Genomic DNA, 110,268 nt, shown 5'->3' with positions numbered 1-110,268 from the left:
AAGATGAAAAATACTTCTTAGGCTAAAAAAATCTCAAATTATATAACAATACATCCATTACTAAAAATGTCAATAGTGTTACTAAATAGTGTCATTGGTGTTACCAGCATACATTAGTTTGTGAAAACTTTGTATATTTAATACATGATATTGTTAAAAGATTGTTAAATAAGTATTGTTTTTCATAAATAATATGATGTTTCGCTTGTTAAATATGAAAGAAACACAAAACAATACTGAATGTCATGATATATTCAGTGGTGTTACTAAACTGGTCAATGGTGTTATTTTATCAAAATGGTCTCACCATTAACAGTAAAACCAAGTGCTCCATTACCCTATTCTATATGTTGTTACTGGGGCATGTTACATGTTTCAATAAACAATATATTTCATAATTCAAAGTTAAGGAAATGTTTTCTAATAATGATTTTTACAAGGGTACACCATGGGACACTATTTTCATTTATGATATAGCTTTTACTTACTTTTAAGATTTTTTCACTAAATTTTCAACATAATTGTTTGTTTTCTTTTGCATTACATGCTTACAGGTAATATTGCTGAGAGAGAAACTATTGTAAATGCCCAAATCTTGCGAAAGATAACTCTTATCCTACTAATTTGTCCTTTGGTTACACCATTGACTTAAAAAATGTAACATTTCCTTTTGGTGAAAATATTTATTATAAAACCAACATACACCTCCTAAATCATTAAAAAATGTTTGTATGTATCAAAATGCAATAAAAAGTGATAAATCATAATAAGAAATGATATGAATAATAGTCTTATTTCAATTATGGAAGGATTTATAGTAAAAAAATAACAGTTAATTCTGGCTATCTCCAAGGGTTTAAGAAAAATTAAGGATGTTTTTATAACATTTCATACTGTAAACTGTATATTGTGTATCACAAAACATTCATATCTAAAATATGCAAGTGTTATTTTGATATATTTCCATGTCTGTGACTTAAAATTCCCAATAACATAGTTTTGCATGTTTTTTTGATAATGACCCAGATATGTATATATATGTTTATTAGTAGGGCAAATTTTTCCCCCTACCTTTGCTTTTCTTTGTCATTTATTCAATTGATATGATTTAAGTTGATGTAATTTCGTATCGATCATTTATCATAATTTCATAATAAATATGAACTTAATTGTCAAATGTTTTGTGGGTTTGTGTTTTATGATTTTGAATTAATGACCTTTTTTCGTCAATTGAGTTTTTTTTTACACCAAATAGCATAGCCTGTGTATAAATCAGTATGTTTAAGGTAACTAACTGTCTGTCGTTGGTATACTTCAAGACCATCATGTATTATTCCGAATCTTGTTCAAAATATTTAACAAAATTGTCTTGATATCTTTTCAATGAAATGTTTCAGAAAAAGGACGATACGCTCTATTACATAACCCTGGTTCGTCAACTTTCTGCTCAGACACTGGTGACGTTAAACAACACTACACAAGACAGTGCTGTAGTTTTTCCCATTATAAACTTAGGCAGGACTACTCGGATTTAGAATGAAATTCAAAACAGTGTGGCTGTGGCCATTGATTGACACATTAAATTCATCCATTGACTGGGACAATTTAGGTGAACGTTTGTATGTAACGACCACTGCTCACTATGTACTTTTTCAAGACACTTAAACTATGGGGTCACCAAAGGTTCTCAACACCTTAATAAAGTAATTTGAAAAATTAATCAGAAATAACACGATGTTTTGATTTATATCAATTATATAAATCAAAACATAAAGGTTATTCCTGATTAATTTTTCGAATTATTTTATAATTAAAGGCGTTAAGAAACCTTTGGTGACCCCACAGTTTAAATGTCTATCGTAGGTACGTCGTGAACAGTGGTCGTTACAGACAAACGTTCACGTAAATTGTCCTAGTCAATGGATGAATTTAATGTGTCAATCAATGGCCACAGCCACATTGTCTTAAATTTCATTCTATAATTTTTTCTTTAGCTAGATGCACTTTGAATTTTTACTCATAGCTCTGAAATTGCCTATCAATGAAATAACAAAAAAATAATCCCAACAAAAGTGTTATTGAGCCAGCCATAGAACGGATAATCCATCAGAAATTTTGTTGACCAAGTGGCAGACCGGATAATCCATCAGAATTGCTTTTGTTCAAGTGATAGAACGGATAGTCCATTAAATGGTTATTGAAAAAGTGGTGGACCGGATAGTGAACGAGAATTATTATTAATTAAGTGGTAGAACGGATAGTCCATCTAAAGTGTTGTTGATCCAGCAATAGAACGAGAAGTTCATTATAGTCGGAATTGTTTCAGTGATAGAACAGATAGTCCATCTGAAGTGTTATTGATCCAGCCGTAGAACGAGTAGTTCATTATAATCAGTATTGTTTCAGTGATAGAACAGATCGTCCATCACAAGTGTTGTTGATCCATCGGTAGAACGAATAGTTCAATATAATCGGTATTGTTTTAGTGATAGAACTGATAGTCCATCACAAGTGTTGTTGATCCATCGGTAGAACAAATAGTTCATTATAATTGGTTTTAATTCAGTGATAGAACGGATAGTCCATCACAAGTGTTGTTGATCCATCGGTAGAACGAATAGTTCATTATAATCGGTATTGTTTAAGTGATAGAACGGATAGTCCATCACAAGTGTTGTTGATCCATCGGTGGAACGAATAGTTCATTATAATCGGTATTGTTTCAGTGATAGAACGGTTAGTCCATCTCAAGTGTTGTTGATCCATCGATAGAACGAATAGTTCATTATAATCGGTATTGTTTCAGTGATAGAACGGATAGTCCATCACAAGTGTTGTTGATCCATCGGTAGAACGAATAGTTCATTATAATCGGTATTGTTTCAGTGATAGAACGGATAGTCCATCACAAGTGTTAGTGACCTAGTGGTAAAACAGATAGTCTATCAAAAAAGGTCTGTAAGAAGAAAAGCACAGCTGTTTACAATGGGAATGCCGATTGTTTGTTGACAAACACGTCATCAAAATGTAACAAATATGTTCACAACTAAGAAATCAAGCATCATCACAATGTTAGTTTCATAGAATTTGCTGTTTAAATCAAGGTGGTTTGTTTACAAATTACGATTTTTCTCTCCCTAAGACAAGATAATGGTAGTTTTAAAAAAAAACACTTTCGCGATTAGTTCTATGTTACTTTTGAATTTCAACCAAAGATGAAGAACTGAATCTTCCACCACTGTATTGATTAATTAAACTACACAAGTGCCCTAACAAACAACGGTATATTGCTGGGTCTTCCAAGTGCTCCACGAAATATCTTTCTAAATAATTCACATCAATTGTATCAGCAATCAAAGCCGGTTTTTAAATTTATCTACAAACTGCCTATTCCAGAGGTGGCGTGAATCAGATGTGGACACTTAAAAAAATCCAAAGATCTTTTAGAGTACATACAATCTAAGACACGTTCATCATACTAAGACATTTGACTTATCACACTTTACGAAAGTATACCTTTTTCCAAACTAAAAGACAAATTGAAAGAGTTGGTATTGATTTGTGTTATAAAAAAGAATGGTCAAGTATTTTGTCTTAGGGAGGGATAAATCCTACTATGTGAAAAAAATCACTCTGATTCAAACAAAAATTCTCTGAAACTGACATTATCAAGATGCTTGATTTCTTGATTGCCAACATATTTGTTACGTTTGGTGGACGTGTTTTTTAACAAACTATCGGCATTCCCATGGGAACCAACTGTGTCCCTCTTCTTGCCGACTTGTTCCTGTATTCTAATAAGGCTGACGTCATACAGGAACTTCTAAAGACGAAACAAAAGAAGTAAGCAATATTCTTTAAGTTCACTTTTTACTAAATAGGTGATGGTCTCACACAATTAATACAAAACTTGGCGACTATGTTGAACGCATATATCTCATCGAACTAGAGAAACAGGATACAACAGATACAGTCAAGTCTTCCACATATCTTGAATAACATTTAGAAATTGACAATGAGTGTAGGTTGAGTGTCGATTGAAAAGCAAAACAAGATTGTACGACAAAAGAGATGATTTCAGTCTCCCAATTGTGAACTTTCCATTTCTATGTAGCAACATTCCAGCAGCGCCTTTATACGGAGTATATATCTCCCAATTGATACGATATTCCCGGGCTTGTATTTCCTTTTAAGATTTCTTTGATATTGAGTTGCTGCTCAAAAGGACATTATTGAACCAAGAGTTCCAAATGGTGAAGTTGAAATCATGCCTTCGTAAATTTTACGAACGCCATCACAATTGGTTGGCCGTTTTGAAATATCCCGTTCACAGATGATATCGGATTTGTTCCTTATGTTATAACTACAATCCCGTTCTCTTTTCACGGATGTGACCTCCCGAATAAGATTATAAACCGGGTGGGTAATAACATAAGCAACACGACGGGTGCCACATGTGGAGTAGGATCTCCTTACCCTTCCGGAGTTCATTAGATCACTCTTAGTTTTTATTGGGGTTAGTGTTGCTTAGTTTATATTTTTTCATGTTGTGCTTTGCATACTGTTTTTGTCTTTTTTTGTCTTTTTTAGTCATGGCGATGTCAGTTTAGTTTTGATCTATGAGTTTAGATGTCCCTCTGGTATTTTTTGTCCCTCTTTAATAAGCATCAAATTACAGACCCGATAATGTCAAAATATTGAAAATGTTCGAATAAGATGTCAATCTTTTACAGAAATGGATTATGCAAAAGCAGGCCGACACTCAGTTCAAAATATTGTTATTCAATGTTCTATAGACTAATTCATGTAATTATTCTGCCTAAAAGAAAAGATGCATTTAATTTCCTCGGTTTGAAAAATATGTTGTTAATTAAAAAATTTCTAGTAATTTCTTAAATAAATGTCAATTTTACTCCATATGATTATGTGACTACTGATAAAGGTTAAGTTAAAACAATACTCTTCATAAAAAAAATAGCCGAGTTCATTAAATATAATAACTGAGACGTTTTTTCCCAAATATGTCACTCGCCTATATTTAAATCAATGAAAAAAATAGTGTTACAGTCTGTAGTACTTAAATCAATGAAATGTTTGAATATTCTAAATAGCACATTGCTCAACAATAATGAAACAGGATGTTTGATACACTTATTGATAAACATGATAAATAAGGAAGATAAATGAATCAAATTAGACAGAAATAACAATTTTCGGTAAAAGCAATAAACAAAACTAACATAATGTCAATCGCAAGTGATGTTCTTGAATTATATTTGAATGACGTATACGACAGAGAATGTGTATTACAAACAGATAAAGATGAAGTCGAGTTCGTTCAGAATGGAATAGAAATGATTGTACAACGTATTGGTAATAAAATACTTCAATATAGTCCTTCCGATGATGATGACGATGTCGAAAAGACATTTCAAAACACCCTTGATGAGGATATCCAAATGTTTGCTTCAAGTGGAGGAAAAGTAACAAAATACACAGAGTGTTACCTGATCAAGGTCGGTAGTTTTTACGAAGGAACAAGGAATAAGTTTCCTGATGAGTTTGACTTTACCTTTCCTGTATATTACTTTGAAGAAACTAAATGCATTTGGAAGATTAATTTCTTCTATTCTTGCAAAAACATATGCCATTATTAATAGTCAAACGACAGACCCCGTTTTGAAAATTCGTGACAAGGAACTGTCTTATTGCGGTCCTGAAGACCAAACAAGAAAGATTTATTTAGACAAGAATGTTGGCAAAACAGGACCTGCAAGACACTTTAAATGTGTTGATCGAAACAAAAATGGTGTTGAAAGAAATATACATGTAGACTTAGTTCCATCTGCAGTCATTAGAGATAGCGAATTCGAATTGATTGTAAATGAATATTGCAAGTTGGAACCATTTCGACATGAGGTTTTGAATACTGGTACAATTCAAATAGTTCAACAAAGACTTTCATTTACAGAGACAGAAGTATTATTCATGAAGGATATTTTGTCACACGATCATAGAAAAGTGTCTCTTGAAATATTTTATCAATGGTCACAACGATGTTATTGATGATTGTGGTGATTTAACACGTTAACAAAGAAAAGGATACTCATCATAAATATTAAAAACATTCATCATGTATCATCATTTCAAATGTCGACTAACTTCAACAATAGGACAATGTGTCATCGAAGTGCTGAATGAAATGTGCAAATGCAAGGATACTGATAGTTTACCTACGTTAGTAAAGAAAACTAACTACTGTTATGATCGAAACCGTAAACTATTTCTATTAAAACATCTTCAATCTCTCACATCTGATTTGAAATCAATGAAAACATCAAATGAAAAATACAAATACGAGAGATGCAAAATACCAAGATCAGTGGCAGGGCGGTATTTAAATGAAACTAAAAGAGTTCAATTGACAGATGACGAAGAGACGGACGAGGAGTTGGGAGAAAAACTTGCTGAAATGAGCAATTTTGTAAACTCATTAACAGAATAACCAGAGGTTAACAATGGTTAATGAAGCAGACTACATGCAGGACTTTCTGTACAAGAAAAACAGCTTTATTTTATATTTATGTACAGCTCTTTATAAGAACCAGGCAGAGTGCCATATACATGTGATACATTGGGGGTTTCAGATTTTATCTATAATTGGCCTAGTAGAAGCAATAAATGAATCCTGCTCAAAAAATAATTTTGAGTAGGAAAATATGAGTGGTTGCCATGGTAACGGACACACAATTTTTTGGTTGTTAAGCGTAGTAAAATCTTTCAAAAATCAGCTAAATCACCACATTTCAGAGCCTGATTATGAATAGAACCATGCATGTTTCATTAATTTTCATATCTAACATTGATAGAACATGGTTTAAGCTTCATTTTAGTGAAGATTGCATGTCAACCAAATTTGTAAATTTTTGGAAAAATTTTGCGAAAAAATGCATATTTTCAACTTTTCTGAAATTGGGATTTTTGCGAAATTATCAAATATTCTCTGGTGTTTTTCAGAAAAATGTGTACAGAATAGTTCGCACTGTAGTTATGAAGTTTGGATACTACTTTACCAAATTTAATAGAAAAATGCGTGGGATTTTTTTTAGTTTTGTCACCATAGCAACCGATTTTTTCCTTGGAAACGGAGTTTTCATTTGCAGAATATTGCAGTTTAAGAGCTTAAATGTCCTGAATTGTTTTATAACCGATAAGAAAATACAGAAAGCTAACGCAAACTTTAAATTACTATCGTCAAGTGTTGCTGACTTCAATTGTTACCACGGAAAGACATATTATCCATAGCAACATCCATTAAAAAACTGCATAAATAGAAATTTATGTAAAAAAATACATAAATAAAGGGTGTTAATTTTCAAATTGGAATATGACTTCCTTCTTTGCTTCACTCACAGTCATGTCTAAATTTTACTTCAGATGGTTCAATAAATTTAATATGTAACGAAACATTTGGGTTGGGGGGCTTGGAAAAAAGGGGGAGGGGTATCTTGATTTTTTAAAATGTTGCATACAAGTAGATACTTGAGAAAAAGAGAATTGCGTTACGTCGTCCGAAGACACATTGGTTTTTGCACTTTAACTTTAGTTTAAGTTAATAGAAATCTATTAAATTTAAACACAAGTTAATTACCACAAAAGGAAGGTTGGGATTGATTTTGAGAGTTTTGGTCCCAACAGGTTAGGAATTAGGGGCCAAAAAGGGCTCATTTAGGCATTTGTCGTGGTTTTCACACAATAATTTTAGTACATGTAAATAGAAATCTATGAAATTCAAACACAAGGTTTATGAACACAAAAGAAAGTTGGGATTGATTTTGGTAGTTTTGGTCCCAACAGTTTAGGAATTAGGGGCCAAAAAGGGGCCCAATTCAGCATTTTTCTTGGTTTTCGCACCATAAATTTAGTATAAGTAAATATAAATCTATGAAATTTAAATACAAGGTTTATTACCATAAAAGGAAGGTTGGGATTGATTTTGGGAGTTTTGGTCCCAACAGTTTAGTAATTAGGGACCCAAAGGGTTAAAATTAAACTTTGTTTGATTTCATCAAAAATTGAATAATTGGGGTTCTTTGATATGCCGAATCTTACTGTAAATTTAAATTTTTGGTCCAGTTTTTAAATTGTTTTACATTAAGGTCCAAAGGGTCCAAAATTAAACTTGTTAGTTTGATTTTAACCAAAAATGAATTCTTGTGGTTCTTTAATTGATATGCTGAATTTAACCATGTATTTAGATTTTGGATATTGGACCATAATAGGTAAATCTCCAATGTTTAAGTTTTTTAGTTGAAGTTCTTAGACTACATTCATTCTGTGTCAGAAAACTATGTTGTGTCAACTATTTAATCGCAATCCAAATTCAGAGCTGTATCAAGCTTGAATGTGTCCATACTTGCCCCAACTGTTCAGGGTTCGAAATCTGTGGTCGTATAAAGCTGCGCCCTGTGGAGCATCTGGTTTAAGGTTAACAGATGATGAACTTCATGGGATTGCAAAAGCCGTGCCAACCTGGCTTATGGAAAGGCAAGATAGATATGGCACTAACAATTGTAAGACAATTCTTAATTTCTTCAATGATGGCACACATCCGTCTGAGATGTTATTCCACCAGCATAAATCACAAAATTCACCCGTAACATAATATTAACAAAACAATAATTTGGTCAAAGCATTTCTAAACTGAAACTGAAGTGTGATGGACGGGCAGATAGACGGACAGGCAAATTGAACACATTTTAAGTTGGTGGTGATTTAAAAAATAATAATAGTCAATGGGTGATAGCTAATATCAGAAGTCCAGTATAATGGAATCCTCTTAATATATACATGTAGCTATTAACATATCATTAATAACTGCTTTGTTGTACTACTATCCCGCAATTGGAATTCAGGATCTCCGAGATAGACAAATATAATACATCTGCTAAGTTAGAATTGTGCTAATCCCAGTAAAATAATTATGCTATTACCAGCAAAACTATGAAATCAAAATTATCAAGCAATATAATTGTATCAATAATGAATCATTTCTTACTATGCGTCGTTCTACATATATCTCACATTTTTTAAGTTCATGATTCCAATATCATAATATCTTGTTTTGTGTGTGTGGGTGTGTGTGTTGGGGAGGGGGATTCAGCTGAAGCACACTTCTAATCCTTCTGAAATCCCCCTCCTCTCCTTTAAGAGACCTGTAAATTGAGGTATCATATTTTAGGATAAATCTTCGAAAAAATTGTTTTGCTATTCTCAACGTTTTTTTTAACCTTTACATGAATTACGCCCTTATTTTCTGTATCTGTCTCTGTAGCCTTTACAAAAGACTGCATTAATCCCGAGATTTGGAATGAAACCACTAAGCTGAGAATGTCTGCATAAATACAAGATTAAAAACAGTAATAATTTCAAGACAAATTCCACACATTCAATAAACTGCAACACTAGACACAGCGCAGTACATACCAATCTTATTTTTCTTTGTAATTATCAATGCTTTTTAATCCCAACAAGTTGTAAACATTCATGAATACAAGACTTGAGTGTCCCCTGTGAAATAAAAGAATAAATTTCCAATGTCCCACTCTTTGTGCACACATTTGATCGATTCAAGGTTTTGGAGGGGGAAAAAAAAGGGGGGTTGTAGTAGCTTTAACCCATGTTTGTCAGTACATTAGTTGTCACAAATTTGGTTTCCATTTTATAATTTTAGTTTGCCTCAATCAAATCTTATGAAACATGTATACACAGAGAGATCAAGTTTGAATTTTGTTGGTGTCCTGTAAGTGTTAATTTTATAATTTGCCTAATATGGCCTGGTTAACTAAATAAAGGAGTAGGTCCGGTAAGGACCGATTTTGGCCTCAAATTTCAGGTTCATCTGACGAAAGATTTTGACCACTTTTTAAACACTTAAGTGTCTATTTCATTTGAATCAATTAGTGTATGTGAAAGATTTTAACTGATTTAGTCATTAAACTCGATCTGATTCAAGCTCAAATATCAGAAATCTACCAAATATGCCGAAAAATGTCACTTTTCTGATGTTTTTTGTCAAAAATGAAAGTGGCCGCATCCGTGTTCATCCTTAACCTTTATATATGTTATGTCTTATCATAAAATACAACTTACATTTCAATATTAAGGATGAACACGAATGCGGCCACTTTCGTTTAACCCGAAAACCGTCTAAATTTTAACTAAAATGATGGAATTGTGAAGATTTCAGTAATTTAGCACGACTTAATGGTTCTAGTACCCGATATATGTGCATTGTATTGTCAAAAACAGCCCATATTTATGTAGCAGAAGTATTCTACTGTCCAATAAATAACTAAAAGTTTACATTTTAACAATTTTGTAAAACTGCTATATTTTGGGGCCAAAAAGAGGTCTTACCGGACCTACTCCTTTCTAAAAGTGACCATTTGATCTTAGGACTGAGAACCTTTTTGGAGCCCTCTTTTTGTCATACATACAATATTATATTTTTTCGACTTTCATGTAGATTTGTTTTTATCTTTTCTGTTAATTTAAAAAAGAAGATGTGGTATAATTGTTAATGAGATGGTTACACACCATTATTCCGACAGCCCATTACATGTAGTCTGACAACCTATTAGTCCGACAACCCATTAGTCCGACAACCCATTGGTCCGACAGCCCATTGGTCCGACAGCCCATTGGTCCAACTGCCCATTACATGTAGTCTGACAACCTATTAGTCCGACAACCCATTGGTCCGACAGCCCATTGGTCCGACAGCCCATTGGTCCAACTGCCCATTACATGTAGTCTGACAACCCATTAGTCCGACAACCCATTGGTCCGACAGCCCATTGGTCCGACAGCCCATTGGTCCAACTGCCCATTACATGTAGTCTGACAACCTATTAGTCCGACAACCCATTGGTCCGACAGCCCATTGGTTCGACAGCCCATTGGTCCAACTGCCCATTGGTCCGACAACCCATTAGTCCAACAACCCAATAGTCCGACAATCAATTGCTCCTACAGCCCAATACTCCAACAACCCATTAGTCCAACACTTATCAAGTCAAGCATAAGGGTAACAGGATAAAAGAAAATTGTCCGTCTGTATTATTACGTTTAGATATACGATAAAGTAACATGTTTTTAAAGAAATAACTCTGTATATATAACATAAGGCTTAGGTAGTTCGAATACTTTCTATATACTCAATTCGAAATCTGTATATAGAATAAAACAGAACAGAATATTTCATTTTTTCCAAATTAAAGGGTCTATAAAGAGCATATATTGACAACCAGTGGTGGTGCGAACTACTGATGATACAATGTACCCCTCCCAAATATTTCGTTGTTAAGTTGTGAATCTGAAAAATCATCACGCAGTATAGCTGACTTATATAAACCCTGAAACCAAATTTCAAAAATCATTGTATTGTAGTCCCTCAGAAAAATATTTTTTTAACTTGGCAGTCATGTGAAAAGTTTTCGGTAAACAGGAAGTGGTTGAGTAATGAATCTGAAAACTTATCACAAGATATAGCCGACTTCAATAAACCTTTTAGAAATCCTTATAATAAAGTTCATGAAAAAAATGCAACGAAAATATTCATGGGCCGGAGGGATGAACTGACGGATGAACGGTTGGAAGGACAGACAAACAGAGGTAAACCAGTATACCCCACTTTTTAAAGCGGCGGTATAATGATTGGATCAACATAAAGACTTTACAACAATAATAATATGATATAATATAAACCTTCATAGCACCATAGGCCTCAGTCACAATCGGAGCCAAAACAAAATAGAAAAAAACAACTATATATATCAAATAACAGTCAGTATCAAGACATGCACTACATTATTCAAAAGAACTATTGTTTAACAATACAATCGTCAGTATCCCCCATAATAGTAAAGTTTTTTTGTGTTAACATCGAGATGTGCTAGAAATGTGCTGAAAGAGTTCCTCCCTCAAATCATTATGAAGTAAGCATTTGATTGAAAAATGACGCTCATCCTCAACTCTATCATCTGTACATTACGAGTGTCTGGCATTTTTCAATTCTTAATGTAATGGGTGAGCACCGATTCTTAAGTAATATATGCAATACCTTTCTTAAAATCTACGGAAGCGTATTAGCGCCAAACATTTTTTAATTTTTTTCTTCCAATGTTTGCGTTACAACGCAAACCTTTGCGAAATAACGCAAACCTTTGTTTTAGCTTATTTCTTATTTAAGATTCAAAGGAAACAGTAGTTATTAATAGATTGCAAAGTAAAATCCTTGAATAATTAGATCATATATCATTGACTTCAATAATGAGCAGAATTATATAAGAAAATGTGGTATGAATGCCAATAAGAAAACTCTCTATCTAAGTGACTATTCCTAAAAGTAAACCATCATAGGCCAAAGTACGGTCTTCAACACGGAGCATTAGCTTACACTGAACAAGAAACTATAAAGGCCCCAGAAACGATATCCTTGTTACTACTAGTATATATACTATAAAGAAAATTGAGTAAATTGAGGTTAACGGAAGAACAAAAATCAACCCTGCTAATATAACTATAACCGAATATAAATATACTTCCAAAGTAAGCTCTCGTTTGAGAACTGTGTAAAGTAGTTTTGCAATAAATATATAGAATGAAGATGTTTTTATCAATGAAATCATGTTCTATCTATTCAAATTGTTACCCAAGCATCTTAAAAAGAATACTTTATTATATTGAAATGAAAATGCAATGACTTTCTATCAAAGAATCTTGATCATATTCTGAGATTGAAAAAAATTGTTTCCTTATTAAAAATTAATTTTAAAGCAGAGAGATAATTTTACTTGGAGTTTCACAATTGTATGACATTATTTTGGATCTTTCAATTTAAATATAAGTAAATATTGATAGCGGATTAATAAAGGAATCAAAAGAGTAAAAAAATATACAGATCAATGTGCTTGTTTTCGAGATATTAGCCATTGAAATGTTGGCGGGAAAACATTCTCTCTTGACTTTTCATAGCTTTATCATTGATAAGTTTACATTTGTCAAGGAATAATTTAAATTTTATAAGACTTTTACAGATGGCTTATCATTATACATGTAAAAGATTTATAAAAAGATAAATGGGGGTCAATGCCATTTATTTTTAAGGCATTCAAATGAATAAAACCTGAGGTTTCTGAAAAATCTGACAAAAATCCCCCAAAATGACAAGCGAACTACAAAGTACCTTAACTAAGATTTGAAAAAAAAACCAAGTAATAGATTATCAATCTTATATATGAAATTTCTGAAAAAAAAAATGATTCTTTTTATAATCAGGCTCTCCGACCAAACATAATCTTTTCAAGAATCTACATGTATGATACTTTTTTCTAACCTTCCAACCCCAATATTACATTATATATTACATTTGTTGAGCCTTATGAAAAGAACAGGAAGGACTGTAAGTGAAGCAAAGCATGCAGTCATATTCCAATTTGAAAATAAACACCCTCTATTTATGTATTTTTTACATAAATTTCTATTTATCCAATTTCAGAGTGGATGTTGCTATGGATAATATGTGTTTCCGTGGTAACAATTGAAGTCAACAACACTTGACGATTGTAATTTAAAGTTTGCGTTAGCTTTTATGTATTTTTCTTATCGGTTATAAAACAGTTCAGGACATTTAAGCTCTTAAACTACAATATTCTGCAAATAAAAACTCCGTTTCCAAGGAAAAAATCGGTTGCTATGGTGACAAAACAAAAAAAAATCCCACGCATTTCACTATTTAATTTGATAAAGAAGTATCCAAACTTCATAACTACAGTGCCAACTATTCTGTACACATTTGCACTTTTCTGAAAAACACCAGAGAAAATTTGATAATTCAGCAAAAATCCCAATTTCAGAAAAGTTGAAAATATGCATTTTTTCACAAAATTTTTCAAAAAATTTACAAATTTGGTTGACATGCAATCTTCAATAAAATGAAGCTTAAACGATGTTCTATCAATGTTGCATATGAAAATTAATGAAAAATGCATGATTCTATTCATAATCAGGCTCTGAATTGTGGTGATTTAGCTGTTTTTTGACAGATTTTACCACGCTTAACAACCAAAAAATAGAGTGGCCGTTAACATGACAACCACTCATATTTTCCCACTCAAAATTATTTTTTGAGCAGGATTCATTTATTGCTACTACTAGGCCAATTATAGAAAAAATCTGAAACCATCATGTATCGCACTCTGCCTGGTTCTTACAAAGAGCTGTACTTATAACACAAGAATCAATTCATAGCCAGGATATGCATGATTTCTTCGCATTCAGTGTGAATACTATGTGTGCATTTAATATTTTACGATTCTTTAAAATATTTCCTTTTCCTTCTGGTTTTGATTTTTAGTTTTTTGCACGAAAATCTATCCCTAACATTATCTGCTTTGTTTCATCATTATCATTTATGTTTGGAAAGGCGTTTGAATGGATGAAAAGTAACCCAGGCACAACGAAGTTGTAAAAAGGGGATTGTCGCCTTCAAACTGGTTAACCACATCAACATTTTGTATGTGCCTGTCCCAATAAAGGCAACAGTAGTATACCGCTGTTCGAAACTCATAAATCGATAGATAAAAAAACAAATCCGGGTTACAAACTATAACTGAGGAAAACGCATCAAATATAAGAGGAGAACAACGACACAACAGAAACACAACATTAAAATGTAACAGTAACACACACAAACACGAACTATAATATAACAATGACAATTTTCCTAAGAAAAAAAAATGGTGGATTGAACCTGGTTTTGTGACATACCAAACCTCCCGCTTTTATGGCAATGTTAAATATAACATTAAAATGACAACATTACATGACAAGACTACAATACAAATAAATGGGAGAACATATAGGACAGAGAATCACACGAACAATAGCTAACAAAAGGTGCCAGGTATAAAATTTAATACGCCAGACGTGCGTTTCGTCCACACGTCTAGCTTCAAGCCAGGAGCCTGTAATTCAGTTGCAGTCGTTTTGTTATGCGTTACATATTAGTTTGTTCGTTTATTATTTTGTAAAACGTTAGTTTTCTAGTTTGAATTTTTTAGATTTGTCATTTCGGGACCTGTGATAGCTGACTATAAGTATGTGCTCTGCTAATTGTTGAAGGCTGTTAGGTGACTTTTAGTTGCTAATTTCTTTGTCAGCTGGTCTCTTGTTGAGAGTTGTCTCATTCTTAATCATACCACATCTTCTTTTAATAGCCCCTCCTCGAGAACAGAGTTCCGTTGGTTGTAATGTTTTTGACTCGTTCGTTCATCAGTTTGTCAATACGTCCGCAAGTCTCTCCGTCAGTGCTGTTCTTGTCATGGAAAATTCTCTGAAATCTCACAACAGAATGTTGATAATAATGAGATACTATGTAGATGTCATATTAACAGGAATTAATGATTTTTGTTTTTTTAGGAGTTATGCTTCTTTGAACTTAGAAATTTAAGATATACTACTACAACTGCAACTCCTCGAAACTCCTGTTGAACCACACAACAGAACTTCCTGCAACTTTTTAGATACTAAGGATATTTTATGAATGAAATTTATCCAAATCACAAAGAATACGATGCACTTTTATCTAATTTTGAAAACCACTATCGGATGGAAGTGAAATTCTCAGGTAAACATGAAATCATTTAAAATATTGTAATGTAACATCAATTTACTTTTATTAGATATTCTCCCTGGATACCTAATAACTAATATATCAGGGATACTAAGTGCAATGCTGTACACTAAGTAAACTGTTAACAGCAATAGAGTGCAATAAAATGTATTAGTCAAGTTAAGAAAAAAAAAGGATATTTTATGTAGATGTGAATACCGAGAGGAAAATAGAAATTTTGGACTAAATATACAACTGCAACAGTCTGTCATCGCAATTTCTCATGAACCACACAACAGACTTTCATTCAACTTTGTAAACAATAAGCAAATGCTTATGTAGATGTGCAAATCAACAGGAAATTATGATTCATTTTTTGTGTGTGGGATAGATGCCCCTTTGAACTTAGCATGTTTTATTATGTTCTATTGCAACAGTTTGTCAATCTAACAAACTTCTCTAAAACCGCACAACAGAATTTGCTGAAACTTTGTTGATAATAAGGACATACTATGCGTATTATCAGTTGACTTTTCTATGTATTTTGTCCATTAGAACGTAAAATTATGGCATAGATATGTTACGAAACAGTTTGCCAGTACAACTCCTCTGAAACCACAGAACAAAATGTCCTGAATCTGTATAGATTATTATCAGATGAACTTTTATGAGTCTTTGAACTCAGGAATCTGGTGAGATTTTGTTTGCCCACTGCCACTGTTGGGGTTTGGGGTATGGGTACGTGATCACAAAGTTTATACTCTTTAAATTTTGTATACTTCAGCTGAAAGATATATATAACAAGGTCGTGTTTCTCTCTGACTGTTGCATAATGGCAAAATATACCAAAGGGACATTCAAACTCGTACGTAGAAAATAAACTGACAACACCATGGCTAAAAGAGAAAAGAAAAAGATCATCAGACAAAATTAGTACACAAAATACAACATAGAAAACTAAAGACTGAACAACACGAATCATGCAAAAAACTGGGGTAATCGCAGGTGCTCTAGAAGGGTAAGAAGAACCTGGCAACCGTCGTGTTGTTCATGCAAGTACAAAAATCGTTACAAGTCTAAATCGGTAGGTCATTTCGGGAAAAGGGGACGAGATTGTAGTAACAACATTAAGCCTCGGACACACCTTACCGGATAGCACGAACGGACGCCTAAAGCCTCGGTCACACCTTACCGGATAAGACGAACGGACGCATAACGGATGAAAATAAAAGTTGTCCGTTGACAAAATTGTTATCCGTTGGGCGTCCGTTGATGTACTGACCAACTAAAACGGACGCCTAACGAATGCATAACGGACATGCAACGGATATGCAACGGACGAGAAACGGAGACGTAACGGACAGAACGGATGTCGAACGTACATCTAACGGACGAGTACCGCATAAAACGGACACCTAACGGAAGCGTACCGGATAAAACGGATAAACAAGATATACGAAAGAATTAAAGGCGACAATAATAATACATGTAAATCGCATTAATATTGAAAATGTTCTAGTTAAGTAATTAAGAAAGTAGATTTTATTTAGAGTCGGCATATATATACATAATAACAGACAAAACATGAGCTCTGATGAGCTTTTTAACCGACTATCACATAAAAAATCATGCAAATACTACCAAACAAAACTGAAAAAACATGCAATATAATGAAAGCAAATCTATTTGATTTGTGAGCCTCCAGAGTCAAAGTTCTGTGTAACTGGTTTTTGTTTGTTCTTCAAAATGCCGCTAAAGGGCAGTGTCTGACCTGAATAAGTTTAACAGCTGCTTGATTGTGAATATGTGCCCTTACTCTAAGATCGATTATGAATAATAAGAATTCATGAACCTTAAGAAATCTTTTTGGCATTTCTGACGAGAAATTTTCAATTGGCATTAATTTTATCCGTTTCAGATCCGTTCATCGTCCGTTTTGTCCGTTATACGTCCGGTAGAAGTCCGTTTCTCATCCGTTTTATCCGTTAGACGTCCGTTAGAAGTCCGTTGGTGAATTTATCTGCCAGACCTCCAACGGATGTATAACGGACACGTAACGGATACAAAACGGAAACGAAACGGACGAGTACCGTATAAAACGGACGCCTAACGGACGTCTAACGGACGTTCAACGGACATTTTATCCGTTAGACGTCCGTTCAAAGTTTTGAACATGCTCAAAATTTTCCACCGGACAGAACGGACGTCGACGGATAAAACGGACGCTTAACGGACATGCAACGGATAAAACGGACGCTTAACGGACATGCAACGGATATGGACGGACGTCTAACGGACTTGAACGGATTGAAAAAAAAGTTATCCGTTAGGCGTCCGTTCGAGCTATCCGGTAAGGTGTGACCGAGGCTTAACGGATGAAAATAAAAGTTGTCCGTTGACAAAATTGTTATCCGTTGGGAGTCCGTTAATGTACTGACCGAATAAAACGGACGTGTAACGGATGCATAACGGACACACACCGGATATGCAACGTACGAGAAACGGACAGAACGGATGTCGAACGTACAACCAACGGACGAGTACCGTATAAAACGGACACATAACGGAAGCGTACCGGATAAAACGGATGAACAAGATATACGGAAAAATCAATGGCGACAATAATAATACATGTAAATCGCATAAATATTCAAAATGTTTCTGTGTAACTGGTTTTGGTTTGTTCTTCAAAATTCAGCCAAAGGGCAGTGTCTGGCCTGAATAAGAACTGCTTGATTTTTTTGACGTGCCTATACTCTAAGATCGATTATGAATAATAAGAATTCATGAACCTTAAGAAATCTGACATACCAATAATTGGCATTTCTGACGCGAAATTTTCAATTGGCATTTATCCGTTTCAGATCCGTTCGTCATCCGTTTGATCCGTTATACGTCCGGTAGAAGTCCGTTTCTCATCCGTTCAACATCTATTTTATCCGTTAAACGTTCGGTAGAAGTCCGTTGGTGAATTTATATAGCCTCGGTCACACCTTACCGGATAGCTCGAACGGACGCCTAACGGATAACTTTTTTTCAATCCGTTCATGTCCGTTAGACGTCCGTTCTTATCCGTTAGACGTCCGTCCATATCCGTTGCATGTCCGTTAAGCGTACGTTTTATCCGTCGACGTCCGTTCTGTCCGGTCGAAAATTTTGAGCATGTTCAAAACTTTGAACGGACGTCCAACGGATAAAATGTCCGTTGAACGTCCGTTAGGCGTCCGTTTTGTACGGTACTCGTCCGTTTCGTTTCCGTTTTTTATCCGTTACGTGTCCGTTATACATCCGTTGGAGGTCTGGAAGATAAATTCACCAACAGACTTCTACCGGACGTTTAACGGATAAAACGGATGAGAAAATGGACTTCTACCGGACGTATAACGGATAAAACGGATGATGAACGGATCTGAAACGGATAAATTTCAATTGCAAATTTCGCGTCAGAAATGCCAATTATTGGTATGTCAGATTTCTTAAGGTTCATGAATTCTTATTATTCATAATCGATCTTAGAGTAAGACAATCAAGCAGTTCTTATTCAGACCAGACACTGCCTTTGGCGAAATTTTGAAGAACAAACCAAAACCAGTTACACAGAAACAATTTGAATATTTATGCGATTTACATGTATTATTTATTGTCGCCTTTGATTTTTCCGTATATCTTGTTCATCCGTTTTATCCGGTACGCTTCCGTTATGTGTCCGTTTTATGCGGTACTCGTCCGTTGGATGTACGTTCGACATCCGTTCTGTCCGGTACGTGTCCGTTTCTCTTACGTTACATATCCGGTGTGTGTCCGTTATGCATCCGTTACACGTCCGTTATATTCAGTCAGTGCATCAACGGACTCCCAACGGATAACAATTTTGTCAACGGACAACTTTTATTTTCATCCGTTAGGCGTCCGTTCGTGCTATCCGGTAAGGTGTGACCGAGGCTTATTCCAGACCTCCAACGGATGTATAACGGACACGTAACGGATACAAAACGGAAACGAAACGGACGAGTACCGTACAAAACGGACGCCTAACGGACGTTCAACGGACATTTTATCCGTTGGACGTCCGTTCAAAGTTTTGAACATGCTCAAAATTTTCCACCGGACAGAACGGACGTCGACGGATAAAACGTACGCTTAACGGACATGCAACGGATATGGACGGACGTCTAACGGATAAGAACGGACGTCTAACGGACATGAACGGATTGAAAAAAAAAGTTATCCGTTAGGCGTCCGTTCGAGCTACCGGTAAAGCCTCGGTCACACCTTACCGGATAGCTCGAACGGACGCCTAACGGATAACTTTTTTTTCAATCCGTTCAAGTCCGTTAGACGTCCGTCCATATCCGTTGCATGTCCGTTAAGCGTCCGTTTTATCCGTTGCATATCCGTTAAGCGTCCGTTTTATCCGTCGACGTCCGTTCTGTCCGGTGGAAAATTTTGAGCATGTTCAAAACTTTGAACGGACGTCTAACGGATAAAATGTCCGTTGAACGTCCGTTAGGCGTCCGTTTTATACGGTACTCGTCCGTTTCGTTTCCGTTTTGTATCCGTTACGTGTCCGTTATACATCCGTTGGAGGTCTGGCAGATAAATTCACCAACGGACTTCTAACGGACGTCTAACGGATAAAACGGATGAGAAACGGACTTCTACCGGACGTATAACGGACAAAACGGACGATGAACGGATCTGAAACGGATAAAATTAATGCCAATTGAAAATTTCTCGTCAGAAATGCCAAAAAGATTTCTTAAGGTTCATGAATTCTTATTATTCATAATCGATCTTAGAGTAAGGGCACATATTCACAATCAAGCAGCTGTTAAACTTATTCAGGTCAGACACTGCCCTTTAGCGGCATTTTGAAGAACAAACAAAAACCAGTTACACAGAACTTTGACTCTGGAGGCTCACAAATCAAATAGATTTGCTTTCATTATATTGCATGTTTTTTCAGTTTTGTTTGGTAGTATTTGCATGATTTTTTATGTGATAGTCGGTTAAAAAGCTCATCAGAGCTCATGTTTTGTCTGTTATTATGTATATATATGCCGACTCTAAATAAAATCTACTTTCTTAATTACTTAACTAGAACATTTTCAATATTAATGCGATTTACATGTATTATTATTGTCGCCTTTAATTCTTTCGTATATCTTGTTTATCCGTTTTATCCGGTACGCTTCCGTTAGGTGTCCGTTTTATGCGGTACTCGTCCGTTAGATGTACGTTCGACATCCGTTCTGTCCGTTACGTCTCCGTTTCTCGTCCGTTGCATATCCGTTGCATGTCCGTTATGCATTCGTTAGGCGTCCGTTTTAGTTGGTCAGTACATCAACGGACGCCCAACGGATAACAATTTTGTCAACGGACAACTTTTATTTTCATCCGTTATGCGTCCGTTCGTCTTATCCGGTAAGGTGTGACCGAGGCTTAAGGTGTGACCGCGGCTTTAGGAACGCATCCGCTATCATCTGTGAAATAGATATTACATATCTGTTAACCAACTCGTTATTGCGTCAGTAAAATTTCCGAAGGGATGATTCCAACTCAACCACTATCAACCCTCTATCAAGAAAATCATGAAAGGAAATACAAGTCCTAGAGTATCGTATTAACTCGTATATATATACTCCGTATGCATATGCCGCTTGAATGTTGCTACATATAAATGGAAAGTTCGCAATTGGTAAGCTGAAATCATCTCGTTTGTCGTAAAGTTTTGTTTTTATCCGACCCTGATTGTCAATTTTATACGTGATAGTCAAGATATAAGGAAGACATAACTATATCTATTGTATCCTTTATCTCAGGTTCGATTGGATAGACGTGTTCAACATGGACATCAAAGTTTTAATAATTTAGTGAGATAACTTCATTTATATAGCGGAAAGTAAAGTTCGTTCTTCCTAAGAAGTTCCCGTATTAAATCAGCCTCATAAGAATAAAGAAACAAGTCGACAAGAAGAGGGGCACAGTTTGTTCCAATGAGAATGTCGATTGTTAGTTAAAAAAACGTCCTTCAAACGTTACAAGTATGTTGTCAATAAAATAATCAAGCATCTTAATAATATCAGTTTCAAAGAATGATTTGTTAGAACTATTAAGAGTGCCTTTTTACAACGTAGGAGTTATCCTTCCCTAAAACAAGATATTATGGCAACTCTATGAATTTTCTTTAAAGTAGGGAAAACAACGTTTTTCCAATTCTATTCTCTTCCATGAACAGGGTCCAATGAATAATAATTGTTTTTTTTTTTTTTTGCATTTGTTCATTACACCTTTGTCTTTTACATATATAAAATAATTGTTTGTGATCTCCTTTGGGTTTATTGGAGAAGAAAAAAGTTTGTTTGTCTTATTTTATTTCTGATATATTGTTTTTTTATGGTAATTTAAACTATTTCATGATTTATTTAGCACAATTCATTTGATTATGTCTTTTAAGCTTTGTTTATATTAAAACATCATAACAAAGTAATGAAAATTGTTACTTTTTTTCTAAATAAAGGTTCATCAAGTTATTGTGCTATTAAAAAAAAACCATTTTTGTATTTTTTTCTTGCATTGTTGCTGGTGTGCTTTGTCTATTGCCTTTTTATGCTTCGTTATGCTATTGTGTGCTTCTTTGTAACATATTTGTTTGTTTTTATTGTGATTAAGATTATAACACAGTGTTAACTGCGCATGCTGTACCCCTATTTTTTGACATAATAGAAGTTGATGCGACTGTCATATGTGTGAGAAGTTCAGCTGGCTTTAAAACCAAGTTTAATCCACCATTTTATACATAAGAAAATGCCTGTACCAAGTCATGAATATGACAGTTGTTATCCTTTCGTTTGATGTTTGAGCCTGTGATTTTGCTGTTTGATTTAGGGACTTTCTATTTGGAATTTTCCTCGAAGTTCAGTATTATTGTGATTTTACTTCTTAATTAACTTTATTCTCAAATAAAACTACAAGTTTCTATTTTGTGTTAGTAATTTGTAATTTGTTGTACAGTTGTTATAGTGATTCAGTGGTTGTCATTGTTTGTTGTAAATCTTATTTGCATTTTGTTTATGGTTTGTAAATAAATCAGTCTGTTCGTTTTCTCGTCTGAATTGTTTTACATTGGTCATTTCGGGGCCATTGATAGCCGACTATGCGGTTGTAGTTTTGTTCATTGTTGAAAGCTGTGTGCCGTAATGTAAATTGCTATGTCATATGGTCTCTGGGGGAGAATTGTTTCATGTCTATCATACCATATCTTCTCATCTTTATATTATCTATAACATAATAAGTTTAGCTGTGTAGTTTGAAGATGTGTTACGAAATGTACGTTGTAATCAACAATATGTTTTTTCGTAAGCTTCTTTACAATAGCACACATCTGTCAAAATTCCCATGCAAACATTGGTCATATAAAACCGGTAAATAATGCATGCTTTGAACGGACTTTGAATATAAACTCAAAAATTATTTACAATAACAGTTTATTATAATCTTTGTAATATTAAATTATCACAGACAAGTTGAAAAGGACGGAACAAGAAACACAACATATATCAGCATAAAAATATATCTTCTTTACCAGGTTCTCGTTGGGTTTATGTTATGATAAAGTTTGATATTCACATTATATAGATAGTACCCTAGCTATTTATTGTGAAACCTAGTGAACCATTAGTTTTTTTTTAAATTTCACATGATTTCATTGATTTGAGGTTATATATCTTTTGATTTCATCGTTAAAAATCAATTACAGTGTTTTGCTTTAAACTATTTTCCTAAAATGATAAAGGTAATCTCTGACTTAATGTAGCAAATTGTATTTTGTTTTGTTTCTATGAAATTGCCTGATAACTTTCATCACTGCACCGCTGGTCTGATATTAATCAATATAAAGGTCATATGATAATAGTTTTCTGTAAGATCACTTTTAAGATGCTATAAGCAAACCTTATTTTCAAATCATCAACGCTTTTTTACTTTTAGCTCAAATTCATTTAAAAACAAATTTCAAAATTTAGATTACTTTTCAATTTATATTTCTTCAAGTATCTATATATAAACGCACAATGGTAAATACATTACATGTATGTTTTAATACATACATTAAGGATGTACTTAGGTGAGGTAAGGTGAAAAATAATAAATTAAGAATTTAAAATTGATACTATAAACTGGTAGAGCATCAATTAAGGATAAAGATAAGCTAAAAATATTGATAGGTCATGGACCTCCTTTTTGAGATATTTGAGATTTAAAATATGGCGGGAAAAGGCTGACTCAGACTTTTACCTTATATTTGCATTGGTATTATTTGGGTCTCAAAACAAAAGAAAGAAAATCAAGAATCTTCTAAAATTTTGGTAAATGACCTTTCATGAGCTATTAAGCCTTATATGAAAAAAAATAAATGGGTGTTATGGGACAAAATATTTTACATTGTATTGTATGGAAAAACACCAATGAGTCCGAACATTTAACACAAATTCCAAAACCTCACCTAAGTACATCCTTAAGCATTTTGAAGTATCTTTACTTTGTACTAGCAATTCTTTTCTTTGACCTTGTATTCTGTTTTAACTTCAACATTTATAGAAAAGGCGATTACATGTGAGTATATAAGTTTTTAACCGAATAGCTTTTATTTGGAAGAAATATATAAAAACTGAGAACCGAATATTTACAAGTTACATAACTATGTAACAGAATGAAATCTAGACAAATGTTTCATTGATGTAAAATACACCTCTAAAATCACAAGGGATCAACAAAATAGGATGTACGATTGCTATGGGGATAAGAGATAGTTTCCAATATGATTTGAAAAAATCTATTTGTTAACATTTCTAAACTACAAATTATTTCTAAGAGTATTTGAAAGCACGGTGTTGAGTCGTTATGAAAATTAGCCTGTATTTGACATAGAGGAAAGAATTTCGCGCTAACCAGCTGAGTAATTCTGTCCCTCCCAGTAAGCGATCTCTCCTACTTGCGAAATGTTACAATCGTACAGCATCGAAAAATAACGACTGAATATTTGGGTTACTTTTATGATAACAGTCTCAAGAATCTTCAACGTTCAATTAATTTTAATCCAAATAATGATTAATAGTGAAATTACGCATTAGTTTTTTTTACTGTGCTGAAATAAAGGATCACAAATATTGTGACTCGTGCTTATAAAACACAATACAAAAATATAGAAATAAAAATCTCAGACAGTAAATAATACTTAAAAACAATTAAAATATAAATATGTGTATGAACAATACTGAAAATAATATAAAAATTAGTCAGCAGTTGATTTGGTTTACAATTGAAGGCTTGTTTTTGTTACAAATTGATAACATAAAATAATTCAACAAGTAAAAATTGGACGGTTTTCTTTGTAAAATAGTCATATTTACAGCATTTTTTATTTCGCAAGTCCTGGGTAATATTCACGTATATCTATCAGCAACCCAAATCCACAATGTTACCAAATACGTTATATTGCTATGTAGAATAGTCTAAACTGTATGACTAATTCTGAGCATGTTGATACCTAATAAGAATCACACAATTAATATAGAGCTTATCACATAGTGTATTCCGTTATATTGTATATTGGAGAATATCCTATCTTTTTACATGTATCTTAACTTTACCATTAAACAAATTTCCTTGTACATTTCTGTTCACGAGTATGATTCAAAGACTTGAGATTTTGGGTCAAGTAGGATATGCGTATACTTTTTTATATATATACATGGATATGCATACATAAAACTGAAGTTGTTAATCATACGTTTACATGTAAATTATATAGTTCATTCCATTGATTTATTGTTGGTTGCTTAATGTCACATGGTAAATATTTCATGCGATTTCATGTCATTGAGACAAAATCCGTGTAAAACAAAGTTATTATCTGTAGACCCATAAACATTATAAAGTACATCTCGCCAAATTATCAAACATGTCGACCCTGTCAGTGAGTCTACCGTCTCATCAACCTATTTGATCTTAAGTTAACTAGAAAGCGATATGGTCACCATCTCAAAATAGAAAATGTTACTAGTGTATGAATTTCAAATACTTTTACCGGAACTATTTGTCCGTAATAATACATCAGAGAGTTAATGGTATACAACAACTGGGTACATGTGGAAAAATATTACTTCATAATTGGACGGAGACAGCCTCTACAAATACAAATAAAAACATCTTAATTCTCGCTAAATCAAATAACTCAAGCGAGAAAACGTCGATAGACACATTACAAATTTAACAAGAATATTATAAAAATATGTTTATATATATATTTGCCTAGTCTTGAAATAAATCTTCACCGGAAAATTTACAATTTATAACATTTTGCAATTGTCATGATATTTCAATTACAAAAATAACTTATATCAATTTAGGTCTAAAGCATTTCTACATTAAAAATGACAAGTCTCCCCTTTGTGTAAATTTAGACGGTGACATTTTTTATACCCAATTAAGGTACTTTTTACAGCGGTGAAGAAAAATTTCAGAACATTCACAACGCCTCACTCAAACAAGAAAAAACAACTACTTAAAATGACTTAAAGTAGTACGTATACATCAATAAAATGAGTTCCTCATAATGATAAAAAAAAAAATCGTCCTTCTAAAGGAAGTCACAAAATGATTTAACTCTCAGATGATTTGGTTGTGTTTAGATAAATAGTGAGCAATTGCCTTTAACAATCAGACGATTACAAAAAAACACATAAATTGTTACAAATTAATGCACCTAAAATAACGAATGCAAACAAAATGATATTAGCTGTCCACCCTCACTGGCCTGAAAACCTGTATGTTACGTTAATTATTTCTAAATTTCTGAATACATTTATATGGAACATCCAACCATAGAAACATGAGTATTTAAGTATAAAAAATTAGAAAGGATAATAAAACTCAAGAAAAGGAATATATATATATATATATTTCTCCAAGGAAAAAGTAATCAACGTTTTCTGCTTTAATTTAAAAATGGTAGATGTACCAGTATTACACGACAGCAGTCCAAACCGCTCAAGATTAACGAATCAGAAATACGTAATATTAATATAACAAGTTTAAGTTAAAAATATGAATTATACACTATGCATATAAATGCATGATAGGTACACACACACACACACAAAAAGTGACACTAACACATAAAATATCAACTGGATCACATCAATTTATAAAATGATTTTTGTAAATCCCGGTTTATGAAATGGAAAATATAATTTCATGATTTGCACAGTCGTGTGATTAAACTGATTTATTACATTGGTTGTAATGAATTACATATGCGGTTTTATTGACTTTTGAAAAAATGATATTCACTGAGGCCGACGGCCGAAGTGAATATCAGTTTTTCAAAAGTCAATTAAACCCCATATTTATCGAAACAAAAGACAGTAATTGTTTTATTCCTTATTCCGAGAGAAGAAAATGCATTTAATGACAAACATATACCAAAACAAATTTTACATGAAACATTTTACCATAACGTTGCATGTAAAAGCGCGTGACGTTTAGCACGGTGAATAACACTTTCTCAGGTGAATATGCTTTTTTATTCAAAATCCAATTTATATAGAGAAACCTACTAAAATAATACCAATATGGAATAAACGTGGTTATTTCACTCTCTGACGTCATACAACAATAGGCGTTGTCAAGACGTCGATAACGTCGGATCAAAACAAATTGTCAATGCGTAGGAAAAAGATATAGTTCCTTACATTTTCTACATTAATTTCATAAAAAAAAAAAGCCATTTGCCAATGTAATAAAACGAATAACTAATCGCCGGATTTGAATATCAAAAATAAGACAACTTGTGACCGAACGCCGCTATGGATTAAACTCGTGCTGCGCACTCGTTTAATCCATGCGTCGTTCGGTCACGCGTTGTCTTATTTTTGATATTCAAATACGGCGATTAGTTATACTATAATTCATTCTCGTCGAACACAGTACATACTTTTATAGGTATATACCATCGCATCTATATGATGTAAAAGTTGTTTACTATTTAACAAACCTTGCTACATAAAAATTTCACTTACAAATATAGTTCGATGCAATCATTTTGTCAGTAATGCAATTTCAAAATCATTGTTATCACATCTAAAAATGAAAATTCATAATCGTTTCGCACAAAAGTTTCTGTTCAATTAAATGTAAATATAAATCTTTGTTTGTATAAAGAAGGATATGCTATTCTTTTAGAATCTAATTCTACTCGCAGAAATGTCATCGCGTGATTTTTCCCTACGTTCAAATCATGTACTCAATGAGCGAAAATTGTGTTGCTCGAATAAATGAGTGAGCTATCAGTCGTCTTTGTCGAGTATACCAAGTTTCTGTCCAACCCACTTGCACTTGGCTATAATTTCATCTTGCATGAGTGAGAAACACATGGACAAAATAGCCATTCCAAATAAGACGTATATTGCACCAAGAATCATTTGCGCCGTTGCTGTTGGGTTATCGAAATCTGTTCCAGGAACTACGTCTCCAAACCCTATGGTACTGAGAGTAATGAAACAGAAATATGCCGATTGTAGGTTATCCCAATTTTCCCATAATCCAAACAGCAATGCTCCTCCAAAAATGTATCCGGCAATAACAATCATTGTGACGGTCAACGGTACTGTTATCTTCTTGTCATCAAACTCGTCGTCGTCGTCATCATCATCGCTATCATCGTCGCATACTATTGGTTCACTTCTTACCTGTTGAGATCTATTCGCAAGCTCTTGTTGTGTCTTGAATGATTTTATATCCAGTGGGACAATCTTCACTGGTTTAGGTTGATCTCCACCAAGTCCTCCAGTTTTTACGCCTTCTGCAGTCTTGGAAGGCAGACGCGAAAACTCTGTTTTATTATAGTCAGTCTGCATTGGCGCTGTAGCTGATATTATCTTAGATTTATCACTGTTCCACGCTCCTTCTGGTTCCTTTGCAACAGGTTTGATTGTAACTACCTTTGTTGTTTCCTTCTGTCTACACCAGCCACAACAACAGATCTTTGCGTAAATAAATCGGAAAATGTCAGCTAGAACATCGCCAATATTAGCCAGGCATAGCAACATCAGAGGGATCCCCAAAACAGCATAAGCAATACATACCAATCGTCCCCAGAATGTTTTAGGTGCTATATGACCATACCCTATAGAAAGAAATACAAATAATGTTTAATGTATGATAGAATATAAAAATGTAGTTTAGATGTCTGTTTGTCTAAAGACAAATATTTATTTCTCAGACTTGTCATCACGGCTTTACTTCGAAAACAATAAGTTTTGATGTTATGCTAAATCATGCTAGACAGCTGTCACTATACAGTCTCAAAAGATATAATGAACTTTCAAAAGAACTTTCAAAAATGATCTTTTGTATTGGATTAAAGATGGAGATAGATTGTACAAGATATTGCACATGATTTTTACGAACTTGTATTGTTAAAAAAATAATATTTTTTATTCTTATACTATATAATGCATGGAAATGTTTTATATATAAAAATGATTAATAATTTTTAGTTTTTTGGTTAAGAAACTTGTCGTAAGCTGAAGTCCGAAGTCTTTGAAAAACGAGCCCTCGCTGATTACCGTTTAATTACACATTCATGACTGCCCTATTCAATTTACATGTAGGTGATTATTTGGCCTTTCGTATAAAGATTTTAGCTAGAACAAACTATTTTCTATTGAATGTTGTGCTATTCCGCATGAAATTGAAAGATAGTAAATTAACATGTCAAAAATCCTGTATTGAAGAATCTGTTTTGCATTTATTGTTAGAATTAGAATGCCAGACATATATGATATTCGAGAATAAGATCCCTATGCATAATCCACAAACAATTTTGATCAGCAATATTCTACAACAGTTTGTTCGTAACAATTGTTTAACAGATGGTAAAGTTTGTCATACTTTTGAACTGATTTAAAACTTAATTTATGAATTGACCGACAGCCTTTTATAAAATCCCTAGATACATAACATACTTTTGTCTCTAAGCAGGTGATAATGTCAAAAGCCTATAATTAGACTGATAAAGTATATGTACGAAAATGTACCGGATATCAACTTGATCTTCAAAATGCGGTTAAGGATATATTTATATACATTTCTAATCAATTTCAATACACTAATAGATCCTAGATGTGTAATTGATAGATGCAGGAGAAACAGTCTTTATATCAAAATTTCATGATGTGTTTATTTGGAATTGCATGTGATTTGATTTCCGTCCGTTCGCTTAAAACGCGATTTTTAATTAGCCTTTATTAAGTATAAGTTCTAGACCCCAGAAAAAACAAACATATTTAACATTGGAGAGAACAAAATTAAAAGGACAAAAAAAATAAATTCTGTAGGCAAAATCGACCAGGGTTGTAATTTGAACTTAATTACACAATTGTATTCACAGGACATTTATAGACAAAATGATCCATTAAAGCAATGTCTATAAGGATGAAGTAGCTATTGGGCATCTGGTACCCTCGGGAATTAACTCCACCTGCAACAATACCAACCCATCAGTGACAGACAACGTTATGTATTACCATGTCACAACACATACTTCCCGAATAACCTTCACCAGTTACACACGAAACCAAATAAGCATTGGCTTACGTGCAATGAATGATAATAAAGTAATTTGGTATAATGATTATGATATTACTGAAATAAATGATTTGTTTAGAATTAATAAAATTTGGGTCACATTCGGTTAACAGTTGCTTACGTCATTGTATTTTTGTCTTTTAAATTATTGAAATTCAATACTTGTCTCATTACCAGTCCTACCATATCGCCTTGATAATCATATTTTAGTGAGAACAGCGATCCCAAAGTAGTTTTTACATATACATTAAACGTAGAGTACTTCAGGGTTAAAGTTCATTAACAACGAGATATAAACAAAATTTAAATATTGATTTTGTTTTTGTTTAAATAAATCACTAACGAAAGTGAAATATTGAAATAATAATCCGCTTTTGGCAGCTAGAATAGTTCATTTTTTCAAAATAGGCTAGGAAATAGCGCTGATTAATTTTTCACTTGCAAGTGAATATGCCGACTTCATTGAATACGTTTTTATGCGACCTTTGATTGAACCTCTTAGCTAGAGAATGGTTACGCGTGTATTAGTCGTGTACATCCACTTAAAGAAAAAGAAAGTCAACATTGAAGTGACACAAATGTAAACCATTTCGTTGACAGTTTCGATCCACCAAAAATCATTCTTATACGGGTAAAGCATGATTCACTTATTTTTTAACCTAAAGCATGAAATTAAACAGACCTAGAAAAGTGTAATTGCACGAGGTCGCTATCTATTTATATTCATTTTATGTTGATATCAAGTTATGTGATCAAGGTCATCTTGATGGTTAATTAGAAGGCGTTCAGACTAAAATAGATGTTATCAAGTCTATGGATTGTTGGATATTTATTTTATTTCACACTTATTGTAATTTGGATATACGTTTTAGTATAATGTTATATATCAAATATGAGAATTTGAGTCAAATCGGTGAACATGAATTTGACAACTTATGTCCCTTTAATACAATCGCTAAAAGAAAGTTACTTATTACATTGGTTGCAATGAATTACATTGATTTCCCAGTTAGATAAAAACCGATAATTTCACATGTGAAATAAACGTGGTTATTTCACTCTCTGACGTCATACAACAATAGGCGTTGTCAAGACGTCGATAACGTCGGATCAAAACAAATTGTCAATGCGTAGGAAAAAGATATAGTTCCTTACATTTTCTACATTAATTTTATAAAAAAAAAGCCATTTGCCAATGTAATTAAAAGAATAACTAATCGCCGTATTTGAATATCAAAAATAAGACAAAATGTGACCGAACGCCGCTATGGATTAAACTCGTGCTGCGCACTCGTTTAATCAATGCGTCGTTCGGTCACGCGTTGTCTTATTTTTGATATTCAAGTACGATTAGTTATACTATAAATAATCCCATTATCAAAATGGAGAACCAATGAAGGTCATACTACTTAACCTTTTATACAATATCGACGATGATTCTATTATAAATTAATTACAATTATCATAATCTAATTCACTGTTCTGTAAATTTGGGGATGACTCCTGTATGGCGATAAAATATTTAAAAATTACATTCAGTTTAACTAATATATGTGCCATTGTTCTGGTTACAAAACAATATTTGTTTCTAACAATTAAGCACTGAAGCACAATACTAATATCACAACTGGATCATATATTATATTTAATAGGAATAATCGATATTTTTAAAATTTCAAACAAAATAATTCATGAATTCAATCAACTGAAAACTTTTTTAATTGTTATAAAATGTTGTGATGACGTCATGGAAATAATAATACTCGCATCATCAAATATTTAAAATGTCTTAAACCCTACTTTTAAAATCAATATTTGTTTATCAAAGTATATTCCATTAGTTTCATAAAATTCAATAGAAGTTTTAGAACATATCGCGTATTGATTGGAAAACAAGTAATTAAAATGACAACCAGTTGGAAATGAATGGTGAAAAACAAATAAAATTCATCGACCACAAATTCGTTTATGCTATCAATGATTTTTTTTAATTCTAGCAAGAAATATTCAATAACAAATCCCTAATCATTCTAGCCGTATATGTCACAAAGATCGATGACGTTTCATCATTACGAAACATTCAAAATAATTGATGTACATGCATGATAATTATGAAATAATGTTTCAGTTTTATAGTTTTGCTAGCGTCATGTCGGACAGGACAGATAACACGAGATTAAGAGTGGTTCCATATAAAACAAGACCGAGTTAGGTTCCATATAACGAGACTCAGAGTGGTTCCATAATACAAAGGCTGAGTTTTATTCCATATAACAAGGCTCAGTTTAAAGTTGACTTTATTTTATAACTTTATTTAAGTCTTATTCTCACTCTTGTGATTGGCTATTTGTATTCTATTTCCCGCATTAAGACATATTCTCCTATAACACTGAACGTAGATATATACACTGAACGGATATTGATGTGAATAAGAAATACGACATTTAATTGGTCTGATGATTTTCCGTTGAAGGGTCACAACGGACTAATAAAAATACTAGTAAATGATTCTAGTTAATATTAAGCGTTTTCCAGCTCGTAATGAAACCCTCAACTAACTTGTTTTTACTAAATTGTTTTAAATATGAACGACAGTCTACACATAAGGGGTGTTAATGTTGATCCCTCCCAATTTTTCATCGTTCAACTCGCAGTCTTTAACGATGAAGTTAAGTCCTCCATGCTCTTCAACTTTGTACGTTATTTGGCATTTTTAAGACCTTTTTTGTTCAAGCGTTTTTGGCGATTCTTTTGCAATCAAAATGCGCGTCTGACGTACAAACTTGTAATCCTTGTATGTCTGATGAGTTTTCTGCTTTTTGTTTCTACTTTTTTTTTTTAAATATAATATTTTTTTTTTTCACACTCATGAGTAATATGGTTTTACGGCAATGAAAAACACTCGAACAACGCAATTAAATAGAGGAGACATTTTTGCATGAATTACAAAATATTACAATATAATTTTAATCTACGACTCCAACTAAAAGCTAATTGTATTTCACAAGCAATTGTTTCATATCAACAGATAAAATTTAAACAAGGCCGGTCCTAAATTTCTTTTTATTTTAAATCTCAACAATGCGTTCACAGTAACCTTTTGTCAAGTTTTATTTTTCAGCTTTTATCAAGAAGATTCAAACCTGCTTATGTACATTTCATATAAATTGAACCTGTTTTAAAAGACTCTACCTGTCTTGAGAGACCATTTTTGCTCTCCCTTAAGTGTATCTTAAAACATTTCGCCTTTTTATAAAATAACGAGATAACGTGTAGTGGGTAACTGACAACTGTGTCCATCAGAACATTATCGGACACGAATCAAAGTAAGTTTTATTGTTCACTTCTCTACAGACACTGATAGCTTACACCCCCTTGCAAAATCCAGTGTGGGGTCTCATGTCAATCACAAATACTATATATAAACGTCAAAGTTTGATTTTGAAAATCCTATAGAGAAGCATAGTTTTCATCGATTTTTTAAAAAAAATTTGTTGACATCGACTTCTGCTGGACTTCAGAAGGTCCTTTGTCGCATATTTACTGTTCCTCCTTTATTGCATGTTAATTGTTCCAAAATTAAATTAATAAGCCAAATGGGGCCGAACATAAAGCATTTAATAATATCTGCTGACATGTTTTAAATTTACTTTTGGCGCTTTTAATCTCCCATTTTGTTGGTTCTATCGCCAAATTTTGACCTTCTTAAAAATTTCGATTTTTCAAAGCTTGAACCTATTGGTAATTTTTATTATAAGTTTTGCCTTGTTATTCCAAAAAAAATTTTCATATACAATTCTAACCTTTCCTTTGAGTTTATTGAGTTTGAAATATAAATTTTCTATTAAAGCTAAATGCCATATCAAAACTTAATTTTTAGATATGACTTAAGTAATTCTAAGGAATAATCTCGTTACTTTCTATGTAAGTCACAAGTGTTTGTCAATTTATTTGACTGAAAACGAAATGCTAAACTGTGTTATTCACTTTTTAATGCACTTTCTACACAAAAATAAAATAATCATTATAATGCAGATACTGTAGAACAAATCGAAGTTGACCTTTTAAGTTCATTTTATACATACAAAAGTCGTTAATCATCTCCCATCTTTTCTTTTTCGATACAAAACATTCCGGAAATATTAAACTGTTAAATACTGATTCATTATGCAGCGTTGCACCTGGAAAGGTTGTCTGAATTGATGTTTGGTCGAACGTTTATTTACATTTCTCGTGGCTTCATTGTGTGTACACCGCAATAACAAATTAACATATTATATTTTCAATCGTCATGTCAAAATGACAGATTTTGATTGGTTCTATTGCGTTGAGATAATTTACTCTTTCCCATATCAAATAACGAAGACACTTCATCAAGTGTGTGCTATATCAAATACGGAGTTTTTATGTAAAACACTTCATGACGTCATAGTTTTTGAATTTGAAATTCAGAAGACATTAATAACAGAACATTTCATATAATAAGTTAAATATCACATAGCTGAGAGGATGATACAGCAGATTGGTACCCCTCGAAAAGTTGTGAAGTGCTAATGTTGGAATTTTTGTGAAATTGAAATATTGTTTATGAAAGATAGACGAAAAATACAAAAAGAGATATTCAAACTCACAAGTCGAAACAACCTAAGAGAACATGTTGTGTTCATTAGTTGTAAATGACTTTGAACAGGCTTTCCTGAACTGCGAGTACTATTTTATCGGTAATATTGCGTTATGTCAGATGCGTTTGTGCCTCGTGACGATCTTGTGAGTTTAGGCAATTATAACTGATTTTTAAGTTTGCTGTGCTGTTACATTGTCCCAGGTTGGTGCGATGGTTGAGCGCTAGCAAACATGTTTAACCGTAACACATTCTGTATCTGTCAGTCCCAAGTCAGGAGACTGTAGTAAAGAAGTTGGCGGTGGTTGGTGTCTGTGATATTTTTTATTATTTTTGTAAATTGTGTTGTTAGAGAATTAAAGGTCATTAGTTTTCTCGTTTGAATTGTTTGACTTTTTCATATGTCGAAGCCTTTTATAACCAACAATACGGTATAAGTTTTTCTCGTTGTTGAAGGCTACAGATGGCCTATAATTGATTAAATCTACTTAAGCTGGACTTTCGTAAACAGTTGTCTCATTGGCAATCAAACCACATATCCTTATTTTTATATTGGCAATGACATAGCAAAAAACGAAAAACATCAGTAAACAGTTTACAAAACATAACACAGAAAACTTATGACTAAGCAAGACGAACTCAACCAAAAATCGGCAGATCCTGTACCATATGGGACATGAGCCAATCGGGTGTGATTACAAGTGTGCAGATCCTGTACAACATGGGTCATGAGCCAATCGGTTGTGATTACAAGTGTGCAGATCCTGTACCACATGGGACATGAGCCAATCGGGTGTGATAACAAGTGTGCAGATCCTGTACCACATGGGTCATGAGCCAATCGGGTGTGATTACAAGTTTGCAGATCCTGTACCACATGGGACATGAGCCAATCGGGTGTGATTACAAGTGTGCAGATCATGTACCACATGGGTCATGAGCCAATCGAGTGTGATTACAAGTCTGCAGATCCTGTACCACATGGGACATGAGGCAATCGAGTGTGATTACAAGTGTGCAGATCCTGTACTACATGGGTCATGAGCCAATCGGGTGTGATTACAAGTGTGCAGATCCTGTACCACATGAGACATGAGCCAATCGGGTGTGATTACAAGTCTGCAGATCCTGTACCACATGGGACATGAGCCAATCGAGTGTGATTACAAGTCTGCAGATCCTGTACCACATGGGACATGAGGCAATCGAGTGTGATTACAAGTGTGCAGATCCTGTACTACATGGGTCATGAGCCAATCGGGTGTGATTACAAGTGTGCAGATCCTGTACCACATGAGACATGAGCCAATCGGGTGTGATTACAAGTCTGCAGATCCTGTACCACATGGGTCACGAGCCAATGAATAAAGGAACATGAATAAAGCAAAGCAAACAAACCTTTATGCAGACAGGGGATCATAACACATTAGTTTCTTGCTACGATACATCAAGAAAATCGAGCTTTAGGATTCCAATGTTGAAATGAGCATAGGACATGACATAGTTTGATTAAAAGTTCGAGGCAGACACTTCCGTCATTTTGATTTTATTGGACAAAAGAGTCCAAAAACCCTATCGTTTCAAGATTAAAAAGGGTACAAGATACGAGACACTAAAAATATTTAAACTATGATATTTTTTTTCATTCATTCATTCATTAATGAAAGTGAAATAGTGAAATAACATAAAATTGAGAATGGAAATGGGGAATGTGCCAAAGAGACAACAACCCGACCATAGAGCAGACAACAGCAGAAGGTCACCAACAGGTCTTCCATGCAACGAGAAATTCTCGCACCAGGAGGCGTCCTTCAGCTGGCCCCTAAACAAATATATACTGGTTCAGTGATAATGAACACCATACTAAACTCCAAATTGTTCACAAGACACTAAAAGTTAAAATAATACAAGACTAACAAAGGCCAGAGATTCCTGACTTGGGACAGGCGCAAAAATGCGGCGGGGTTAAACATGTTTGTGAGATCTCAACCCTCCCCCTATACCTCTAGCCAATGCAGAAAAGTAAACGCATAACTTCGAGTCTGATGTCAGAAGATGTAACCAAAGAAAATAAACAAAATGACAATAATACATAAATAACATCAGACTTCTAGCAGTTAACTTACATGCCAGCTCCGGACTTCAATTAAACTGATTGAAAAATTATGTCTTCATCATATGAATATCAGGCACAATCCTCCCCGTGAGGGGTTTAGTATCATACCATCATAACATATATGAGAAGAACATAACCCGTGTCATGTCAACAACTGGTTTATTAATAAAAAATGTGTTTAGTTCCGATGCAAAGATTAATAGATGACTTATAGCAGTCAGTATGGTTTATTTTTTTTTTAAATAAGTTAAGAAACATCGATGATGAATTATTCACTTGCAAGTGAATAACTCGTCCTCATTGAATCCGTATTCATTTGAACTTCAATTCAACCCCATAGCTAGAGATTGATTATACATAATTTATTCGTGTTCGGTTATTAAAAGAAAAGAATTAAAAGTGAAACAAAGGTAAATCGTTTGATTGACTGATTCGATCCACTAAACGAATTCAAACAGACATGGAAATATCCAAGTTCACGAGGTCCATATCTATTTATATTTATGTTTGTGTTTATATCGTGTTTTGTGGCCGTCGGTCGCTTTCGGGGTCATCTCGATAGTTAATTAGATGGACTAAAATACACACGAAATTCTTATATATTTTATTTTGTATATGCTTTGTTAACTCTTTTTTTTACAGAAAATTTGAGTAACATCGGTGAATATGATTTTGACAAGTAGTGCCCCTTTTAAAGTCTACCAATACACGCAGTCTATAACTTTTAGAATGTTTGTTTTAAAAATTTAAATTTCTAGTGAGCAACAGCACACGTCCATTTTGAGCGTCGTTGCCGCACTTTTTATTTTTTGAATAAGAAAATATGACTTTGCTAACAGCGTCATATTTAAATCTAAATATATATATTAGGTTTTACAAAAACTCATCAAAGATACATGGCTCATTTGTATACATAGGCGCTCGAATTTATAAAAATGGTACGCTTAATTAATTATAAACTTAAAGTTACCTTCATTTTATCTTGTTTCGATTTGACGTCTCACTTCAGTTTCCTTTAGGGGTTTTTGATTGCATTGCTAAATATATACTGATATGTTTCATTTGTTTTTATGATAATAAAAAATAATTATTTATCATGTTATGTCTTTATTAAAGGGCAAACGTCAAACACACACCTTTGTTATGATGATAGCTTCTACATTATTTGCATTAATTTGTATTTAGTTGTAACCTCTGTTTAAACAATAATTTCCAGTTTTTGAATTAGGATCACAGTATTCTTAGAACTACAACATGCAAGGACAAACATATAATACTCTTTTCTTGTCACACAATATTTTTCTTTATTTTCATATATATCTTGTTTTACAAAAAAAAGTTTGTTATATTAATAAGATATTCAGTATTTTCATATTTTTTCCCTTATTCCGAACTTAAAGTACTATGTAACAATTATCTTCAAATCTTTTGAACCACTTACCGATTGTTGATATCACAGTAACTGAGAAGAATAATGCACCTGACCAGCTCCACTTATATTTAGGCCCATCTTCTTCGCCGTAAGCGGTACAATTGGTTCCGTCATACCCAATAGCGATGCTGTTGTCACGGAATGTGGCCAGTATGCTCTGAAGCTGTATTACCAACACGTCTGTCTGACCGCTACCTTCTTGTTCTTTAATTACTTTAATTGTATTATTTAATGTCCTCTCCTCCATGTCCAGGTATTCATCACGCGAGTCATAGCAAATTTGTTCTTCGTTGTTTTTCTCTAAATGTTCAAAGATAAAGCCACCGGCAACACAATATAAAACTACCATAAAACAGAGTCCTACATGGGAGAATAAAAATTTCATAAATTTTCGGCAGCAGCCATCTTTTTGTTTCAATCCCATTTTGATCAACTTGAATTGTTTAACTATTCACTCTATCTTTTAGCTATTGAACACTTTGTTTGATACCAAATATAACTTTCCGTTTAAGGCTTACATAGTGTTTTATTAATTCTTTTTTTTAAAGTTGAAATATGTCCGACTGTGCGACCTAAAACGAAATAAATTATAGGAAAATTGATCAATGAACGTTTGCTATCATCTTTTACTTACAAACATTAATTATTCAGGACTATATTGATTCTAACATTAAAATCCATTGTCGCAGCAAGACGAACAATAATAATATAAATAAAATTCTGCCAATGTCGCCTGAAATTCTATTCACCTGTGCAATCGATAGACTTTGGTGCCATGGTAATGAAGCTTTTCTAAAGTAAAACATCTATAGCTTCATCGACTCAAACTAATTGCGTTTCTCAACTTTAATATTTAAATGACACTTTTGATCAAATTCCATTTTAAAACCATATCTATCCAGTTTTAGTTTAAACAATCGCTATATTGATTCTAAAACGCTCCTAATCACTTGCTGAATATTACTCTGATGGTCTTATCCCCTTTTGTTGAGTGCATATAATGGCCAGTCACGAGAAAAAAATATTTAAAAAACAACTAAAACAACGTGCGTGGACTACACAGCTTTTAGCTATAGGTATATCTAGAATCTACACACTATTTTGCTTTGACAACAAATCTATCTAATATCTGTTACCGAACCGGACATGCTTTCTATGATAAGGAAATCGATATACAGGAAAGGGTCATCTGTTATATAGTACCTTCTGGAAAAGTATCATTATATAACTAGCAAAGCTGATCTAGACACGATAACAATTATCAACAGAAATAAAAGGACGATACTAAAAAAACGTAAAACTAATTTTATGTTTAAAAAGTAGGAGTGCGCGTTTAATCTTTTTTCACGACGCTCCAAAAACAAAAACAGCTCAGATAATGTACTTCTTACTGCTTTACGGTGTCGAGTCAACAAAAATAATATCTATATACCTGGTACAGATCGAATAAAGTTGGGGTTGATATAAATAAGACAATACCAAACAAAACCATTATTGAACAAAAATGGTTTTTGAAGATAACTTATATTGCACAGATTAAAAAAAAATGTAGTTTATAGTTCTTTGCAAGATCATATATCGTATGTCAAATGAAACATTATTGTTTTATAGTGTACCAGTATTATCAAATTATTATAACAAAGATCAAGATCTTGAATATCCTATTGACCTTTAACTTTAAGATGTCCTTTCAAGGATAAAGGTTATGGATATCAAATGAAAGACCTCAGGTCTAAAACATGTAGTTAGGAAGTTAGCCTACAAAACACCTTAATTAAGGGGAGAAAACACCTACAAAAAGTAAACAGATCTTTAGGTTCTCCATGAGTTATACCAATATACCATTGATATCAAATACAAACAGGGAAATAACTCTTCTTAAATGTAAACCGAACTTTTCGGAACAAATTTAACAGATCATGAGGATGAAACGAACAGTGGAGAAACATTTAAACTAAAACTTTTAAAACATGAATTAATAAAGGACTATAAACAATTACTGACATGCCTGCTCCGGATTTCAAATAAAGAGATTGGAAGAGTATTTCTTCATTATACGAATAGTTATCAAAGGTACCAGGTTTATAATTTGATACGCTAGACGCGCGTTTCGTCTAAATTAGACTCATTTAGTGACGCTCAGATCAAAATAATTAGAAAGCAAACAAGTTTAAAGTTGAAGAGCATTGAGGATCAAAATTCCAAAAAGTTGTACCAAATACGGATAAGGAACTATATGCCTGGGAGAAGAACAATCCTTAGTATTTCGAGTACTAGTAATTTATTATTTTGCTATCAGTATATGAATAAAAATAACCAAATAATTGATATTCATATCAACACCAAATTGCTGACTACTAGGCTGGTGATACCCTCAGAGACGAAACGTCTACCAGCAGTGGCATCAACCCAGTGGTGTAAATAGTTATCAAAGGTACCAAGCTTATAATTTGATACGCCAGACGCGCGATTCGTCTACATAAAATCCATCAGTGACGCTCAGATCAAAAATTAGAAAGCCAAACAAGTATAATAAAGTTGAAGAGCATAGAGGACCAAAATTCTAATAGCTGTGCCAAATACGGCTAAGGTAATCTATGCCTGGTATAAGAAAACACTTAGAATTTTGAATAATTAATACTTTTGCAAACATTAAATTTATAAAAATGACCACATATCATGTCAACGACGAAGTGCTGACTATTCGGCTGGTGATACCCCCGGGGACGAAACGCCCAACATTAGTGGCATCGACACAGTTGTGTAAATAGTTATCAAAGGTAACCGGCATATAATTTGATACGCCAGACGCGCCTTTCGTCTACATAAGACTTTTCAGTGACGATCAAATCAAGATAGTTAGAAAGCCAAACAAGTACAAAGTTAATTTGAAAAGCATTGGTGACTAGAATTCAACATTCACAACGACTCCTTTTAGGGGTATAGTACCATACCATCATAAATTAAACGAAAACATACATAACCCGTATCATGCTATAAAGATTGGTTTCGTTAAAATCAAATATGTTGTTACATACACAGGCGCATCGAACAAGCTGAGATATGTCAAGACAGCCAAAGGAGCGACACCATATAAACATATAAAACGGGTAATTGACTCACCGTATAAACGGTAATTGAATCCCCCCCTTCTCTCTCTCTCTCTCTCTCTCTCTCTCTCTCTCTCTCTCTCTCTCAATTTCTTTTAAAATCAAATGATTTTTTTTATATGACAGAAAAAACAGATTCGGAGAATAAGAATACTGATTTCGTTTTTGACATATTGGAACCGCAAATAGAAGTAAACAAATCCCAGTAAATCGCACAAAATGTTGCTACTTTAAACGATTCCATGTATAGAGCAGTATAGGTCATCATTGCTCCTAAACGTTTTACTTTTTTGGCTTAATAACTATTTGCATTGTCGAAATGCGATCTGGTGCTGGAAAATTGGTACCGTTAATGTTATTACTACCACTGGGTCAATGCCTCTGCTGGTGGACTGTTAATCCCTGATGGTATCACCAGCCCAGTAGCCAGTACTTCGGTACTGGCATGAAAATACGGATTTTTTTGTGTTATTAAAATTTGCTGTTACAAAATGTTAGAAATTATTATAAATCAACGAATGTATCTCCCTCATTCAAAGCTCTGATTCCTTTCACGGATTTGGATATACTTGTTGGACCTTTTGGATTATAGCTCTTCATCTGTTATATAAGCTTTGAATTTCAAGTATTTTGGCCACTAGCATCACTGAAGAGACATGTATGGTCGAAATGCGCATCTGGTGCAGGAAAATTGGTCTTTAATTATAAGCCTCTGCTACTTTTGAAAACTATTACCATTGTAATTCTTATAATTGATTTGTAGGCTATAAATCAAGTAAATACTAAATTCAATCCTGGTATCTATGATGAGTTTATTCATTTTGTAATAAGAAAAAAAAATGCCAATCATGTTCATGATGATGTTTACATTAGTTTTTTTTTCGCATTTATACTCATTTCAATTAAATTTAGCAAAGTCGGTTTTATTGTAACCCAGGGTCCCCATTATATGTCATTATATGATAATACATAGACTTTTTACAAGTATCACTCTGGATGTCGGCTTGACAACCACCCTTTTTAAATCCTAGATCCGCACTTGTTAAGTATGTGTCTACGTGGACAACAAGAAACATAAACCTTTAACTTATTAGCTATAGAACTTATGGTTTGTTTCAAAACAGTGAATGAACTAGGATTAGATCTGTACATTACGTTTTACAAAGACTTTGACGTTTTGACATAACTGAATGATGTAAAACGTTGATAATTTTCTCCGCATCATAAAAATCCATGGTTTTAAATTGCATACAATTAAAGGTTTCCTCTACATGACAGGTAGGATGGAAATAAAATTGAATTAAGACTAGTTGTTTAGTTGAAGCATTCAAGTTAATTATTCAATATGAAAATGTTGAAATCAATACAACTCTATGGAAAGTTAATCTATTTTAGATTGATTGCTTTTTGGTGTAGCAAGCAACATTCCAGGTGAAAAATGTTTTTATTATATTGCAGTAAAGCATGTTTTACGATTTTTAGCTTTTCTAGCGTAAACAAAGTAAGTTCAGTGAATTGGCACTTGACAAATCTTGGATATTGAGTTTATCCCCTTTAATAATGTTTGAAATACATTTAAAATGTGTGAGACTTTTGCAGTATGAAAGTTTGAGGAAACAAGAATTGTAATACAGTTTCCAAAGAGGATTCTTCCATAAAAAAGTAAGAAAATCTTGGAAGCTATCATATAAACTTCATGATTGACAAAAATCGTGATCAAACAAGTAAATCCCCAGTCACACTGTCACGTTTCAAGAGCTACGTTTTGTTACGTTTTGAAAGCGTAACGAATCGTATCGAAACGTAGTAGAAACGTAGAAAAACGTAGTGATACGTAGTTCAAAACGGGACCTGTCCTGTATGTACTGAAAAACCCAAAACAACCGTAGCGAGTTTGGAACGTAGTAGAAACCGAGTAAATACGTATGAAAGCGTAGAGGAAAGTAACAAAACGTGCTTACTACGTGGTGAAAACGTGGGTCTACAGGTAGAAAAACGTGGTAAGAACGTAGCACAAACCTAGTAAAACCTAGCTTTCAAAATAATGGGACATTTTGATTCAAAACGTAGTTTAAACGTATCATTTTAAAACGAAGCAAAAGGTGACAGTGTGACTGGGACTTAAAGAAAAGACAAGACCTTGCGTTATCATGACGATAGGTATTCCAGTTATACACATTTCGTGCGAAATAACATTCATATATTTATAATCATTCATACGAAATCCTCGTAGATGTTCATTATAGACAATAACAATCAAAATAGGCGAGTGACATTTTGAGAAAAGACGCTTAGTTAGTGACTTTAATGCACCCACCTAACACACAGCTGAATTTTTTATATGTTATAGTATAATATCTGAACTTCCTTTTTTAGTCGGTCGTAAAAAAATCGTACGGTGCAATTTTTGTAAAACTTGAATTAAAATCGAGAAATAATTCCAAATTGAAAATTGACCAACAGTGTTGAAGCGTGAAAAATTAACATGTAGCTTTATTTTCTGTTGTCACAATGCAAACATTATGTACGTTTAACATGTCAATGTATAAAAAAATACTTTTCAAAAATAAAAGAAGTAATTTTTGCGAGAAAAAAAAAGATTTTTGTAACATTTTTGGAATTTTTTATAAAAATGGTACCAATTTTCATATTTTTCTTCATTTCTTGGATATTTTCGGCTTGAAACCCAAATTAATGATGTTCGTATTATTCAAAAGTTCATTACTTGTTTAATAAATATTGTTATCACTGTATTATTCTGGATTTTATACACTTTTCCACACTCCCCCTTTTCAATCAAATTTCCGAAATCGCTTTCTCTGTTAGTTTTCGTCAAGTTAACGGACCTAAACGCTTCGAAAAAGAGTATGAATAACCATGAAGGCAATTGTTTTGGTTCAAATATTGCGCAAAGTAAAAAAATCAAAGAACCATACAAGCTGAGATGTCAACGTTTTTTTATTAGTCTTGGTAGAAAACCAATATCTTATTATTCTTAGTCAATTTGCACTTACAAAAGGCAGAGATTATGAATAACTATTGAAAAATACTTCTTTCTCAATTGTTAACGCACATTTTAGTTTTGCAACTAAAAGTACGCAAAAATGTGTCAAATCTGACATTTTCCCCATGTACTTGAACGTGAGATATGTCCATCTTTTAAATTTCCTACCGTTTTAACCATCGCATATGGTAGACTTATTGATGATGCAAATTTGGTCAGTATTATAGAGGAAGCATAGTGTATGTGCTAGGGCCACGCCAAGAGCCTGTACGTTGACATGCTATAAATACTTTAATATATGGGGATATCTATTCATTCAGTTGACAAATTTTTAACTCTTCGTAGATATTTGAAATACAATAAATGTTCTACCTCAGGCGTATATATTACCTAAGCCGTATTTTAAATAGGATTACGTGTTTTTAAATATTCTTCGAAGTTTTACTTGGCTCGAGCGTCACCGACGAGTCTTATGTAGACGAAAAGCGTGTCTAACGTAAACAATCGATCATATGCCGGATATCTTTCAAATTGATTTGTTTTTCATTATGGTTGTCGTTAGTTGCTTTTTTTGAATTTTGCCTTTGTTTGTAGTTTTGAGCATGAATCAAGCTTTTGGGTATCTAATTAAAATTGTTTTAGAACCTTTATAGCTTATTATACAGTGTTGGCTATTGCTTCTTGTTTTAGGTCATACGATAAGCTATAGTTGTTTACCTCAAACCATTTAGTCTCTGGTATACAAATATCATAGTGTCCTTTTAATCATACTTATCAAAGGTACCGGGTTTATAATGTGATATCTTCAGGCTTCTTATTCTAAATACGGATTAACAATTTAAGAGGACTAATGCCAGAAAGGTCAACGATGACCTGACTCTTCGTTGTATTCTAGACATGGAACAACTGTGTGCTTGTTGCGAGTTCTATAATCAGTGGGAATTATGGTTGGCGATGCACTATGTTAATTATTGTGCATGTATAGTTTTTTTTTATTAAATATATGTTCCTTTACCAGCAGTTTATGCTCTTGCAGGTTCTAACAGCTCATCATATATCTTTATTCCTAAGTAAACTCTCTTTTAACGCTTTCGAAATCATCAATTGATAGCGGGTCTATCACAAATTAACCAAAATTCATATTGACACGTCTACAGATCGGTGCTGCAAGAAAACTCTAAAGTGTCCTAAACCAAAAATAAGTATGTATAAGACTAATCAAGACGATTTGAGAAAGCTACATATCAGACTTCCAACCAAAAGGATTGCCATCGTATCACTCCTACCATTTTAAAAGTGCATCATTATTCAAACTACATGTTCTAAAAGCTAGCAAACAAAGACATGGCGTCATATAACAAACAAATACGGCAGTAGGTTTACCCATGTATGAGTACGGATGACAAAAGTGGTCTTAAAACGTCATACTTTCTGCAGGATTTGATAAATTTGTTCTTGTGAAGGAAACATTATGCATTAGGGAGATTGTGCATGTACTGAAATCATTTAAAGCCTATATGTTACACAAAATTATTTCAGTAACAGCGAAGTATCAGGAATTATTCCAGTAAAGCAAAAGCTTTACAGGCTCAGTTTTAAAATATGAATTTCGACTGTCTTATATTGTTAAAAATCACAAAATTGAAAGTTGCATTATTTGTAATAAATTAGATAAATTTCTTTTCTTTTAAAGAAATAGATTATTCACAGAAACTCCTCCAGAATGACAAATATATATATATATATATATATATATATATATATAGATTTAGCCGAATTAAATCCCGAAAATTCCACCTTCATATTAGTTGATAAATATCTATATCTATACTATTAAACGAGAAGACCTCATTTTTGGTGTCGCTTCTCTTCTTTCCAGAATAAATTAATCAACTCGCCTCTGTGTCCTATAGGTACAGTGCATAGTCGCATTTGTCATCCATTCATATGATTATTCAGATTGAGTTATTTTAGGAGAAAAACGAGAAAAAAGGCATCCGGATATTGTCCCGTCATTGTACGAAATTTTAAGTCAGATTAGACTTCCGGTTTGCGTTTTTCTGTATACTTTGAACATACATATACTACGAAAAAGTGTATTTTCAGAATTTTATCTGCTATCATTTTCAATTTTACTATCCACGGCGGTCACAGAGTTTATTAAATAGAGAGGGTCTGTATACTATATCAATGATCACCATGGATCGATTAGTAAACTTAGAATTGAAAGTAAATACGCTTTATTTATATAGTAATGAATGTTCATAATATACAGATAAGCGCTAAAATTATTCATGTGAACTTTTGATACTTTTTCTGAAATTCTCCAGTCATTAAATCTTTTACAAAATTCATTGATTACATAAAAAAAAAGAAGATGTGGTATGATTGCCATGTTAAGACAACTCTCCACAAGAGACCAAAATGACACAGATATTAACAACTATAGGTCACCGTACGGCCTTCAACAAAGAGCAAAGCCCTACCGCATACTCAGCTTCAAAAGGCCCGAAATGACAATGTAAAACAATGCAAACGAGAAAACCAACGGCCTTATTTATGTACAAAAAATGAACGAAAAACAAATATGTAACACATAAACAAACGACAACCACTGAATTACAGGCTCCTTACTTAAATAAATGTTCATAACATACTAAATGTATGTTCATATTGAAATTGATAGAAAACCAAAAATTGGGAACTTTGGAAATAGAGGTGGAGGGTAAAAAAACATTTTCCTGTCCCCAATAACCTATGACTTATGATACTTTTGCTGAAATTCTCCAGTCATTCTGTATTTTACAAAATTCTTCCAACAACACTTTACATACTTTAAACTACGCTCTGAATGCCCGCGATTTCGCGGGTGTGTTCTAGTATATCTAAGTTTTGAATACTGGTAGGAAATCAATGCTTGCATTTTTAACTGCAAACCTTTTGACTGCACAAATGTGAAGAAAATAAATGCAGTCGTAATAAAAAAAAAATACGTTATTGGTTAAGAAATTAAAGTGTTTGTAAATTATCCTAAATGTCAAAATAAAAGTCACCGTTGGACCTAACTGTAGTTTGTAAATCACCGCATTCTAATTTTGCATCTGGGGTCAGTTTCACAACGAATCTTACGACTAAAACTGGTCGTAAGTCATTAATAGTTCAGTTTACTTACGATTAATCTTGTCTTAAGTTTTCTTGTGAAACCGACTTCTGTATCTGAAGTTTGGTAAACCTTAGTTTTGCAGCTATATATGTCGCGGGCAGGATTCCATTATGATTGGATCATATCACAGTGACCTGATTTTAGTTTATGACCATCCCCTATTATATGATGTATATTCATATACTTAGTTTGGAAAACCCAGGTTCAACGGTTCAAAAGATATGGACCGGGCACAAACCAGACAAGAAGGAATCAGACAATGTTTGAAAACTTGATGGCTCAAATGTCAATGCCAATGTCAAAATGAACTGATTTAATTTATGAAGAACAACGCCATCCCATAATACATCTCTGAACTAAGTGTGTTTAACATCAGTTCTATAGTTCAAAGCAATGCATTTTATATTTGGTTTTTGGATGAACTGTATATCTGTATACATGTACATGTATAAGTTATCTGATTTGATTCGACACGGACCACAAACAAGTGGGGACTGACGGACGGACAGACTTAAAATGTGAATCATGTATCCTCTTTAACTTTGCTTGTGGTTGTATTAAACATGTACAATAGTGATTTCCGATCTTGACACGGTTTGTAGGCTGTTAACAAACAGGAGACTATTGTCACTGTTGATGTGACAAAGACGTCTACTTTTTACTCTCTTTATTGCGTTGTTTTTTTTCTCTTTACTCGTCTAACTTACAAATATTTCATCATATTTTTTTTTATTTTGAATGTCACACCATCAATTATAGTAAATATTAACACATTTAAGGTCAAATATTTGTTATTATACGTCGTTTTTGTAGAAAGTACCGTTTTACATATAGCAGAGTGAAAACGTCAAAATGACGTAAATTATCGCCAAACCATGAACGATATGCAACTAAGAATCAGAGAGACGTTATAATAGTATCGTGTAAAGTAAAATTTGAATTAACTATATTACCAGCTGCTTCAAATAAGACAATAATACGACAAAAGTGTTATTCTTTCAATTTTTTATGAATGACCTTTGACCCCAATTTAAAAAAAAATGCACCATATTTCACTTTTACGACCGCCAAAAATGGAATCTACACATGTTTTCCTTTCGAATAATATATATTGTAGCTGTGTGTTAGATAGGTGCATTAAAAATATTTTTAAGGTCTGAATGTCACTCGCCTAAAACCAAGAAGTAAACAAAGACTCACAAAACCAAAGGACATTTACATCAACAGTTATAAATAATAATTAAGAAACAACACGAACTTCACTAAAAACCGGGAGTGAAATCAGGTGCTCCGGAAGGGTAAGCATTTCTTGCTCCGTATACGGCACCCGTCGTGTATAATTGACAGTAGTGTTGATAAAGTAATATTGTTTCTTATATCTCCTACAATATATACTGAACATGATCAAATGAAATGATATTTACAAACTATTAAATGCAATAACAAAATATCATTGAAAGCTGTTTTCCAACTTTTTTTTATTGAACAACAATATATCACATGCTGTAAACAGGTTTCTTCACTGATACCGCTATTTCAGTGGCGATCCCTGTATGTTAGTACCAGCCATAGGCGGATTTAGAGGGGGGGCCCAGGGGGCCCGGGCCCCCCCTTTTTGGGAAAAAATTTGGTTGCTTATATAGGGAATCATTGAAGCGTGACTGGAGCGGGCACCCTCTTAGGTCAGTCAGTGGGCCCCCACTTATGAAAATTTCTGGATCCGCCACTGCCAGCTATTTCAGTAGCGATCCCTGAATGTTAGTACCTTAAGACCAGGACGCTATTTCAGTGGCGATCCCTGTATGTTAAGACCAGGATGTCTTCAGGTATATATATTTATAATTATGTTAGTTTATAGAATGAAATTCAAAACAGTGTGGCTGTGGCCATTGATTGACACATTAAATTCATCCATTGACTGGGACAATTTACGTGAACGTTTGTCTGTAACGACCACTGTTCACGACGTACCTACGATAGACATTTAAACTGTGGGGTCACCAAAGGTTTCATAACGCCTTTAATTATAAAATAATTCGAAAAATTAATCAGGAATAACCTCTATGTTTTGATTTATATAATTGATATAAATCAAAACATCGTGTTATTTCTGATTAATTTTTCGAATTACTTTATTAAGGTATTGAGAACCTTTGGTGACCCCATAGTTTAAGTGTCTTTTAAAAGTACATAGTGAGCAGTGGTCGTTACATACAAACGTTCACCTAAATTGTCCCAGTCAATGGATGAATTTAATGTGTCAATCAATGGCCACAGCCACACTGTTTTGAATTTCATTCTATATTATATGTCATTAATACATTGTTTATCATTAGTACAATATTTATCTTTAATACATTATTTCTCTATAATTTTACTATTATCAGTGGCGGATCCAGAGGGGGCGTAGAGGGCGTACGGCCCCCTTTGCTCGGGCTTATTTTCTTTTTTTTTGGTAAAATGATTAGTCAGACTAGACTTCGTGAACTTTGCCATTTCCCGTGTACTGTAGTATTTAATTTTTATGCGACAATTCTTTACTTATAAAGATATTTTTCGCTGGAATTTACTGATTGTCAAAGTCATGAAATTCTCAATGGTGGAGTTGAACAGTGCGTCGAAAAAAACGTCGCTTAGTCATTTTGAAATTCAAATTACAGTAACACATTGCTTAGGCTGAGGATGGCAATCATGACACCTTCAAAGCGACACAGGATTGAGCAAGAACGTATTAACTTCTATTTCACTATTCCACCAACTAATCTATAGACTTTTACACTCACATGAATAAAAGTTCCACGGCAATATTATTTACCTAGGAAAACATGTTTAACACCAAATGCCCCAGCCAATTTTAAAATAACATAGCTGAATAATGATCCCCAGTCAGTATAAGCTCTAGATATATTTAAAGTCTAAGGTACGAACCATTTGATTTGAGGAGACAGTCTGAGATAATTGTGAGAAAAAAAAATAACTCTGATTTTTGCCTTAAACAAAAATTCTGGCTGTATCTGGATTGACCACAATAATCATGTCCACTGTTTTTGCTATTAGAAACAAAAAATTCAAACAGAATTATTTAGCATTAAATAAACACAATAAAGAAAAAAAACGGGCATTTTTTTTATGGCTGGGGTTTGCATGTCTGAACAGAATGTCTGTTTCGCCGAACTGATATATTAAATACTTTTTTCAAGACCAGACGGCAACCTACGGAAGCGTATTAGGGACATAGAAAAAATAAAATTGGCATTGAACTTTTTTTTCAAAGTCAAAATTTTGACTTTTCAAATCTCGAAATTTTGACTTTAACTTGAAATTTTGACTTTTAAAATCCCGAAATTTTGACTTTCTAAAGTCTTAAAATTTCTACTTTTTGAAAAGTCGAAATTTTGACTTTTTTGAAACTCGAAATTTTGACTTATTTAAAACTCGAAATTTTGACTTATTCAAAACTCAAAATTTCGATTAATTTAAAACTCGAAATTTCAACTTATTTTAGACTCAAAATTTCGACTTTTTTAAAACTCGAAATTTCGACTTATTTTAAACCCGAAATTTCAACTTATTTTAAACTCAAAATTTCGACTTTTTGTAAACTCAAAATTTCGAATGTTGAAATCTCGAAATTTTGAATTTGTTTTAATTAATTTTAAAACTTTGATGTTAGTATTCAAACACAGTTATTACAATTTTAGAAGGAGTAGACATAGACGCAAATTATTAAAGCGTCTTCCACATATTTTGTCAATTTATATTCAGAAATTGGTTTTGTTCTTAAATTAAGATATGGATCAGCATTTAATATTGAAGAAATCATTCGTAAAAAGAACATGCATGTTGACAGAATCCCCCCCCCCCCCATATTTCATTTTTTAGTTTCCACGACACTGTCATAGGATCGTCAGATCTGAGGACATTTAGCATCACAGTTTCAAAGGCTTGTTTGGTATCCCAATAGCAAGTCACTGACTTTGCCTTGTTTAAACAAAATGCCATTCATATTCAGGACGACCAATGAGTTGCTCAGTTTTCTAGTTTTGGAAGTTTGCATTCTTATAACACAACTATTAACCCTTGTCTTTATATATTAGACTGTTGAATAAAAGTATGTCGTAATATAGGTGTGTCGGAATAGCGGGGGTGTCTTGATACACATATCTGAAGTTCAGACTTGAAGTCTGTATTCGAACGTGAAACATATTTTATTTATTCTTCGCCAAGAACAAGGTTTTCTATCTAAAATAACCTCTCTAACATGATTTAGTTTATTAAAATATGCGTATGAAGTTTGTGATGTATATGGCTCTCCGCCTTGCTGATATAAATGACTGTGAATGTGGTAATCGCAAACGTATAAATACTGAGGAAAAGTCGAAATTTTAAGTTTAAAGAAAGTTGAAATTTTGAGTTTAAAAGAAGTCGAAATTTCGAGTTTAAAAGAAGTCGAAATTTCGAGTTTAGAAGAAGTCGAAATTTCGAGTTTAAAAAAAGTCGAAATTTCGAGTTTTAAAAAAGTCGAAATTTCGAGTTTAAAAGTCGAAATTTTGAGTTTAAAAGAAGTCGAAATTTTGAGTTTAAAAGAAGTTGAAATTTCGAGTTAAGAAAAAGTCGAAATTTCGAGTTTAGAGAAGGGGAAATTTCGAGTTTAGAAAAAGTCGAAATTTCGAGTTTTAAAAGAGTTGAAATTTCAAGATTTTAGAAAGTCAAAATTTCGAGTTAAAGTCGAAATTTTGAGATTTGAAATGCCAAAATTTTGACTTTGAAAAAAAATGTCACTACCAATTTTATTTTTTTCTATGTCCCTAATACGCTTCCGTAGCAACCTGATGGGTGTGGCCTTTATGTCTCCATTTGTCGACCGTCATTCATAAATTCGTTGTCATTTCAGACTCATTCTTGGCCTTTGGTTTAGTTGGAACCCCTCACTTCCCTTAATTTTGTTGGGTGAAACATATCAACCAAACATTTGGATAAGAAATTGCTTGTTTGTCTTTTTTAACTTGTGCCGGCCGTATTGTAAATTTCATTGAATATCCCGGCGTATATCTTTGTTTACAACAAGAAATCTGTGAAGTTATGATAACTTAACTTGCAACAAAATAGAAAAAAATTTCCATGTCTATTTTCTATTGACAAGTCCTACATCAAATTTATCAGTTCATAGTTTTGGATCCATACTATCATTTTATGATAGACAATTAATGGAGAGAATACAGCATCGAAAATATCCAACCCTTACACTTTACAGCAACTACAAAATATATATGCCCCACGCCAGTAACCGTTTGAAAAGTGCATATTATACTTATTTTATGTTTTTAGCCCCAAAAGGTCCCAAAAAATTTTCGCATCGCTCCGCTCGGCGATCTTTCAAAACTTCGCCCCCTTTCCAAAATCCTGGATCCGCCCCTGATTATAACTCTGAATATGAACTTTATATCCATATATATGTAACACTCCCAAACGTGTCCTTCCCCCCAAACGTGTCCGATTCCCCCAAACGTGTCTATTCTCCGCAAACGTGTCCGTAATATTCAATATTCCCCAAACATGTCCGATTTCAGAACCCCCAGACGTGTCCGATAATTGTTATTCGCCAAAACGTGTCCACTATTACACGCCAGAACGTCTCACGTCTTTTAGCGCTAATACATGTATGTCCTAAATGAAATCGATAACGTTTACGGCCAATCATAATTGCAAATTTAATCTGTATCATATGAATTAAATTTTGACTGAAATTGCTTATTGTCCAGTTGCAAGTATTTCATGCTCATTAATAGCGAACATACAAAAAATTAAAGGTAGTTGAATTAATTGTTTACTGTGTAAATTATTTGTGTATTATAAACTCCAGTGATGTCTTTTATATCAATCCGACGGCGATCGTTCAGCATTATTTACTTCCATTTATTCAACAGTTCTGATGTTTTAAAAGCTTATCAAATCATAAACTGTTATTCAGTTTTTTTTAATAAATTTTAGGTTTCGAGCATCACTTAAGACACACAATTAAACATAACGTCCAGTGCCAAATATTTCATGCATTATTTGATTGACATCATGTTAAAAATTTAGATAGGTTCTACAACTGTATTATCATACCGGGAGCCAGTCCACATTTGTCAACACTGGTATCAAGCAGTACTTTGATAGTGAACAAATGTATCCTCGGTAATTGTTTAGTAAAACTCCCTGGACGATATGACCAGCTACAAATATTACAATAAAGGAGATATCGTTGATTACAGAAACAATCCTGCTATATGAACAAAGGGACTGCTGTTTTTAGTAGCGGTTTCTAGCGAAGAGGTGTAGTAATACAAAAAGAAAAGTGTCCTAGACGAGGCACATTTTACACGGTTAAAGATGATATAATAGACATCTGTTTTCAAATAAACAGACACTAGATGAAAATGGCACAATAAAAATGTATTTTTACTAATTGCAAATTAAATTTGTACTGTATCTATTAACTTTAGACTGTTGATTGGTTGCAAGTATTTCATGCATATTTAGAGAAAACATACAAGTTTTAATGTTTTAATGTTTTTACAGTTGTAGTGTATAAATCAACTTTAAACTGTTGATTGCGTATTGTCCAGTTGCAAGTATTTCATGCATATTTAGAGAGAACATACAAGTTTTAATGATTTTACATTTCTAGTGTATAAATTAACTTTAGACTGTTGATTGCGTATTGTCCAATTGTTTCATATATATTTAGAGAGAAAATAAAAGTTCTAATGCGCAGAGAAAGGGACATTTTGACCAGGTATATGTACAGTTTATATAAACATGTTTGCTTACAATTTACATACGACATAGCCGAAATGACGCAACACTTTTAACCAGCTTATACTGCCGGTTTAAAAAAGACCTTACGACTTTATATTTATTTTTAATGAAATGGTAAAAGTATTATCATTAATAAAATAGCAATAGCCAAATAACGCTTGATATGGACACGTTTGGGGGATTGAATACGTTTAGGGGTTAGTTGAAAATGGACACGTTTGTGGGCCCATACATGTTTTGCAGTTCAGTGACGTCAATGTGGACACGTTTGGGGGAATCGGACACGTTTGGGGGGAAGGACACGTTTCTGAGTGTTACATATATATATGTATAAGTACGTCTGAGTCAGTGACAACTCTATCAATATTGCGTTGTTGTTTAGACATATTGTTACTATCTGATAGATGTTGAGGATAAAACAGAATAACGGGTTATCTAAGCGTGTTTTCCACTTTTTAACTTTTTAATCAACACGTAATATATACACTTGATTTTGTCTCTTTTATACGAAAGTTTATATAAAATATTATTTCGATCATATCGTATGAATTGAATATTCAGAAATACTACTAGTATTATAAATCGGATCATTCAAAATGAAATCCTATTAAATGTATATAAGAACAACAAGAAGTGAGTGAGAAAAAAACATGATACGTGAACATTGTTTCCCGATGAACGATTTAAATGTTGCTATCCATCTATAGGGATATGGGTAGCATGTGTTTGTAGTTGGTTATTAAAAATATTTATCGGGTATTCTGATATGATTATTTAGTTAGAGTTATAATCAGCCGAATGAATATGGAAAATAAACATACAAGTATGTTAGGAAGCGTATTTTTTTTTATTTTATATTTTGTCCTATGTTTGCCTTATAATGCAAACCTTTGCGAAATAACGAAAACCTTTGCGATGTAACGCAAACCTTTGAGATATTACGCAAACATTTGCGAAATAATGCAAACCTTTGTGATATAACGCAAACATTTGCAAAATAACGCAAACATTTGAGTTATAATGCAAACATTTTGATTTGAATTATTCATTAAATTTGTATATTATACATGTCTGTCTGTTATTTAATTCGTTTGTGATTTAATTAAGTGAAGAACCATAAATGCAAGGCCAAATCATTTTAATAAATGTGCATATGAATAAAGGGGTACTACAAATGCAATTATACAAAAGTTAAGAATGGTTTTGTATAAAAAAAAATATATATATATTTAAACAAGAAAATAGATATGGTAAAAACATATTTTATTTGAAATGCAAAAATTTGAAAAAAAAATTGATTGAGTAGATAAGGGCAAAATTAATGTCATACAATAGTCAAACTATCAGGTTAAGGTGGTATGGGAGTCTAAAATAAAAATGATGGAATTTGTTCATACTTTGCCAAAATGTAGTATCTATTGACATATGTTGAAAAATATAATAAAAATGATAGGTCACCGCGCACTTTCTAAAGCTACAGGGCGTGACAAAATGACACATTTTGTATGGATTATACAGGAAAAAACACCATTTTGTGGTTAGAAACTAAACAAAATGATAGAATTGTTAAATACTTAAGGAAAATATAGCTTTCAGACAATGCTTTGAGAATATCAAAAGAAAAGATAGGGTCAACGTACGTTTTTTCTCCGGCTAAAATACAAAATAGGGAAATTCCATGTAGAATCCTTCAGAAAATGCACTGTTTTAGAGTTACTTCCCCTTAAAATGCCAATTATTGTTTTTTAAAACAACCAAAAATAACCAACATTTGCAAAAATATTAATATTGATAAGTTATATACTTATAAATTGGTTCTTTTAAATGAAAATTCACATTGAATATCTGCATTCCTGCATCAAATTTTGCGATCTCGATAGAAAATCTAGACCAGTTTGGTTCTCTGTTTTTTACAATCCAAGATGGAGGAAGACACCCAATACCACCTTAAATAGACAAAATGATCTTTCTGCTTTAAAATGAATTATTCGGATTTTTTTTAAAAAGGTGATATAAGAAATTGTTTGTTAAAATCTCACAATATGATTGATTCTTGTATAAAAAATCAAGAAATGTTCAGTTTAATCTAGTGAATTAATTATTAAAATGTTTGGGTAGCAATCTTAATAAAGAGAACATTTTATACTTTTATACATTTATTGAAAATAAACTCATTATAGACACCAGAATTAAATTTTGTATTTACGCCATCAGTGATGATCGAATCCATTAAAGTTAAAAAGGCCATATAATGTACGAAGTTGAAGAGCATTGAGGACCAAAATTTCTAAAAGTTTTGCCAAATACAGCTTACTTAGGTTACCCATCTATAAATATTGCAGACATATCTTTGCAAAGACATTCAAGATTGAGGTGTGTAGAAAAAATAAGTATACTTTTCTGGCGATCATTTGTACTGACCTTCCGATATGTAAGGTCAGAATTTACTCACATATAAAATTGTTAATGCAATTAGGAGCAAATATAAAATAAACGCAAATAAAAAAATGAAATCGCCAATTATTTTCCACATAACTTCATAACACTGTTCAAATTTCGCTAGTAAGAGGCCGTCCTTTGACATATAACTGTTAACTATTTATACATCATGAATTGGATGAAGAGTGGAACTCAAACAGAATTCTCTCATTTATATATACTGGTATCTCTTTAGTTTTCTGAAATAGTACTGATTGCTGATTGGATTCTTTCAAAAGAGGTGAGCATTTTTATATAGAAAGCACATACAATCGGATATAAACCTTTCTTACATTTGTCTTAAATTCATAAAATCTCCAATTTTAAATCAAGAGAACTTTCTTAAAAAACATAAGTTGTTAATGCATAAATTTTCGTTTCAATGATATGTTTTATAATCATAATTATGGTCGCCGAAAAGTTGTGTGTGATGACCAATTGGTTTTTGAGGTACTTTTTTTCACTCATAGGACACCACTTTGAATGCCGTATATTTGTCGATCACCGTATTATTATTTTACATGTTTTATAAGTTCGGATGTTATTGCCATTTATGGCTTTATACTTTACGGTATGTGAACTGTTCATAACTGAATTGAAGTACCTAAGCCTTATTTTTTGCCTGGATTTTAGTAATTTCTAGAACACACCAGCGACATCGCGGGTTCATGACTGAATTGAAGTACCAACTCCTTATTTTCAGCCTGTAATTTTATTATTCGTAATTTTTCATTTCAATAAATAAAGTCACACTGATTATAAGGTGTACGGTCTTCTGTGCTTCCTAAATCTTTCAGTTGGAATCTGTCCAGGGCTTCTTTCTACAAGCGGAAACTACTTGTAGACATTTTTTGGACAATGAGTGGCAATCCTTATATAGTGACGAACTTCATGTGTGATTTGATCGGACTTTAGCAAATCTCGAATACACCGGTCGGTCGTCTTGCGCTTTACAGAGGAAGAACATACAGATTAGGTAACAGGTATTAGGTACTATTGGTATCGGTTTCGCGATCGGAATCGCTCCGGAAATGATTAAGTGTTGCTTATATTAACTATTGGTGAAAACAAAATGGTTTGTAATGTTTTTTTTTTTATCAACGCTATTATCCTATTTTATTTAAATCTTAAGTTTAATTCATTTGTTCGTCATTTCTACGTCATGCATGCTAACAAATTTGACCTCGTTATTTTGGTATATATATATATATATATATATATATATATATATATATATATATATATATATATATATAGATAGATATTGATTTCTGATAGAGTCATGCTAATAATAAGGTGTACAATTTTCTCTACTTTCACTGAGCACAATATTTCTATTTGAACCCGTCAAAACTGGAATCCGCTTGAATAAGGCTACACTCAAACGTCTATGAACAAATATAGTAGTCAGCCGAGAACCAGCTTAAATCCAATCCTGGTTTTATAACAACCGGAAACTAGTAAGTCTACATGTGACATTTACTATTGATATCGATTTCGGACTCTTCTCAAAACTTGATAATGTTACATGTAATAGATTTTCCAAAAAAGCTTGCCGGTTTTTAGCTTGTTATGTTGAAAATTGTTTTTCTTTATATTTTTATTCATTCAGAATGTTGCTCTGCATATTATTTGTAATGGGGTTTAAAAGTGGCATTGCGTGCGCATAAACATACATACATTGATAACTTAATGAATAAATTAAACAATATAAGCATTTAAAGAAGAAATATTTCTTAATAATGTGTCATGTTCGACAAACCAACAAAATACAGCACCACCTGACTGTAAAAGTTATATGAAAATTACTTTATCTAGGAAACACATAACGATAGTATTTACATATTGAATTTTATCATTATGATACTTATAGATTATCGTTGATCATCTCAACGAGATTGATATTCTCGCTTAAGCCGGTACGGCGAAAGCGTAAGCAATCGAGCTGAGATGACCAATGATAATCTGTTTATCGCTATTTTATCTACGACGACGTTGTCAACTTCATGTCAATTTCAATAGCAACGCCACGTGCCTCCTTAGTTCCTAGCGATAATTTTCCATCTCAAACGAGTAGCATGATATGAAAAATTATCACAAAAAAAACATCAAAGGAAAATGCAAAAATAGCGATAAAATCATTGATTAACCCCAGTGATAAGATATTCACTGAGGCCAACGACCGAGAGTGAATTTCATATATCTGGCCGTTAATGTTCATGTCAGTAACGAAGTACTGACTACTGGGCTGGTGATACTCTCAAGAACTAACAGTCCACCAGCAGAGGTATCGACCAAGTAGTAGAAATACCAATCTTCCTCACACATAGCGCTGTTCCCTTGCCGACTTTGACTATATTCTTTTGTTATGTGTTTGTTTATAATCACGAAATCACGAAAAATATAACGGAATTTATGAGACTGTTGTAAAAGTGAAAGGTTTAGCGCTATAAAACCATGTTCAATCCACCATTTTCTACATTTGAAAATGCCTGTACCAAGTCAGGAATATGACAAATGTTGTCCATTCGTTTGCTGTGTTTTGTCATTTGATTTTGCCATGTGATTAGGGACTTTCCGATTGAATTTTCCTCGGAGTTCAGTATTTTTGTAATTTTACTTTTTTCAGTACATGCACACGTGTCCAAAAAGCAAAGGAACAGCGCTTTTATTACTGTTGTTCGTTTTAAAGTCACAGTAAGGCCTTCAACACGGAACAAAAATAAAACTTTCACCTCAGTGCAAGTTTAAGACGACAACTAGCACCGGCTTGAGCGGAATACTTTGCACAAATAATGGATCATAGACTTTTTTAAAAGATGTAACACCACCTAATCGGGCCCAGCCTAAGAAAAAAGAATACAATTACAAGTAGTACATATTTAAGATAAAATAGTTCCTACGCACTTAGTCTGGTGTAAATCTTAACTTTTGTAGCATATATTTTTGTAGTTTTATGTATCAGATGAAAGGTGAAAGACTGGTGATTCTTGTAGAAAATACAAAATTAATATTGAATAATACAATTTTTTTTTTTAGTTAATTCTAAAATTGAGGGCATATATAGCCTGTTTCTCAGAAATGAAGTGCCTGGTAAATGGTGTATCTAAAATTCCGGTAACTAGTGTAGTACGGTCTGATGTATTAATACAGGTATATTGATCCCGATCCTATCAAATGTTTTGAAATAAAAAAAATTATAAGCTCTTTATTTTAATAAGCTTTAGATTTTCAAATATCTTTTGTATACGTGCATCACTGAAGAGACATACGCGAACTATTCAATAAAGGGAATTAACTTGATGTCATAACCCTACGTCATTAACGTTCATACTGGCCTTGTCATATCTATATTTAGGTACACGGGCGCTGTTCCAAATCTGTTTATATTAACCTCTCGTGATATTTGTCGCGTTGACTGATATCGATGACGTTACATTTTTGTCAATGAGAAAACCGAAAATTTAACATATATTCATGTAATAACACTTCTTAATTGTTTGTACATGTTTAAAAAGCAAACAAATACATTTGTCTGCAACACAATAAAATAGCCTTACATAAAAAAAAAAAAAAAAAAAAAAAAACATTTCTTTTTCAATCCATGACATTTACGGAGATATTCATAAAACCTACCTTGTGAAATTTCCTTTAAACAAATTTTCTTCTTTATTCTAGGACACGTTGAAAGTGGGTTGTCCTGGTATAAAATTATGCTGCAGCAGCTTTATTGATTTACATTTAAAATGTTTGCTCTGTCACCTAGGTACCAACGATCAATGATATACCATAGTGTATCATTTTTATTTTATTCAAATATGGGTATATTTATTAACATGTTAGAAAATGGTACGCGATTTAATGGAGCTATTGATCTTCATTCTGATATATATTTACTTTGCTTAAAGGTACATTTATGGCTACTGATGTAACATTTACGGTTTTTGTAACTATTTATATTAAAAAAAGACAGAAACGGATGCTTCTTGTATATTTCATTTACTTAGTATTCATATCATAGCTTTTTCATATGTGAAACGAGTGGAAGTAAACTAGTCATAAATTCACATCCGTCTGATAACTCATATCCGTCCTATGTGACGTCTCCTGGTCGGGCTGATATGGGGTAATCAGCCTGCGTGCGTTCATACGTAGGTAGCATATGATAAAGATATTTATCATATACTAAGACTAAATAACATATGATTTTTACCGTATTATAACAGCATTAAATTTACGTAAATTGGTGCTTAGCGGGCTGATATGAAAGTTTATCACATGCTTCGATTTTTATCACATGCCTTTCCGTAACGTTAGCGCATGGCATTCCGGTGATACTCCGGAAAATACACCTCAATGATACGTTTTCAGTGAAAAAAATTAAACAGTACAAAATAGGGTACAAAACAATTATTTGGATACTGGAAAGTATATTGTGTAAAATGAAAAACAAACAAACAAACAAACAAACAAACAAACTAACAAACAAATGATAAAATAAATGCATTTTTAAAAGTTTCAAACATAATTTAGAAAGTTGACTTTTCCAAACCGTGTTCATTATGTATATTGTTGATTTTTTTTTATCGTCCAATAAAAGAATGACTAATATTTTTTTTCTGTCTATGAAGAAATAACATAAAAAATTAGGTGCACACTAAATAACGCGCGTAGCGGGTTATTTAACAGTGTGCACCAAAATTTTTATGTTATTTCGAATAGACAGAAAAAATATTACAGTCATTTCTTATAATTTAATTCTAAATTCCATTTTAAACCGTAGAAAACCACGAAAAAACCACGAAAAAGACGTCACGGTCACATGACTAAATTATGTCTATGGGCTGATAACAAAATAACGTCAGCCAATCAGAAGACGCGTTACATCCAACATTAAATTATTTTAAGATATATCATACTGCTGTTTTTTCTTCTCTGTTGAGGCATATGATAGAAAGATTTCATATCGAATGTATAACATTTGGGGTCCAACGTCCTTGATCTTGTTTGAGAACCACGTAAAAGGATCAATACGTTATCAGCCCTCGAGCCTACGGCTCTTGGGCTGATAATACATCTGATATGAAAATGCAATGTAATAATCTGATATTATTATATTTTTCATATCGCATGTATTATCAGCCCTAGGTTCAATATCAGCCCAAGAGCCGTACAATATATATTTTCATTTATCTATGAATAACTGCAAGGAGTATATTTACAATAAAAAAACCATGCATACACTTCGAAATAAATGGCATAACGTTCACCACCAAATAAATAGAGCGCCATTGGAGCCGAAAAAAAAAATGTGTTTTGGGTACGACCGTATATAATGGCCCCGCATTGTGAGGGTCAAGAATGAAGATTTTAAGCCCGCTTCTGAACATTTAAAGGTCCCTACTATGTATTGGTACCTAAACTACTCACAAAAAATCACGATAAAATATCGTTTTATCCAGGCCTCTAATAAGTTTTCTACAATTAATGTTTCGGTGCTTTTAACTAGTGTCTTCGCAACTATCAAAGAACTTATCATTAACTTTAAAAAAAAAAAATTGTAATAAAATATATGAAAATAGTGGAATCAACTTTTTTGGGAGTGTAAATGATATTCTTTGTATGTTTGAGACAAATTATGTGCATTTGATGATCCTATTGATTCTGTTGACAGTTTTGATTTTTCAACTCTTTACACTACACTTCCACACAATTCTATCAAACAAAACAAGTTTTTTCATATTTTTTTGTAGTTTGATAAATCTGAATGCACTTATAGTTAGTGCAACTCATTTAAAGCCTTGTTCTCCAATGAGAAAGGAAAATATTATATATTAACTGGAGGTGTGATGAGATGATTGAAGCTGTTAAGGGCATACGATACAGTTTTGATCCTATATTTACAGTTTGCTCACAATTTGCACATAGGCTATTTTTTGTCTAATTAAATCAAATATGTAATAAAAAAATATACCCTCATGTGCTATTTTTTGAGTAAAATGAGGTTGAATTTTTATATATTTGCACAAAATTCGGATTTAGGGACGTACTTTTTCCTTTCGACAGAAGCACATAATAACTTTTTTGTTTTAAAAGATAAACACAATCTGTTTTTTTTTGTTAGATTATTCGTAAATTCTGTTTGATATAAATGTAGTTCAAATTGGTACAATTTGTTTTTTTTTTTCAAATAACTCATATTTTTCAAATATTCACAAATTTAGAAAAAGAAAACATCATTTTTTGCTGTATATTTATCCAATTAAAAAAAAATTGCACTATCTACGTTTTCATGAAAATTTGTACACATTATCGTCTGACGTAATCAAACCATTTGGCATTTTAAAAAAGAGGGGTCCATGAACTCGTTTTCAAGTTAAATGAAGTTTGAATGATAAAAATTAGTCGAAAACTGAATGTTTTCCCGATAAGTCGTAGTTTGACGTCGCGAAAATAACAATTTACGTAAGCAGCGTTATTACCTCCCCTGTTACTGTATCGTATGCCCTGAAAAGATAGTGTGTTTCTCTGACGTTTATGACGTCTTTTTATGGCAAGCCGTTCTCGTCAAAACTATGTTTAAATTTTTTTTCGAAAAATTTACACACTGAGAATTACAACAAAGCACACTGAGATTTAAAAACTTCAAAACACACACTGAGAATTAAAAATTACACACTGAGAATTAAAAATTACACACTGAGATTTCATAAAGACGCACTGAGATTACAAAAATGAAAAACACACACAGAGAATTGAATTGAAAATTACACACTGAGATTTCAAAAAGACACACTGAGAATAAATAAACTGAAAACACACGCTGAGAATTTGAAATTACACACTGAGAATTTAAAATTACACACTGAGATTTGTGCGCACTTTTTATGCGCACATATCTGATAAGCATACTTAATCTGAATCTATTACAAGCTTAAAATAACTAGGGGACAGAATTCGTTAGTACTTCGATTTTGTTCCAAATTATTTATAAAAAAAACTTTAGAAATACAAGAACAAGAAAAATACCCACTTAAAAGGTGGGTTTATACTTCGGTAGCGGCAGCGATGCGACAAGCGATGCTGCTATCTAAGGCGTAGCGATGCGACAAAATGATGCAGCGATGCGACGCGATGCGATACTAAAAAATCGTGTCGCCACGATCGTTTTTAGTTCGCGTTGCTTAGCGATTTTTGTAAACAAAACAGCTATTTAAAATGAAGAATCAATTGAAGATAATACAAAATGAAACCAACTCTTTAATTTATGTATATTTGATGCACATGACTGGTATATGGTTGCTGTACAACAGACTTAGAAGTAGAAGAAAAAGAACCAAATACACAAGATCAATATTGGCGCAAAGAAGACGACAAGGAGACTATGCAAATCTTGTGCAGGAAATGAGACTTGATCCAGAATATCACATTCTATACTTTCGTATGTCACGGGAGCATTTTGAAAAGTTGGCAAGAAAAGTATGTCCCCTGCTTGAAAGACCCAGGACACATTTGTATCCAATCAGTGCTACTGAAAGATTGGCAATGACGTAAAGGTAATCAAATTACTTCTTTCAAAAAAATGTTTTTTCTAGAAATAAAAAGACTATCCTCATGAAAGGCTCTTGAAAAACGATGATATTCTTTTTTATAAAGACTTGCATGCAGGGCATCAAACACAAAAAAAAAACAATATTTGTGTTATAAGCCTATTAAAAGCCTAGTCAAAAGATAAAAACTAAAAAATAATTGATGCAGGCTATACTTAATTGTAGTTTTAACATAGTTAGGCATTAAATTCGTGATTATTTTTGACCGACCGATAGAGAGGGCTAAAATAACACGAATATAATGCCTATCCATGTTAAAAACTACAATAAAGAATAGCTTTTTTCCACAAACCTCCCTTTTTTGATTGTACACAAATAAACGACTGGCAATGTTATTTTTCCGAAGGAGGAGTTTTGAACGCATGTGCGAACTAATTTTATTGGATTTAGAGCATGGTCTATTCACAAAGCGAAAGAAGCACGTCATATTACACTGACTATTGAAAATATCAAAAAACTCATATTCTTTTTTTCAATCATATAAAACAATGTTTAGGCAAAAAAGACACTGGTACATGTATTTTGATAATCATACTGGCAAGTTACATCACATATTATGCATATAGTTGACCAGAATTGCCAAAAAATGACACACTGGTTATTGGTTGAAACCATTGTTTCAACTACCGTCTTCAATTTTTTTTTATAGTTGTACTTATAGCGCTTACAGTGCTTTGATTTTCCAATTGAAATCAAATTACTTACTTTCAACATGTATTGCATGCCTATATCTATATTTGACTATTCGATTGAATAGAATGTGTCATGGAACTAGATGTCGCTCAATGGCACTCATACCACATCTTATTTATATTAGTCACGTGGAACGGTGCTGTTAACAAACATTTTAAAATAGTCTCGCAAATAAACTAGAGTCTCATGATAGCCTGAAGTCGCTCATCTGTATTTTTTTTGTATATTTATATATTTCCTCAATAGTCATAATAATTGATAGTTATATAATTATGATGTTGAAAGTACATTCATACATGTTAGCAAATGCCATTTTACGTTCTATCGTGATACGGAAGACATAAAAGGACTTGTAAAAAGTTTAATTAATCCGAAATATCGGAGTGTTAATGATTTATAATCCGAGATCACGGATTCATTATCCGTGATCTCGTTTTAATAGTCCGTTATCTCGGTTTGATAATCCGTTATCTCGGTTTAATAATCCGTTATCTCGGTTTAATAATCCGTTTTCTAGGTTAAATAATCCATGATTTCGGTTTAATAATCCGAGACAGCGGATTATTACACCAAGATCACCGATAAGCAATCTGGGATCACGGATTATCAAACTGAGATAACGAGTTATTTAACCAAGATCATGGATTACTAAACCGGGATCACGGATTATCAATCCCAGATCACGGATTAATTCTATTTTTTTGTGTGTCCATTTATGGCTTCCGTACGTAACCATACATCACAATTTTTGCAAAATAAATATCTTGCGGAGTAATTGGATCAGTAATTCTGGAGGCGAAGATGGTTAAAATAGTTTACGATGACATACGACGACGGACTCCTAGTGCTGGCAAGCTCGCAATGATTTATTTCTATGCTATCTTAAATTAATGCGGTTACTTCTATCATGTATATTATGGCCCTACGTACGTAACCATTCATCACAAATTTTGTAAAATAAATATCTGGCCTAGTAAGGTCAGTAATTATAGAGGCGAATATGGTTAAGGTAGTTAACGATGACAAACGACGACGGACTCCCAGTGCTTGCAAGCTTGCAAGGCCCTGTGGTCTCTTTGTGTCATATGTGCTAATTAACAAGTAGAAAGTCGCGCGACTGTTTTCTACCATTTAAAGTGTGATGCATAATTTTGCCTGGTGCATGTCGTCTTTAAATAACGTGGATTTGTTTACATAATTTTTCGTTTTCAATTCTTGTATCAGTAGTAAAGAAAATAAACTTTTCTTATATTTTGAAATTTGTCATCCTTTTATGATTTTCTTTCCTGCTCTGTTGCAGATATTTAGCTTCTGGAGATTCCCAAACTTCGATAGCTCTTGCTTACCGGGTATCCAAATCAACTGTTTGTAACGCTATTTCTGAAGTATGCGATGCAATATGGCGAAGTCTAAACACAGAATATCTGAAAGCACCAACTACAGAACAAAAATGGTTAACTATTGAGGAAGGATTCAGTGGTACTTGGAATTTCCCACATTGCATAGGGGCAATAGATGGTAAACATGTAACGATTCAATCACCTGCTAACTCTGGATCTAATTTCTTTAATTATAAGAAATCGTTTAGTATTGTTCTTCTCGCAGTTTGCGATGCAGATTACAACTTTACAATGATAGATGTCGGATGTCCGGGTCGATTTAGTGATGGCGGTATATTCTCGAACTCCAAGATAGGTCAACGGTCAGAAAATGAAGAACTTAATATTCCAGCCCCGTGTTGTCTTCCTGGTACAGATAACACTTGCCCGTATGTTTTTGTAGGTGACGAAGCTTTTCCTCTTAAACAATACATGATGCGTCCTTATCCCAGGACACAGTTAGATTATACGAAGAGGATCTTTAATTACAGATTGTCAAGGGCAAGACGTGTTATCGAAAATGCTTTTGGAATACTTGTAAGCCGCTGGAGGATATTTAGGAGACCCATTTTGGCAACTCCAGAGAAGAGTACAGAAATTGTCAAAGCCGCATTGTCTTTACATAATTTTGTCAAGTATGAAGAGAGAAACGTTCCTGTCCTTCAGCGTAGGTACTGCCCTCCCAGGTATGTAGATACAGATGACAACGGCAACATAATTGAGGGCATGTGGCGGAATGAAATTGGTGATGCTAGTGGGATCGTTGGGATAAATCAAACAGGGAGCAACATGTTTAAAAAAAGAGCTCGGGAAACAAGGGAGAAGTTCGAGAACTATTTCGTGAGTGACATAGGAAAGGTGGAGTGGCAAAATACTAGTGTTCATTTTGGTGAACAGGAATAACTACATTTGAAACTTATAATTCATTAAAATCTCTTTAAAATGATAAGAAATGAAATTAATTAAACGAAATAGTTGAATTTTTTTTTTAATTCATCAAAAAATATGTTGTTGGTTCATTTTCATCTACTTTTTGATATTGATTACTAGTATTAACATTCCTACTAGAAAGCACTTCTCGATATGGAGTGTTGAACTCCACATCATAAAGTGCTTGGTTGATCAATATTTTAGCTCGAGCTTTTTGCTGTGGGCTGAGTCTTCTTAAGTTAGCAGCTACAGTTTGTCCATAATGCCCCTCCTCATCCAACTCCTTCTGGTTGCCTTGAGAAAGAGATTCTTGAAGGGTCTTGCTACTGTCCTTTAGGAATTCAACAAATTGGGTGTCGATGTTCTTTCTTGCAGTATTTTTCATCTTTTTAACTGGAGGAACACTGACATTTTCAACCTCAAGCTCATTCCCTTCTTCTTCAGAAGTAGATTTTTCCAAATTTGTGCATCAACTGAAATGAAAATGATTCATATTAAATCAACATTTTGTGGATACATTTATCATGTTTATAAACACAATTTTATCACATATGAAACTTTTCAAATCTAAGTTTGTCATAACAGAGAGTCAAAGACACAAGACAAAAATACCCCCCCCCCCACCCGACCCCACCAAACCCACCCCACCAACACGAAAACAAAAAAGAAGAATAAAGAAAAACGAGAGTAAGGAACAGTTCCGAAGTACATAAATATTTCCAACATTGCAATGATGTTAGAGCAGAGATCACGTTAATTCTCTTGGGATCCATTATACCTAAACTGGTTCCCGATTGCAATATTCAGTATGTTACACATATACCAATATAAGAGAGTATGGCTAATAGCTTATACCGGGAACGTAGTACCGGGAACCGGGATATTAATACTTCATAGGATTTAGATGACATTTCATTTAAGACTTATAAAGGGATTTTTTTTCAAAAGTTAAGTATTTAATACTAATTCATGTGATAGTGCAACAATATTTTGAATTTTTGGAATCAGTTTTAACGATGAAGTTTTAAAAATGTTCAATTCAATAAGAATGGAAACGGGAAATATGTCAAAGAGACCATAACCCGTTCAAAACGAAAACAATTTTAAGACCATCAATGCGAAAAATCCCACACCCAGAGGAGGTCTTGTGCAGACCCCGTAATTTTTATGTATACAAGATCAAGAAAATGGACGCCAATCTTCACTTCGGAACACAGTTATGAACTAAAAGTAAAAAAAATATACAAGACTAACAAAAGGTTCCTGACTTAGGGGAGGCGAAACATGCGGTAGGGTTAAACGTGTTTTGTGAGATCTCAACCTACCCCTTTTCACACAGCCAATGTAGAATAAATAAACACATCATACTTGTTATCTTGCTTATAAATTATTATATTGTAACACTTGAAAGACATGTTATACGTACTCTACAGGGACAACAACTGGGTCCAAAAAGGCGAGAAATTCATAAAAAGGCCACTTCTTCGAATTTGACCCTTTCGATCCACTTTTTATATCCTTCTCGTCCTTCTTTTTCCTTCGATATGTATCCTTTAAATTCTTAAATTTGGCCTTACAATCTGCTCCTACAATAATTAAAAAAAACATAAAATGATACATATGGATGAATAGTTTTACAAGCAGTTGTTATAAATTTTTGAATTTGATCATTTAGATTTGTAATTATCATGGGGCATATGTCGTCTTTCTTGGTCTTTCCCACTGTGGGGGTTGTCTGCAATTTTTGTTCTCTTTTAATACTTTGGTAAATTACTTTCCCTACACACCATGCGAAATTATCACAATGTGGGAAAACGTTACATTTCTATAAACCCAATATATGAATAGGTAAAGGTGTACATAATAAAATCAAACTATCACAAAAGGATGGGGTAACAGGACCCCGAGGTTATCAGTAATCGAATAAATCGGATGGAATGGCAACTTACTTGATCAGATTTCAAATATGATATATTCCCAAGCTTATAAATTAACCGCGCTGAAGTAAGTCCATTATTCATAGTTCATTATTCATTATTCAATAATGAATAATGAAAAAGTTCACTTTTCACTATTCAATATTAAAAAATGAATAATAAATAATGAAATAGTTCACTTTTCCCTATTCAATTTATTAAAAAATGAATAATGAAATAGTTTATGTTTCATTATTCAAATTGAAGCGGTGAATAGTGAAATAAATATTAAAAAAAATTACTGTTGACACTACAGCTATATTTTGACCATAAGAGGGTTTACGGAGGACCTAAATGGTCACAACATGCGTTAAAATGAGGAAATATGAAAAAGAAGATGTGGTATGATTGCCAATGAGACAACTATCTACAAAAGACAAACATGACAGAGACATTAACAACTACAGGTCATCGTACGGCCTTCAACAATGGGCAAAGCCCATACCGCATAGTCAGCGATAAAAGGCCCCGATAAGACAATGTAAAACAATTCAAACGAGAAAACAAACGGCCTTATTTATAAAAAAATAAAATGAACGAAAAACAAATAAGTAACACATAAACAAACGACAACCACTAAATTACAGGCTCCTAACTTGGGACAGGCACATACATAAATAATGTGGCGGGCTTAAACATGTTAGCCAATTTTGAATAATGGAACGGACTGCTATGACCCTCCAGCCCCTAATTACAGATATATATTATACCTAAATCGAAAACTTATCAAGAGAGGAACAAAAGGTCTATAGTCAATATGTTCCGCAACGCATATTAGAGGAGTAACGAAGGACTGAAATATCGACATACGCGTGAACAAAGAGAAATAGCCAATTTTGAATAATGAAATGGATATTTTGAATAATGGAATGGACTGCTATGACCCTGGGCAAAAAAAAAGCAGGATCAAATGTAGTGAAAAACAAAAAGGGAAGACCGAGGTTACATCATGCCCCCCCCCCTTTTCCCCCCAAAACAATTCAAAAAGTAGCTCCCTTAAATGACCAACATCTAAACATTGCTAAATTATTAAATTATCAAACAGGAATGAAAAAAGCAAGATAATCGAGATAATTAAACGGTGACCATAATTTGAAGAAAATTTACATTTATGGGGTCGGCCATTTGGTTATTTTTTCGAGGCGTAAAGGGGTGGTGGTGATGAGGATATAGCGCGTGATGCCAAAAACTACAAATAAATAACTGACACCATGTAAAAATTAAATTCTTTCATAGCACAGTCGCCTGCAGATTTCTTAATCATAGCGAAAAATTTTTTTTAATATTTATTTCACTATTGAGGCCCCTCATGGGGGGGGGGGGGGTCCTAGTAATCACATAATCACCATTTTTTTGCCAATATAATCACATAATCATTAAATATTTGCTTATCTTTAGTAATCAAATAATCATAAACTAAAAATACAGTCCTAGGTAATCAAATAATCATGAAATATTTGGCTTAATAATCAAATAATCATTAAAAAAACGGCCAAGTAATCACATAATCAAAAACCCCATGAGGGCCCTCACTATTCACCGCTTCAATTTGAATAATGAAACATAAACTATTTCATTGCATAATATATTTTTACGGTAGTATTTAGGTCCCTATATATCTACAGCTAGATGGGAATATGATGTTTAGATCATGATGGAAATATGATGCTCAAGTGGGATAGTCTCAACCACTCAAATATTGATTTACATTGTAACTATCAACATGTACATACAGTGGAATAATATTTTTAGTAGTATTTATACATAATATTTTATTTTCCCCATTTTTCGCTATAATTATGACATCTTCATGCAGGCGACTGTGGAATCACTGTGGTCATAACAAATAGAAAAAATAAATAATTAATCCCAACTCCCAACCAAGCCACTAAATTTATATCAAATGGTCGGCCCCTAACATGATTTCATTTTAATTATTTATTCATGATAAACAAATCTCAAGTATTACACATTGCATACATTTTAAAAGAGATGATTTGTTGTGACACGTTGTTTTTCAACTATTAGTAATTAGTACATGTAGTTACATTGTCATTTTCTAGAAAATTATATTGAAGTGTCAAAAAGTAGATGTCTTAAAAATAAATATATTTACTAGTAATCAGAAACATATAAAAGATATACGTCTCTGATTTAATATACTACATATTTACTATGAGGTACTCAATATGCGGATTATCCCTTGAGGGATTATCAAAGGACTCGGTACCCCTTTTTGTTTCAGTTTTTATCAAATTAAAGCTTTAAAGATCCTACCTGATATACCCATCTCTTCGCCAATTCTTTGCCACTCTGACTGGGTAATATCGGAATCCATATACTCCTTAGTAGATGGATCCCATAAACATTCTGTATCTCTTACAAGATGGATCAGCTTTTCTCTGTCAAACCCCGGCTGCGTCTTTTTCGAGGCTATTGGTACTTTACGGAACGGAACGGAACGGAACGGAATTTCATTTAAGGTATCCAAAGGGGGCATTTATCAAAATTTCGAAAAATCTTTAAAACAAAACAAACTTTAAAATTTCTGTGTTTTACGGTTTTCCATATACAAATAACACAAATGTATACTTAATCTCATCTTCACAGGTGAAATGTGTAATAATGTATAACATCGGGAAATATTCTGTAGATGAATATGTCGGATTGTCCTGATAAATTATCATGAAATTAACGCATTTGCAAGTCATGCATTATGATATCTAGACTGACCTCACGTCGTCCTTGATTAGAGACACTGATCAAGTTGAATCTGATTTAAACTTTTTAATTTATTTTTCCGTTCCGTTCCGTTCCGCAAAGTACCAATTGCTCTGAGGAATTGGTATTTAACGGAAAAAACGGAAACAGACATCTTTAATGTAATTAAAGCAGTATGATAAAAAAAAAATGTCTGACACCACTTTTTGCATGAGTGGTATGTGTTTTAGATAGCATTTTCGACTTGATCAATAATAAAAAATTTAACACAAAGGCAGGTTACACAAAAAGTCTTTCTCCTTCCATCGGTAATTATATTTTAAAAAAGAGGCCTTCAACAGCCCGTTCCGACGATGATTAGAGACAGTGATCAAGTTGAATCTGATTTAAACTTTTTAATTTATTTTTCCGTTCCGTTCCGTTCCGCAAAGTACCAATTGCTCTGAGGAATTGGTATTTAACGGAAAAAACGGAAACAGACATCTTTAATGTAATTAAAGCAGTATGATAACAAAAATTGTCTGACACCTCTTTTTGCATGAGTGGTATGTGTTTTAGATAGCATTTTCGACTTGATCAATAATAAAAAATTTAACACAAAGGCAGGTTACACAAAAAGTCTTTCTCCTTCCATCGGTAATTATATTTTAAAAAAGAGGCCTTCAACAGCCCGTTCCGACGATGATTAGAGACACTGATCAAGTTGAATCTGATTTAAACTTTTTAATTTATTTTTCCGTTCCGTTCCGTTCCGCAAAGTACCAATTGCTCTGAGGAATTGGTATTTAACGGAAAAAACGGAAACAAACATCTTTAATGTAATAAAAGCAGTATGATAACAAAAATTGTCTGACACCTCTTTTTGCATGAGTGGTATGTGTTTTAGATAGCATTTTCGACTTGATCAATAATAAAAAATTTAACACAAAGGCAGGTTACACAAAAAGTCTTTCTCCTTCCATCGGTAATTATATTTTAAAAAAGAGGCCTTCAACAGCCCGTTCCGACCATGATTAGAGACAGTGATCAAGTTGAATCTGATTTAAACTTTTTAATTTATTTTTCCGTTCCGTTCCGTTCCGCAAAGTACCAATTGCTTTGAGGAATTGGTATTTAACGGAATCAACGGAAACAGACATCTATAATGTAATAAAAGCAGTATGATAAAAACAAGTCAGATCCTTCTTTTTTGAATGAGTGGTAAGTGTTTTGAGTGGTAAGTGTTTTGGATAGCATTTCGACTGGATCAATATTTAAATAAACAGCTGCGCCATGAGCGCATGATACGCCCGTCGTCTTTTGAAAAAATATTTTAATGTAAGTGCGGTTCTACCCACACATCAACCTATCTTAGAATGAAAATGACCTTTATTTTACACATGAGGAATGTCAGGGAATGAAACTGTACGTGTATTGCTTGGCCGCTCAAGTCCTCTTGATTTATAACGGATTAAGAAACAAATTGAAAACATGTAAGATTATTTGCAAAAGTAATTGCATACATTTAATTCACTGTCCGTGTCACTGCTAGTCATGATAGCCCTACGATACAAACATTTCACTAGATTTTTTCGGGACAAACTAACATGTAAATCAAAGAATTTCAAAGAAAACGTTGTCGGATAAGTCCGAAAATTAATAAGTGCGCTTAGACTAAGAATGTTTTAAGGGTTTTATCAAACGAAGTTATGGGAAAGAAAAGAACGAAAACAGAATGCTTTTTGATACACTCTTAAAAGGACCCTTAATGCGTTCTTTGTGTAATCGTAAACTATGACTTACGAAGACTTTAAGAGAAGTTTCTTGTTACCGCGGGCCCCTGTATCATGAAAACCTATCTTAAGTTTCATTTAAGAGAAAACGCTTTACAAGAAGATTACGATGGTGATAAGAGAGTATCTGCAATCCCCTCGTGGGTTATCTTAACAATTTAACGGCTATCTTAGTATACACTTACGATAACTAGTTAAGATAGCCCTATTATCGACTTCGAAGTAACCGTCTTTGATTTCTAAGAGAATATTAGTATTTGCGGCAAAATCGGTATTAAAACTAAAGTCGTCTACTGTATGTGTTTAAAATAATGCTAAAAATATACTATGATTCGTTTTATGTTGCAGACTCTACATCGACTGTCAAGTAAAGCCCTGTTTAAGGCTCCTTTCTGGCATAGATAATAAACGAATATTCAAGTTAATAAATTCTATTCTTCAAAAACACATCTACATGGAATGGTAACAATAAATCAAGAGAACAAATCAACTAACATATCATACAAATACGGAATGCAATCCGCAATACGAAAAACCCCATAACTGGTTAAGGCGAGATAACTCTCTCAAAAAGGATGTTATCTTTAAAAAACGTCTTGACCATACCAAACTGACATATAACACCTGTTCATTGATAATTTGTATTATTCTATGTATTTTTTGTGATTTTGTCCCATGTACATTTTACTTCATAACTCTTTATTAACATACTGTTTGTAGATTTTTTTTACTGATATGTAATAATACGTATCAGTATTACCACCGTAGGTATAGTGTCCGGTTGAGATCGGGTTTTTTCGAGTGATTTGATCGGGTTTTTTCGAGAGCGTCCAGTTTTTTTCGAGAGATTATGACTAAAAATGTAAACAAACAGACATGTGTTCCTTTAACACGTAGAATAAATGCTTAAACTAAATTTACAAGATCAAACAAGTTAAGTAAGTATTTGTGATGAAAGGATGTTGCCAACCATACATACTTTGCAGTTAAAAAAGTTTGATTTGCCCTAATAATGCTTTTATGCCAAAATATAGAAAAAAGCAATTTCTATACACATACCAATGCAAATTTCATAGAGCATGCACACATGATGTCTTTATATCCTTACATTTACATATGCTATAACAAAAGTTTTAGTTATTGTAATTAAAAGGCAATTTTAAGGGTATATTCATTTCCATCTGTCCAAGTTTTTTCGAGAGCAGTTCGGGTTTTTTCGAGAACAGTTCAGGTTTTTTCGAGAGATAAACCAATTTCTTACGGTTTAAAATGTGCTAATTAAGTACATTTGAGTTTAAAAACGAATGAAAAGTCATCGGTTCTTTCAAAGTTTATAACTAATGCATTACAGCAGTTTGATAATGTTGCATAATCACATACATTTCATAAAAAAAAAAACATAATTTATTTCTATATATTGTTGTTTTGCATTATGAATTGCATGGACACCGGTATGCTTTATACATATATTATTTGGATTAATCAAATCTACCTATGTCTATAGAAAAAAATGTTCACATCATGCATGATCACTGTATTCAAAGGACACTGGTTAACGTATGGTTAGATCAATCAAACATATTGCCATCCATGTTATTGAAATGACGGAACTAAGCTAGCATGCTGATGTCCAGATAAACATATTGCATAGATCCAAATATACGTATATCGATATGGAATTTATGTGATTTAAAAAATCTACATTTTAGAGTGCCATGGATTTTAAGCTGAAACTATTCGTAATTTGAACAATCGTTTTGTGGGCACGGTCTTTGATTGATATTTAAGTACGCATTGCTTTTGCGCCAATTCTTAAAAGTTGTAGTTTTTCATTTGCGCCAAAAAATAAATATTGCTTCTGCGCCATTGTGCAGGTAAACTAATTAAAAAGTGAAAATTTAGAAAATTTAAACAATATCTACGGACACACCAGCTGTCGTCAGGAGATGGGAGAAAAAAAAACAGATTAAATACGGAATGCACCTCTAGAACCGAAATCCCGCTGATATTATAGTAAGACCTTTGCCTATAGGTTTTGTAACAGAACAGACTTTTAGTTTTTATAAATACTTTGATTAACAACAGTTATTATTGTGGTTTTATGACTTTTAAGGAGTTACCATTTTTTATAGTGCTTTGATAAATCCGAAAATGTTTTAACAATTTGCAAACATTTTTTTATTACAGTGTTTAGTGCTCATATTTTTATGAAGATATATTTTAAACATATGTTTTAATATTTATGAGACCTTGTTTCTAATATAAAATTGAGAATGGAAATGGGGATCACTGTTTCTTATCATCTTCGGAAGGCCCCTTTTTTAATTTATAATTACCAATGGAAGTAGAAAGACCTTTTGTCTAACCTGTCTTTGTGTTATTTTTTATACGTCCGTCAATTTTGACGGGACGTATTATGGTATACAAATGTCCAGTGTCCGTCCGTCCGTCCGTCCGTCTGTTCGGTGTAAACATGTCGCACCGTAACTTGAGAACGACTTATCCAAATTTCATGAAACTTAACATAGTTGTTTCTTATGATGGTCAAATGATCTGTATACTTTTTTTGTGAAAATAAGATTACAACTTTTTGAGTTATGGCACTTTGTAACTAAAACAGGGGTGTGTTTTTTTCACATGTCGCACCGTATCTCAAAAACGATTCTTGATTATGGCTTAAAACTTTAAATGCTTCTTAGTTATATAAATCTTAATATCTGTATACTTTTTGGTGATGATTCAAAATTTCATTTTTGAGTTATTGAGTATTTTGTAAAAAAAAAAGGGGGGGGGGGTTTACATGTCGCACCATATCTCAAAAACGATTTATGATTATTGCTTAAAACTTTACACACTTCTTTGTTATATTAATCTAAAGATCTGTATACTTTTTGGTGATGATTCATTTTTATATTTTCGAGTAATTGAGTTTTTTGTAAAAAAAGAGGTTTTTTTTTCACATGTTGCGCTGTATCTCTATTGCTTAAAACTTAACAGGCTAATGTTGCGTCGGGTTTCCAAATACATCTTGTAAAATCTTCCTATTGAGCGGGAATAAGGAATGAGTCAGGATATACTAAGCATGAATTCCTGTACAACCCTGTGTTATTCAAAAAAGATTTATGTTTTTCACAAGACGACGGGCGTATCATGCGCTCATGGCGCAGCTGTTTATTTAAATATTGATCAAGTCGAAATGCTATCTAAAACACTAACCACTCATTCAAAAAAGAAGGGTCTGACTTGTTTTTATCATACTGCTTTTATTACATTATAGATGTCTGTTTCCGTTTTTTCCGTTAAATACCAATTCCTCAGAGCAATTGGTACTTTGCGGAACGGAACGGAAAAATAAATTAAAAAGTTTAAATCAGATTCAACTTGATCAGTGTCTCTAATCATCGTCGGAACGGGCTGTTGAAGGCCTCTTTTTTAAAATATAATTACCGATGGAAGGAGAAAGACTTTTTGTGTAACCTGCCTTTGTGTTAAACTTTTTTATTATTGATCAAGTCGAAAATGCTATCTAAAACACATACCACTCATGCAAAAAGAGGTGTCAGACAAATTTTGTTATCATACTGCTTTTATTACATTAAAGATGTCTGTTTCCGTTTTTTCCGTTAAATACCAATTCCTCAGAGCAATTGGTACTTTGCGGAACGGAACGGAACGGAAAAATAAATTAAAAAGTTTAAATCAGATTCAACTTGATCACTGTCTCTAATCATCGTCGGAACGGGCTGTTGAAGGTCTCTTTTTTAAAATATAATTACCGATGGAAGGAGAAAGACTTTTTGTGTAACCTGCCTTTGTGTTAAATTTTTTATTATTGATCAAGTCGAAAATGCTATCTAAAACACATACCACTCATGCAAAAAGAGGTGTCAGACAATTTTTGTTATCATACTGCTTTTATTACATTAAAGATGTCTGTTTCCGTTTTTTTCCGTTAAATACCAATTCCTCAGAGCAATTGGTACTTTGCGGAACGGAACGGAACGGAAAAATAAATTTAAAAGTTTAAATCAGATTCAACTTGATCAGTGTCTCTAATCATCGTCGGAACGGGCTGTTGAAGGCCTCTTTTTTAAAATATAATTACCGATGGAAGGAGAAAGACTTTTTGTGTAACCTGCCTTTGTGTTAAATTTTTTTATTATTGATCAAGTCGAAAATGCTATCTAAAACACATACCACTCATGCAAAAAGAGGTGTCAGACAATTTTTGTTATCATACTGCTTTAATTACATTAAAGATGTCTGTTTCCGTTTTTTCCGTTAAATACCAATTCCTCAGAGCAATTGGTACTTTGCGGAACGGAACGGAACGGAAAAATAAATTAAAAAGTTTAAATCAGATTCAACTTGATCACTGTCTCTAATCATCGTCGGAACGGGCTGTTGAAGGCCTCTTTTTTAAAATATAATTACCGATGGAAGGAGAAAGACTTTTTGTGTAACCTGCCTTTGTGTTAAATTTTTTATTATTGATCAAGTCGAAAATGCTATCTAAAACACATACCACTCATGCAAAAAGAGGTGTCAGACATTTTTGTTATCATACTGCTTTAATTACATTAAAGATGTCTGTTTTCGTTTTTTCCGTTAAATACCAATTCCTCAGAGCAATTGGTACTTTGCGGAACGGAACGGAACGGAACGGAACGGAACGGAAAAATAAATTAAAAAGTTTAAATCAGATTCAACTTGATCACTGTCTCTAATCATCGTCGGAACGGGCTGTTGAAGGCCTCTTTTTTAAAATATAATTACCGATGGAAGGAGAAAGACTTTTTGTGTAACCTGCCTTTGTGTTAAATTTTTTATTATTGATCAAGTCGAAAATGCTAGCTAAAACACATACCACTCATGCAAAAAGAGGTGTCAGACATTTTTTTTATCATACTGCTTTAATTACATTAAAGATGTCTGTTTCCGTTTTTTCCGTTAAATACCAATTCCTCAGAGCAATTGGTACTTTGCGGAACGGAACGGAACGGAAAAATAAATTAAAAAGTTTAAATCAGATTCAACTTGATCACTGTCTCTAATCATCGTCGGAACGGGCTGTTGAAGGCCTCTTTTTTAAAATATAATTACCGATGGAAGGAGAAAGACTTTTTGTGTAACCTGCCTTTGTGTTAAATTTTTTATTATTGATCAAGTCGAAAATGCTATCTAAAACACATACCACTCATGCAAAAAGAGGTGTCAGACATTTTTTTTATCATACTGCTTTAATTACATTAAAGATGTCTGTTTCCGTTTTTTCCGTTAAATACCAATTCCTCAGAGCAATTGGTACTTTGCGGAACGGAACGGAACGGAAAAATAAATTAAAAAGTTTAAATCAGATTCAACTTGATCACTGTCTCTAATCATCGTCGGAACGGGCTGTTGAAGGCCTCTTTTTTAAAATATAATTACCGATGGAAGGAGAAAGACTTTTTGTGTAACCTGCCTTTGTGTTAAATTTTTTATTATTGATCAAGTCGAAAATGCTATCTAAAACACATACCACTCATGCAAAAAGAGGTGTCAGACATTTTTTTTATCATACTGCTTTAATTACATTAAAGATGTCTGTTTCCGTTTTTTCCGTTAAATACCAATTCCTCAGAGCAATTGGTACTTTGCGGAACGGAACGGAACGGAAAAATAAATTAAAAAGTTTAAATCAGATTCAACTTGATCACTGTCTCTAATCAAGGACGACGTGAGGTCAGTCTAGATATCATAATGCATGACTTGCAAATGCGTTAATTTCATGATAATTTATCAGGACAATCCGACATATTCATCTACAGAATATTTCCCGATGTTATACATTATTACACATTTCACCTGTGAAGATGAGATTAAGTATACATTTGTGTTATTTGTATATGGAAAACCGTAAAACACAGAAATTTTAAAGTTTGTTTTGTTTTAAAGATTTTTCGAAATTTTGATAAATGCCCCCTTTGGATACCTTAAATGAAATTCCGTTCCGTTCCGTTCCGTTCCGTAAAGTACCAATAGCCTTTTTCGATGCCATGATTGGAATGAACATGTGCTTGTTAACCTTTTAACCTATTTATTTTACATAAAAAGTGTAGCGATGTCGCTATGAAGTTGAAATAATTTCAACTCGCTTGCGAAAGATTGCGATTGACCTTGCGTTAATGGTTTTTGTAAGCGATAGAAGCGATGCCGCGCGTTATCGCGCGTTGTCGCGGACAGTCGCTGCGTTTTACCTGGCGACAGAAATATTCGTCGCATCGCTAGTCGCAACCGAAGTATAAACCCAGCTTTACTCTTATTACAAAATATAACCAAATGGTGAAAAACTATTATTAAAATTATAAGAAAACAATGGAACAATCTGCAAAAAAACAAAGAACGCAGTGAAATTTTTACTCAAGTGTCTATTACAGTAGAAATTTCAATAAAAAAAAAAAAAAAAAAAAAAAAAAATCGGGAAAATTTCCCGAATTTTTCATTGTACTAATGAACTCAAAATCGTTCAAATTTTTTTTGTTGTGTTTTTTAATTTCCGGATCTGCGCAGAACACATAACTCTACTTCCTTCTTCCGGTCTTGTTGTCGTGAGACTTTGATTAGCCTATATAGTAAAATATAGGAACTCAAGGAACACAATACCAATATTTCATTTTTAATCATTCTTTGTCTTTGGTATGAATAAACGTTAGGCCTACCTGATGCATTGCGTTTCTTTTTTTACATTGAACATGACGTCATAACTTAAATAACGTCACAAGTAAAATCCCTAACAACAGAACCAAAATCGGAAACGTTACGATATTTCCGTATCTTTTTTTTAACAAATATTTAAAATACAAAAAAAATAATTTAAACAAACTTCGTCCTCATTCACAGGTAATGCCTGCCTCATATTAGCATAAAAACGTAACACAAATATAAAAGATTACCTTGCGAAATCAGGGTAACAGTTGAAAGACTTTTGAAAAGGGACCCCTGCTTAAACGGTTTTAAGCAAAAAAAAAAAATCCCGATACACTGGTAGTAATGATCTCAATTATAGGCAACAAACTTATGAATATGAGCGATTTTTAAGTCTTGAAATTTATAACGAATGTTGGTTGAAGGAATCGCATTTCATTATAATGACAAGAGTTCTTGAGATCAAGATATTAATCTGTTGAATTATTCATCTCATGAATATTCATTAGTAATTTGCATATTAATCTCAGTGTGTAATAAACAATTCTCAGTGAGTGTTTTTCAATTTATTTCATCTCAGTCTGTCTTTTTAAAATCTCAGTGTGTAATTTTGAATTCTTAGTGAGGGGGGGGGGGGGGGCAAGGGGTTTAGTTGTTATGCTGTTATGGGGTAATTTAATTCTTTGTTATCTGTTATTCTGAAAATATATTTGCTGTTAGCTGTTATTGTCTTGTTCCTTGTTAGCTGTTATAGGACTATTATTTTTATTGTTATCTGTTATTGTGAGATTGTATTTGCTGTTAACTGTTATTGAAAATTGGAATGTTAGCATTTTGACAGCCAATCTTAACTGAGGCACTTGTCTCAGAAAATAAATTCCTATATACCTTAATATTAAGGTATATAAGAAAAACAATTCTGAGACAAGTGCCTGTGAATCTTAAGTAGAAATTGAAGATAATTGAACATTGTGACTTGGATGGAGAGTTGTTTCATTGGCACTCATACCACATCTTCTGATAACTATTGAGGTCTTTCCACTGGTGATATGAAGGTCACGTATTTGCAGAAGGATTCCAGTAACATACATCTCATAAACATTTAAAATCAGTCGGATCAAGGACCATTCCAGTTTACATTATTATTATTCTTTATAATAAATTCCATTGTCTGTGAAAATGTCTTTAGATACATAATTATTTGTACAAAAAATGTGTGTAAATTATAGTTTGTATTTTGACTTTGTACACATTTTTCTAACAAATTATAATTTATGTTTTGACTTTGTACACATTTGTGCTTTTTTTATACCAAAATTGCTTTTCAGGAAAAAGTGCTCTAAATATCAAATATCAAATGTGTCACTGGCTTCATTTTCTTGAAAAATTAAAAAAAAGAGAAAAGCCCAAAAATTGATCTATCGAATTCCCTGGATTTTTGTTTTAATTATGATCCTCATCAGATATATCCTTGGCCATATGTTTTCATTTTTGTTATTTAAATTTAATATACATGTACACAGGGGGTACAAAGAACAGTATCCCCATACATACGAAATATGCAAATTCAGACAATTATTAATTATATCACAAAAAAGGAAAACATATGGCTAGGGATGCCTGGATTGGTCGATTTTTTTTAAGTGTGACATGTGAAAGTCGAAAATAATAAAGCGTAAAAACTGGAAACAAATTCCAGCGGGACACGGGAAATTACTATTATGGCAACGAAAAGCTTGATACGGGATTCTAACTAAACAATAAGCCCCCTCCTGACCCCAATGTGACCCCTATGATTTGTACCAAAAAATGTAAAAGATGTAATTTGTACAAAAAAAAAACATGTACATTCAAAACAGAAAAACTTAAAACTGAACAAAAGTACTAGTTCCTGTTTTTGTTAAAGGAATATTTAAATATGTATATATATGTAAGTCTTTGTTAAGGCCTAGCTAGGTCCATACAACCAGTTATCTAGTAAGATCTAATGTATTGGTCCTGGACCGGACTGATTTTAAGATTTTATTTACTGTTATCTGTTATTATCATTTTTCAATTCCTTGTTATCTGTTTTAAGCCAAATCAATTTACTGTTTTGCTGTTATTGAAACCCCCCTTGCCCCCCTCACTTAGTGTGTGTGGTTTTTTTTTTAAATCTCAGTGTGTAATTTCGATTTCTCAGTGTGTTATTTTAGGTTTTTAAATCTCAGTGTGTATTTTTTTCGAAAAAAGGGTTTAAACATAGTTTTGACGAGAACGGCTTGCCATATCTTTTCACAAAATCCATTCGATGTTGGATGTGTACTGATTGATAATTTAGTCTTATGCTGAGTTCACACGTAATTCGAATTCGATTCGCATTAACTAATTCGAATTAATTTAAGGTAGATCATAAGTAAATCTTTTTTGAGACAGAATTTTCTTATACTTAGCCAGAATGAAGATTTTAATATGCTCTTTTCAAAAATATAATAAAAAGTAGGGGTCACCGTGCTATTTTTCAAGCTATGAGTCGTTGAAAATTGCCTAAATTTGGTTAGATTGTTAATGGAAAAACACAATTGTGTGCATAAAAAATAATCTATGAGATAGAATTTTGAAATAAATTGTGAAAAGATAGGTTTTGTAATATGTTTTAAGAAAATAAAAAGAAAAAATGGTGTCACCGAACTTGTTTTCTTGCTACAAGTAAAAAGAAAAAAATTCCCTATCTGTCCATTATAAATTTTTTTCTTAAAGAGTTATCTTCCCTGAAATGGCTCATTTGAAAAAAATGATTCAAAAAGCAAAATAAAATGATATTTGTTTAATTATTTTGAATTATACAATAAATTGCCAAGTTTTCTTTATATTATTAAACAGTCTAACCATCAAATTGCAAATCTGTCTCCAAATTTGCAGATTTAGGCAAATAACTAGACCGGTTTTTTACTGTGATTGTTCAATCCAAGATGGCGGTATACCATGAATCTACCTTAATTCTGATTCGAAACGTTTAACGGACTTACGTCCATTCTAATTCGAATTGCAATGCGCTTTACTGTCATGACGTTAACTTTAAGGATGTTCTTAGGTGAGGTTTTGGAATTTGTGTCAAATGTTCGGACTCCTTGGTGTTTTTCCATACAATACAATGTAAAATATTTTGCCTCATAACACCCATTTATTTTTTCATATAAGACTTAATAGCTCATGAAAGGTCTTATATCACAATTTTAGAAGATTCTTGATTTTCTTTCTTTTGTTTTGAGTCCCAAATAATACCAATGCAAATATAAGGTACTGAAAAGTCCGAGTCAGCCTTTTCCCGCCATATTTTAAATCTCAAATATCTGGAAAAGGAGGTCCATGACCTATCAATATTTTTAGCTTATTTTTATCCTTAATTGATGCTCTACCAGCTTATAGTATCAATTTTAATTTCTTAATTTCTTAAAGTCATAGGAAACGAGTGAGTGGTGAAAAAAAAATGTTTATCCAATTCTTGAACCAATGCATGTATCTATCATAAACTTAGTCCTCTGTGAACGATTTTCTCATTTTTTACGCAAATATAACGTATAATCGTCATTTGTTTTTTCTCTGTCTGTTATGATTTAACAAATATGGCTGCTCATTAAATGCCGTGTTTTGGAGCCGAAGTTTACCGATTGTCACCTTATAGTAAACAAATAACAAAAAGCATGAGTATTGAGCACGTGTTTAACATGTACAATCAGAGAATTGTTTATTTTAATGACAGATCCATGCGTATTGCGACCACCGGATTTTTACGAGGAGGGTAACGCTCAGGTCACTATGCATACGGAAAATGTGTCGGCGAATTGCTTCTGGAAGGAAGCAATTAAAAATAAGTAAATTTCTTCTAAATGTGGACAAATTAAAGAATTTTCCTCAGAAAAAAGTATGTGTACATAAGTTGTATATAGAAAACTATCCATTTAGTTAGGGAGCTACCATTTGATTTTTATGGGGGGACTAGGATGAAAAATTTTGTCCTGCATTTTTTTTAGTTGTAATCTCTGTCCTGACTTTTTATTTTTCACTCTATTCGGTCCTGCCTTTTTTTTATTAGTTTATCCTGACTTTTTTTACCTAAATTGTCATCCTGCCTTTTTTTTTGCAAAGTGTCTCATCCTGCCTTTTTTTTTACTCAAAACTCCTGTCCTGCCTATTTTTTTCAAATTTCGTCCTAGCCCCCCGATAAAAATCAAATGGTAGCTCCCTTATAAAAAACATATGCATATTTTTTTTAATTTGAGGTTTCTTATGACTTTAATTTTTACCTAGCCTCACCTAAGTACAATGTACATCCTTAAAAATGTATTCTTCTGATGTTTTAGTCTCGTTGAAATATCATTCTGGAATTATTTTAAAACTTATTAAGGCGGTCTATTTAGCCCAAAAAATTGAAAAAATAGGTGAGGGGTACAAAAAAAGTTTTTTTTCTCCAGAAACATGTACATCCCACATCACTTTTGTCTTTTCAAACAAATTAGATGTTAAATTTTTCAATCATTTATAACAAAAAACTTGAGATCATATGCATTTTGTTCTTAAAACAGAGAAAAATTACAAATTTACAAAATTGACAGCATGGTAAATTTGCCAAGAAAAAGCATTTATTTTTTTATTCAAATTGGTCTACTTCATCTTGCATTGCAAGTATGAAAAAAGTTTAATGGTGGAACTGTGATTTTTTCCACGAGGATATCCCCAAAATGGGCAAAAACTGATGAAAAATGGGAAAATCATCAAAATTGGGTACTTTTAAAACCTGTAGCAAAAAAAAAGTGGACCACCACATGATTTTTTCTTCACCAATATTTTTTTTTAAGTCATATAAACCCGAAAATTAAGTTAAGAACAAAAGCTTAATTCTAGAAATTGTAGGTTCCTCAGAGGTGTACATCCTTAATTCATATTAACAAAAACTTATTTCTAATTCGAATTGGATAATTCGAGTTAGCCAATTCGAATCAATAAGTAAGTAAGTAAAACTTTATTTGGATTCGGCATATTGACAAACAATACAAACATAAGCTCTAATGAGCTTTTCATCGAATATAAAAAAAAATATGCAATAACAAATAAAACAAGGCATGCAGCATGCAATAAATAATAAAAAAACAGCACCAAAATTAACTCTAAGCAAATAGCATATCAATGTATCTTGCAAAATACCAAAACATATATATGAAGCACTAATTTTTTTTTTAAATTTGCAGTTTAAAATTATTTTATTTTTAAATTTATGATATATAAAGACAAATAGACCTTAAGAAAGTACTGTTGCATAAAATGTTGGTTATCGTTCAATCTCAAATTGTTCATGAAAGATGCTGTTTTTTGCTGTAAGTTTTTGGTTGGTGGTTAATATTTTGGTTTAAACTTTGCATACCCATATTATTGGCTAAATGGTGGCGGTCTGCCTGAATTGTACTAGACAGATTCTCAGAGCTGAATTTGTCACACTGATTTAAACACGTTTTAGTTAGTTTTTTTTTTTTTTTTTTTTTTTTAACTTTCGATGTAAAGTGTTGAATTAAAAAAATAATAGCGTTAATGTTCATTCTTATCAAAATAGTTACAAGTTTCAACCAGTTGCAGGTATATAAAATGGTAAAAGAAATATCGTTTTCTGGTTACTATAGTATAAAAGTCTGGTCACGCATTATCTTTCACGATCAAGTTTGATGAAAATTCAACAAAATTTAAGGTTTTCGTAAACAAATTAACGCTTTTAAGGGAAAAACATACTTTTATTTTACTGTACTACCATATACACCAACGATTAAATTTCAAATATATCAGGATATATTAAAATATGACCATTATAGTTACAGAAAGCGTGTATTTCCATGTTTTTTCGTAAAGTACTGTATATTTTCTTTATCTAATTGCACAGTAATGATAAGGAAGTTGAACCATTTTGACAGACATATTTTTTTGTTCGGATTTGTTCTGCGTTTTGAAAAATAACCGATTTTTTCACAGATTCTGACCTAGAATTTACATCACGCTCCGGTACCAGAGCTCTTACGATCGTCTGGCAATACATGACCACCGTTAGAAAACATATTGTCTTCGCCATCGCATAATTTTGCGAAATCTGTGTCTTCTTTTCTTATGATGATTTTTTTTCTTTCCAGGAACCGCAACATTTCGACGTGTTGTAACTTCGTTGCTACAGCTATTTTTTTCAAAATTAAAGAAAACGGCAATAACACCTGTACCAAAATGTTAACTTCTGATTGAGGAGAAACAATAACTTTATCCATTTTTTTTTTCAAGTGTGTGTGTCAGAGTATCAATAAATGAATTTAATAAATCAGTTCTATTTATACACAATGTTTACTGTTTTACGGGTAAAAAGGTTAGATCGATTACGTTTTTAATTCAAGGGGGGAATCTACGTCATCACGCAGGGTATCGGCGATTGAAATTGGACCACCATCTTGTCGCTTCAAGGTAAGAATTTCACTTATTATGCCAGTTATATGAGGGTTATGATTATACAAAATAGTCCACCAAAGACTATATAAAGTAGGAAAATAAATGAGCCAACGCTCAATATTATTGGTTATCTCAATTTCGCAAACACTTCGATACCAGTTTTAGGAATAAGGTCAAACATGCAGGATATCGGCAAAATTTTTCATAACAACATCTTGATTATCAAGAACCGCCTACTTTATCAACAAATGAACACGTCCGAATTCTTTATTGTACTCGGGAAAATACTTGTTACTCACAAATATCCGTCATTATGGCCGAAAAACGTCTTATTTTTAAAAAATGGAAAAAAGATGTCGGCAACACATCGAATATCGGAGGATGTCGGGAACACACTAATAAATTATTAATGTAATTGTCCTTTGATTTTATCAACCATTATGAAGATAGGATTAGTGTTCCTTGCTTGCTTCCATTTCATGCACTCAATTTCAGGATCAATTTTTGTAAATATTCGAGAAAAAAAATCCTTTTAGAAGGTGAAAATCTGATTTCGTTTCAGTTAAGCCAGGGGTTCCACAGGGGTCATTTATTGGACCAAGTCTTTTTGATACTATATATATATATATATATATATATATATATATATATATATATATATATATATATATATGACATTTCATCTGGCCCTACATCTACCGGGTGTTTAATAAAGGCAACAGTAGTATACCGCTGTTCGAAATTCATAAATCGAGAAATAAAAACAAATCCGGGTTACAAACTAAGACTGAGGGAAACGCATCAAATATAAGAGGAAAACTACGACACAACAGAAATACACATTAAAATGTAACAAACACAGAAACGAACTATTATATAACAATGACAATTTTCCTGACTTGGTACAGGACATTTTAAGAACAAAAATGGTGGATTAAACAATCGTATGCATGGCCATGTTGGTTTTTTATCGTGACTTTTGCTCAAGTCTACTGGCGGTTTTGTTTTTCTTCAGTAATGGACAATGGTTGGAACTTAATATTTTTTGCAGGCGTTTTTATTTTGATGACAAATGGGGATTTGCATGGTTTTGATTTTTTTACGGATGGCGGTTTAGTGGGCGATCTGGTCGGCTGGTCAACATCAGGTTGTATTCGCGATCGTTTCCGCCTGCACAAGTTTAAGTTTGATTTGCGTCTTGTCATGACCATTAGTTTTATCTGAAAAAATAAGAAGTTAGATCTAGTCACTTGTTGAATAACATATGTGTTAAAAATAGTATATGATGTGTCCCCGACATCTTTCGATATTCTATGTGTTGCCTGGGAACAGTATATGTTCCTGGTGTTGCCGACATCCTTTTTCCATTTTTTTAAAAATAAGACGTTTTTCGGCCATAATGCGGATATTTGTGAGTAACAAGTATTTTCCCCGAGTACAATAAAGAATTCGGACGTGTTCATTTGTTGATAAAGTAGGCAGTTCTTGATAATCAAGATGTTGTTATGAAAAATTTTGCCGATATTTTGCATGTTTGACCTAATTCCTAAAACTGGTATCGAAGTGTTTGCAAAATTGAGATAACCAATAATATTGAGCGATGGCTCATTTATTTTCCTACTTTATATAGTCTTTGGTGGGCTATTTTGTATAATCATAACCCTCATATAACTGGCATAATAAGTAAAATTCTTACCTTGAAGTGACAAGATGGTGGTCCAATTTCAATCGCCGACACCCTGCGTGATGACGTAGACCCCCCCCCCCCCCTTGTAATTGTAGTGTGAACGCAGTGGATAGGTTTAGACCGATAGAGATCGTTATGATAAAAGATAATGTGAACGCTAACTGGTTTTATTTAGATCGATTCAAATTAGATCGATTAAAAAAAATGCTAGTGTGAACGGGGTCTTAGTTTGGAATAAATAGCACGAAATATATCAAATCATTTTTAATTACAAAATAAACTAGAGGCTCTCAAGAGCCTGTATCCGCGCTCACCTGACTTTTCTTGGGTTTTTGAATTGATATAAAAAAGATAAAATTTGGCTACAAAGTAATAACACTTGGTCAGCACCTCAAAAGGAAAGGAACAAACATGCTTGGTTTCATTCAACTCAGTGGTTCTCTAAAAGAAGAAATTTGTATGTATTTTCCATAGGGTCCTATGTTAAACTAAGTCTCCTGTTGGCGGCCATCTTGGATGATGGATGGGCTACAAAGTAACAACTTGGTCAGCACCTCACAAGGAACATTCATGCTATGTTTGGTTTCATTCCATTCAGTGGTTCTCTAAAAGACATCATTTGTATGCATTTCCCATAGGGTCCTATGTTAAACTAAGTCCCCCGCTGGCGGCCATCTTGGATGATGGATCGGCTACAAAGTAACAACACTTGGTCATCACCTCATTAGAAACATTCATGCTATGTTTGGTTTCAATCTATTCAGTGGTTCTCTTAAAGAAATCATTTGTATGCATTTCCCATAGGGGCCTATGTTAAACTAAGTCCCCCACTGGCTGCCATCTTGGATGATGGATCGGCTACAAAGTAACAACACTTGGTCATCACCTCATAAGGAACATTCATGCTATGTTTGGTTTCAATCTATTCAGTGGTTGTCTAAAAGAAGTCATTTGTATGCTTTATCATAAGGTCCTATGCTAAACTAAGTCCCCCACTGGCGGCCATCTTGGATGATGGATTGGCTACAAAGTAACAACACTTTGTCAGCATTTCATAAGGAACATTCATGCCATGTTTGGTTTCATTCTATTTAGTGATTCTCTAAAAGAAGTGATTTGTATGCTTTTCCCATAGGGTCCTTTGTTAAACTAAGCCCCCCGCTGGCTGCCATCTTGGATGATGGATCGGCTACAAAGTAACAACACTTGGTCAGCATCTCATAAGGAACATTCATGCCATGTTTGGTTTCATTCCATTAAGTGGTTGTCTAGAAGAAGTTCAAAATGTAAAAAGTTAAAGACGACGACGGACGACAGACGACGGACGCCAAGTGATGAGAAAAGCTCACTTGGCCCGAACACTTTGTCAGCATCTCACAAGGAACATTCATGCCATGTTTGGTTTCATTCCATTCAGTGGTTCTCTAAAAGAAGTCATTTGTATGCATTTCCCATAGGGTCCTATGTTAAACTAATTTCCCCGCTGGCTGTCATCTTGATGGTGGATCGGCTACAAAGTAACAACACTTGGTCAGCATCTCATAAGAAACATTCATGCCATGTTTTGTTTCATTCCATTCAGTGGTTCTCTAAAAGAAGTCATTTGTATATATATGCATTTCCCATAGGGTCCTATGTTAAGGGTGCTGTAAACAGTTTCGTATAAAAAAAACTAGGGGTTATTTCCGACTAAGGCAGCAACCATTTGATTTTCTGGGGGGGGGGGGGGGGGGGGGGGGCTATGGTTTTTTTTTCTGGACAAATTTTTTTTTTCGCCTGTGGCGAAAAACAATCTATTTTTTTCACGACAAGTCGAAAACAATTTTTTTCTTTCAATTTTAGCATTACATATAGTGGCAGCTGAGGGTGAAACAAACAATTTTTTTTTTCTCAGAATCAAAAACAAATTTTTTTTTTCTCCAAAAACTGGAAACAAACTTTTTTTTCCAAAAAAAACCATAGCCCCCCCCCCCCCAGAAAATCAAATGGTTGCTGCCTAAAAATAACCATAGAGGGAAACCCCTGTTTATTTACTCAATTGGTGAAAAAGTATCATGTTTTTTGTATTTGATTGTAAAAATTAGTTAATAAGCTTTCAATTAAATCAGGTTGAGTGATTGAAATAATTTTAAAAATTAACTTTACATGTTTTGAGGGGAGACAACACTGTAAACATCCTTTTTTTTTGGCAGTGAAAATTGAAAACTTATTTGCAGCCACTGTAGCTCTTTTCGGAGCAGGTGACCGTACCCTGAAACAAGATTTTTTTTTGAAAGGCCAGGTAAAAACCTACAAATTTCATACAGTTTTGATTATGTAAAATGTGCATGGATCATGTCTTCATGGGTGTGCACATGACCTGGTTTCAAGTTTTTTATGTTCAAATGAGACCTTTTCCCCCATGTTCATTGGATGGAATATTTTTAATTTATTAAAAGTACACATTATTTTTATTTCATTATAAACTAGAGAACATTCTGATTCTAGTGCTTTATAGTTTTATACAAGTATCTGTATTAATCAGTCCACCACTAAGGGTCACTTATGCATGGTCCCTCAAAATGTGACGTCATAGAAAAAAACTGTTGATTGCACCCTTAACTAAGTTCCCCGCTGGCTGCCATCTTGGATGATGGATCGGCTACAAAGTAACAACACTTGGTCATCACCTCATAAGGAACATCCATGTCATGTTTGGTTTCATTCCATTCAGTGGTTGTCTAGAAGAAGTTCAAAATGTAAAAAGTTAAAGACGACGACGGACGACAGACGACGGACGCCAAGTGATGAGAAAAACTCACTTGGCCCAAACACTTTGTCAGCATCTCATAAGGAACATTCATGCCATGTTTGGTTTCATTCCATTCAGTAGTTCTCTAAAAGAAGTCATTTGTATGCATTTCCCATAGGGTCCAATGTTAAACTAAGTCCCCCGCTGGCGAACATCTTGGATGACGGATCGGCTACAAAGTAACAACACTTGGTCACCACCTCATAAGGAACATCCATGCCATGTTTGGTTTCATTCCATTCAGTGGTTCTCTAGAAGAAGATCAAAATGTAAAAAGTTAAAGACGACGACGGACGACAGACGACGGACGCCAAGTGATGAGAAAAGCTCACTGGCCCGAACACTTTATCAGCATCGCATAAGGAACATTTATGCCATGTTTGGTTTCATTCCATCCAGTGGTTCTCTAAAAGAAGTCATTTGTATGCATTTCCCATAGGGTCCTATGTTAAACTAAATTCCTCGCTGGCTGCCATCTTGGATGATGGATCGGCTACAAAGTAACAACACTTGGTCAGCATCTCATAAGGAACATTCATGTCATGTTTGGTTTCATTCCATTCAGTGGTTCTCTAAAAGAAGTCATTTGTATGCATTTCCCATAGGGTCCTATGTTAAACTAAGTCCCCCACTGGCGGCCATCTTGGATGACGGATCGGCTACAAAGTAACAACACTTGGTCACCTCCTCATAAGGAACATCCATGCCATGTTTGGTTTCATTCCATTCAGTGGTTCTCTAGAAGAAGTTCAAAATGTAAAAAGTTAAAGACGACGACGGACGACGACGGACGACAGACGACGGACGCCAAGTGATGAGAAAAGCTCACTTGGCCCTTCGGGCCAGGTGAGCTAAAAATTAAAGAAGATCGTTTTTTTTTTATTTTAACATATTAAACATCACATGGGATAACAGTACTGAATTTTTTAAGATTGTGCATCTATTAAAAAAACTCAAATCTATTTAAACAAGTATCAAAAAGGCCAGGGGCTCCTGAATTGAACTGGGGCAGGCGCAGACGCACAACTATGACAAGGTTAAACATGTTTCGTGAGGTCACACCCCTCCCCCTATAATTCCAGCAATGTAGAATGAACTAAGACCTAGCAATACGCACAGTATAACGCACTTTAAAAGAAATACATGTCCTATATCAGAATAGGAAACAAAAGAAACTAATCAAAATGACAATGATAATAACAAAGGACTACCATATATAAAGTTAGTAGTTACTGACATATGCCAGCTCCAACCCTCAATTAAACTAATTGAAAGATTATGTCTTCATCTAATGAATAACAAGCACAATCCCTCCCTGTTGTATTTATTGCTATTATTCATGAAATATTTGTCACTGGCAACCAAAACTCGATAATTCAAAATAGGATCTTAACATACAAAGGACAAGGTACAATAAGGGCCATTTTTGGCCCCCTCTCCAAATGAATTGAATTTTATAATTTTAATAGACTAAATATAGAAGCTTAAAAAAATGACAACTTTTTTTTTGTAATTATCATTTGTTGGTTGCCTAGCAACAGATTTAAAATCTGCTATTTATGCGCTATTTTTAACCATATTCATTAAAAATGTTTTTTTTTTATATGAATAAAAATGTATCATTGTACAATACATATATGGAAATCTCTAACTATAATGTCTCATTTATCTGAATTATTGAATACGAGTATTTATCATATCTTAGCCACCAGAATGACCCTTAGCAACAGCACTGTATACTAAGCAACCACAGCCTTTAATATCTCTTCAAGGTTTATGCAACCCCTCATGTGTTGACCAAAGCTAGGTATCTACTGTTAGGTGATTACATGACAGTTGTAAATAACTTACATTTTGTTAGCTTTTTAATGCTTAGAAACTACCTAGCAACCGTATCCATTGCGTAGCAACGACCTTTCTCTATATGATTTACGCTGATATTGTACTTTTCTTATGTTAATTTGTCATCTATACGGTTTTGATATTTTGTAGATTTATCACTATCCAACTTGAAGCTTGGTGTTTACTAAACGAAAAAAAAACGCCACCCCCCCCCCCAAAAAAAAGTCTTACGAAAAAGTTTAAAAAAAAAAAAAAAAAAGTTATTTTGACCTTCAAGGCCTTCTCATCATTATATCACAAGTATTATGTTAAGTCCTTGTACAATAGCAGTTAAGTTAAAAAAAAAAAAACAGAATGCATTACTGGAACTATTGATTTATTCAATGATCAAACAATTATATAAATAATGAAATAACAGGCAGTTTTCTTTGACAAAATTACACAATGTTCTGTGAATGTTCGTGGAACCAATGAAAATCATCCTTTGTAAAAAGTTCCACTGCATATAGATGAAATTGAAATCGGGAATGTGCATGTCAAAAAGACAACAATCTGAGTATAGAGTATAAACCGCCAAACAGGTATAACTTACTACTAGGTTAAGTATGTATTACGCAGAAACTTGTAAAAAGCATCTTAAGATATAGTGTAATATGGACAACAAAATGTACGCCATTGGTCTGAATCATAACTGTCGGATGTTTGTATTATAAGTGAAGGTAATTAGATAAACCTATCATAGTGCATAATCATATATCAACACATTTCTTTTGGTATATATGTACATAATACCACATAAACAGGGTAATCTCCAAAGTGACCAAAGTCTTGTTTATTAAAGACACCTAGCATCACACGTGATTATCACACGTCAATCAGCTCCAATGAGGAAAAACTTTAACAAAATTTGCTGACAAGGTGTACCAAACTATCTTCTATTTCAGTATAATTGTAGTTCATTATTTAGATTTAAATATTGTTTAATGTAGAGTATGTTCAGTAAGAGCAAAAATACTGATACCTAAGCTATGACTAAAACTCATGTGGATCTAACCTCATTGGCAATCATAACACATCTTCTTTTTTATATATCTGACATGTGACTAAAAATGTGTACAAACATATTCTTATTCTTAATTAGTGAGCAGATAATTAACAGTAGATCAGCGAGAAAAAAAAGTATTCAACATTAAAATCTAAAAGAATTCCGCAAGACAAGAACAATTTTAATTTTGATCTCCGAAAAAAAATCGTTTGTTAATACAACAATGAAAAAAACCACCCCCTGTTAAATAAATTCACTATATCTATGCATTTACATCTTAACCTCTGTCAATAAATATGAGTGTCAGAGATTCACTCCTCAATGAAACCGTCACTATCAGAATCGGAATCTGTTTCAAGTGGCACATCTTTTGCATTCAAAATTGAATCTGCATATTTACACGTGCTTGGTGTCTCTAGTTCCCACCTGCTATAACCAAGGTACCACATTGTAGATGCAATATGCGCACAACAACCAACCACCCGGGCGCCAACTTTACAGGTGCAATACCAACCAGTGACTTCATCTCCACTAAATTCAATCCATAGACTGTACACTCTTGAGGACGAATGTCTGGATGTTAGTTTTACTCGTAATAGATTAGGACGGTCACGGCAAGTCTGGAGCATGTAATTGTCATCAGATAAATGGCTTTCTGTATATCTTGGGGCTTGCTTCAGTTGATATACTCCCATAGTAATATCTCTGATTTGTTGGAGAGTAAGTTTAGGAAAATCTAAAACGTTTTCCGTGCCATTTACTTCAGAATAAATAGCCTTTTTGCGAATTAAATTATTGTCCTCGACATACTTCTGTACCTGGTTACCAAGCTGTGCTTTATCCAGCATAGTTTGGCCGATCTCTTCATTGCAAAAATCATTAATCAGTGGAGCCCGGAAGCAATTAATAAATGCAGAAACAATTCTGACAAAATCTCCAATATAGGGAACGAAGTGGTTTGAAACGACCTTGTCGAGAAAGCGCCACTGTTTAATGCGTCCATTGGCGCTTTCAACTACCCATCGAACTTTTGTTATGAGTCTTGAAGAATTTGCCTCCTCGGTAGTGTGTTGTTTTTGTCCCTTTTTGATGAAACAAGGCATCTCTACTTTCAAGTTCATACTCTCAAGGAAAGCTTGAGCATCTCTGAAACCTCTGTCGACTACTAATACGTCATCGTCCTTTATCCATTTCTTTATATCTTCAGCATTGGTTTTAAATAAATGCTTGGTAATTGAGGCATCGTTGTTGTGGCCATTGGCATAATATGGCCCCAAGACACTCAAAATGTAGCCATCAGATCCAACTATAATCATGGGCTTGACTAAAGGTCGATTTTTGTGCATACTGTAGGTTTTCTTCTGGAACTTGTGGTATGAACTTTTCTGTATGTATATGTATGTCCCATCTAGGATCAGAACAGCTGTGTCTTCATTGTTTCCTGTAAACAATGTTTTGGCAGTTGGAGTTGTATGGCTCTGGGCAAAAACGGAATGACTCATATGGTTAAATCCTAAAAATGATGGAACAAAATTTTTAATTAGAGATTCTCGAGCTGAGTGTACGGCTCGCTGTATATTGTAGGACTTAAGGCTGAAAAGAGTTCCCAAGATTGTGTTCGATAATCCAGTGCGTAATTTTACTAGGAGAATAGCAAGACATGTTCTTATTGAGCGTACCTCAGAGTTTCTTAAGTCTGTAACATGTGTGGCGACAACGTCAAACTGTTGTTTGGTGAGTCCAGTGAGATTAACAAAATCGTCATCTGACATAGCTATCTGGACATCAAAATTAAGTTTTCCAACATCTTTTAGCATTGACCTGGTTCTATCCAACAAGTTGTTTACATCCGTACGGTTGAAGAATGTCGACGGAGAAGTATGCTTTAATGCTTTCAGAGCCTCTTGCTTGAAGTATTTACCAACAAGGTGATCAGAACAACACCTACTGTTCGTGGAAATAAAGATGCCCTTGTCTATAAATGTTTGTGTCTTGGCTTCATTGGGAACAACAATAAGTTTATGCCTATTTGAATTCTACTTCTTACAAACAATACACATACGGTGTGATTTTGTGGTAGAACATATTGGAAGTTGTATGGTTTTTGGACTAAGGACGCCTCCAGAGCTTGGTTGTTTTTTTTCATTGCTTTTATTTTTTTCTGCAACATTCACATTGTTAACTAATTTGTTAGCCTGAATTTCTCGTTGAATTCTTGTTCTACATTTTAAGCAAATTGCGTCATGTTCGTACACATGTCTTTTTAAAATTGACTCTACATAGTTCCGTAATCCAGAATTAAATATTGCTCGTCGGTTTGTCTCTTTTAAATGCGTTTTCATACATATAATGCAACTGAAATTTCGTGGGGTAGGCATCCTCACAGCATTACCTAAAAATGAAAATGAAGGAGAAATTACTTTAATTATTTAATCCAAAATCGTTTACTCTAATTTAACCTTTATTTTTAGTTGTATTATTTATCTTCCTGTGAACCATAATGCAAAAAACAGGAGCAGATTAAGCCAGTTTCAAAAAAGAAGGTGGAAGTTGTTCATACCTCTTTTGACCCGGCTCGGAACAATATTTTCCGTAATATACCCATATTAAACAGAAATCAAATGTATCTATACACAAGTATAATGACGAGAACGTTATGCTATTATACAGTCGCGGTAGTTTGAATATTCAACAGATGGACAAGGCGAATGCAATATAGTTCCTCGTTTAGACCGGGTGTGATATGCTGTATAAGACTAATTGTATAGTGTCTAGTATGCCATACGAGATGCAAATTCATGCAGCATATATTTAAACATGCAGTAACAGTCTTAGAACATTGTGATGTTTGAATGGTGGCTCTCATCAGTGACGTTAACCCAACATTAAGTTTCCCATATATCATTATTTTTGTTCAATAGCAGATCACCTTCAATGCCGAATCATTTCAATCCAGCTGACACTTGTGCTTATTGTATGGTCTTGTGCCGAGAAGACCCTTGCAACCAGTTTTGTTAAATATGTATAAAATAATTTAAAAAATAGTGTTGTATATATTTACCATTCCTTATGTTTCTTCATTTTTATCAATGTAAATACTGTAACCCCTTATGGATGTACCTGAAATAGATATCGAAATATATGTCTAATATATAATGAGCGGCTGCAAAATTATTTATCTTTATTAAACAGCCTAAAAAGGCTATATTCTCTTATCTTGTAAAATATATAGTAAGGAGGCATCGGCTACAGACATGTATTTCACATTCTGAATTATAATACAATTGATAAAAAAAGTGACCGAAGACTACAACAGTCATGCTGCTGATATCGAATTTATACTGAGCCAAATTGAAATATGAGAGAAATTTTTTTCAAACAAAAGTGATTAAGTATTAAGTCTTATAGTAATTTTTGGGGTCCTTTATAGCTTGCTGTTCGCTGTGAGCCAAGGATCCGTGTCGCAGTCCGTACCTTGATGTATAATGGTTTACTTTTATAAATTGTTACTTGGATGGAGAGTTGTCTCATTCGCACTCATACATCATCTTCCTATATCTATATATTATACATGTTTAACAAAATAACTATACCAATTTCGAAAACAGGCATACGAACGTCCATGAATTTCATTATGTGGTGTCCATGGTTTACATAATCAGGATGTCAATTCTATATCTGTAATAAGACAGAAAAATATATATTATATGAAACCTTGCGCATCAGGTCGTCCGAGCATTTGTGTAACGTTTAATTATGTTATGATATATGTATATATATTTATTTTTTCATTTTTACTTTAAAAACCAAGGGCCGGAAAATCTATCTTTAAAAACATGTTAATGTTATCTGTTGATAGAAGTTAAACCTTAAAATATTTCGTGTATGTCTGAAACAACTATGTTATATCTACAATTTATATATGAACTCCCTTTATAGCCGATTTCGTTGAGTGTGTAGGCAAAGGTAATATCTTTGGTAAGCTTGCTTGTTAGCTGAACCATTCAGTCATTATTAGGTCAGGTGTACTATCCTCTTTTCAAATGCATTGATCGTCCAAAAAAAGGGGATTCAAACCCCCAGACCCCCCCAGACCCTGGATCCGCCACTGCCTAAGTTACCTTTGGCTACACACTCAATGAAATCGGCTGTAATATTATTTCTTCAAATGACTTCTATTTAACTTCTCTCAGAGACGAAATCAAAAGTTCAATGTAGGATAAAAATTCACATAGTTTTTCCACTAATCCCCCCTCCCCAACTCCCTTAACTTAATTTGGGAAAAATGATTGACCAATAGGGATACATGTTAAATCGAAGTCAAAGAAAAAAAATAGCAGCCATTTTATCATTCCACCCAAGTTATTTGATATAAGTTTGCTATACAAATGTACTTCATTGATCTTTTGATGTCGTCCCATATTGAAAAAATGATTCCAAGGGCAAAAAAAATTGAATGAGGCTCAAACTTGGAATAAAAATCTGTTGCATATCGTTTGAAGTGACTAAAACTTTATGTTTAGAAATCAGACTAAATTGCTGGCTATTATATCATGAACTCGAGCATTTTTCTGCTTTTCTTTCTTTTTTGAAAGAAAATAAAATGATAAAATGATACAAGTAAAAAAAATGAAAAAAAAATGCTACTGGTAGTGGTGAGATTCGAACGTAAGACGCCCGGACCAAAGGCAACGGTGTTCCCATTCGACTACGTTGTCATCAGGACAATTACAGTGTAAAACGACATACTTATTACTATTGTTTTTTTTTTTTAATTTGTTATGTTCTCCGTTAATTCTATTTGTAGTCGAATTCATACGGAAATTGGAAATTATTTTACTTGCAAAAATTGTTAAATTTTCATGTTAACTCATAAGAAAAATCTCCGGTTAATGATACTGTAAGGCTGAAAGCAAAAAAGGTTGTTTTCGGCGGTAGTCAATTTCGCAAAGTCGTCTGCAACCGGACCGATATTTTGTTCCCAATTTTCACATATTCTGAGTATATTTTTTACTTGAAACGAAAAATTATTTTCATTCAAACTCTTTGTAGCTGTAATTTATATCATGACTCAACCGGTCTCAGGTACACATGAAAATGGCTGTTTTATCGTGTGTGCCAAATGCCGATGATACGTTTTCACCAGGCATTTGTTTGTTGATCCAAAATGGTTAAACAAAATCTAGATTGATAAAAAGAAAAAAAAATACAATTTGAAGAATGATTGCCAAATCTCAAAACTAAAAACCTCACCTTTGGAAATATTCTTGATGTAGTTGGTGGTGTCTGGTAATCACAGCTGAATGCGGAGTTTTTCAGCCCTTTCTCCGATTTCGCTCCGATTTTACTATTACGGCGAAGTTGTTGTTTTTTTGGGAGATAGTTTTATTCATATTTGAAGGCCTCCGCCAACGTGAGCCAAAAGTTTCTCTTCATTATCAGAAAATTCTGTTTGAATGCTATCCTTATCACCATTCTTTTCTGTGGCTCACGTTGGCGGAGGCCTTTAAAAACGAAGAATTTCAGTCCAAAAATCAACATTTTGGTACCTTTTGATGTAATTAGGTAACTTTAAGCAACCCAAAATCAGATTTCTGCTTTACCAAAAATTAAAATCCGCATAAGCTTCTAAAGAACAGATATATGCAAATTATTTCCGATTATAATTTCGTTTATTTCATGAAAAAAAAAAATTTACAAAAAAGGGGGCCAAATACGGCCCTTAGTGTACCTTGTCCTTTCAAAGAAACTTAGAATTCAGCTGGCTCGGGCAAAGTAGCCCTTATAGATGGATTTTGATATGTAATATATATACATTGTAGGAAGATGCGGTATGAGTGCCAATGAGACAACTCGACATCCAAGTAACAATTTATATAAGTAAAACATTATAGGTTCAGGTAGGCCTTCAACACGGAGCCTTGGCTCACACCGAACAGCAAGCTGTAAAGGGCCCCAAAAATTACTAGTGTGAAACCATTCAAACGGGAAAACCAACGGTCTTATCTATATCAAAACGACAAACGAGAAACACGTATGAACTACAGTGTATGACCAAAAATGGTAAAAATTCATCATGCAGCTGCACGCCACATTTTGATTGGACGTTCATGTGTTCTTTTACTTTGCTCAAAGTAGGTTATCGTACGATAACTTAAAAATGCATAAATAACAAATACGGAACAATGATATCCCTTGATACAAAAAAAAAATCCCTTTTCCTTTTACTTGCTATTTAAAAACAGAGGTTGGTTAATGGCCCCTAATGGAGCTACGTATATGATAAATACATATAGTTTTTACAAGCATCAGTCCAAACGTTGTCTGAGGGAGCAATCATTTAACTTCAAAAATGGGGATATGGTTGTTTTATTGAAGTGAGAAAAAAATCGCACTAGGTGCTTACAATTTTATTAAGCTTTTCATCGCTATTGATCAAATTATTTTGGTTCAAAATTTCACACTATAGCGTATGGGGGATATCTTTGATTTAGAATATTTGTTTTGTCCTCTGCTTGCACAGATTTTTTTTTAATCAAACTGGGGTTTAGAATATTTTTTGTACCATTCTGGAAGTATCCAAGTAAAATAAAAAAAAAAGTGTCAACACCTTAGTGAAAATATTTATATATCAGATTCCCAAAAAGATTACCATTTATCGCTGATATAAACTATTCAAAATAGTTTTTAATTTTCAAAATGCCGACACCTACAAATGGATTGCTGGGCGCATAATGTACAGCGGCAACTTTTACATAAATATGAAGGCTGAAAATAATGTTTATCATCGTTTATATGATGAATGTGTTCAGATTTTACAAAACCAGAACGATTACTTGGATGTTAACGTTTCTTTTTTTTTTTTTTTTTGCCTTTTTATTTATTTAATTTGATGTCATTGGCTTTTTTTTAACTTATTTTGATTCGAGTGTTTTTGTTAAGTCTTTTGTAGACGTAATGCGCGTCTGGCGCAACACAAAATTTACATCCGAGTATCTATCTATGGAAAGTTTATGTAGATACCCTTTAACAATTTCCTGATTCTAGGATACTAATATTTGATCTTAGTTTTAATTTAGGCGTAAAGAGATATCAAAAAACCTCCCACATACCAGAGCTAGCACAACGTTCATTGCGACAGCTTGAATTCATATTTCCTACAGTACCAATTCTTAGAAATGAAAACATTGATACAAGGCAATATATGATCGTCATGCAATCGATAAAAAATGAAAACAAAACGTTATAAAAATTACGACCGAAGCTCTTTTCTGGATCAGGAACGCTCAAAGCTGAATGTCTAAGGCCAACAATTATTAAAGAACAGAAATAGTTGATTAAAACGTTAAAGATATATTCATCTGCGGACCTGATTGCAGAAAGTAAGAAATCGTAGAGCAAAACAGAAACGTTTGAAATCAAATGAGATAATACAACGTGTATTGAACCATTTTATTGCTTAAAGTCTAGTAGAAAATATATATACATACTCAACCTAACCATACTATTTGACCTACTGCGAGTTGGTCAGTTTTTACTGTTACTTCTAAAATATGGGTGCTGGGTAAACCATCAAGTAAAATGGTCATTATCAGAGCCGTGTGTCTTGTTTTAAAATGGATTTTCTTCTTTTAAGAAATATTTATTTTGTCATCCTATTTTTCACCGCTTACAACTGTCCGTGCCTGTGGTTTTATCTTATACATTAACTTTTATGTAGCAGCATGTTTTCATTTCATTTTGTTTCGTTTCGTTTCGTTTTGCTTTTCTTTTGTTTCATAGTTTACAGGTACACCTCTTTTCGCACCTTTTCTATTTTTGATATTTAAATCAAAGATTTAAAAAATCAAACATTCAAAAAGTGAAATAATCAAATTGCACGTTAGGTTTAGTATTTTTAAAGTTTGATCAAATTTCTAAACTATCAAATTTTAAAAACGATATTTAGAATTTTGATATTTTTACGGAAGCGTATTAGCGCCACACATTTTTTTTTTTTTATTTTTCTTCTTATGTTTGCGTTGTAACGCAAACCTTTGCGATATAACGCAAACCTTTGCGTTATAACGCAAACCTTTGCGTTGTAACGCAAACCTTTGCGATTAACGCAAACCTTTGCGTTATAACGCAAACATTTGCGTTATAACGCAAACCTTTTGCGTAATAACGCAAACCTTTGCGTTGTAACGCAAACCTTTGCGATATAACGCAAACCTTTGCGTTATAACGCAAACATCTTCATTTCAATTATTCATTAAGTTTTGTATATATGTCCGTCTGTCATTCATTTCGGATGTGATTTACTAGTATATAAAAAAAGAAACATACATACAAGGCCAAATCATTATAATAAATATGCATAGGAATAATGGAATAATTGAAGTGCAATTATACATAAATTAAGACTGATTTGTGCATCAGAAAAGTATATAATTTAACAAGAAAATACAGTCATTCCCAAAAAATGGGTACAATTCGAATGTAGACACTGTTAAAAAATAAATTTCAACTGAGCAGAGAGAGAGTGTTGTTTTCTTCTGTGTCTATATCTAGTCTGTCATTTTTTTAATTTTTACTTACACCATTTTAGTTGTTTTCTAGTTTTAGCATTTTTTGTAAGACAAGGTAAGTATGAACGTATCGGAGGTTAGTGTTGTATAAAGTCATCTTAAAAATTGCATTAGAGAAAAACACAAGATTTAAATCCAGGCTCATGTGAAATGGGTTACATTTACCACCATAGCAAACTGATTTATACGTATTATTCTGTATATATTGATTATACTGAAAGCAAATACCAATTTTAAGGTCTGAATTAATATAGTGTTTAAAAATAATTTAAATAAGTAGTTTTCACAACTTATTTAGTAATACATTTAAACTAATGAAATGTTATGCGGTATAATATTTTAGTTTCATAATACAGCTTTCCAGGAAAAACCCTATTATTTATGTTTTGAGACACTTGTATGTATTTTTTATGCTTGTATTAATCCACACCCCCATCTTTGTTACGGAGGTTGATATCAAACCAGTATCTGAATGCTGATACATAGTAACACTTAACTCTTTAATGCTAGCTTTTCTAAACAATTTATTGACATTACAAACTAAAAAACTGTTTTCTATCAAGTTATATGTTTCTTTTAGTCAAATGGACTTGTTCTTGTCAAAATCTCCGTAACGATTCATGAACTTTCACTCAAAAATATATTTTACCTAAACCGAATACTGTTCAACTTAATTTCATTAGCTCTATACAGATAATGTCATCTTCTTTCACACTATAATGTATGTATTATACTCAACTATGAAGTTTTGGAGTCAAAATAGTTTCATTTCGAAAATTTCTATCCTCCGTAACGACATTTAAAACCTCCATGACGGACAATTCCAATTCTTACCAACAGCAAACATATAAATGAATGTAAATATTGGAATTAAATGACAAACAAGACAACAGAATTAAACATTTTTCTTAGTAAATCGTTATCTAAAAAGAGTAAAGTCCTGTTAGAGAAAAAAAACTTGTTTTCCTTAAATTTCTATCCTCCGTAACGTAAATCAATGATGTCGTCTATGATTGACATCGCCTTTTGATTTTTATTAGTGATAATTGATAAACTGATTTGGTATCTATAACAATGTACAAGAATTTCAATTGGTATGATCGTGTTTACATGCATCTTTAGATTTTTTTTATTTGCATAACCTCCGTTACATTGATGAGTCCTAAATAATCTTGAAAATGTTTGCCATAAACCGCTGTTAAAGTTATGATTGTCGTCGTAATTACACAAGTTGTGTTGTAGACTATTTTAAATCTAAGAAAATGGCTGATATAACGTTTATTAAACGTTATAATGTTGCTCACATAATAGGGAAAAAACAAGTTAACCTACCTTTCTCAAAACAACATTTTTTTTTCTCAAAATCTGTATTTTGTTTGTCTGTTTTCTTTATAATAAATGATGTCTGCTACAAAAAATGACTTTCGGCAGTGTCGGCAGCCGCTGATACTGATAAAAAAAGTCTGACAACTTAACTGTAAATAACTGCGTCACGGAGGTTATTTAAACAGAGGTTAGTTTTATTTACATTATACATGGAAATATGTAACAATATTGTTGAGTTACTTTCTCAAAACTGATTATTGAGAAGCTTTATGGTTGCTTTCAATGAAATAATCATCATTTTGATTTGTTCTTGGTTTATAGTGCGTTCCAAAATACGCGTTACGTAGGTTGGATTCTTATATGCGACAATCGAAAAAAAGAGAAAGAGAAGATTTTTTTTTATTTTTCGTTTCATTGCAATAAAAGTTAAAGGCAGGATTTTAAAATTTGATGTATCAACTTTGCTTAAAGTCACTTTGGGCATGATTTCCAATCATATAAATATGTTTTGACTGTACCTAAAGATACGTTACGGTAGGTTATATGTTTATTGGCGACATCGGTTTAATGGGTAAATCAAAGTGTATATTACGGAAGCCGATAAGGGCCATTAAAAAAAAAATTATGTCGTAATTACGACATAGCATGTCGTAATTTCGACATAACATGTCGTTATTACGACATCGCTATGTCGTAATTTCGACATAATATGTCGTTACAACGACATCGCTATGTCGTAATTTCGACATAACATGTCGTAATGACGACATAGCTATGTCGTAATAACGACATCGCTATGTATATAAAAGAATATGTATTATGATTGCCAAGAGACTAAATGACACAGAAATTAATAACTATAGGTCATATCATAATGCCCCCAATAATTAGAAGAAAAAAACCGTATAATCAGCTATAAAAGAGGGACTAAAGATACCAGAGGGAGAGCCCCCGAAATGTTGTGTGGCAGACAGTGTTATTAATTAATTGTTAGCTCCCTTGGTAAAACTCCAAATTTCATATTAAATGTATTTCACTGTTAAATGATTTACATGAAGGTTAATAAGTATATATTTGTTAATTGCAAAGCTTTTGCTATTTGAATTCATTGGTTAAGATATTTATTTATATTGTAAAGTTTAATATTTATATCGTGGCAAAATCTTTGGTCACCTTCTTTGGTTACCTTCTGTGAGAAACTTATATATTACAGATCCCATTTCATAGTAATACGTTATTTCCTGTGGAAGGGTGGTACAGTTAATCATGGTCGACATGGACTAAATTTGGTAAAAGAATAATATATGGAATTATATGAGGACTCAGTTTAAGTACTACCAAGGCAAACCAAGCCTTCCACCTCCCTGTAATTAAGCGTAAACTCCATGGCTTGTTGTAATAATTAAGTATTGATTGCTCTGTGTCTACTGTCAAATCGATTTAATAATGTTTACCCTTTAAGTTATTTCAACTAAAAATGCATTACTGTCGCAAGTAATGTAGGAAGGAAAGATGGGACGGAAATAGATATAGGAAGATGTGGTACGGTTTTCCATAAACAAATTTTTTTTTAGATGTACGAAACTTTTGTCATATGATGTTTAACTTTCAAGGTGCATATCATCTGTCATTGTAAAATTTCTATATCTTAATTCAACCCCAATACAAATATATTTGATACTCTGCAAGTAAATCGAACATTTTTACCCTTGGTTAAATTTGAATAAAATTGTATTTTCCCTAGCACATAAGTTGTCAAAATACACCCCTTCAATAACTTGAACATTGGCTTGAGAATTATTTCCCCAAGTCATCTATAGTGTTTAACTTCTGATATACATTCTAAAATATAGTAATCTACTCCTGGATCTTCCTCGAAAACGGCTTATATAATCCCGGGTTTTTATTAATTCGATGAAACGGTTTTCGTCGCGGTTTGGGATTTGTCTTTCAATTACCTCTATTTCATGCACAAGTTTATATTGACGAAAAGTTCCGGCTTTGCTAGTACAGAAATTTATTTCATCACGACAGTTATAACATGAATAGCAGAACTACGGAAGCCGATAAGGGCCATTAAAAAAAAAATTATGTCGTAATTACGACATAGCATGTCGTAATTTCAACATAACATGTCGTTATTACGACATTACTATGTCGTAATTTCGACATAACATGTCGTTATAACGACATCGCTATGTCGTAATTTCGATATATCATGTTGTAATAACGACATCACTATGTCGTTAAAACGACATAGCTATGTCGTAATAATGACATCGCTATATATAAAAGAATATGTATTATGATTGCCAAGAGACTAAATGACACAGAAATTAACAACTATAGGTCATCATAATGCCTCCAATAATTAGAAAAGCCCCACATAGTCAGCTATAGAAGAGGGAGGAAAGATACCAGAGGGAGAGCCCCCGAAATGCTGTGTGGCAGACAGTGTTAAAAATTAATTATTAGCTCCCTTGGTAAAACTCCAAATTTCATATTTAATGTATTTCATTGTTAAATAATTTACATGAAGCTTAATTAGTACTTATTTGTTAATTGCATAGACTTTGCTATTTGAATTCATTGGTTAAAGATATTTATTTATATTGTAAAGTTTAATATTTGCATCGTCGCAAAATCTTTGGTTACCTTCTTTGAATAGATTCAGTGAGAAACTTATATATTTTATAGATCCCATGGAATTATACCCGACCGTGTATCTAATATTCATTCCTTCAAAGGTATACAGATAAAATAAACATTCAATCCTTCTAAGGCAAGTCAAGCTATCCATCTCCCTACAAATAAGTGCAAACTTCAAGGCTTTTTTGTAATAAGGTTGAATTGAAGTATTGATTGCTCTATTTCTACTTTCAAACGTTGGGCACGATGTTCCTACAACGGTTAGCATTTAAAACAGAATTTTCGAAAGTTCATCCGCAAAACAAAATAAAAATAAAAATGTTAGAAAACACGAAACAATATTGTAACAAATTCAGTATATGTTTTAAATTATATTTTTACAGCTCTTGATCATATATACTAAGTAATATCTAGTTTGTTTGAGGATTAGAATAAGAAAGCCATGTGAAAAAAACGGATGTCCAACGTAACATTTATGAAAAACTGTTTTAACTCTTATGTAAAGTGATCCTATTTCTTATTCTCTGATCTTCTTGATTCTTGGCAGGAACAACGACATGTGTTGGTTCTCTGTGCCGTTAAAGCCGTTATTTTGCCAAATTTCATTTGACTCGGTGGCTGCATATTAAGCTGGAATAAGAAAAATGTCCAACGACGTTTTTCATTAACTCAACGACTGAAAGTGAATTTTATAAGTAGATATAGCAGAAAATGAATAAAAAGAGTAAGACAATAATAATATCTAACAAAAATACAAATATTTGCCTCATGTGAGTTCAAATATTGCCCAGAGCTCCAGATAAGAATTCACAAATTGGGGTTTTTACCCACCATTTTTTTACGTTCTTGGGTAATAAAGATTTTTAATTGCATTATTAATTTCAGTTCACCCCTCAAGCAAATATCAAATTGGGTTTTTAACCACTAAGCTCCTTTATGTATTGGGTTTTTTCATCAACACAATATTGAATATTCAGGCATAATCACATTATATCAACCTCAGATGTTTTTCCATCTTAAGTATGTGCTAGCTGTTTTATTTAGTTTATTCACTGACGAGCAATTGTACATTTTATTTATGTCCCGTTTTAAACGTTCTTCCAATTTTTTATTTTCTCACAACTTATATAAACTGCAACTGGTGTCACTAGTTGGACAGTAACTAATTACCTTTCTAGATCCCATATGATAACCCTACAGTTTAGTTGGGGTAGGCGTGGTCCGGTTAAGTGTTTAGATTTTTATGTGAAATTTAGGTGCTGTAAGAAAGTTTTGCCAGTACTTTCACCTATTTGCCAAACCTACTTTAAAAAAAAAATAATAAGTAGTTCACAGATTTGAGATATACCTTTCACTTTTTACAACTGATTTCGTTTTTGACGTAACCCTGTGTTTATCTATCTAGCAATGTTCTCTTTAAGGTATGCAAACACGCACGTGTGTTTGATAAAAACACTACATGTAGCTAAGTTTTGTTATTATCATAACTTTCCCTAAGCTATCAAAAAGAAAGAAGATGAAAACATGCGGACATTTACTTTCGTTTTAAATCATTGTATGTTATGATAAGTCCCGAGCAATTCGAAAAATATGACAACATGACACACGCTAATTGGATAAACGCCGAGAAGATCGAAATGTTTTCATATTCACGTGTACCTGTTGAGCAACGGAAAATTCCAACAGGGACCCATTTCAGCTACTTGATGCGGGGCTCTATTTTTAGAACGATAGGACATTTCCAATTATAAATATTATAAAATAGATTTACGCTACGACTGTGATCAGATAAGGGTAAATAACGCAAACGATAGCGAGTAAAAGCGTTAAAAACTCATGGTTTTGGCATATAATTGGGTTTTCCTTTGAATTAATTGGGTTATTGAACCCTGCAATGGGCAATTGCATTGGGTTTTTAATTATTTTTATTGCGTGATCACGCAAATACGCAGCTTATCTGGAGCTCTGATATTTGCTGATTCAATAAAATCTTCTCTACACAGTCGTTTTTCTAACGGTAGCCATTTTGTCCAAGTTGATATGTCATTTTTCAAAGCAGTTAACGCGTATTTTTTATAATTGATAAAAACAAAAGTTAGATACACGAAGAGTAAAAAATGCCAAGATTCCTTCCCTATTACCTACATATTTGGGTCTTAAAGGAATAAAATGCTTCCACACATTACAAAACGGTAGCCAATTCGTCCAAACGTCTGAAAACGTCTAAAATCCTAAAGACGCTAATTTCCGACGTTACATGTGCTAAAGTTTCAATTAAATGTTCATGATAATTAAAACAAATCGTGTTATGAAATTTGGAAAAAGAGGTTGATGATTGCTGCCGAAAAAAAAAGAATAGTGCATGTTGCTATAGACTCCGCCCGGGGACATAGGTTCGACACAGGTTAAATTTTGCAATTTTTATTAATCGTTTATATAACTTTTAACGATTTATTCAAAAGAATTGGGAAATGGGGAAAACATCCCATTACATGAACTTCGTCCAACTTTTGCAAAGACAAATTGGAGACACCAAGACAGTCCTCTAAATGTAAAATGTGAATTGAAATTTATGTTACCGTGACGGAAGTACTCCGAAATAGATCATTTAAAGTCGTCACTTCAGTAAGGTGCAATCACCAATATTAAAAGACTTAATACCAGTTCACGGAATGTTTTACTTCGCGATTTGTCCTGCTATTCATGTTATAACGGTCGTGATGAAAATAATTCCTGTACTAGCAAAGCCGGAACTTTTCGTCAATATAAACTTGTGCATGAAATGGAGGTAATTGAAAGACGAATCCCAAACAGCAACGAAAACCCGGGATTATATTTGCCGTTTTCGAGGACGATCCAGGAGTAGATTACTATATTTTAGAATGTATATCAGAAGTTAAACGCTATAGATGACTTGGGAAATAATTCTCAAGCCAAGGTTCAAGTAATTGAAGGGGTGTATTTCGACAACTTATGTGCCAGGGAAAATACAATTCTATTCAAATTTAACCAAGGGTAAAAATGTTCGATTTACTTGCAGTGTCAGATATATTTGTATTGGTTGAATTAAGATATAGAAAT

General features: G+C 33.1%; 2 protein-coding genes and 1 long non-coding RNA gene across 5 annotated transcripts; all 3 read right to left on the bottom strand.

The window, feature by feature from the left end:
- Positions 1–23,146: 23,146 nt before the first annotated feature.
- On the bottom strand, positions 23,147–60,805 carry LOC143071701 (potassium channel subfamily K member 18-like). 2 transcript variants are annotated; one of them, XM_076246189.1, is made up of 3 exons: positions 60,690–60,805; positions 38,504–39,066; positions 23,147–28,862 (listed from the first exon to the last, which is right to left on the bottom strand). In XM_076246189.1, exons 2-3 carry the CDS (start codon positions 38,916–38,918, stop codon positions 28,024–28,026), a joined length of 1,254 nt encoding a protein of 417 aa, XP_076102304.1. In that variant the 5' UTR covers positions 38,919–39,066; positions 60,690–60,805; the 3' UTR covers positions 23,147–28,023. The 2 variants fall into 2 exon arrangements, with proteins under 2 accessions (XP_076102304.1, XP_076102305.1); XM_076246190.1 differs by lacking the exon at positions 60,690–60,805 and having other exon boundaries at positions 38,504–39,405.
- A 6,439-nt stretch (positions 60,806–67,244) lies between these two features.
- LOC143071700 (uncharacterized) lies at positions 67,245–72,072 on the bottom strand. Its single transcript, XR_012976953.1, has 3 exons — positions 71,919–72,072; positions 69,092–69,251; positions 67,245–68,138 (listed from the first exon to the last, which is right to left on the bottom strand). It is a non-coding gene; the product is annotated as an uncharacterized LOC143071700 (long non-coding RNA).
- A 21,890-nt stretch (positions 72,073–93,962) lies between these two features.
- LOC143071699 (uncharacterized) lies at positions 93,963–100,151 on the bottom strand. 2 transcript variants are annotated; one of them, XM_076246188.1, is made up of 4 exons: positions 99,896–100,151; positions 98,236–98,320; positions 97,704–97,762; positions 93,963–97,034 (listed from the first exon to the last, which is right to left on the bottom strand). In XM_076246188.1, exon 4 carries the CDS (start codon positions 96,457–96,459, stop codon positions 94,954–94,956), a length of 1,506 nt encoding a protein of 501 aa, XP_076102303.1. In that variant the 5' UTR covers positions 96,460–97,034; positions 97,704–97,762; positions 98,236–98,320; positions 99,896–100,151; the 3' UTR covers positions 93,963–94,953. The 2 variants fall into 2 exon arrangements, with proteins under 2 accessions (XP_076102303.1, XP_076102302.1); XM_076246187.1 differs by lacking the exon at positions 99,896–100,151 and having other exon boundaries at positions 98,236–98,721.
- Positions 100,152–110,268: the final 10,117 nt, after the last annotated feature.

The sequence above is a fragment of the Mytilus galloprovincialis genome, chromosome 4, assembly GCF_965363235.1.
Source record: "Mytilus galloprovincialis chromosome 4, xbMytGall1.hap1.1, whole genome shotgun sequence".
NCBI lineage: Eukaryota > Metazoa > Mollusca > Bivalvia > Mytilida > Mytilidae > Mytilus > Mytilus galloprovincialis.
The sequence above is the reverse complement of the archived record's forward strand: the minus strand, read 5'-3'. Positions and strand labels throughout refer to the sequence as shown.

Coding starts and splice junctions, on each gene's coding strand:
- LOC143071699 (XM_076246188.1), bottom strand. CDS start 96,459: ATGCTAAAAGATGTTGGAAAACTTAATTTTGATGTCCAGATAGCTATG.
- LOC143071701 (XM_076246189.1), bottom strand. CDS start 38,918: ATGGGATTGAAACAAAAAGATGGCTGCTGCCGAAAATTTATGAAATTT. Junction 28,863..38,503: donor TACTGTGATATCAACAATCG/GTAAGTGGTTCA, acceptor TTCTTTCTATAG/GGTATGGTCATATAGCACCT.